This window comes from Pteronotus mesoamericanus, unplaced genomic scaffold (genome assembly GCF_021234165.1).
Source record: "Pteronotus mesoamericanus isolate MK-2021 breed Mesoamerican mustached bat unplaced genomic scaffold, CSHL_Meso_final contig_2, whole genome shotgun sequence".
In the NCBI taxonomy this organism is placed as follows: Eukaryota; Metazoa; Chordata; class Mammalia; order Chiroptera; family Mormoopidae; genus Pteronotus; species Pteronotus mesoamericanus.
Window position 1 is genome coordinate 31,370,332 of NW_026555084.1, and position 121,896 is coordinate 31,492,227.

The 121,896-nt window shown below is 43.3% G+C and overlaps 1 protein-coding gene across 2 annotated transcripts; it reads left to right on the forward strand.

Annotated features, from left to right (window-relative positions):
• The first annotated feature begins 16,035 nt into the window (after positions 1-16,035).
• On the forward strand, positions 16,036-121,534 carry SMURF1 (SMAD specific E3 ubiquitin protein ligase 1). Of its 2 annotated transcripts, none has more exons than XM_054568514.1 (18): positions 16,036-16,400; positions 92,048-92,086; positions 93,220-93,328; positions 94,817-94,950; positions 95,099-95,164; positions 96,403-96,478; positions 97,942-98,183; positions 98,936-99,020; positions 100,553-100,699; positions 101,765-101,963; positions 103,692-103,795; positions 110,742-110,856; positions 112,232-112,410; positions 113,548-113,685; positions 114,445-114,565; positions 114,814-115,015; positions 116,568-116,652; positions 118,114-121,534. In XM_054568514.1, exons 1-18 carry the CDS (start codon positions 16,346-16,348, stop codon positions 118,211-118,213), a joined length of 2,196 nt encoding a protein of 731 aa, XP_054424489.1. In that variant the 5' UTR covers positions 16,036-16,345; the 3' UTR covers positions 118,214-121,534. The 2 variants fall into 2 exon arrangements, with proteins under 2 accessions (XP_054424489.1, XP_054424490.1); XM_054568515.1 differs by having other exon boundaries at positions 116,577-116,652.
• Positions 121,535-121,896: the final 362 nt, after the last annotated feature.

The window sequence follows — 121,896 nt, forward strand, 5'->3', positions numbered from 1 at the left end:
TGAATCTCCTGACCACAGGGTAGCTCACTGCTCCAGAGCAAGTGACCTGAGCATGTGGGCCTGGGAGAAAGAAGGTGCCCACAACAGAAGCTTCAGTATTTTATAACCTAATCTCAGAAGCTGTGTGCCATCACTTCTGCCATGAGCTGTTGGTTTACACAAACTAACCCTGGCAGAATTCAGAGGTGTGGAGACTAGGAGACAGGGATGATTAGGAACCACCTTGGGGGCTGACTACCACATTCTGCCACTCTACCGTGTGTTCGCATGTTTTAAAAGATTTTATTTATTTCTAGAGAGAGGAGAGTAGAAAGAAAGAAGCATCAATGTACGAGAGAAGCATTGATGAGTTGCCCCTGGTACATGCCCTGACTAGGGAATGAACCCACAGCTCAGACACGTGCCCCATCAGGAATCGAACAGATGACCTTTCACTTTGCAGAATGACACCCAACCAACTGAGCCACTGGTCCGGGCCATGTTTTCACATTTTAAAATATATCATTTAGATGATAGCCTAGGGTCAGTGAATCTCAGCAAAGAGATAAAGAACCAAAGGGACATTTTAGAACTGAAAGATGCAGTAACTGAATTTAAAACCTTTCTGGATGGGCTCAGCAGCAGAACAGAGTAGACAGAGGAAAAAATCAGTGAACTTGAAGATAGAACAATGGAAAGAAGCAATTAAACATAGATCCAACAACAACACTGATCCATTTACAGAAAATACAAGAGACAGCAAAATGTTAATCAACACTTCAGAGATGCAGTCAGCAAAATCCGTCCTGTGAGAAACTCTTCAGGACAACTGTGTCTTCACCTAATGCATTCCAACTTAAAAATTACACTTAGGGGAAACTGTAAATTGAGACAGAAAAGACATATCAATCAGCCAGAGTATGTGGAGTTTATTTGTATTCTGATTGCCACAAACAAATGTAAAAATAACATACACATAACACTTATGAGGTAACTGGAAATTCAAACATTGGTGGTTTGGTGATATTAAAGAATTGTTCATTTTTTGTTTGGTTTTATAATCAGTGTTACGTTAATTAAATATGCCCCTACCTTTAAGAGCTATGTACTGAATGACTGCAGATGAAATAATGTTTGGCATTCGTTTCAAAATAACATGGGATAAGGGAAGCGGAAGAGAAAGATACACATGGGTCAGAACTAACAACATGGCGATAGCTGGGGGAGTGTCCGTGGAAGGTGGCTGTGCTATTCTGCTCCCTCCCCCAACCCCGTGGATGACTGAAGATCTCCGTAATTAAAAGTTGGAAAAGGAGCCGTCGCTCTGACCAGTGTCGCTCAGTTGATTGGGCATTGTCCCACAAAGCGAAGCCATCAATTCAATTCCCAGCCAGGGCACAGGACTAGGTTGTGGGTTCAGTCTGTGGTAGGGGCACAGATGAGAGGCAACCTATTAACGTTTTTTACATCAATGTTTCTCTCCCTCCCTCTCTTCCCCTCTTTCTAAAAATAAATAAATATATTTTTTAAAGAAGCCATTATATCTTCTTACTCCATGAAGCTAATCATCTGCCCCTCCACCCTGGCAGTAACCTGGAGGTTTGTTTTTGCAATTGAGTAAAAAAAGGTCTCTGTGCTGGGATATGCTGGGCAAGGGTGAAAGCAGATGTATCATGCGGAATGCAGGGAGATTAAGTAAATTACATAAGGAGCGGTGAGCTCCTCATCTTCGCCCCAGGGAGAAATGGAGTGATGCCAGCCAGGTTTCTATCCTCCAGGCAAGAGACTAGGACATCCTTATCCGGGAAAGCTGACCATCCCAAGAGGAACTTCCTAAAGATGCTGATGTGGTGGGTTCCATGAGGAAACAACCCAGCCAGATAACCCCAGGCTCACAGAGCTTCTGATCAGCTCGCTAGTACCTCACTCTCAAATGTGCAAACCGACAACTGCCAGACATTGGAGGGAGGCCTCTGACATAATAGGGATTAAAACACGTAGGAAAGTGGTGGTGGGAAAATGGAGACAATTGTATCTGAACAATTGAAAAATAAAAATAAAAATAAAAAAACAATGATCGGGTGGGGGATTTGGAAGAAACACCAAGCAAGGAAAAGGGAAACAAAAAAACAATACTACATACTTGAGAGATAAGAGAAGATACTGCTTTCACGAAGCAAAAATAGAATGCTGCTTTTTTAAAGTGCAAGACCAAGAATGACTTGAAAATTTTAAATATGATAGTGGAAATGAACAATTCCACTGCAGGGTTGGAAGATGAAGTTGGTTATGCTGTAAAGTAAAGCAAAATGACAAAAACAAAATAGAAAAGGTGAGAGTATATAAGATGGGGCAAAAGTAGGTTTACATTGTGAATGTGGGAAACACAGGGTTTATTCTTATACTATTATTTTTTAATAATTATTTAATTTTAATTAATGTTGTCACAAACAACAGTAAACCTACTTTTGCCCCACCCTGTATAAAGCTTGAAGTCCAAGAGATCCAAAATCTGAATTCAGGTGTTCCAGAAGTAGAGAATGAAAAAAATAATGGAGGAAAGAAAATGATCAAAGCTGTAATTTGAGAGCATTTCCCAAAGCAGAAGAAAACATTTCCAAATTTAAAAGATCCAATGAGTGGTTCAGAAAAATGGATAGAAGTTAACCTATCCAAAGCACATCACTGCCAAATTTCAAAATTCCATTGAAAGAAAAGAGCCCACAATTTTTCAGAGTAAAAACAAGTCATATACAAAAGTTCAAGAATCAGAATGACTTTCTTCACACTCAGCTGCCAGTCAAGAAACCTTTTATCACATACATAGGGCCTCCGGTTCACTAATCTATTCATGGGGGAATCCTAATGGGAATACACAGATGTGTATATGCAGGAAACCTCAACCAACTGTCCAGAAAAATTAACCGAGGCTCCCCTTATTAAGTATGCAGGATCAGGCACAAGAAGAAAACCGGCCTGATAAAAGAGAATGAACAAGATAAATAAAACAGCTACCCCCAGAAGAAACAGACATAACTCAGAGAAGCTAAGGGGAATTAATTCTCTAATTTATATATTCTCAACAGATTTGAGAACATAGATACTGCAGCCATAAAACAAGACGACACAATGAAATAGGAACAATCTCAGAAATTAAATAAGTGTCAGGAAAAAAATAAGAAAGAGGGTTTAAAGATTAAGGTAAGGAAATCTTTCAGAACACAGAAAGTTACAAAAAGATAAAGTCGGGAGAAAAATAAGAGACAGGACGAATTCAGGAGGTCCCCCATCTGAGTACCTGGGGTTCCCAAAAAGACAAAGGAGAAAACAGAGGGAAAGACTTTATCAAAGAAATCATAAAAGAAAATTGATCAGACTTGAAGGACTCTCTAGGTTGAAGGACTCACTGAATGCCAATCAGAATAACTGAGATTAATACCCACCTCCAATGCTGTGAAACTTCAGAACACCAAGAATAAACAGAAGACCCTAAAAGTTTCCAGACAGAAAACATAAATTACCTACAAAAGAATACGATCAGATTAACATCATATTTTCTTTGGAGATACTGAATGCTAGAATATAATGGAATGATGCCCCTGAAGTTCTGAGGGAAAAATTATTGAGAACTGATAATAGCTATATGATGAGGTCTGTCCAGAAAAAGCCCAGCCATTGTTATTATAACGAGGACAGTTTGTGCAACACCTATGTAACCTGGCAGCCAAGGAGAACGCACTGGAATGCGCATGCTTGAACAAGGACAACTTCACTGGGGGCACTGGATGCCACTGAGTGAGCATGTGTACTGTGTGGCTGTCGCATTCAAAATGACTGAGTGAGTAGAACAATGAATCTGCATCCGATTTTGCATTAAGCTCGAGCATTCCTCATGGAAACTATTTGGATGATTCAGAAGGTCGAAGCTATGGGCAACTGGTGATTGGCAGTTTCATTACAACAATGTACCCATTCATGTATCACTCTCATGCAGATTTTTTTTTGGTGAGACAGCAAATCACCCAGGTGACTCAGCTTCCCTACAGCCCAGATTGGGCCCCCTGCAACTTCTGGCTTTTCCCAAAACTAAAATCACCTTTGAAAGGGAAGAGATTTCAGACCATCAATAAGATTCAGGAGCATGCGATGGGGCAGCTGACGGCGACTGGGAGAACTGTGTGAGGTCCCAAGGTGCCTAATACAATGTTTCTTGTATCTTCTATCTTCCTCAATAAACGTCTCTATTTTTCTCATTACATGACTGGATACCTTCCGGACAGACCTCATATAAGGTATAATCATCATTCTTTCAGATGTAGACTCAGAATAATTACCTTTCAAAGACTTTCTAAGTAAGCTACCTAAGAATGTACTTCATCAAAAAAGGATGAAAACAGTCTACCCCCTCTCCCCTCCAAAAAAGAGAAAGACGGAAGATACAAGAAATGGTGGAACCCACCCATAAGTCCAGCGAAACACGGTCCTAAGATAAGGGTTGCGCAGTGGGGCTGGGAAGCTGTTCCATATTAGAAAGGAAAGGCAGGAGCTCCAGGTAGAACGTCCTCAACACAAGGAATGAAATAGATCCAAGCAATAGAATAACTGAGGAGCCAGATGATGTTAATGATGTGATGAAGAAAATATGTCTGTATCTTCCATCAATAAGAAGAAAGTAAGGTAATTAGAAGCAACAGGGGAATAATTGTGTAAGAAACTCATGGCCAAACATGAAGCAAACCAAAGTGTGGTGGATTCTGATTTTTTTAAAATTTTTTTCAGTTATAGTTTACATTCAATATTATTTTGTATTATTTCCAGGTGTACAGCATAGTGGTTAGACAATCATATACTTTACAAAGTGTTCCGCTGATATTTCTAGCAATCGCCTTGTACCATACTTAGTTATTACAACATTATTGACTCTATTTCCCTTGCTGTACTTGGTATGATTTTGATCTTGACTCTAAAACAATCAACTCACAGAGCCAACAGACAAAACAGGGAAGCCAACTCTGCATGCAGAAGAGAATGTGAATGCCGTTGTTGTTGACATTGTTAAAGTTCAGCTGACAAAGACGAATGTGGGAGTATAGAGGAGAAGTGGAAGGTAGGCATCCGTATCTTCATCTAACATGGAAGGATCACAAGTTACAGGCTGATAGAAGAACAAACACAGGTTCAAAAAGATTATTTAAAAGTACAGATAGTCCTGGCCAGTGTGGCTCAGTTGGTTGGAGCATCATCCCACAGACGAAAAGGTTGTGGGTTCGATTCCTGGTCAGGGCATATACACAAGTTGTGGGTTTGATCCACAGTTGGGGCACATAGAAGAATGCAATCAATCCATGTCTCTCTCTCCCCCTCACTTCCTCTCTATCTAGAAACAATGAAAAAAAAATGTCCTCTAGTGAGGATACAAAAAAAAGAACACTTTTTTAAATACAAGTAGAAGAACCACAAATAACTATAGAAATGGAGACAGGAGAAGGGAAGTTTTACTTATGTTATCTTTCATAATGGGGAGCCAATAGATAATGTCTTAAATCGGTGAATCAAGAAATATCAGTGTATGCATACTATTATTTGTAATAATATTATATATCTGGTAGAATATGTATAGAAAAAAGTTTTGAGTGTCTCTTCACCAAACTGCCAACCTCTGGCTGGGAGACTGACTAGAGGGGGTTCAAATTTTGTCACTGGTAGTTTTTTAGTAACAATTAAAAATATAAAATCCCTCAAAGACATTAGAATTGTATAATCTTGTGGTGTGTTGCTTGACTATGGATGTGAGTCCTAAATTCCTGAAGCATAACTACATACAGTGAAAGTCTGACAAACGATTTGGGAGTCACCCATCATGAAAAGGAGTTTCAGTGTGTGCGTCTCCCTCGCAAAGTCAACATCAACACCTCTTCATTCAGCTTAGGTGAATCATAAATGGAAAAATACTCCATATCCCTGATTTGCTTGTTGTTGAGAAATGCTATTGTTAAAAAAAACTTTAAAGTGGTTGGGGGGGGTGGTATGGGGTATCCTAACATTTAACAGTTGTTAAAAATTATGGGAACTTTTATTATTATTTATAAAGTTCTGGACACCACCTATGCATTCAGTTGAGTAAGGACGTGAAGGAAACAAAAGTCCCTCTCTGGAAGTTTGCAGGTTTAGATGCAAACACCTTCGATTAAGTGCAATCATTCACATGACACCCTGACAAAGTGTTTTCACATACACATCGTCTTCCACACCAGTAATGCCTATAATGACAGTTTGATGTTGATATTACATCTATTTTATAGATGAAGAAATTGAAGCTCAGGGATTTAAGGGGATCACCCATGACCACGTAGCCAGGAAATGGGAGAATTTCAGCGCCTTCTGCTGATGCCACCTCAGCTCCAGGTCGGGTCCCTAACACAGCGATGGCCGTGGAATTCACCGCTCTGGGGTTTATTCTGGTTCTTACATGCCTTGGAACTTCTAGTTCCCTTATGCATCTGAGGGAAGAAAACAAATGATTGTTAAATAGTGGATGACATGTCTGTAATTTGGAGGGAGGGCGGGAAAAGTAATATCTGGGTGATAAGAAATCAGAATCCAAAGGAAGCTTGGGATCAGTTTTTATGGGACTTTCCGAGAAGGATTTCTGAGCAGTACGCCTACCCTAATAGCCCTTGTGTACGGAGACGCAGGCTTTCTCTCTGCCCCCGGCCATAAATCCAGCTTTCTGTAGAGTTTCTCTTCTCCTGTCAAAACCCCAGGAATTTTCTAATCAGAGTGGTCTAAGGTCAAGGCAGCAACTCTCTTTTGAACTCCTTGATAAGAAGAGAAATAGCTCTTTGGCAAAACAACCTGGTGCTACCCAAATACCATATTCCAGGCAACAGGCAGGCTCATAACTCTCCTGAGTCATGCATTGTTGGCTCCCGTCTGCTGACACCCCCTCTCCCCTCCCACTCACGAAGGAATCATCCTGCAGACGAGACGGGTCCAGAGAGCGGAAACTCCCTCAGGGGAAGGCTGCGTCGGCCCTGGGCTCCACGGAGTGAGTCCGCTAACGAGACGCCCCCTTTTGCCAAGGGAAGCCTTCTCCTGAGGCCAGCCCGTTATTATCAAAATATTCCATTCAGAGACAGTGTGGCTTATTTAGGATAACAATGAACATTCGTCTCTTCATTTTCATCAATATATTGAGACTCCAACCATAGCTGATAAATTCAACTGTAATAAGCTCAGTCTTTCTTCTTTGCAGCCGGCACTTCCTTTAGTGAAGTTCGAACTTCTCCCATTTGATCCCCGGACTCTGGCTGATTAGAGGCACAGCCGCCCTGTCCTGTGCTCTGTTAAGACATCACCTGCTTTGCTGCTGAGCACATTGCAGTGTCTGTATGTATTGTACCTCTCAGTGCCAGCCTAAGAAGGAAACTCACAGCAGGAATACCTGCAGCTTGTCAAGAAAGCTGCTGGACCCTTTTAAAAACCAAAGGTTGCGGGCTGCCTTATGAGATACAAAGTTACCAACCCTATGTCCCAAATATCTTTAAAGTGGTGATGCTCCTGAATTAATCACTGCTAATTTTCGAACCTCTTTTGGGATTTGCTGCTTAAGACATAAGGCAAAAATGCTCAGCAAGCCGTCATCTTCCACAAGTGTCCCGGCGACACAGGGAACCCTTCCCTTCGTTCGCCGACACCAACAGCATATCGGTGTCCGTGAGAAAGGGGTGCCTTCTGTCTGGCTCTTCTACCCCATTTGAATGATTTGCTTGCATGTGGACCCCCACTATTAGATGTGAGCCACAAAATGCAGGGACCATGCCTAACTGACCTTTGAAAATTCTTTGTCAGCCCCAGCTGGCATGGCTCAGTTGGTTGAGCATCATCCCGCAAAGCAAAATGTTGCCGCTTTGGTTTGATTCCCAGTCGGGGCATATGCCCAAGTTGTGGGCTGGTCCCTGGTTGAGGCACATTCAAGGGGCAAGCAATCAACATTTCTCTCCCTCTCTTTCTCCTTACCTTCCCCTTTCTCTAGAAATGAATACATAAATTTATTTTTAAATCCTTTGCCAGACAATTTGATTCAAAAATGGGCAAAGGACTTAAATAGACCTCTCTTTAAAGACCATATACAAATGGCCAACAAGCTCGTGTAAAGACGCTACAGCTCACTAGTCATTAAGGAAATGCAAATAAAAACCACACGGAGTTAGCACTTCATACCCACAAATGTGGTTACTATTCAAAAAAAAAAAAATGAGAAGAAAATAAACCGGCAAGGATATGGAGAAATCAGAACCCTTGTGCACTGTGGGTGGGAATGTAAAATGGAACAACTACTATGGAAGAGAGTATGGCGGTTTCTCAAAAATTAAACGTATCATTCCCATATGATCCAGCAATCCCACTTCTGGCCATACACCCGAAGGAATCGAAAGCAGGGTCTTGCAGAGATATTTGCACACCTGTGTTCTTAGCAGCAGCATTCAGAGCTAAAAGGTGGAGGCACCTGAAGTGTTTATTGACAGATGAATGGATAAGCGGAGCGTGGCCTATGGATACAATTCAGCTTTAAAAAGGAAGGAAATCCCGACACATTTTATCCCATAGATGAACCTTGAGGACATTATGTTAGGTGAAATGGACCAGTCATAAAAAGGTGACTATGGCATGATTCCACTTATATAAGACAGCTCTAGTAGTCCGATGCACAGAGACAGAAGTAGAACAGTGGTTGCCAGAGGCTGGGGGGAAGGGAGGCAGGGGGAGTTCGAGTTTAATGGGTACAAAGTTTCAGTCTTACAAGACCAGCAGAGTTTGGAGATGGGAGATGTTCGGCTTATGTAGCACAGCATTATGGATGTATCTAATACCACTGCCTTCACACTTAAAAGTGGTTAGATGGTCAGTTTTAGATCCTGTGTTATTTTGCCACAGTAAAACAACTGGAAAGAAACTGACAGAGAGGTCGTATCCAAACTACATAAAGGATGCCTGTAGATCAGTAAGAAAGACAGAGAATCCCATAGGAAAAAAATGGATTACGGAAAACAAATCAACTAAAAAAAAACCACCCAAAACCTTGAATATGCACTTCACAAAAGGGATTCCAAACAGCCAAAGAAATACCTTAGTGGTAATCAGGAAATGCAATTTAACATAATGTTTATTTTAGCCCCAAACTGGAACAATCCAAATGTCCGTGAATGGATGAATTGATATAGCATCATCCAATAGAATACTATACAAACAATATGAATACATGAACTATAGCCACGACCCCTAAATATGAATAAATCTCAACATGATGTTGAATTTTTTAAAAATGCAAAATAGTACACACTGCATGTTTCCATTTATAGAAAGTTCAAACGCAGATAAAACTGTATGCTTAGAGACTCGTATTTAATGGGTAAAACTATCACTAAAAGCAAAGACATGATTACAGTAAGAATCGGGGGGCAGGGGGAGGCTCAATGCAGGGGTCTTCTGGGCTTGCGACGTTTTATTTCCTTACCTCGTGGCAAATGCACAGGAGTTTCACTTTTCCGTAAAGGTGTCACATTTCACAACAAAAATATTTTAATAGCAAATAAAAATTCCTTGTGCACTAGCACATTAATAAATGCTCGATGTTCTGCAGTACAATAAAAGGAAAAGTGAACTCATTATAAATTAGTACATGCAAGTGACAAAACTGTTTTCTAAAATATGGTTCCTGGGAAGAAAAAATTGAAGTCTTAAAGCTGTTTTGCAGCCTAAGCCCTGTTCATCCCAGAGACCCTGGGCAGACAGGAGAGGGAGGCAGGCTGGAGAGACGGACAAACGGACACAGGGTTAGCTTTCGGCACGCCGCGGCGCCGGCACAGGCATCAAAACACAGATGAACCTGGACCTGAGGTAGCTATCCTTGAAAATCTTTATCGCATTCACTAAGTAGGAATAGAAGCTAATAATTATATAGCAGTCCTTTCTCCCACAAACCAGAACCCCAAATTAACTTAATTTGTTTATAGTCATGCCTTTAAGTAATGAGATACGGCTCCCACCCATTTCAGTGCTCAGGGAATCTTTGTCACTTTCATCTGCACTTGTTCCTATTTCTGCACAATCAGGGTGAGATTAGAGCCTGCCCAGATCTCAGCAGAAAGATGAGTTTGATTTGAACACCAGGCAGAATGCAGAGAATGATGATTTGGTTGCTGGCGTAGTACATCTGCAGGACTGGGGAACTGGGTCAGTGCCTTGCCAGCCGAAAATATGGTGAATATTTGCCACAGATGGGCACTTACTACAGCTCTTCCATGATCATTAGTGCAAGGATGTGTGAGTCGTGAGTTTTCCAGTTTGTGTTATTAAATCACAGCCTTCTTTCCGTCTGTCCTCTCATTAGGCTGCTTCCATCTTCACATTCGAGTCAGCATGTCCTTGGAGAACCAAAACCTGAACTCTAAATTGTTGGTATCAGCTTAATCAGATTATAGGAAATATTAATCTGCTGACCTCTTCCTCCCATCACATCCCTGAGACAGACATGAGGCATTTGGGGGCTGTTCAGTTCTCTTCCTATTGGGAAGAAAGCCCTACTGTGTGCAGTTTGGGCAGGAGGCAGGACCCCGATTCCCACGACAAAAGTAAAAGGGGCTTCATCTTTCCTTCTCGCTGTCCCCAGGCCATCAGGGCACAGGGCCTGGACTAAACTCAGCCAACTGGAAACTCCTCCCAGAGCTCGCAACCTTTTTTAAATGTTTTTTTTTTTTAATATTTTATTTTTTAGAGAGAGGGGAAGGGAGAGAAACATCAATGTGCAAGAGAAACGTCCATTGCTTGCCTCTTGCGTGGCCCCAGCCAGGGACCTGGCCCCACAAGCCAGGCACGAGCCCTTTTGTTCTCAGGCCGGCACTCAATCCACTGAGCCCCACCAGCCAGGGCAGAGCTCACAATCTTGAGAGTGACTCCAAGGTGACTGGACAGACAGTATTAATTCCTAGGAGAGCAGGGGGAGCCTCCTGGCCATACTGTTTCTGATAGAAAAGTCTGCGCCTTGGCTGTGCAAAGGTGTTGATGCTGCCCCTTCTCTGTCATAAAATCTAGCAAGGATCCTATGACCCGTGAGGTTCTTCTCACATATCCCATTTGTGCTGAAGCTATCTAGAGCTTTTTTTTAACATTCTCAGCAAAAACCTTCATTCTGGGTTTTGTACATCAACGCTCTTTTCCTTCAGTTGGGATGATAGCCCGGTAACCGTAGGCCTTCTCCTGCAGTTCGGGAAGGCAAGCCTCAATCAGAATTGCCTGGAGGGTGTGTTCAGCACGGACGGCTGGGCCACCTCCTGAACCGCTGGTTGCACTAAGGCTGGGTGGTAACTGACAATCTGCATTTCTCTCCAGGAGACACTGCTGCTGTGTGATCACACGTTCAAGGCCTGCCGTATAGCAGAGCTTCCTCCAATGCTGTCCAAAAATATTAGCCAATAAGCAATGATTCAGGGTCTTGGAATTTCCCTTGGTTTGTTGATTTCCCTGGTTATTGTTGCTTATATATTAAAGATAAGATATAACGAACTTGGAGAATTTTTATCTTATTTTTCTGAACCAATAAAAAAAAATTGAAAAATCCTGAAGTAGTAGACCAGAAGAAGCCTGGACATCTCCTTTGTTTATTTATTTATTTTTCATTTATGGATTTTAAAGAAAGAGGGAGGAAGAGTGAGAGAGAGAAACATCAATTTGTTGTTCCACTTATTTATACATTCATTGGTTGATTCTCGTGTATGACCTGACCAGGCATAGAACCTGCAACCTTGATGTATTGGGTGACACTCTAACCTATGGAGCTACCCAGCCAGCGCCTTCCTTTGTTTATTTACAATAAAATGGCCGTGCATGTCTGAATTCTTTATTGTGTCTTAACTATTTTTATTAGAATAATACATTGTTTAAAACACTGCTCATCTAAGTGGGAACTGTTCTCCAAAAAATTACATTTTTAATATATAATAGCAGTTCAATAATTTTCTCATTTTCACTGATGACCTTAGCTGTTTCTGAACATAGACTGTGGGGTTCAATTAGGATCTTTAAAGAAAGACTTTTTAAAAGGATGGATGAATGGATGAAAGGAAGGAAGGAAGGCTATTTTTCTAGAATTGTCCCTCATTACCTGGCTGCATAGATTTGAAGAAGTAATCTATACCTCAAATAATTCCACAGCCATAACACACAACAACTACACACCTACCAGGATGGTGGAAAGAGATCATAGACAACACCAAATACTGGCAAGGATGATGAGAAACATTGCTGGGAGGAAAGCAGAATGATGCTATGGCCACTCTAGAAAAGAGTTTGGCAGTTTCTCATAAAACTAAACATGTAATTTCCAATATGACTCAGCAATTGAACTCTTGGGCATTTATCCCAGAGAAATGGAAAAGTTATGTTCACACAAAAACCTAAACATGAATGTTCATAGTAGTTTATCTGTAATAGCCCAAAAACTGGAGGTAGCCCATGTGTCCTTCAAAGAGTCAATGATTAAGCAAACTGTGATACACCCAAACTAAGGAATACTAGTCAGTAATAAAAAGGAACTTGACACATGTAACAACTTGCATGACTCTCCAGGGAATTATGCTGTTTCCCAAAAGAGTGCATTCTGTCTGATTCCACATATATGCAACACTTCTGAACTAACAACATTTTAGAAATGAACAACAGATTAGTGGTTGCCAGGTCTTGGGGGTGGGGCAAAAGTTATGGTTATAAAGAAGAGGGATTCGTGTGGCATTGGGACTGTTCAGGACTTCGAGTGTGATGGTACACACTTGAACCCACACAAGTGTTAAAACTTAATAAACACACACACATCAGTACACGCAAAAGTGGGAAAATTTGAACTTCATTGGATTGTGTCCATGGCAGTATCCTGGCTGTGATATTATACTATGGCTTTGCAAATTGCTATCACTGGGGGAAACTGGGCAAAGTGTACAAGGGATCTCTCCGTATTATTTCTTACAACTGCATGTGAATCTATAATTATCTCGATTTTCAATTAACAAAACCCAAACCCAAGTAATAAACCTGCCAATGATAATACTATAGTAAGACTCGCATATTGGTAATATTAAGTTTAGATGGTAATTTAGAGGAAGATCCTGGGCTTCTGGGCACAAAAGAATAAGTGTGCTAGTTAATCACAATTTTGTACATCCAACTGTTTGAAAAACTGGTTGTCGAAGTGAAAAGCAAAAGCCTAGATCCTTGATGTAGAAAAGACCTTAAAAGCCTAGATCCCAGATCCTAGATCTGATCTAGCCACCGGCCGTGGGGGGACCAGCTCAGGTATAGCAATGTGTTCCCAAGAAGCATTTGTTACCACCATCCACTCCCACCAGGGACCACCTACGCAGCGTCCCAGATTTCCCTAGAGCCATAGCACTAGTAGGTTTCAGAGCAAATACTGGCACACACATTTTACATGTACTAATAAGAACTACCACTTACGGAGTGCCTGACGTAATAGACTGCTAAGTGTGCACCCGGGGTTTAATTCATACCCATGATTTCAGTTAAAGGAAGAATCTAAATTAGATCCATGATTTATTCTTAACTTTGGGTGAGAGGCATCATTATCTCCATTTTACAAATGAACAAAGTGAGGCTTGGAGAATTTAATTAACTTGTAGTACCAGCTGGTCACGTATGTGGTGGAGCCAGGGCAGCATGCAGGTCAGTGTGTGCCAGAGCGGCCCTCTTTCCAGCACACCCGCGGACAACAAAGGGCGCTACTACTGTGCTCGTTCCTGAACAAACGTCTGTGGGTCATTCCAATGTTTTTGCTCGATCATTTCCTTTAGATTAGGAATTCTTAATCTAGGAGCTATGAGACCTTACAAGAGCCAAAGATTGGTTTCAGGAGATCGGGTGCTGAAATCAGTACACTGAAATCAGATACCAAGTTTGGTATGTATTTGCACATACAAGTTTTTCTGAGGAAAGGGTCCGTTGCTTCCATCAGATGCTCCAAAGAGGTGCGGGACTCAGTAAACAGGTAAAGAACTCTGTAATCAGATCCAAAGAGAGATCTTTTTTCACTGGCTCAGGGAAGTGATACATCTGGGGAAAATAAAATCAACTGGCAAATCCTGCAGAGAAAGCAGGGTCAAAAACACTCTTTGTAAAGTCATTGCAAAGAGGATACTTGAAGAGACTCACTGAATTTCATTTCTGTCTCAGCAGAACTGTTTGACATTTCCCAACTATTGTTCCAGATATCTTCAGAAGATAGTGTTTTGGATAAATCTGATATATGATGAAAGTCTATCAAGGTATGCCTTAAGTTCAATGTACGGGCTGGTCCACAGCCTTAGCACAAAATTGTGCCTGTTGATTTTTATCAAGCATCTTTTATCATTTTTATCAGTGTTTAACGGAATTAAGGTGTAGGGATGGAAGATGCAACACTACATGACTGCACTTACATGGAAATACATTCATTTTCATGCCTGTGCCCAAGTTGTTTCCTCCTGTTTACAATGCCCTTCCCCTCCTCTTTGCCCAACAAACTTGAATTCTGCCTTTAAGTCTTAGACCAGGTCTTCTCTGATTCTTCTAAGATCTCCCTACTTCTCTGCTCCCTGGACTGAAAGAGGAATGGAGGTTTACTGGGGGCGTCAGAAACCCCGAATGAGTTTTTTCAGACCTTGGGATTCACTCTTAGAGAAACAGAGTTGGATTCTGGATTTACTGCTCTGTTGCTTAAGCATAGCTTATATTCTTTGGTATTTCACTGGAATCATTGAAAGTCTCAGCTGCAAGGGACCAGAGGAATGATATAGGCCTGTCCTTTATTTGATGGATTGAAGCTCAAAGAAGCCTTGAATCCAGCCTAGGAAAGGCTGCTTTCACAGGGCTCAGGCTGAGGTAGGCAGGCATGTCAAGGGGCTCTAGGGAGAGGACTCTATTTATTCTGGTCTGTGACCTCAGAAAAGGCCCGCAGCTGCAGGAGGTGGCAGCAATAGCTCAGATTCTGGTTTCTGTAGGATACAAACCAAATAAAAACATTAAAAGAATGAGGTAGTTGGTCAAAAACAAGTTTGATAATCAAACTCAGCTTTTTCCTCTTTATTAGCATATTTCCTTTCTGTAACAGGTTAAGAGAATTGGTTTCATGGAGAACGCATCATGAGCTTTTAGTTCTATCCCGTAACTCCAGGAGGAAGGGAGATATGAGCAGAAGGCACAGAAACACTGGCTGTAAAACTGCTTTTATGTTTGGTTAAATGTTATGCGGACTGGATAATAACAAACATCTACCTCTCCACGTTATTTTTCCCTACAATCTTGCTCACCTTGTTCATATGTGGCATTTCCTGTGATTCTGGCAACTTCGTTAAGGGTCAACAGAGAGCACTAGCTGCAGAGAACACACCTAGATAAAAAGACTTCGTCCCTTAGAGAAGTCACTCCCTTTAAATTGCATTATCTCACTGCTCTTTACTCAAAAATAAAAAATAAAAATAAAAGGTATAGCCTATTTATTATGCAAGGTACTTGGTGTAGTAACAGGCCTTCAATAACAATCAGGAGGCCAGAGCATTGAATCAGAGACCTGGAAAATCAAATCGGTTCTCTGAACCTCAACGTCTGCATCTGTAAATATGCGAGAATGCGGCGAAGATCCGGGGCGACCGTTCGCGGGCCTCGCTGTCCTGCCCGCCTCGGTCACTTCAGGCGCTGACGGCCTGCGGCCAGGTCTCTGTACACCCGCTGCCCGCTGCGCCGGCCTCCGACCGCGGGGTTCCGGGGCATGCTCGGGTCCGGGAACTGATCTCCACCGTCCCGAGCCGGGACGAAGCGGGAAGCCGTGCCACAACTGGCAGACCCCGCGCTCCCGAGCCTGGGCGGGCAACGCAGCCGCGCGGCGCGCCCCGCCCCGACGTGCTCCACGGGGGGGCGCGCGCACGCACGCGCGGGGGCGCACAGCAAGGGCGCGCGCGGGGCCGGGCCGGCACGGCGGCGAGAGCGCGCGCGGCTCCGGGAGGCGGCGGCGGCGGAAGCGGCGAGGGCGGCGGGCGTCCGGCTCTGAGGTGGTGAAGGCGGCGGCGGCAGCAGCGGCGGCTCCAGACTGGGCTGGGCTGGGAGCGAGCGAGGGTCGGTGGCGCCGGGTCGAGCACTGAGCCCTCCGCTCGAGCATCAGCCCGCCGCCCGGACGCCTGGGCCGCGGAGTTTGTGTCCCGGCTCGGACCCCGGCGCCCAGCCCGGAGCCGTAACCTTGAGGCGGCGGCGGCGGCGGGGCCGGGCCGGGCCGGGCCGGGGGGCGACGGCGCTGGATCCTCGGCTGCCTGATCGTTGGCGGGAGATGTCGAACCCCGGGACGCGCAGGAACGGCTCTAGCATCAAGATCCGTCTGACAGGTACGGCCGGTGGGAGGCCCACACCGCCCCCCCCACCAGCGCCCACTCGCACCCCGCACGGGCCCCTTAGCAGTCCCGGAATTTCCCGCAGGGCGCCCTGCTGAAGTGGCCCTCCCCCACGCCGGCCGTTGTCCCAGGACCTCGTCCCCCCCCCCCCAGGCGAGTGCCCCTCTCTTCTCCCTCCGGCCCCGCCCCCTCACTTCTCCCCGGCCCCGCCCCCTTGCTTCTCACCCGCCCCCCCTTCGCTGTCTGCCTTCTCGCTTCCCTCCTTATTCCCCCACCTGCCCCCTCGCTTCTCCCCTCCTGGCCCCGCCTCCTCGCTTCTCCCCTCCCGGCGCCCCGTTTCCACCCCTCCATCCTTCTCCTCGTTCTCTTCCTTTTCCTCCCCGGCGTCCCGCCGCTTCTCCCCTCTGGACCCCGCCTCCCGCTTCTCCTTACCCCTCCGCCTCGCGCTCCCCTCTCCCCTCACCTGCCCCTCGCGTCTCCCCGGCCCCGCCCCTCTCCCGCCTTCCCACCCTCTGGCCCCAGGCCTCCCCCGGACCCGCCGGCCGTTCCTCCCCGCCCGCCCCACTCCTCGGCGCCTCCCCCGTCCTCTTCCCCGGCTGCCCTGGGCCTGCCCCCTCTGCCCCTCGCAGCTTCCCTTTGGCCACGCCCCTTTCTGCGCCCCTAGTTGCGCCCCCTCACTTTCTCTCCTAAACTCCGCCCCTTATTTTCTACTTAATCCCGCCCCCGCTTATCAACCTAACCCGCCCCCGTGCTTGGGTCGGCCTGGCGGCCTCCACCCTTTCCTTCAGCCTCGGATTCCTCGGTCCCGTTCTGGAGCTGCTCCCCGGCCCGGTCCCCTCGCCTCGCCTCGCCTCGCCTCCGGTCCAGACCTCTTCGGTCTAGTCCACTTCCTCTCTCTCGGCCAGGCCGCGGGCTGCCCTTGACTGTGCTGCTTCCATTCTTTCCTTTTCTGCATTGTCTGCATTGCACTTTACCATCGCCACCGCCCACCCTTGAGCCCGGATTAGGCGTTGACCCGCTCCCCACACACACACACACACACACGCGCGCGCGCGCACGTACACACACACACACACACACACACACTCACACTCACACTCACACACTCTGGAGGCTTTGGCAGCTGAACGACCGCAGGCTCCTTGATTCACTCGCATGTAGTCTTCAATGAAATGCCTGTGTCTCCTAGGTGGCTCTGTAGTGCCACCTTCGAGGGTGAGCGCGAAGCTCTGCTGCGGGCCTGCGACGTGGTGGGCGGTTTGGAGGTGTGCAGATGCCAACGGTGTCTGCTGGGGGGTCCCTTGCCTGCGGACCCCAGGAGTCCTGGGCCAGTCCGCGTCCTCTCTGTCCCCCTTCCTCCTCATCCCTGTGTGGCTGCTGCTCGTCTGCCGGTTTAACTTAATAGCTGAGGCCGGACTGTAGTGTTGCAAATGCCATTCTGTTGGGGGACTTTCCACACTCGAATATTGCCAGCTCTGAAAAGGAAATAAAAAGTTTAGGCTAATCCCTGTAAGGGGTTTTCCCCTTGATATTTCTGTTCAGTGGCCCGTTTGATGAGGACTCCAAAATCAGAGTCCCTTTCAGAGACAATGAGCATTTTGGACACTTCGTGGCAGATGCATAGCCCCAAATCATTGGTAAATCCGTGAAAACAGCAATGGGTGATTGTTTTCGAACTAAAATTTCTTTGGAAACTCCACAGTTGTTGCATGATCCATTTTATTTTTGTTTCAAGAAGAAGTTTATAAATTTTTTAGGTACGAAGATACCAGCTCAGGTTATGATCAGATAGATAATAGGACCAGATCAGATGATGTTTTGGACCCAAACCAGACTCTGGTTTTATAAAGTAGCAAGTATATTCCAGGGTATATGCTGCTGGAGAAACATAATCCTGCATCCCAGGGCTGATAGGAAACACTTCCCACTCTGTAGATGCAGTATATACATTGTTATTTTTATGGTTACATAAAAGTGACATTTTTAACTTTGTTAATGCTTGTAAAACTTTAATTACTGACAACTTCAATTCGGTTTTCATTTACAAAATAATCTATAATTGAGATCAGAATGGTTTCAGCTTTCTTGTTAAAAACAAAAGTAACTGATTTTGTGAGTTTTGGTAGAAACGTGATTAATGTTTTAGAAATGATAGGTTTTAATTGCAGTATTTGTGCCAGGTGTATATATATTAATCCTAACAGGCAGGTCTGGGTGTGGGCCTTTTCCTTCTGAAAGGGAGGGTTTGGTTTGTCTTCCCAAATCGTCTTTGGATTTAGGAATTTAGATGTCATAGAAATAAAAATGCTCCAAAGAGTTTTACTATCATTTGATCTTGAAGGATAAGGTGATGAGTGTTTTTTCTATAGCACCTTTTCCCTTTCCCCCAGTTGATGTTAACAATGATACAGGAGAGGGTGATTGTCCCTGAAAGAGGATCGAGAGTTTAGGGACGCGTGTGTTCACACACGTGATGCCAGTTGTCTGTTGAATGTTAGTTTAGGTAAAAGTGTTGGAACTAGGCATCTCGCTGAAGATAGGCCAGGTTTGGGCCTCATCTTTAAGGTTATCAGGGGAAGTCTGAAATCTCTTCTGGCAAGTTGGCTTGCCATCTTTCCAAAGTGTATACTTTTGTTACAGGTTTCAAAGTTTATTTCCACATGTGATACTAGAAAAAATGACTTTTAGAAATGAGAGCTATTCTAACTAGTGAATACCACACAGTGTAATTCAATACCAAATGTGAAGACATGGGCGTTACAAAAGCATTTAGAGCTTCAGGGTCCACCGTTGTATTTAGTGGTGAGCAGAACGTTGGATTGAGAATTAAGAGACTTAATTTTGGTCAGATCTACCATAAATTGCACAATATGGAACAAATTACATAACCTTCCTGGGTCTCAGTTTCCTCATATATAAAGTGAGATTTCGACTCCATTTAAAATTTTATTTGATTCTCCATCTTGTAGGATTTATTTGTTTGGCTTATTCCAAATTACATTGGGTACTTATGTTTTCTGTTAGGTGTCAATACTGATATTCAGAAATTTGTGTCAAAACACAGGACTCATGTTTGATTTATGACAAGCATTACTTTTGTGCATGGATTACATTTATGCTTTCTTTATTTTTCTTCCTGTGGAATGTTTTTTTGTTTTTGAAAACTACTGGATAGTTGTTGAACTGCTTCGGAAATTTCGCCTAAACAGCAGAAGAATGTTTGAGTTGGATTTTTTTTATTTTATTTTATTTTATTTTATTTTATTTTATTTTATTTATTTTTTAGAGAGAGGCGAAGGGAGGGAGGAAGAGAGGGAGAGAAACACCGATGTGAGAGAGCTACATGGATCAGGCACAAGCTCCCAATTGGGGGCCTGGCCCGCAACACAGGCTTCTGCCCTGACTGTGAATTGAACTGACAACCCTTCAGTTCACAGGCTTGTATTCAGTCCACTGAGCCACACCAGCCAGAGCAAATGTTTGAGTCTTTATATTTAAAAGACTATAATTTTAATAAATGTCTTTGTGGTAATTTAGCAGGATAATAGTTTTTAAAGGTATCAGTAGGTTTGAGGCATAATATTTTCAAAATAGAGTGATCTTTGTTAAAAGGAGTTATCTTGCAGACATTTTAGAGTTTGCTGGTAAATCAGATACTTGGGAAACATTTTTATATTTTGAATTCAAGCAGGATTTGCAAAAACTTTGTTCTTATGTGGTACACAAATGAATCCCAGATACGTTATTTAGGCCACTTTGGGTAAAAGAATGGAATTTTGAGCTCTAAGTGTTCCACAGTGCTCTTCAAACAAATTAAATTTTATTATATTAACCAGTTAGTTGAAATACCAAATGTCTGAACTTTTTTTTTTTTTTTAATGCCTGGAAATCCTGTGATCTTCTTGTGTTTTGTTTATCTTTTGGATCGTGACTGCATATTGTGAAGAGAGAAAAAATCTAACTCCCAAGTAGAGGGAGGGAGGGAAACCTTCCTTGATAGCATATGGGAATGGAGGCTATTTTTAAAGTTGTAGCACATGTGATGTAAGGCTGGCTTGTGTTTTGGCATCCAGATGATGCCAAACTTGGAGAGAAATAGTTGTTAATAACTTTAATTGATCAATAACAGTTAGGTGACCTGATTGATTTGAAATAGTTGTCTCTCTTAAGAAAGATAAAGCTGTTAAGAGTGTGGCCTTTGTCAGTCTGTGCCAGCCAAGAACCTCCCTTATGCAAAGCAGGCAAAACTTTTAACAGTTGCAACTTGGGTAACATGGAATTTCTAACCATCAGTTTTTGGCCTAGTGTTGCACCTGAGTTTATATATTTTTCTCAGCGTTAGCCTCAAGTTTATGAAGTATAGTCAAGGCACTTCTCTGAGCTGAATTCTTTAAGGTTGTGGTGTGGATTAAACCAAGTACTATTGCAAAACTTAAACTGCAATTATACTTTAAAAGGAGTCACGTTCTGCCAAATACAGGACTACTGTTAATTTTATTTGTGATTTGATCACATTTGTGTTGTCTTAAGAAAAATCTTTTTTAAAATTCATTTTATCTTTTTAATTTTTTTGGCCCAACTAGCAGGCTTGAGAAATGAAATATTTCATGTACTTTATTTCTGTCTGTATTTTTACAGTAGTTGTGACTTATCAGAGTAAAACCTGTGGCTTCAAGTCTGTTTATTTGTGAGAGAGCGAAACCTCTGTTTTGCACCTGGAACAGTGGTGTCTGGATTTGCAGTTTTTCTTTCTGCTCTACAAATTTTCATTTTCTCTGTGTGACCACATTGCCAGGTTCTAGTGTGGAACAGTGTGCGAACCACGGAGGTTCTGGGGGCTGAGTCATCCGTGAAGGAGTATTTCCTCATGAATTAAAAAAAAAAAAAAAGACTGGCCTATAATATTTCAACATCAGCTTAATGATCCAGTTAACTAGACTGGTTGTTGTGTAACACGTCTGTGGGCACTGGTTAAAAGTTAAAATAGCTGAATTGTGCATTTTCGTGAGTGCTAGACTGAAGGGGAAGTTCAAAAAGCCTTCTGAAATGGATGAAATAATTTGGTATTTTCTAGTTGAGAAACCCTAACTTTTAGGATTCTTATTTCTGTCATATTTTTGTAATTTCAAAATCATGAGAGGTTAAATATTTTTTTAACAAATACAGAATTAAAAATATGTGGGGGGTTGTTTTTGGTCACTGAACAACAAATTACTGGTTAGCTTGTGAGTTTTAGCGAGAGAAAGCCCCGAACTTAAATTGGCCTGTTGTCCACAGCTCTCTGACTCTGGCTGACCAGTCCCTAAGGCCACTCCAGTCAGGGAGCTGCGTTAGAAAAACACAAAAGCTCCTAGCCATGTGGATCGGGCAAATCTTTTTAAAATGTTGGCATTTCTGTTGTGTCTACGGATGTAATTTACTCCATTTGGATATTTAAACTAAGTGGAATGTTGTTTCCATATTTCTGGATTAAAGGGGAAAAATCCTTTTATTGTTTTAAAACAAGGCTTAAATAACGTACAATCAGTGCGGCTGGTGGGTCCCCCACTCTGTAATTCCAGCTGTGTTCACCTCCATTGCAGCTGAAAGGAATTCTAATTGGCTGAGGAATGTCGGCAACATCGTGTATCAGCAGAGCACGAACCTATTATGCTGGCCGCTGGGTGATGCATTTCAGATGTTTGAGTCCAACTTGGAGGTTGCTTTCAGGAGCCTTGAAGAGGATGTTGTGAAGCTTAGGGCTGTGCTTGGCAGCCTGCTTTCTTCTTCATATGTTGGGCGTCTGCTAAATTCTCTATAGGCTACAGTGCTTTCTGTGGCTTCAACACTGGACTGGGAATCAGAAGGTCTGAATCTATATACTTCTAACTCACAAAAGTACTACAATGAAGAGAGGGGGTGGGTGGAATTATAATCTTTTCGTGACTCAGTTTTTCTATCCGTAATCCAAGATACTACCTTTTTATATTGCACAAGGACTTGGTATTAATTAGTTTGATGAGTAGTTATGAGTTATTTATAGAGTGACACAATGTAAATAGAGAGTCCTAGATTCCTGTTACTTCTTACTCCTAAACCATCATGTAAATGCTAATGATGTACATTGACACTGAAGAAAAGCTATAGAACCTATTGATAAACATGGAAAAATAATACTCAAGAATGAACTGTTACATTCTTTATGCATTCAGAAAGCTCCTTAGAGAAATCATGTTACAAGCCAAAGCCAGCATCATCCTCAATTCTGAGAGCTTGTAAGCATTTCAATTAAAATCAGGAACAATACAGGGATGTAAACTATTACAGTTATTATTAACTAGAGGAAGACAGCAGAAAGCACAATTGCTATTATTTGCAGGTGATATGATTTTGTTTCTTGAATCCAAAAGAATCAGCTGAAAAACAATTATGAGAGAGAGAGAAACTTTTAGTCAAGTGCTTGGATAGAAAATTTCTCCATGGAAAAATAAAATGGATAAAAATCAATATGTAAAAACAAACTAGGAAAAAACAATTTGTAATCTGTATGAAAATGAAAGCATAGCTTCCTTAATACATAAAGAGCTTTCAAAATCAGTAAAAGGCCAATAACCTATTTGGCAAAGAATATAGACAATTCACAGAAAAGAATGAAAATAGATTTCAACTATACGAAAAGTCTCAGCCCTATTCATACTAAACAAAAAACCAATTAAAACTAAAGGTGAAACAGTTTTCATCTCTCAGATTGGCAGAGACCAAAGAGTTTGAAAATATGTCATGATGACAAAGGTGTAGAAAAGCAGAAACTTTCTTACACTGTTGTTTGAAACATAAATTGATACAACAGAGTAAAGATATCAGATGATAAATGTCTGTACCCTTTGATCTAACAGTTCTGCCTCTAGGAATTTTTCTTACAGATATATTCACACATTTATGTGCAGTTTTATGTGCAAAATGATTGCAGCATTGTTTGAAATAATAAAAGACTAAACACAACCTAAATGTGCATAAATGGAGAACTAGTTAAATAAATTGTGGTGTATCTCCAGGGATGTGTAGTTGTTAAAAGAATAAGATAGTGCTTTATATTCTGATACAGAACATTCTCCAAGATATATTACTGGGTAGGAGAAAACATGATTCAGAAGAGTGGCTATTGTACATGCTGTTTGATAATAAAACAAAACAAAAATAAAAGTGAATTGACAGGTGTGTTTGTATCACTGCAAGGATGCTCTTGAAAACATTGATCATGGTTTCCTCTGGAGCCCGAGCATCCTGCTGAGAGAGCCTCTCCCCGGGTTCCTTTTATGCTGTTTAACCTCTTCCTCCTCTTCCCCTTCTGGAGCATACATTTCTTTTCAACAATTAAAAATATTAACAAAAAAGACTCTACAGCTTTTAAGAGTTTCTTAGAACAACGAGTACGTATATTGTCAATAGTAATTGTTTTCAAAAGCAGGTGTTCTGAAAATTCAAAATAATTGCGCCAAATGGACTTCATAGATCTAAAGTACTAAGGGCATCCAGTGCCCATTTGTATGTGTATTTTCTTACCAGGAAGATTCCTGGGCTCTAGAGAGTAAAATACTTTGCATACTCTGTAGGTCTGAACCAACTTATACTGAAATTCCCCCACCCCAATGCCAAAAAGAAAAAAGAAAGATTGCTCCAACATGGTACTAAAGTAAGCCTAAATGGTTCTTTCCAGATTCAGAACTGTAGTCCTCCTCAGGCCTGCTGTATGTGCTGCGTCCTTTGAAAGACTGGGGTCTTATTTGGAATAATAGTGCTGGTTTGTACCCTTCATCTGGAATGTCATTTGGGGTTACCGCTTGCTTTTTCTATAAAAGTAGAAAAAGTAAGTATAGGTAATTTATTTCCTTTTTTCCTATTAGATCATTGGGATAAATATCCTAATTTTACTGGATTGTTATTTCTATATATTATTACCTACAAATTACAGATTTGAGAATTGCTTGTTGCCTGTTTATACAGGTCTGTATTATTAACACCTGAAATCTTACATTGTTTCGTAGTTTCCAAAGAGTTCTCCTCTACATTTCCTCACTTCAGTCAAAATATCAAGCCAAGAGGAGAACAGTTTTGGGGGTTTTTTGCATGCGTTTTTCTTTCTAGGTGGGTTTTTTTTTAAAGCATATTAGCATGCAGTTTTCTTATTTAAAAACACTTTACAGAAGAAAAAAAAGAATAGTTTCTCTTGTCCTATATGGGTAACCACTTCATGCTCAGATTTTTTTTTAAATGCTAGAAGCACACTTAACTCAGCTTTAACAAATTCACATGCTTTACAAATCAATAGTCACAGGCAGGAGAGGGCTCACGTTTACCCATGGGACAGCGTTAGGCTTTAGTGAGGCTAATTCACACTCACTAAATTAGATGAGCTTTTTGGAGGTAAGGTCACTTTTTTCCCCTCCATAATCATGCAGGGTTGGAAACATGACATTGCTGTCCCCTAAATGTGCCTGGGAGACACCTGAAACCTAATGTGTCCAAGACAGCCGTCTTATTCCACTCCCAGAAAGTGTCCTCTCCGCCCCCCCTTTCCCTACTTCAGTAGCTCTACCCAGTTGCTCAACCAAAAATCAAGACTCTGTCATTCATATCTGATTTATCCTCAAGTCCTGTCATTTCTGCCACCACAGCTTATCTGGGCCATGTTTTGTCTTCTGGTCCATTGCCCCCATTCTAGTTCAGCCAGGTCATCTCTTGCTTGGACAGATGCTTCTTGCCCTTTTTTATTTAAATGTTACTTGCGTCCCAAACCATTTTGCTAAAGTATTATTTATTTCTCTATTTCAGAGATGTACAAAGATGGGTTGTAAAAGTCCTCCTTTTGGCTGACTCTAAAGTGGGGGTGGAACGCGACCTGCTAACACGGCTCTCGTGCCTGGCTGGGGGGCTCCCCGCCCGCTTCTGCGTGCTGGCCCCATGCGCCAGCTGCCGGAGCGGTGCTGTGGGGGGGTGGGGGGGGGCGGGAGGCCGGTCATCTTGTCAGCATGGCCCGGCGCTCCTCACCACCTGGTGATTTAGGGATGGCCAGTGACAATGTAACTGTGTACGATGGTGGAGAGAAGTCAGAGGACCAAATCAAAGAATGCTATTTGAAAGAGTCATCAGTGGGAAATAGTAATCTTTACAGTCCAGAGCACGTCTTACATTCTCTTGTGCAGGAACAGCACATTGGCTGCCTCTGGATAACTCATGATTTTATGATCCCTCACAACGGTCCCCCATCGTGCTCTGGCCCAGGCTGCCGCATCTTAGTAAGTGACATCATCAACCAGCCAGGTGCTCCGACAAGAAACCTGGGTTTTTCCTTGGTTCTCTTTGCTCCTGTTCTCTAGAGTTGTCAGCTCTTACATCATGCACCATACCCTGAATCCTTTTCCTTCTCTCCGTCGGCCCTGCCACCACCCTAGTCCCCTCGGCGATGTCACCTCTCACTCAGAGGCCTGCGATAGTTGTCTCCTAAATGGTTTTTCTGCTTCTGTGTATTGAAATATCTACACATACAGAAAAGAGCAGTGTACGGTTTGCTGATGATAAACTGAATGTACCTGTGTAATTATATCTTAGATCAGTGGCTCTCCCCTGGGAGCAATTTTGCCTCTCAAGAGACATTTGGCAATGTCTGGAGACATTTTTGATCATTACAACTTTGTGGGTGCTACTGGCATCTAGTGGGTAGAAGCCAAGGGTGCTGCTAAGCATCCTATGCTGCACAGAACAGACCCCATAACAGAAAAATTATGTAGTCCAAAATGCCAAGAGCACTGGAGAAACTGATCTATATCAAAAAATAGAATGTTACTACTTCCTGAAATACTCTATAAGCCTCCTTCCCAGTTTCTGCTCCCTACCCCCAAAGATAATCACTGTCCTGCCTTATAACAGCCTGTTTTTGAATTTCATATTAATGAAGTCATACAGTATGTATGCTTTTGTGAACTGGCTTCTTTTGCCCCAACATTGTATTCATGAGGTTTAGCCATATCGTTGTGTTTGGTTATATATCATTCATCTTTTTTGCAGGATAGTATTCTATGATGTAAATATACCATAATTTATCCTGCAGGATGTGCATTGGGGTAGTTTCTAGTTTGGGCTATTCTGAGTATTACAGCTATAAACATTCACGTGTGTCTTTTGGTAAGGCTGTGTATGCATTTCCATTGGGTATATACCTAGGAATGGAAGTGCTGAGCCATAGATGTTCAACTTTAACAAAACTGTCAAATGCTTTACCACAGTTGTGCCAGTTCACATTCCCATCAGCAGTGGATGAGAGTTCCAGTGGCTCCGTGTCGTTGCCAACCTTGGTGTTTTCTTTTTCACGTTAACCATTTTGGTGGGTGTGGCATGGTATCACTTTGTGGTTTTGCGTTTACTTTCACTTTTCTCCAATCCATACCTTAAATGGCAGCCTTCAACATTTTTTATTTTTTACTTAAAAAAAAAGTTTTTAACTGATTTTAGAGAGGGTGTGGAAGGAGGAGAGAGAGACAGAAAGAGAGAGAGAAATATCAATTTGCTGTTCCACTCATTGACGCGTTCATTGGTTGGTTCTTGTGTGTGCCCTGACCTGGGATTGAACCTGCAACGATGGCATATTGGGACGACGCTCTAACTAACTTAGCTACCCAGCCAGGGCAACTTTTTTGCTGTTGTTTGGTAGGGTATAGCTTTGGTGTAAACATTGAAACACCTAAGTTCTTTTTCTCTCCCGAGACACCGTTTTTACACCCTTCTAGGCAACAGTGATTGCCCTGTGGAGGAGGAGTGACTTGCCCCCGCGTGTGCCAGCCACCTGGGAGGCTTGTCGAAACTCAGGCTGCTGGCGCAGCCCCCAGCCACTAGCCACCAGCAAGTATGTTTCTGTATTAGAAAATCTAGGCTGTAGGTGGGTGTAACATAAGGGTAAAGAAGAATTTTAGTCAAAACTCGAATAACTTGTTTCATTGAATAGTTTCTAATTTATCACTTATATAATAGTTTATTTACATACCAGGTTTTTTCCTGAGATCTCCTGTGCAGATTAAGACTTGTTTTCTTTTCAAATAACCAGTAGTGGATTAAAATATGAACAGAGTTATATGGATTACTATATTATAAACCTAAATTCAATATATTTGGGCCAAAAAGAATTAGATGCATACTTTTCACACAATCATCATGTGAGTTTTATCTGTTTAATCTTTTATTACTGTAAAAACACTCGTTATGCTTTCAGTTTTTTAAATTTATTTTAAAAATCGAGGGATAATTGACATTTAACATTATATTAGTTTCAGGTGTACAGTATAATGATTTGATACTTGTATACATTGTGAAATGATCACCACAGTAAGTCTAGTTAATGCCTGTAACCTTACATAGTTACAAAAAAAAATTGTTTTTCTTGTGATGAGAACTTGTAAGATGTGCTTCATCAACTCTCGAATATGCAATATATTTTTAACTTTTAATTTTGAAGTAATTATAGAGTCACAGGAAGTTGCAAAGAAATGTACAGGGAGGTCCCTGTGCCCTTCACTTAGCCTCCTGTATTGCTAACATCCTGCATCACTGCGGTATAATATCAAAACCAGGGACTTGACAGTCGACATTGGTGCAATTCACAGGGCTTATTCAGATTTCACAAGTTGCATGTGCCCTCATGTGTGTATGCGTATGTGTGTAGAGCGCTGTGCAGTCTTAGCACATGTGTAGATTTGTATAGCCACTGCAATTGACAACTCTGCTGCCACCACAAAGCTCCTTTGTGCTGTCCCTTTATAGCCACACCCACCCACTCCGCCATCCTTGGGGCCCCTGGCAATCGCCAATCTGTTCCCATCTCTTCAAAGCATAAGTCAGATCATGTCATTCCCTTCCTTCACGTCCTCCAGCGACTTCCTACTCAGCATAAACCAAACTTCCTCTGCGATTCTACGTTCCCCCCAACCCCCCTTTCGCCTCTGGCCCCGTCTGCGCCGCCCTCTGCCTGTCCCAGTGGAGGGGACCCCTCCTGGAGGCAGCGGCATTGTAGTAGGCCACTCCTTTTTGGCTGCATTGTGAGTTAGGGGGCCTGGGGACTGGGCAGTCACAGGCTGTCACCAGGCCTGGGGTTTCTTTGGCACCCAAAAACCCTAGTCTCTTTGGCTTCTGGGCAGTCCAGGGGTTGAACCAAAGCCTGAAATGTTCCCAAGTCTAGAATTTGGCCAACATTCAGAGCCTTTGGTTTGCAGTTGCATCTTGAATGACCTTTCCCATTTTTAGGATAAGAATACCAGCAAGAGTGTTCGGTCCCCAGACGCGGGGGATCAGGAGTCTTGTCCACCCCACCCCACACCTGCCGAGGTATCTCCTGCCGAAGCTACCACCTCCCTTCCTCTCTTCAGCCAGTTCTCTCTCTCCAAAACTCCTCCAGTTGCAGTTTGCAGTAGAAAGTGGCCTCTTTCAGCAAAGGCATATTTTCTTCCCTTTGCTCTCTCTCCTTACAAGTCCTTATTAAATGCTGTGAGAAGTAGCCAGAACCTTTCCTATCTTGAACCTTTCCTCCAAAGTCCCTTCATGTTCCTTGCAGTCTTGGTGGGTGCGGCAGGCCACAATCTGATGGTTTCTTTCTTAGTTACTAAATGATCAGGCTGGGTCAGTGGGGTGTGTATTGAATTTTACCCTGCCTCCGTTCCTCAGCAAATTTTGCGGGTACTTCTGTGTTGTGTTTACAATACCACACTTCCTGATACTGATTTTTTTTATTAGTTTTTTAAAAACAGGATGCTTTCGTATGTAATTAGCAGAATATCAGCTTAACTGGGCTCAATAAAAAGAATTGTATTCAATAAATTAACTGAAAATCCAAAACTAGGTTCAGTGGCCTGGCAAGAGCCTGATGTCCCTTCAGTGCGCAGAGCAGTGACCTCAGAGCCATTCTTGGCCCTTTCCCTTGTGTTCAGAAGGTCACGAGCAGCAGCTCCCATGGCTGTTTGCTTCTAGCTCTAACCAGCCGACCAGCTCATTTCCGCTGTGGGAGTCCTGGAGTTGAAGCCCGTTGTCTGATTGGGTCACGTGTGCATTTCTGAACCGACCGCTGTGACTGGGACGAATGGATGTGCTGCTTGGACAGATAGGGTCCATCTTGGAATCTAGTGTGCTGTTAGGCCTCCCACCACGTGGGACTGGGGCTTTTGCGGGAACAGGAAAAATGGGTACTAAGAAGGCAACCACCAAATCAGTAGACAATACTGTTTTGTTTTGTTTTTAAGTATAATGATAGCTTTGTGTGTGCTGAGTGTAAGGATGGTAAAGCTGCCGTTTAATGAACTTCTGAAAAAGAAGTACACCTGCTCTGTAGTAGTATGAAGCAAAAGATGTATTTTTGATAAAAGAACAAAACATTTTTGCCAAAAGTTAAGAATGGTAGTTTTATATGTAAACTTACCCCAACAAATTGCATTATCAATCTGTATTATAGAATTTGGACTGTTGTAGAGTGTGGTTTTATTTGGGGGTATTTCAAGATTAAGATTTAAACAAAAATTCAAATTATAGGAATGCATGCTTACTTCATTTCTCTAGAGACAATAGGATATTTTAAGAAAGAAAAATTCATGTTAAGTGTTTGTGAATTGAATTCAAGTTGTACAGAAAGAGAAATGTTTGGATTTATGCAGGAGTATAAGTATTTATTAGACAGTGACTACCAACTCTCCCCTATAATGAAGGCTTTAAATTAATACATCTGTTCTTGATATTTGGAGCTCTGTATATCCACTCCTATATGTATAAAAAAAAATGTGCTTAGAAAATGCGTGGCGGAGCTTCGAACCCATGCTTCAAGAGATGATTGGCTCTCCATGGAGCCAGTGAGGGGGAAGTGGTAAGAGCTGGGCTGGAGCCAGCCTGTGCCTTTAGACAAGTGCCCTCATCCCTCAGTCTCCTTGACTATAAAGATGGGGAAAATAAGTGGAGCTACTTGGGAGTGTTACGAGCACTAAATGAAGTAACCCACATGTAGTGTCTGGCACATAGTCAGTGTCTAGTACATACATGTTAGCTAATAGTAACATTGTCATATTTCAGGGACTCTAAGTTGATTTTGATTGAAAGTCACACCATTGTTTTATGTACCACTAAAGAAGAAACACCAGTAATTACAGTATAACATGATTCACATGGAGATTTCAGAGATGTTAAAAAAATTTTTGAAAGTGTCTTAGAATCAATGATATATGGTATTATGGTTGTCTGTGATTTGAAAGTCCTGAAAATTGTTTGCATACCCACAAATCAATGCCATCTGTCTTAAGTTTACACATAACACAGTGTGATGAAAAGTTTCTTTTCATTTTTGTTTTTGTTCTAAACTCACACTGGATTTGGTCTCTCATGTTGCAATAATAATTAATGATTCATCATATATTGGGTTGGCCAAAAAGTTCATTTGTTTTCTTTTCCCCCTATAATGGTTCTAGTAGTTGACATTAACTTCATTCGGAACAATTTTGTTAGATTGTATTGTGACAGCTGTCATATCAGTATGCATTTTTAAAAAACTTATTAAAATTGGTGAATTTGTGTGCAGCCATTTTAATATTGAAGACAGAAGAAAGTAAGCAACATTTTTGGTGAACTATGTTTTATAATTTCAAGAAAGGTAAATACAACTGAAAAAAGATTTGTGCAGGGTATGGAGAAGGTTCTGGGACTGATCGAATGTGTCAGAACTGGTTTGCGAAGTTTCTCGGTACTATTGACATTTTGGCCAAATAATTCTTTGCTGTGGGACTGTCTTGTGCATTGGAAGATGTTTAGCAGCACCCCTGGCCTCTACCCACTAGGAGCCAATAGCAGGAGGTAGCTGACAGACTCAAAATATCCAAATCAACAAAGTTATTGATGCAAATGAAAAAAATGTGTCTTTTATTTTACGGAAAAAAACTAAACGGACTTTTTGGCTGACCCAACAGGTTTAATAATGGGACTATATAGAACCACGATAGGCTTGGCAACTTTGGTTATTTGTTTTACTGCAGTGATTGAGGGGAAAAAATTGAGAGATGTTTTTGGAAATCATTAATATTGGTTGAATAAACCCATTTAGAAGCTAAAAACAGGTTAAATGATAGTGCCTGTAACCTTTCAGAAGAGCCCAAGGTGTTGGCAGAAAGCCTGATAAGGAAAACACGTTTCATACACCCAAATGCACACTGAGTTTAGAAAGCGTAATGCTGATATTTGAAAGCAGTGCATGGTAGTTGATTCTCCACTAAAATATAAATGTGGACAGTATATTGTAGTGCCTGAGACATAGTCACAGGCTATTTATGTACCAACTCGATGTAGTAAAACATTGCTATGTAATATGCTTAGCATAAATTTAGAAATAAAACCTGTAAGGATAGCACATAACCTTGATAGAGTGCCATTTCTCTTGGAGCCTGGTATTTGGAGTGTTGTGAATGTGTTGGTATGAGCCTGGGTTTTCTTTTTTTAGTCCTGTTTTTTATATAAAAATTGAAATGAGTTATGGGAGTCTTTTTAGAGACTTGGCTTATTGATTGCATGATTTACGGCGGACTGCAGAAGCCGGATGTCAGTGGGCTCCTGCTCTGTTTGAGACGAGCCCGTGGACAGAAGGGATGTGCTTTGGGGGAGCTCGTTGGGAGCCCCTGAGGCTGTCCCCTGGCACATCTGACACACGAAGTACTTCGCTGTTTTTTGAGGGATTTTGATTGTGATTTTGGACAGGACTGTATCTCGGTACATTCCACATTTTAATGCATTCGGATGCAGGAGTGGTGTTTTTCTTTTTGAAAACCCAGGAGGGTTTGTTTGCCGTGGTATGTATAGGTTCAGCTTAACAATACAAAAAACATACTTTTAGGAAAGGAGTTTTACTTTAGAAAATGGTTGCTAAATTGAAATAATAGGAAAATAATTTCCAAAAGGAGTCAGTTTATCAACTTTCTTATTACCTGCTTGGTAGTGACATGTCTGTTTAGAATAGACAGAAGCCCGCCCAGGCTCTGTCAGCGGGGCTTCGCCGAAGGACGTGGCTGTGTCACCGTTACGCCAGGTGTTTAATTGCAGGAAGGACGAGTCAAGGGTTTGGTGTTTGTTCTCTTAGAATAGGTTGGGTTTTATTCAGAAAAACAAAAACAGTTTATTCCTTTGAAATGTGTACTTCACAGTCTAAAAATTGAGTTTTAAAATAGGTAATGCATGCATATGATATGAAAAGATACCCATTAAAAATAAGCCTCCCTTCCCCACCCCGGCCCTTGTCAGCCAGCTAGTCTCACGAGAGGCGCCCCTATTGCCACCGCAGTATCGGTTTTTGCCGTGTTCTGCCGGAGGGTTCCTGCCGCCTTTTGCCCGCTCTTTCGCACAGGTGGCAGCATAGTGTGTGCGCGCCGCTGTGCACTTTGCTTTTTCACATCATCAGGGATTGCTCCATTTTCCTATCCCCAGGGCAGCCTTTGTGGCAGAAACATCACTGCTCAAGGACTGTGCCCATTTCCCAGCTGCCTTCTGGTCGGGTGGCACCGCGTGGTCGGTCCTGGCCAGTGAGCGGCAGAGGCCCAAGAGCCTGCAGCCGCGCCGCGGCGCTCGCGGGCCGGGTGCCGGCGGCTGGCGCCTCTCTCAGCCGGAGTCCCTGCCTGGGTAAGTGGACCGCAGGGTCCCCCTCTGCCTGCCCGCCCCACCAGGCCCAGCCTCCGTTGGACATGTCACGAGAGCAAGGAATAAACCTCTGATACGTCATTTGTTTTCACATCACATCAGCCTCCCCTGACTGATGGAGCCTATTTCCTGTGAACAGATGTGAAACATGTGACGCTTTGAGTGAGTCCAGTTCAGATGATCTGATAGCTTGTTAAATAAAAGGTACCTAATTAAAGAATAATCATTTTAAGTAAACAAATACCAGAGAAATACATTTTACCCCAGTGTGTTACTATACAAATGTAGCATACCTGTCTCATTTCTTTTTAAGAAATATGTAACTATTGAAAAACAAATGGAAAAACATAAGCATTTTATTATTTTTAATGGGGCTTGATTCTTTATAGTTCATACTTTTGCCTTTGAATTTGATATTAATTTTCTAGTCAGATTGTTTCTAACGGAGGGTAAGTGCCGAAGCCGCGGGCACACCCGCCCCACCCGGCGCTGAGCAGCGCACTTAAAGTTGAGAGGGGACAGCGGAAGTACAGCCGCCTCCGCTGGGAAGCCACCAGGACAAGGGAAGGGAGGCATCCGGTACAGAAAGCACTGGACTGAAAAGGGAGCTCCCTGGGGCCGGGGCGGCCTCCTGGGGAGGCCTGATGAGAAGCGGCTCCGGAGGATCAGGTGGGGAGAGGGACCGATCATGCGGTGATAATGTAAAGGCAGTGGAACGGGAGCGTGGCCTTTTTGAAAGTCAGACCAAAGTAAGAGATGCCACACAGGTAGAGGGACCAGAGGACGCAGGCTTCCATGGGAGGCCGGGGCGGGGGCGAGGGGAGGGGTGGTCTGGTCTGTGTGGGTAGCGGCGGTGAGACGGCAGACCCCCAGTCAGGAAGCGAGACGATGAATCCTCGTCTTGGAGGCCTGCCGTGAACGGTTCTCTTGTCCTCAGAGAGCAGCTGCCCAGGAGTCAGCGAATGGAGTAGGGCAGTGGCCAGGAGCCTGGGCTCTGGAGGCCTGGGTTCCAGTCCTGGCTTTGCCACTTTCTAGCCGTGGCAAGTGCTGGACAGGGTGTGCAGGCTGAGTGCTTAGAGAAGTCAGTTGTGGCGTCTACTGCTGCTACTACTTGGAAAGGAGTTTGGTAACAGTGGAAACCCTCTAATGAGGGAATAAATTAGGCCCCTTCACAAAGTGGTAAGTGTTGTGTTACTGTGTTTATGCAAATGATGAATGGTAGTCTTTCTAGGGTGCTTGACAAGGAATCCTTTATTGGGGCCAAGTTTAGACTAAATGGTCTACAAAGTTTCTTTTAACAAACATTTATTGAATAACTACTAAGCGGTGGGTTGTCTGGAAAGTTGCATACATCATGAAGTGTGTAAAGACCACAGGAAGGAAATATTTATTGTTTACCCTGTCTCTGCATTGTTACAAAGTAACATCAGATTCCCCACATGACCCTTGAAAAACCATTCCAACTAGAGGAGATAAGTGTCTGCAAAGCAAGTTAAGCGTTGTGAGTACTAAATGTGGTTGGCGGTCCTGATAAAAAGCAGCAGGCATCCAGGGAAGTAGTGACTTCAGTATCTTGCTGGTTGATTGCAACATGCTTACTTCAGACCTTCTTAGAAGTTCTAATTGGAGCCCAACTGCGGCTCCCCCAGTCTTGATGGTACGTTGATGTTTGTGTAGTGACTTTTTTTTTTTTGGAGACACCGGGCCTACTTCCATTTACAGTCAGGTACTGTTTGAAATCTTTTTGTGGGCAAAGTAGGCCAACCGTAAAGTGCATGGGAGGGAGCTGCTGAGGCGGGGAGGCAGAGCCGGGGGAAGGCCCCTGCCGTTTCTCTCCCCTTGGCTCTGCCCTGGATGCCTTGTGAAGGCAGTACAACCTTCACACCCAACGCTTGGCATCTTTCCAGAAATATTTTAGAATGAGAATCTGCCAAGTGCTAGCTTTAGAGCTTCAGTGTTGGGACATAATTCTTTGGAGTGCCTCTTCTGTCCTTTGGCCTTTTAAAATGGAAACTAGGTCAGGTATGCAAACAGCGCACTGTGGGTAAACACTGTGGTTGGAGCCTGGGTTTCAGAGTATGACTGACCTGGGTTTCAGCCCCGGCTCAGCTACGCGGGCGCTGGGTGGCGTTAGGCAGTGATAATAAAGGTGTTGCTCAGCTCCGAAGCTTCTACTGCTTGTCAAGCAGACAGGCAGGCACGTTATGTGGGGGAGATAAAAAAAAAAAACAAAACAACCCTGGAATTATCTTCTGGAGGGCGGGTCCCTTGTAGTACAGGCTTCCCCCACTAGGGAGTGTTCTGGGAGCCCACCTGCATCCCCGCACCAGCTGCTGCTGTTGTGAGACTGGCTAGAGTGAATATTGTTTGCCCATTTAATGATGGGTGATTTACAGCTCACCTGTCCGCACCACACTGAGTGTTTAGCAGTTTTTGACCCAAAACACATGACCCCCGTGCTCCACCCTCCCTATTCACCCCATCTCACTTTCCCAGATGAGAAAAGTCCTCAAGGAAAAATGTTTTGCCAGTGTGAAAAAGGTGAAACAAAAAACGGCAGAAGCACTAAACGGCATCAAAATTGACCAGTTCAGAAACTGTTTTGAGCAGTGAAAAGAAGTCTCATCAAATGGATAGTATTTGAAGGTGACTGAAATTTTGAACCATGTAAGAATAAATACACAATTTTTAATAATAAATTCTGGGTTTTGGTGTTCCCCCCTAGTACTAAGCACTTTTTATGAGTTACCATATTTCCTTTTGTCCATCAACTTATGAGGTTAGGGACTATTCTTGTCCCCATTGTGGGGACAGTGGAGTCAGTGGACCCAGTTCCACCACATACCAACTAGCCTTGGGCAAATCACATGTTTCATCTTTAAGCTTCAGACAATACCTGTATAATAAGGTTGTTGCAAGGAATAAATGAAGTAACTTAGCAACCCAGCCGTAGACCAACATCTGGCCAGGGCTAGCTTGCCTAGGGCTTCACAAAGTACCTTGTAAGTGGATTAAAGTTTAACTGCTTTGTGACGTTACTTTGCTTCTTATTTTAAGTTGGTGTAAATATTGTTTCTGAATCTTCTTTTTCGTCTCCACATTAAGGTCTTCATTAAACATTCAGTTAGAAGCTCTTAGGTTCAATCAGCCAACCCAGCAGCAGTCACTTCAAAGGTTGGTTATGGAGGAGGGAAGCGGCGCTGGCCCGGGCACGGATGAGTGAAAATATAAAAAGGAAAGAGGGTGTCTGTTCTCCCCAAATTTCTACCACTTCTTCCCAACCTATTGATTTTTGTTACTATTTCCTGTTGATCTACACCCCTATTGATTATTGTCTAAACATCTGAATAAGCTGTGCCTTATTATTTTTTGCATCTATATGAACTGGAATGTTACTCGGTAATTACGATTCCACTAAAATATTAAATAAAATTTTGATGACTTCCACAGGTTCAAAAATTCTTTGTTGTTTTTCTGTTTGGTTTGGTGTTGAGGCCTTGTCTCCACCCTTTCTCTATGAAAGAACTTTACATTCTATTTAGTGTCATGAAGCTGGTTGTCACTTTGAAATAGAGCATTTTGTGGTGTTGTTGCTTGTATAGCCTTTGAACTCATGAATCAAATTCCGGAGAAAATTTGCTAGTATAGATCATTATTGGGGCTTGGAGACATTTTGAACAGCACCCAAATGCAACATCAGCGATTGTTCAAAAGACACAGAGAAATGATGTGAAATTATAATTATGTGTAAAAAAAAAAAGATGATTGATGTCCATCTCCTTATTAGTGTTGGGATGAGGACATTAACACTTCAAAAATACTAAAACCAGGCCATTCTACAGAAGTTTCCACTGTGTCCTAACAGCATCAAGCAGCTGCCACGGTAGGTGGCACCATGAGGAAACGTGCACGGGGCATAGGTGACACCATGAAGGAAACGTGCACAGGCTGCAGGTGGCACCATGAGGGAAACGTGAACCGGGCGCAGGTGGCACCGTGAGGAAACGTGCACGGGCCACAGGTGGCACTGTGAGGGAAACGTGCACGGGCCGCACGTGACACCATGAGGGAAACGTGCATAGGGCGCAGGTGGCACCGTGAGGGAAACGTACACTGGCCACAGGTGGTGGAGACTGCTCCCTGGTTCCCAGGGAGCAAGTGCTGCAGGGAATTTACTTGAACAATTGTTTTCCCCTGAAGTTTGAGGAGCTTGGCCTTGGGTGTGGCACTTCCTGCACCGTTTGTGTAGTTTTCAGCCGGCTATGATTTTATCTCTCAGAAATGTTCTAGGAGGTTTTAGGGAAAATGTAAAACTGCCAAAATGCCTATCAAACTGAGTTTGAAAAAAGACCTCTTGGGAAAGGACAAACTAAGTATTCTAAGTGGTCTGCGATCCAAAGCATTTCCTGGGCTGAGTGTTTATCAAGGCCGAGCTTCCCTCGCGAACCAAGCTTGGGAAGAATCTGGGCCTGTTTCCCAGCTGGTGGGGGGTGGGGAGAAGAGGAGGAAGCTAGTTTGGGAGAAGGGAGAAAAATCTCACTCTCTTTTTATCTCTTACACAGCTGCCTGATGAAATCTGTCTATGGATATGGCTTGCAAAATAGAGCCGTTTTTGCAATATGAAGTGGTACAGGCTGTTAAATATACTTAAAAGTTATATAGAATATTTTAATTATACTTTGGGAATGAAACATTGGGTCAGATTAACTTTTCAGTGGATCGCCCTTACTCTTCATTGCAGAGAAAAGAGCCTTATCTCCCTGTTGGTTGTCATTAATCTGACATCACACTAGAGTTTTTGTTGTGACTGTTATCTCAGAGTTCAAGGTCTAAATTGACACATTTGGGAAGAGTGAGGTGTTGAGGAAGTAGTAGTGGCAAGTAAGTAGATGATTTTTCCTTCCTGTATGACTCAGTAAACTCTTCTTAGACAATATGTTGATATGAATTCCTCAATACCAGATTAGATCATTTACAAACATCCTGGTATGGAGAGTAGTTTCTCTCTCTGTTAGTATAAATCTTAAAAAGAAAATCTGAATCCCTTATTTCTCTCTTTCTTTCCCTAAAAGTTTTTGTAGCCAGCCGTGGCTGGTGTGGCTCAGTGGACTGAGTGCTGGCTTATGAAGTCGCTGGTTTGATGCCCAGTCAGGGCACGTGCCTGGGTTGCAGGTCTGGTCCCCAGTTGGGGGCATGTGAGAGGCAAGATGTATCTCACACATCGATGTTTCTCTCCTCTTTCTCCCTTCCCTTCTCTCTAAGATAAATAAAACTTTTTTTAAAAAAAACAGTTTCTGTAACCACTACTCCTTTTAGAATTAAAATGGTGGTGGTACCAGAAGAAAATTTCTTTGGCCTGAATAGTGCCAGCTTCACCTTCCGTACCAATGACACATTTATATATTTTAGAGTTGTCCTCCCCTCCTGACACACGCGCTGTGCTGCTCTGAGTGTGGGCTCCCTAGCAGGGGAGGCTGCCATGGGTGGTGAAATACTTCAGTCTAAATTTATATTCTTGTCCGCGGTTTCAGAGACTACTTCCTCAGATGGAGTCACAGGCTGCCAACACCGCAGCTCCATGGGGCTTCCCAGGTTTGTTACTTTCTCTGCTCTAGGACTACAGAAGACAGGGCCGGAAGGACTGGCTCTCACTCCCAGCTGCCTCAGGGGTTTCTACCCTCGTGGCCAGAATCACTGGCAGCTCCTGAATGAATTTAAAGATCAGGGAGAAAGCGTGGTGGTGATCTGACTGGAACGGCGGACCATCGCCGGCCGGAGGGAGTGCCAGTGAAGCAAGCCCTTTGGATTGTATTGTAAGTGGAAGGTAGTTAATAGACAAAGATAAAACTCCTTTTTGTCTGACACTCTAAATGTACCTGGGGACTAGTGCGCCAGGAGTTAAACCAGTACGTTTAATCTTTAAGGGTAGCAGTGCAGTTGGAAGGCCTGCAGAGAGTCAAGAAAAAGAGTTGAAAATGGGCCGTTGGGCTATAATCACGCGTGTCTTATAGAGCCTCCCCCTCTCTCCTTGAATCTTTAAAAAGGCTTCCTAAGGGCTCTTTCTATCTGGAGAGCCCCGTTACCTCGGCGCGGGAAGGCCCCAGCAGAACCGTGTGCGTGCAGTGGGCGGGGAGCCAGGCCTCCTGCCGCTGGGGCGCAGGGCCCTGAGGGCTGCTGGCTGGTTAGCGCCTGTGGTTGGGCTGTCGTCGCAGTCCCAGCCTTGCGGTTTCTGTTACGGAAGCAGCACACTGCTTATACAACCTTATACTTGGGAAATACGTAATTACACTATTAAAAAAGTGTTCCAGTGTCTCTCATAGAGAAACGCATGCCAACTCTCTCTCCCCATGTTTCCCCGCCGGCATGGATCAGCAGCCTCCCCATGAGCATCTTCTCATCCTGCAACTGCGTTATTTAAATATTTACTCTTTTTAAAAGGTTAATTTGTTTTGTGGGGAAAGGCAATATATACATGGTACAGCATGTAAACCATTCAAGGAGGCTTATTTTGAAAAAGAATTCCCTTCACACCTGCCCCTTGGCCTCAAATTCTCTTCCCCAGAGTCAGTGCACTGGTAACAATTTCTTGTATATTTTTGCAAAGATATGTTAGATAAAAATACTTTTATATTCTCCCTCTAACCCCCTTTTTTAAAAGGGGAGCATATACAGTTCTCATATCTTGCTTTTTTCACTCAATAATATATCTTGGAGAGCTTCCATATCAGTATATGTGGAGCTGCCTCATTCTTTGTAATTGGAATAAAAATTCACTGTGCATGTATAATCCGGTGGCTTTTTGTACATCTCTGGGGAGGTGCCGTGATCCCCACCCTCACTCCAGAGCAGCTTCATTGCTCCAGAAAGAAAGCCAGTACCCAGCAAGCAGTTCTCCTCCGTTCCCCCAGCCCTGCCCCTGGCAACCACGGATCTGCTTTCTGTGTCTCTGAATTTGCTTATTCTGAGCGTTTCCTTACAATGCAGTCATCAGTACAGTATGTGGCCTTTTGTGTCGGACTTCTTTTACTTGGCATCAATGTTTTCAAGAGTCGTTCATGCTGTAGTTTGTATATTGATACATCATTCCTTTTTATGGGTGAATAATATTTCACTGCATGGATAGACCACATGTTATTTATCCATTCATCAGCTGATGAACATTTGGGTCGTCTTCACTTTTTGGCTGATATGGATAATGCTGCTGTGCCATTGACAGCCAAGTTTTTGTGTGAATACATGTTTTCAATGCTCTTGGGCGATGTCTGCCTAGGAGTAGAAAGACTGGGCCATGTGGAAGCAAGTCTATGTGTAAATTTTAAGGAACTGCTGAACTGTTTTACACAGCAGCTGCAGCATCTTACCGTCATACCAGCAGTGTATGAGGGTTCCAGTTTCTCCACATCCCAGCCAACACTTGTTATTCCCTCCCCGCCTTTTTTTTTTTTTTTTTTGGTTACTATTATAGTCATCCTAATGGGTATGAGACAGTATCTTGTTGTGGTTCTGATTTGTATTTCCCTAGTGTCTAATGATGTTGAGGATCTTTTCATGTGCTTACTGACCATTTGTATATATTCTTTAGAATAGACATTTAGAGAAATGTGTATTAATTGGATTGTCTTTTTTTTTTTTTTTTTTTTGCTGACTTATAAGAGTTCCCTATATATTCTGGATGCTAGACCCTCATCAGATATATGATTTCCAAATATTTTGTTCCATTCTGTAGATTGTCTTTTCACTTTCTTGATAGTGTCCTTTCGTGCTCAAAAGTTTTTAATTTTGATGAAGTCTTTTTATTTTTAAAGATTTTATTTATTTATTTTTAGATAGAGGAGAAGGGAGAGAGAAAGAGAGGGAGCATCAATGTGTGGTTGCCTCTTGCGCACCCCCTACGGGGGACCTGGCCCACAACCCAGGCCTGTGCCCTGACTGGGAATCAAATCCGTGACCCTTCACTTCACAGTACGATGCTCAATCCACTGAGCCACACCAGCCAGGGCCTTTTATCTATTTTTAAACTTTGTTGTTGATACTTTTGGTGTCATATTTAAGAAACCATTGCCTACTCCAAAATAATGAGGAATTTGTCCCTATGGTTCCTTCTAAGAGTTTTACTGGTTTAGCTCTTACATTTACGTCTTTGACCCATTTTAAATTAAATTTTGTGTATGTTGTGAGGTAAGGGTCCAAATGTATCCTTTTGCAAATGGATATCCAGTTCTCCCAACACAGTATGTTTAAAAGGCTGCTTGTCTTAAAAGACCTTCCCCCATTGTATAGACTTGGCACCTTGCTGAAAATCAGTGGACCATAAATGTATTGCTTTATTTCTGAACTCTCAGTTGTATTCTGTTGATCTATAATGGCTCTCCTTATGCCAGTCCCACATCATTTTGATAACTATTGCTTTGTAGTAATATGAAGTGTGAGTCTTCTTTGTTTTTTTTCAAAATTGTTTTGACTACTCAGGTCCCTTACAATTCCATATAGATTTTAGGATGAACTTGTCCGTTTCTGTAAAAAAGGCAATTGGGTTGTAATAGAAATTGCTTTGTATCTATAGAACAACTTGAAAATTATTTCCATCTTTACATGAAAACTAAGATGGATTGCCATCTTAATAATTCGTGAACATGGAATATCAATTTAGGTCTTTTAAAAATTTTCTTATAACAGTGTATTGTAGTTTTCAGTATATGCCTTGTTCTTCTTTGGTCAAATGTATTGCCAAGTACTTTGTTGTTTTTGATGCTAATGTAAGTGGAATTATCTTTTAATTTTATTTTTGTGGTGTTCATCGTAGGTATATAGAAATAGAACCAATTTTAGTGTGTTGATCTTATATTCTGTAATTTTACGGTGCTAATTTATTAGCTCCAATGTTCTTTATGTGGCTTCTTTAGGGTTTTCTGTATATAAGATTATGCCATTTTTGAAGAGAGATAGTTTCACTTTTTCCTTTCCAATCAGGATGCCTTTTATCTGACAAAAACAGATATTCTAGTCCTCCAGTTACCAGAGGGAAACCATTCAGGCTTTCATCACTGAGTATGATGTTACAGCTGTGGGTTTTTCATAGATGCCCTTTATCTAGTTGCGGGAGTTCCCTTCTGTCCTCAGAGAGAGAGAGAGAGAGAGAGAGAGAGAGAGTTTTAATCATGAGAGGGTATTAGAATTTGTCAAATGCTTTCTTCTGCATCAATTCAGATGTTATGGCAGTTTTTCCATTATTCTAGTAATGAGATACATTACATTGATATTTGATTGTTGAACCACCTTTGCGTATCTGGGATGAGACCCACTTGGTCGTGGTGTATAATCCATTTAATATGCTGCTATGTTCAACTTGCTGGTATTTCACTAAGGACTGTTTGCATCTGTAGTCAGGAGGGATATTGGTCTGTGATGTCTTCGACTTTGTTATCAGGGTGATACCAGCCTCACAGAGTGAGTTAGTAAATGTGCCCTCCTCTTCTATTTTTGGAAGCATTTACAAAAGCTGGTGTTAATTTTTCTTTAAATGTTTGTAGAGCTCAACAGTGAAGCCATCTGGTCCTGGGGTGTTTGTTTTGGAAATTTTTAATTACTGAATCAGTCTCTTTACTTCTTACAGGTCTATTCAGATTTTCTGTTTCTTAAGTCCATTTAGGTGGTTTATGTGTTTGAGAATTTGTCCATTTCACCTAGGTTACCTTATTTGTTGTCATATAATTATTCATAGTTTTTTTTTTATAATTCTTTTTATTTCTGTAAGATTGGTAGGAATGACCTCACTTTCATTCCTTATTTTAGTGCTTTTATAACCTTCTCCTTGGTCAGTCTAGCTAAAGATTATCAGTTTTGTTGATCTTTTCAAAGAATCAACTTTTGATTTTGTTGATTCTGTTGTTTTATTCTCTATTTCACTTATGTTTGCTCTAATCTTTATTATTTTCTTCTGCCTACCTTGGATTTAATTTGCCCTTGTTCTTCTAGTTTCTTCAGACAGAAGGTTAGGCTATTTGTTTAAGATCTTTCTTTTTCAGTGTAGGCATTCACAGCTATAAATTCCCTCCTTGCATTGCTTTTGCTGCATTTCATATATTTTGATTTGTTTTTATTTTCATTCATCTCTAAATATGTTCTAATTTACCTTGTAATTTTTTTCTTGACCCACTGGGTTTTTTTTATCTTTATATTTTTTTATTTATAAATCATGTCTATTCTATTACAGTTGTCTCAATTTTTCCCCCTTTACCCCCCTTCACCCATCCCACACCCACCCCCCACTCCCACAGTCAATTCCCACTCTGTTGTCCGTGTCCATGGGTCATTCATACATGTTCTTTGTCTAGTCCCTTCCTCTTCTTTTCACCACTGTCCTCTTTCCCCTTCCCCTCTGGTCACTTTCAGCCTCCTCCATGTTTCCGTGCCTGTGGTTTATTTTGTTCATTAGTTTATTTTGTTGAATAGAGTCCACTTATAGTTGAGATCATATGGTATTTGTCTTTCATCAACTGGCTTATTTCACTTAGCTTAATATTCTCCATTTCCATCCATGTTGTCGCAAAAGGTAGGAGTTTCATCTCTCTTTCTTTCTTAAATGCAGATTTTATTTATTTTTTTAAATGTTAAAGTTAATTAAAAAATATTTAAAACCATTGTAAAGTCTCAGCAATTAAACCAACATGACACCAGCACAGAAATAAAGTAGATCAATGAAATATGATGAACATTTTAGAGACAAACGTATATATCTGGTTAATATATGTATGATTAAGTTGATATTTCAAATCAATGGGTAAAATAAGGCTTTTTCCACAGATAAGATGCATGGACCACTATTACTTGAAATAAAACAAATACAGAGCCCTATTTCACATATTATACAAGAAATATTTAGATGAGTTAAAAATCAATATGTAGAATCTAAGGAGTTTTAGAAGAAAATAGAACTAATGTTTTTCATGACCTGAAGTAAAATATTCAACCCTAGAAGCTATAAAGTAAATATTGACAATATGACTATATTAAACATTTATATAGTAATATACATATAAAAAAAGTTAAAGGACAAGGAATAGAATAGAAAAGTATTTGCAACACATCTAAAACATGGTTAATGGGTTTTTTGTTTCTTGGTTTTTTTTTTAGGGAAAAAAGTTCTATAAACCTTTAATCAATAAATGGATAAAGAATACCAAAAAGTCATTTAAAGTTTTTTTTTAAAAAATAATAGAAATAGGCAAGAAATATATTAAAACAGGTTTAGTTCCAACAAACAGTAAAGGAACAATTAAAATAACATCATTGTCACAATCAGATTAAGGAGTATTAAAAATATTGGTAATATCAAGCATTGGCAACTCTGAAAGGAACTGGGTATTCATAGAAACTTTTTCTTCATCTTAAAGCAGTCCCTTTAGCATATTTTGCAGTGCTGGTTTGGTGGAGGTGTATTCTTTTAGCCTTCTTTTGTCTGGGAAAGTCCTTATTTCACCTTCCATTTTAATTGAGAGCCTTGCTGGGTAGAGCAGTCTTGGTTGCAGGCCTTTGCTCTTCATGACTTGGAATATTTCTTGCCATTCTCTTCTGGCTTGCAGTGTTTCTGTTGAGAAGTCACCTGCTAGCCATATCGGGGCTCCCTGATATGTTACTACCTTTTTCTCTCTTGCTTGCTTTAGGATTCTCTGTTTTCCTTTGATATTTTCCATTTTAATGATGATATGTCTTGAAGTGGGTCTCATTGGGTTCCTCTTGAATGGGACCTTCTGTGCTTCCTGGACTTGTGTGACTTTTCTCTCCTCCAATTAGGGAAGTTTCCCATCATGACTTTTTCAAACAGGTTCTCTATCCCTTCCTCATCCTCCTCTTCTTCTAGTATCCATATTATAAGGATATTATTATGTTTCAGGTTGTCCTGCATTTCTCTAAATGCCTCTTCATTCTTTTTGAGTCTTTCTACATTTTCTTGCTCTTTCTGGGAGCTTTTATCTACCTTGTTCTCCAGCTCGCTGATTCGGTCCTCAGCTTCATCTAGCCTGCTTTGGATTCCTTCTACTATGTTCTTCAATTCAGAAATCGTATTCTTCATTTCATTTTGTCTCTTATTGATAGTTTCTATGTCCTTTTTCATGCTGACACAGTTTGCAGTAAATTCCTCGTAGTTTCCCTGTAGTTTCTTGTAATTCTCTCTGAGCTCTCTGAGCTCACAGAGCTCATTGAGCTTCCTTAGAACCATTGTTTGGAACTTGATATCTGATAGTTTACTTGCCTCTATTTCATTTAGTTCTCTTTGTGGGGATTCCTCCTTTCCCTTCAAGTGGGGCGTATTTCTTTGTCTTCCCATTATTTGTGAAACTCTTCTCTTTTGCTTCTGCTTCTTAAGTTGATCTGTCTTGATTTCCTGACTTTGTGGTGTGAATTTCTATGGTTGGAGACCACTGTCTTTACTTTCTCGATCTGCCTCTGATGATGTCAGATGTTGACCCTATCTGACCTTAGGCAGTCTGTTCGAGACTTCCAGTAATCTGCTGTTTGTGACTGTCTCCTTCAGCTGTTAATCTGTTCACTCTGCACTCAGCAAGGCGCCTTAGACAGCTCAGGGTGGTGTGGAGTCCCTCCTGGGGGCAGGGTTATTGGGTCCTTTCACGCCGCTGCCATATGGAGGCAGAGTCCGCACTGGGATCCTGCCAGCTACTCTCTCCGTTCTCTCCCCAAAGCCTCCGTCCCCAGTCTCTCCTCAAGTGTCTCCAGACCTCTTTGCACCCACTTTAGCCAGGGATCTATTGTCTGTGGCTGCCACTCTGCACTCAGCAGGCGGCTTAGACAGCACAGGGCGGGGTGGAATCCCACCTGGGGGCAGGGCTAGTGGGTCCTTTGACACAGGTGCCACTCAGTGGGAGTGGTCTCTGCCTGAGCAAGATGGCTGCTGCCGCATGGGGGATGAGTCAGCATCGGGATCCCGCTGGCTACTCTCTCAGTTCTTTCCCCAAAGCCTCCTTCCCCAGTCTCTCCCCAGGCATCTCCAGCCCACTCTGCCCCCGCCTTTGCCGGAGACCAGGGTAAGTGCCTGCAAATAAAAATTTTGCATTGGCCCTATAGGAGGCTCTTTGCATATCATGCCACTTGTCTCTGGCAGAGAGCAACCCTGCCGCTTTTCGCAGCTGGCTGTTTTCTGTGTACTTTTTGGGCTCTGGTGTTGTGGGCAAGAGATTCCCACTTTTGGTTTAGACCCCGCTCTTCTCAGGGGGATCCAACTGGCTGTTTCAATATCCTTCTGGTGCTGCTGCCCGTGGGCGCCCAACCCACCTTCTCAGGTCTGTACTGCATGCCTTACCAGTTAGATTGCGCTGAAGTCGATTCTTCTGTCTCCGAGGTTACAATGCTCCTCTCTCACTATTGTTCATTTGTTTGTTCCAGGTGATTTCTCCACAGTTTAGTTGTAATTCCAGGTTGATCCTTGGGAGGAGGTCAGCATGACTTCCACTTACTCCTCCACCATCTTGATTCTCCCTGGGTTTTGTTTTTTTTTAAGTGTGTTGTTTAACTTCAACATATATGTGAAATCCAGATTTCCTTCTGCTGTTGATTTCCAGTTTCATTCCACTATGGTCAGAGAAGATACTTTGAGTGATTTCAATCTTTTAAAATTTAATTGAGACTTGTTTTATGTCCTAATACAGGGTGGGGCAAAAGTAGGTTTACAGTTGTGAATACACAAAATAGTTTATTCTTGTATTATTATTTATTAATAATTGTATTATTTTCCATACCAACAACTGTAAACCTACTTTTGTTCCACCCTGTATATGGTCTATCCTTGAATATTCCACATGCACTTGAGAAAAATGTGTATTTTGCTACTGTTGGATGGAATGTTCTGTACGTATCTGTTAGGTTAAGCTGGTATAGTGTTAATTTTTGTTTCCTTGTTAATATTCTGTCCACTTGTTCTATCCATTATTGAAAGTGGGGTACTGGTCAGCTGCTATGGTAGAATTTTCCGTTTCTTCCTTCATATTGCTGGGTGCAGATATATCTATCATTGTTATGTCTCCTTGATGAACTGACTTGTTATCATTCTATAACATTTTTCTTTGTCCCTTGTAATTTTTTGTCTTGAAGTCTATTTTGTTTAATATCAGTATAGCCAATACAGCTGTCTTTGGTTACTGTTAGTGTGTAATATCTGTTTCTATCCTTTCACTTTCAATTTATTTGTATTTATTTGGATCTAAAATGAGTGCCTTATAGACAGCATATAGTTGGATCATTTTTTGTTATCCATTCTGTCCATCTCTGCCTTTAATCAAAGAGTTTAACATAATTACATTTATGTACTAGCTGATAAAGATGTCTGCCATGTTGATGTTTGTTTTCTGCCTGACTTATGTCCTTATTTTGTTACTCTGCTCCTCCATTACTGCCTTGTTTGTATTAATCAACCAGCCCTCTTTAATGGACGTGTAGGGGTGGCGCCAGTCTTCATTTGTACATATGATACTGCAGTGAATGTTTTTTAATATGTGTGACTTTACACATCTGCAAGCATATCTGTGCGTAAGTGTCTACAACTGGAAATCCAGCTGCTGCTGGAGTGATGCTGACAGAAATAGGAAAACAGGAAGGGAGCCTCTTCTCTCTCTTCCCCTTTCCTCTTTCAGTCTCTCCTGGACTCGCCAGTGGCCACCCAGCATGGGGTCTGGGACATGCAGTTTGCAGAGCTCCAGCCTCGGCATCACAGAATAGAGCAGAGCAGGCTTGGAAAAGAGAAAACATGGGCAAATAAATGCCCATAAGAAATCATCATATTCACTTTACTTGTTATTTTCAAATGTACAGACTGATATTTCAGCTTCCTAAAATTTACTTCTTAATACCGTATTTGAAGAAATCAGTCTTTTCTAAATTAGAGGTCACATCCCAATTTTGTTAATCTTGTAGATTCTGAATCCCATCCAAGTTTCCCAGTAACCTTCTCCCTGGATTTAAGGTGTGCATATTATTTTAGGTTTTCAGTTGTGTCTTTAGTGACTGAATTGAAAACTGGCTCTGGAAAGTGCTGTGCATCTGCTAGACAATGCTTCTGTGTCCTTTCAGCTCCTGGCTGAGTAAGAGTGCCATCAGTTCCTGTATTTGTTTATGGGACAAACAGCATATTTCAAGGATTTCAAGTCTTCGCCCTCGTTCCTATTATTCTGCCTTTATCAAATAGCATACCCAAAAGGAGGCGACTTATTACATGTTTTGGCATCCAGAGAACAGTAGAAATAGTTCTTGGAACTGGAAAAAAAAAGTTTTATCTGGTGGGCATATTCTAGGGTAGCCATCTTTTCTGCTTCTGCCTGGAACCATTCTGCTTAAATCTGTTGTCCTGGCATAATTAATAACAGTACACTTTCTTTTTCTAAAAAGTGCCCTGGTTTGGTTAATATGGCGACTTGATAGAAAACGAACTTATCTGATTGTTCATGCCATTTTTTCTGGCATTGTTCTGTTCTTAGAAATTCTAAAACTTAATCTCTCAGATGTTTAGCAGTGTCATGGATTGCCATGTGAGGAAGTCATACAGAGAGATGCTAAAGCCTGGAGCTGGGCTTGACAAGGGGGCCTGAGACTGAAGGCATGTGTAGACACATAGACATAGCACTTACAGGATCTTCAACCTGCCTGCTTTCGCAGGACTTGTATACATCCAAACACATACACATCCAAACACATGCGCATCTCTAAAAGAGATTTTTTTTCTGGCGTAAGTGTTACTATTCTTTATTAAATGAATGATTCTTTTCAAGACGAGAGATCCTATCAATGTTTTTAAAATCGAGAGTCTTGAGTACAAGAGTACAAGGGCGTAACAGGGAATGCCTGGTATGGACCAGTTGTTAAGACTCCACACCGCAACAATGGCCAAGTGTTCCTTAAGTTGTGAGCAGGATGTAAGCTTCATTGTGACTTGATTAGATCTGCTCTGTTTGTGCCTTTCACATACTTTCAAGGGATTTTCTTGAACTTTCAAGTGAGTCTGGAGATGTCTGTTATGAATCTTTTTTTTTTTTTTTAAAGACGAATGACTTTTGAAAGCTTTCTCACATAGGCAAATTAGGTTAACAACTGCACTTTTCATCCTTTTCACACTTCTGGGACCTATTTGTTGGGTCAGGTGTGGATAAATGCAAATAAGCCTGCTGTTGAAGTGAACACTAAAATGTCTCTCACTACGCTGGTGTTGTTATTAAAAACAAGTGAGATTTTGTTAAGGGTAACAACCTCATTTCTCTGGGAATCCTGTTTGATGCCACGTAGGGACTGGCTTTGAGAAAGCTGGGTCCAGCTTAACATTTCTTGCTTCCTCTAACTGTGTGCTATTTGGCATATAGGGCAGCCCTGCACATAGGACCTAAAGATCATTTTCAGTGGAGAATGTTGGAGGTTGTTCCCCAACTACCTCTGGGACTGAGAATAGTTCTTTTCTTATTGTTGTGTTAGGTGCACAGGATTTCCAGGAACACCTAATGAGCTGAGATCATAAGGAGCCAACCAAGCCCAGAGGATTGCCATGTAGGTTTTACAGTTTTGAAAGTGAGGCTGTAGTTTTCTGAAAAGAACGTGTTCTTTTGAGATGTTCCTGTTCTTAAAGTTTCCTCATGGTGGCCGAGGAGTGAATGTGTCAGTGCTAAGGGTAGGTTTCATTTCCACCCCTCTTCCTACAGACAGCATGGGAGAGTTCTTCCATGTTTGATCTGCAGGTAGTGTGGATAGTGAGTGTCTTTGTTTAAATCTTGTCTCTTTTGGTGACACAGTACCTTTACCAAAACCTTGTCAGAGAATCTACAGTATAGTATTTCCATTTGGTTAATAATTTGGATTTCTTCCTACCATTTCCACATTTACTTATCCAATGTGGGAAAAAATGTGAAGGGACTATTTCATCTTCATTGCAGTGATAAAAGTAACTCAAAAATGCAAAGAGCATCTTAGCTTTGATTTATTTCATCTCAAACAAGCAACAGCTGGCCTCATAAGACCCCAACCCCCATATCTCTTGCTAAGTGGCCCAAGGCCCACCACTAGCAGCAGCCAGCCTAGATTCACAGCTTGGCTTCACTTGGAAATATCCATGTCCAGCACAAATAACAGCCATATGCAGATTGCTTTATATCTCGGGTAGGGTGGCCCTGGGCAGAAACATAGGTACAGCTGACCTTGGCCTGCACCACCCAGGAAACCCCAGAGCCTGCACACACATTAGACAGCCACAGACTACATCAGAGCATCATCACCCTGCCCCTGCACAGCTGATCCTCCACAGAAGGCGGAGGTTGGTAGTCAGTGGTCACAGCCAGCCCTTGCAGCTGACTGGCCTGGGTAAATCCCTCTCATTGACTGGCCAACAGCAATCAAGTCTCAACTACAAGAGGAGGGTGTACTCAGCCCACACACAAAGGACGCACCTCAAGTACCCCGCTTGGGTGATAGGGGAGGCTGTGCCACTGGACCCTCCAGGACACCTGTTACATTAGGCCACGCTACCAAGACACAGAGTCAAAGCAGCTCTATCTAATGCAGAGAAACAAACACAGGGAGGCTGCCAAAATGAGGAGTTAGAGAAACATGGCCCAAACAAAAGAGCAGATCAAAACTCCAGAAAAAGAACTAAACAAAATGGAGATGAGCAGTCTATCAGATGCGAGTTCAAAACACTGGTTATAAGGATGCCCAAGGAACTTAGTAAGGACCTCAACAGCATAAAAGAGATCCAGCCAGAAATGAAGGATACACTAATTGAAATAAAGAACAATGTACAGGGAAGCAACAGTAGAGTGGAAGAAGCCAAGAATCAAATCAGTGAGTGGAACACAAGGGAAAAAAAAACAACCAGACAGAACAAAACCAAAAAAAAAAAAAAAGAATCCAAAAAACTGAGGATAGTGTAAGCAGCTCTGGGACAACTTCAAGTGTCCCAACATTCGCATCATATGGGGTTCCAGAAGAAGAGGAAGAGTGAGAAATTGGAAATCTATTTGAAAAAAATAATAGAAGAAAACTTTCCTAATTTGGTGAAGGAAATAAACATGGAAGTCCAAGAAGCACAAAGAGTCTGAAACAAGATGGATGCAAAGAGGCCCACTCCAAGACACATCATAATTAAAATGCCAGAGGTGAAAGATAAAGAGAAAATCTTAAAAGCAGCAAGAGAAATGCAGTTAATTATTTACAGGGGAGTTCCCATAAGACTCTCAACTGATTTCTCAAAAGAAACTTTGCAGACTAGAAGGGATTGGTAAGAAATATTCAAAGTCATGAAAAGCAGGGACCTATGGCCAAGACTGCTCTAAACAGCAAAGCTGTCATTTAGAATTGAAGGGCAAGTAAAGTGCTTCCCAGACAAGAAAAAACTAAAGAAGTTCATCATCACCAAACCATTATTAAATGCAATGTTAAAGGGAGTCATTAAAGAAAAAGACCAAAACTATGGACAATAAAAATGGCAACAAAAGCATATCTATCAACAGTTGAATCTACAAAACAAACTAAGCAAACAAGAAGAACAGAGACAGAATCATTGATACAGAGAGCATTTTGAAGGTTGCCTGATGGAGGGGTGTGTGGAGGAACGAATAAAGAGTGAAGAGATTAAGAAGTACAAACAGGTAGTCACAGGATAGCTATGGGCATGTACAGTATAGGAAACGTAGTAGCCGAAGAACTTGCACACATGACCCATGGGCATGGACAATGGTGGGGGGATGGACTGAGGGAGTGGCGGGTGCTGGGTGGAGGAGGACAAAGCGGGGAAATCGGGACAATTGTAACAGCACAATCAAAAAAATAAAGGGAAATTTTTTTTTTTTTTTAATGTTTAAAGAAATCACAAAAGGCAACAGGACTCTTAAAGTGAGAGCTGGCCACCCGTCAGAGTTGCCACAAGTTATTAGCCTCAGTGCTGGCTCTAGTGGCAGCCAGCGTAGGCTTCTTCCTTGTGGTTCATGTGACCTTGCGTTCCCCGTATTTACCAAATATTTTAAATAGTTTTAAAAAGTTTCCTTCTTCATTTCCCACAGTGTACGCACATTCAGACCATAAAAGGACCTATTGAGATAAATGTTAAAATTCCACAAATCATAGTGCCTCTTAATGATAGGCTTTTAGATTACAGGGGCTTAGAGTAGTTTAATAATAGGCTTTTAAGAAAAAATCTTTGATATTTTCCAGTTTACTCCCTTGAGATTGTCCATTTTGATAGTGAAGTCAACTCCTCAATATCTGTTCTAACCTCAGTAGACATTAATTGAGCAACTACTTCTTGCACTAACTTTTTCTATACAGTGGAGAATTCCAAATAGAAAAAGGGATTTTATCAGATATAGTCACGGTTTTATAGCTTTTTATACAGGGAGGGGAGCGATGGGGAAGAATATTAACAATTTGCAATACATGCTCTACTGGAGGTAAACAGAATCATGAGAATGTAGAGGGCAGGCAGTCATCCCATCTGGGTGGGTTTGGGGAAGGTGTATGGGACATGTGGCTTTTGAACGTGGCATTGCCTTATTGAATGGAAGTAGGCATATGGCTAATGGGTTGGGAGGACATTCTATTTATATATTTTTAAAGATTTTATTTATTTATTTTTAGAGAGAGGAGAAGGGAGGGAGAAAGGGAAAGAAAATTTGATGTGAGAGAGAAACACCAGTTGGTTGCTTTCCATAAGTGCCCCAACCAGAGACCGAGCCTACAGCCCAGGCATGTGTTCTGACTAGGAAGTGAACCAGCTACCTTTCACTTTGCGGCACAGTGCCCACCAGCTGTGCTACACCGGTCATGGTGACATTTAAAATAATGGAAATAACTTGAGTGAAGGCTTAGAGTAGAACAGCACTTGGCATTTGTTGCGGGAGGGGACTGATAAGTCGTTTTGTGTGCTGGGATCATAGTCCTCGTGAGAGAAGCGATAGCAGAAGATGATGTGTTTATTAGAGTCCATCTGTGTGGTACTCTCTTGCCATTTGGGCACCAACTATGACACATAATAACAAAACTTTAATATATGGTCAGAAATCAAAAATCTATCTAAATTATAAAACAATCAAGCAGTATATATGGTGGTTAAGTACACAGATTTGAAGCTGATTGCGTGGATTTAAATCCTGAATAACTGTGTAACCTCAGGGTAATTACCCAGTCTCACTGATGCCCCAGCTTCCTCACATACAACACAGGGTAACACTGCCTACCCACAGGCTTACTACAAGGATTAAACGGTTGATATGTAAGGTAGTTACGGTAGTGCTTGGCACATAGGAGAGTGGTATGTAACAGTCAGTAATTAGTAGTAGTAGTATTTGGGTATAGTGTGCAATTTGATTTTCTTTCTCTGAGAAAGATTAGTGTTTCTGTAGATTATGTAGTCTGTGTAATGTTGCAATAGTGAAATTGTAGCCACCAAGGCCTGAAAGTGCATGAAAATTATCATAGCAGAATTTTGACTGGAATAAAAATGTCTTTCTTTTTGAGAGCTTTTGTACTTTGCAGTTCAGCTCTCTGTTTTTACTGGCTGCTTCCTGGAACATAGCAGATTGCACAGGTTGGTTGGTTGTATAGTTTATAATTCGGGGGGGGGGGGGGGGTATGTACTCACAGCACGCGTGCCTGTGCGTGTAGCAGAGGTTTTCAGTGGCTCAGTTTTGAAATTAATGCGATATTATAGAAGAGAATGGTATCTTGTATATCAGTAAAGTGTTTAGGTTATAAGCAACAGGAACTGACTTTGGCTAATTTAAACATAAGAGAATTTATTGGAAAATAAAGTTTAGAATGCATTTTTTCCAGTTGAATTGTTGTGCTCAGAGATTTCCACGGCAAGTTTCTTTTCATATATAACAAGAAGTTCCAATAATTAACTTCATTAATGTATGAATTTCCTCTTTGAACTTGTGTCATGCAGTGTGTTTTTACCATTAATGGGACAAATGGTTACCATCATCAAAACCAGAAAATGTTATTGAAATTTTAAACCCTGTGTCACTGCATTTTCAGAATTACATCAAAGCTTTGATAAAAACAGTTTGTGTTTTAAATGGAAGATTTAAATCTGTGAAGCTTTTTAAGATTCATGTTTGTCACGTCTTGGCACGAGTTTCTCGTTTGTAAAGTCTGGTTATAGCAAGACTCTGGTTTCCATATGTATATTTAAAATACTCTGAGTCATGGACTCCAATGAGTAATGGACATCACGTCTGTATTAGATTTCTGCTCTGTCATGCCGTAACATGAAGGCAGTGCATTTGGTTTAGTACCTGCAATAGCAAACACATTGAATTGGCAAAATTGCTTTTCAGTTTTCTTCCGCTGTGATTTCCACTACTTTCTAGAAATTACTTTCTTGGACTGAAAATTTGTGTTCGGATTGACAGGAAGTTAGGAAAAGGGCCTGAGTGCATATGCATAGGTACATGCATATGTGTATGGTGCTGCGAGTGATGTATATATTGGGGTTTGGAAATGAAAAACTCCGTATCTCCTTTTCCTCATCCTCTTTACTAAGTCTTAAAATCCCAAATCACGTTAATTGTTAAGATGTGCCATTCGATGGGCCGCTAAGAGGGAAAATGCTATGAATAAAGTGATTACAAAGCTCCAGTTTGCATAGATTGTTAGAAGGTAGCTGGCAGCTGCAGCTTTGACTTCCGCGGCGGGGCCCCGCTGACTTTTATTTGTAAGAATCACATCTGCGCGTTAGACCAGGCTCTGTACAGCCCCTGCCCCATGACTGAATTTCTACTAAACCTTTTTCTCCCTTTTCTTTGGTGTCTTTAACCAGTGAATCAAGAAGTGTACACCTGCCCATCATTATGGCATGCCTTTATATAATATCGACATAACTACTGAGAAAACAAATTCTCTTTCAGAATTCTTTAGAGACAGATGTATAGGATGTTATTAATAGGTACAAAGAACAGAAAAAATACTGAGATGACTCCATTAAAAACGTTAAAGATTTGAGAATAAGATGTAAAACTTTTAAGTTACTGTTTATAGATCGTATTTTGTCTATATTTGTGCAGAACATAGATATAAATGGGATCAAAATTCAGAATCCTGAATCCTAGTATGGGCCTATGGAAGATAGCTCACTTACAGTACCTTGTCTTTTTAAATTTCAAATGCAAACATAATAACATATCTTTTATTCTTCCCTCCAGTAATATCATGTTAAAATAGTCTTTGAGCTTGCCTGGACACGAATATGCAAAATAAGAATAACTAAATTAGTGTGTATTTTTGTATGTATCAATTGTCCCCCTTCAGTGTAAGATTAAAATGTCTTGACCTTAAGATAAGGAATTCCCATCTCTGTTCACAAAAATTGATTGCACATCGTACCACAAATTAAATATGTATATTGTGTTTTGGTTTGAAATTTAATTGTGCACATCTCCTGTAGTGTATTATTTGCATGTCTAAACCTCCCTGCCAAATTTGATCGGGGAACACTGTATCTCAGTTTTTAAATTAGTGGGAACTGCAGGTTACATTCTTACCACTACTCCCTCCTCTTCCCCCCAGATTTCTTCAGGACACAATAATAGCATTGCTCCTTATCAAGAATAACATTCATTAGTAACTTTTCAGGAAATTGAATGAGTTCTAAAATGAAAACAGATGGCTAAAACATTTATTGTGTAGTTAAAAATTGGTTACCTCTTCCTCTAATTAATTGTTAAAGTAAATAACTGCAGTAATTACTAAGTAAAGAGCTCTTTCTCCTGCCAGGTTTCTCTCTGCCTATTGTTTCTTAGAGTTGGATTTAAATTTTGGTGAGGATTGTCATGTATCTCTTTTTAACTCTGAATATTCTTGTTGCTTCCCAGGATGTGTCTAAATGTCATCTTCACCTCATGAAATCTTCCTATTTCAGTCTCAGTTTGATTGTTGATAGAGCGTTTTTAGTATCAACTTACAAACTATGACTAGATATATATTTCTATAATGTTGGGCTCACAACTTGCAACTGCATTCTTAAATCAAAGTGCTGGTTGCTCTCTTTCTTGTTTTTTTCTTAGATAAAGTACATCTTTCCAGCACTAAACTCATAGATTTCCTGCCATCTGGCCTATTATTAACCACAGTGTATTTATGGGAATGTTTGAGTATTTATTAATAATGATCCTGGACCAGTTGTTTAAAATAAAAAGCAGAATCCCTTTTAGTCTCAAACATAATTTGTTTCAAACCCTCTGACACAGGAAATAAATAAATGCCTGTCCTTCCATTCCGTCCCAGCTAGTTAGGTTGCTCCAGCCCTAGTCTTCACCACAGGCTCGTTCCTTTGGGGTTACGGAGGCCGCAGGCCTGAATCGCTCTGGGCTTTGTAGAAACAGGAACTGTTGGTCAAACCGAGGAGGTTAACTTCAGTCAGTTTTTAAGTTTTGTCCTATATATTTTGAAGGAGCATTACATGTTGGCATTGTTTTAAAGTTAATCATGTTTTAGAAGAGTCCTATCTCTGTGCTGTTCATCTGCCTTTGTGATGATTTTCTGATTCAGTATTTTTACAAGGAATTTTTAAGCTGGTTGTTTATAGAAGGAAAAATAACCCATCAATGCAGATGCTAATCTAACTGATAAACAGTAGGTGGGTTTCATACACACGCACAGACACAGACACACAACTCAGCTTTATTGAGATATAATTCATACACCATAAAATTCTCCTCTTAAAATTTTACATTTTCAGTGGATTTTATTATATTCCCATCTTTGTACAACCATCACCACTATCTTATTTTAGAACATTTCCATCACTCTAAAATTGGTTGTCCAAAATCAGTTGACATAGATAGGAAGGTTTATTTGTCGACTCCCAGTTCTAGTCCCTCTGTATACATATTATATATATATATATATATATATATATATATATATATATATATATATATATATTGCTAGTACCACACTGCCTTGATTACCATAGCTTAGTTGTAAGTTTTGAAACTGGTAAGTGTGAGTCTCCAACTTTGTTCTTTTTTTTAAGGTCATTTTGTCTTCTAGGTCCACTGAATTTACATATGAATTTTAGGATCATATTGTCAATCTATGCAAAAAAAAAAAAAAAAAAGCTAGAATTCTTATAGGGATTACCTTGGGTGGATGCCACCGTATTTTAAATCTCTGCTATTGATTGTACTCAACCTCTGGAACAGGTTTCAGTTGTGGGGAGCAAGCATAGAAGATTTGTATCTTGGTGGCAAAATCAGTACAAATCCAAAACTAGATTATTCAAGGAACCACTAAACTGGCACTACCTATATACTTAATCCTTTCCTTGGTTCCACTATTAAAAATACAGAGTATTTGCAGATTTTTGGGCTTTTTTAACTTCTCCCCCAATGTTTTGAGGTCTGTGAAAATGTGATAAAATGAAGACAAGGAGAAGCTGTGAGAACCAGAGTTCGTCCGGCTCTCAGAGGGTATTAGGTGGGGCGCAGGGCCTGGCGGTTCCTTGGAATGTGCGTGGTGGGACTTCCCATCCCCACCCCTCCCGTCTTGAGAAAGGAATTGCCTTAGAAAGCAGGAAAGCACTTTGTAAGAAATTTAGGTATTTTTTCTCTCAAAGTCAATTTAGTTCAACGTTACCATCCTTTTCCTATATGTGAGGCACCGTGCTAGCTGCTGCAGGGGAGGAAAAAGTAGAATAAATCTCCCTTAGACACACCTCCAAACAGGTCGGCTTTCCTGCCTCCCGCGTCTCCCCTCGCCTCGTTTTCTACTCCAGTGCCAGGGTTCATAGCTTCCCAGAAACCCCGGTGTGGCCCTGTTTGGCTCCTCCTTGCCCATAGGGTAAATGCAAATTCCTGAGCCTTGTGGGTAAGACCTATCTAGCCTGGTTCTTACGTCTGAAACAGGCATCCTGTAGAAGGACACCCTTTCCCCCGGAAGCCGCATGTCTCTCAAACATACCCTTACGCATGCTTCCTCCTGCAGAACGACCTCCCCTGGCCCTTGCTGGTGGCCAGGGACTAGTCGCCTTTCTCCTCTTCCCACAGCACCGTCCTGGTCTTTGCCGCCGTCAGAGATGAGAGGCCGAGGGTCAGTCATCTCTTTCCACAGTGGCACAGGGCCTGACCATGCTAGTTCTTAAATGTTACTTTGAATGAATGAGGTAGAATACCTGCTTACAGGCCCTTATAACCTGACGGGGAGGGAAGACATTCAAAGGGCTGAAAATCACTAGTGTGTGGATGAATGGAGAACTGTGTGCTGCTCAGCTAAATTCTGCTGGGTATGGCACAGATATAAATTATGCAGTTTTAATCAACCATATATCTTAGTGTTCTATGCCTTTCTCAGTGCACTGTTATTTTCTGTGTTTTTGTCCTTTGTTCAGTAAAGCTCCAGGCGGGGTGCCTGTGAATAGGGGACTCGTGTGTTTTGACACAGGGCAGAAATATGAGGCAATTAGTGATGGAAACAAGAACGTGGACTGTTCTCCATTATAGGCACAACCATGTCAGATTTTTAAAAAATATTCCCTCTGCACTGTGAGCCACCTGGTATTGTTTTGTTATTCTCTCTCTCCCCCCTCCTCTCCCTCTCAATCTCCCTCTCTCATTAGTGTCCTTATAGACAGAGGTCCTTCTAACTTAGCTGTCTTGGTAATCCATAAGAAGATATTCATTTTGGGCTTAAAATATTATAGTCTCCCCTACCCCAGCTTTCCTTTTTTAATTTTTATTTTTAATCCTTTTTTATTTTTCAATTACAGCTGGCATACAATATTATATTGGTCTCAGGCATACACCCTGGTGATAAGACGTTATATAACTAAGTGACCCTCCCCATGAACGTCATACCCACCTGACACCGTATGTAGCTACTACAGTATCATTGACTCTGCTCCCTGCGTTGTGCTTTGCATCCCCATGACTATGCTGTAACTACCAGTTTGTCCTTCTTAATCCCTTCACCTTTTTCACCCAGCCCCCCAACCTCCTTCCCATCTAACAACCACTAAAACATTCTCTGTACTTAGGAGCTGATTCTGTTCTGCTTGTTCATTTATTCTGTTTTTTTAGATTCAGTTGTTGATAGATATGTATTTTTTTGCCATTTTATTGTTCAGATTTTTTATCTTTTTTTCTTCTCCTTAAAGAAAACCCTTTAACATTTCATGTAATATTGCTTTGGTGGTGATAAACTCCTTTTGCTTTTTCTTGCCTGGGAAGCTGTTTATCTGTCCTTAGAGTCTAAATGACAGCTTTGCTTGGCAGAGTAATCTTGGTTGTAAGTCCCTGCTTTTCTTGACTTTTCATCGCTTTGAATATTTCTTGCCATTCCCTTCTGCCTGCAAAGTTTCTGTTGAAAAAAAACAGCTGGCAGCCTTATGGGACCTCCCTTGTAGGTAACTAACTGTTTTTCTCTTATTGTTTTTAAGGTTCTCTCTTTGTCTTTGACCTTTTGCATTTTAATTATGATGAGTCTTGATGTGGGTCTCTTCGGGTTCATCTTGTTTGGAACTCTCTGGGCTTCCTGGACTTGTGTATTTTCTTCACCAGGTTAAGGAAGTTTTCTGTCATTATTTTTTCAGAGAGATTTTCAGTTTCTTGCTTCTCTCTTCTCCTGCTGGCGCCCCCATGATGTGAATATTGGAATACTTAAGGTTGTCCCAGAGGGTTCCTACGCTGCCTTCATTTTTTGGGCCAGCACATCGCACATCTCCACCCGTCCGACCAGACTCCATGCAGCTTCTTCTTCAAATCCCTAGTGGTAGGACTTCCATTCACCTAGATTTCAGGTGGTTCTGAATGATGATTGTTCTGTAGTTTAGTTATAATTTTGACGTGGTTGTGGGAAGATTTGAGGACTGCATTTGCCTATGCTGCCATCTTGACTGGAGTCCTTGAATTTCTTTATCTTACCAAACAATAAGGTAATTATCTGTTATATTTTAAATTTAAGGATCAATGTAAGAGAAAGAACAGATTATTTTACTTATTCTTTTAGTAAATTTAGCTTTATTGTATAATTGATAAAAATTTCAGTGACTGGGAACACCTTTGTTTTTTGTTTTATGTGTATATTTTAAATAAAAGCGCATTGTGATGGTAACAATGAAAGTTTTGCTGGTAGTTAATTCAGGTTTTGTTTTTTTGAAGAGATCTTTATTTCATCTTGATTCTTGAAAGCAATTTTTTCTTGGTAGAGAATTCTACGTTAGCAGGGTTTGTGGTGGTGGTGGTTGTTGTTGTTGTTTGTTTTGGCTTTTTTTTTTTAAGATATTCCCCTGTCCACAAGACTTTCATTGTTGCTTTTAAGAAGTAAGTCATCAATACTTGGGAAGTAATCTGTCCTTTTTCTATGGCTACTTTTAAGATTTTTCTTTTTGCCTTTCATTTTCCACAGTTTCATTGTGATATAGCCAGGTATATATTTCTTTTTATTTGTTCTGCTTGGGCTTTTTGAGTTTATGAACTGACCTTTGTCATCACTTCTTGAAGATTCTCAGCCAGGATCTTTTTCATTGTTGCCTTTGCTCCACTCTCTCTTCATCTTTCTAGGACGACAGTTCAACTTAAATTGGAGTGTCTCACTGTAACAGTTTATTTTGCTCTTTTTCTAATTTCTTAAGGTATATAGTTAGATTTTTCTTTTACAACTTTTCTAATAAAAATTTTTTCTTATGTGACATTTTGTGGATAACTATCCTGAACTCTGATTATTTAATATATTTTAAGAGGTGTGCATTTGTTGACTTGTATATTTTATCAAAATAAGCTAAATAATTGAGTTTTTTCAGAATTCCTTTCCCATATTTCCCCATCACTTTTATTCTATTAATTTTATTTAGTTTAATTGGAAATATAATCTATGAAATTGCTTGAGTTGAAATTTTTAAGCCGGTGGTTAGGACACTCTTGGACATTGAGGTGCAAACATGCACAGATACATTAAACATTCTGTTACAGCTTTTCTCTGTGACTTTGGTTTATAATGACTCTTGAAAAACTGCGGAAGTGTAGTTTAAATTACAGTTAGTGGTTACTGATTTTTAGTCTTAATGTGGCTCCCTTCTGGTGGGTCCTCAGCCCAGTTTTGTAGCATTGGGTATCAACTGCCAGAAATTGACTAAAGCTTGGCTTTCGGATATGCCTCCACTGTGCCCTTTACATTAGAAAAATAGAGAAAAAAGGTTTATCTTATCTTATAAGTTTTCTTGTAAGTACTGCTTTATCTGAATTTCACAAATTTTGATATGTTAATTTTAAATTGTTCTCTCAGTTCAAAATATTCTTTAATTTCCCTTAAGACCTTCCCTTTACCCATGGACTATTTAGAAATGTGTTTACTATCCATGTGTTTAGAGATTTTCCTGTATCATTTTGTACTACTTTCTATTTTAGTTCTATTATGATCAGAGAACATATATTGTACAATTTCAGTTAAGTTTGTTAAAATTTGGTTAATGAATGTTCCATGCACATTGAAAGTCATGTGCATGTGGCCGTGGTTGTGTGGAGTGTTCTATAAATGTCAGTTCAGTGCAGTTAGCTGATGGCATTCAGTCCTTCTACCCTGTTGTTGACTTTCTGCCTACCCGTTCCACTGATGACTGAGAGGGGTGTTAAAGTCTCCCGCTGCAATTTTGGATTTTTCTACTTCTCCTTTCAGTTCTGTCAGGTTTTTGCTCCATGTGTTTTGAAGCTCATTTCTTAGTTGTATATTCATTTCGGATTGTTATGTCTCCCTGGAAAATTAACTTTTATCCATTATGTAATGTCGCTCTTTATCCTCTATAATTTTCTTTGTTCTGAAGTCTATTTTGTCTCATATTAATACAAGCACTCCAGCTTTCTTACGGTTATTGTTTGTTGGTATATCATTTTATCCATGTGAGTTGCAATTTTTCTGGTTCTCTCTATTCTGAGTCATTTTGTGTCATGTCCTGGACATGTTCAGTAATGTATTATGAGACTCCATGGCTATTTAAATCCTGTGGTTAATGTTGATGTACAAGCGGGGCAAAACTAGGTTTATGGTTGTTCATATGGAAAATAATACAATAATTAATAGATAATAGTATAAGGATAAACTGCCTCCCGTACTCACAACTGTAACCCTACCTTTGGCTCACCCTGTATATGTTTCGGCAGGCATTGGTTCAGTGGGCCTCAGGCATGTGTTCTAACCAGCCTTCGGCTGGTCGTGGTTTCAGCGTCAGCACTGTTTCCCTAACATATGCAGCGTTACTTGTATCTGACCACGTGTGCCACTAGTGACGTTGCATTATGTCCAAGATCATAATGGAATTATGATAGAAAGTAATATGAAAAGACACAAGTTCCAGGTAGTTTACCCTGAATCCAGGTGTGCTGGACATTTGTACTCCGTAGTAGTCCAGGACCATGGCTTGAGCCTTTCTTGCCCACGTGGCTGACACAAAGCTGGGCTGCTGTCCGGACGCCTCCTCCCCAGAGCGCTGCCTTCTGAGGGCTGGCCCAGACTGAGAGGTAGTTCACCAGGGCCCCGTCTTCGGCAGTGAACAGGTTCCAGCCCACATCCTGCCCTGAAATGACACCTCTCAACAAAGGACTCCAGTGCAAAGCTGCTGGACTTCCAGGTTCTTGCTGGGCACGAGGACTGATTGGATCTGGGCTTGGTGCATCCTCACTGCCTTGTTAGGTATTTGGTGCTCTTAGGGAGATAATTTTTGCACTTCCTTCAGCTTTCATTGTTTTCAGCAGACTGACTCACCTCTCATCTACCGTTACCAGGAGTTGGAAACAATGATAATCTTCAACATTTTCCAGTCTGTGAATTAGAGATTGGTATGGATTGCATTAGGTCCCTCGAAAACTCATGCTTTAAGTCCAGTACCCTGTACCTCAGAGTGTGATTCATTTGGAAATAGGGCCATTGCAGATGTACTTGGTTAAGATGAAGCCGTATGGAGTAGGGTGGGCCTCTAATCCTGTATGACTGGTATCCTGATCAAATGGGGAATTCGGTCACAGACACGCATGGAGGGGGAATGTGAGGGGAACACAAAAGGAGGCATCGGTGTTGTATCAGTCAGCTAAGGAGCACCAGGGATTGTCAGCAAACCGCCGGAAGCTAGGAGAGTCGCTTCTCTTCGCAGCCCTGAGGAAGAGCCAACTGTGCTGTCGCCTTGATCTCAGACTTCTGATTTCCAGAAATGTGAGATGATAAAGTTGGAGTGGTTTAAGCCACCCGCACCTGGCACTTTTTATGGCAGTCCTAGCAAACCAATGAAGAGATGTTCGTTTCTCTAAGTTGAGCTCTTTAGGAAAACATTCTTTCAGGTCCTGAATATAACTCTGATTACCTAGTACATTGCCCGTATGTAGTGGTAGGTAGGCCCTTGATAAATATTTATAGCTCTTTCTGCTATGATGAAATATTTATGTTCCTGAAAAACCTTGCATCCTGCAAATCATGCACTAAAAATAGCATCTTATGGAAAAAAAGTAAGATAGTGGCATCTCTCAAAATCTGTACAACTTGATAACTAGGAGCAAAAGCATTGATTGCACCTCAGGTCACCTGGACCACCTGGGTACGCATCTCAGTATGGATGACTGTTGCTAAAATAAATGCTAAAAACGTACAAAACCGGCGATGTGGAAACCCTGGCAATGCTGGAATTGGTACGTGGACGGTGGGTGTTGAGACAACACAAACAGAAGCAAAGTTCCGACATTACGGGGCCATCGGCAGGGGGCTGTGCAGCAGTCAAGCTGGCGGGCGCACGCGGCTGGGCAGTGAGACCCAGCACAGGCTCTCCTTCGCGGCTTTCCTAAAGCAGTTTCTGGCTAAGGCCCACGTAGGGGAAGGCTGTTTCCTTTCTTGCCTATAATTTCAAATAATTCCCTTTCCTCCTCCTCTTTGCTTTGGAAACTCACAAATGAATTAGTGAGACTTCAGTGCCATTATGGTGTCATTTCCACTTAACAGTCTAACGTGAGCTCACCTGTGTTAGAGGAACTCACAGCAGGATAGATGCTGTTCCGATGGACTCAAATTCCCTTTTATACTCTCCCCATTCACCTGTCAGTCTCCTGCACGGCTGCTTATTTTAAATTTAAGTGACTGAAAAGAAAGTGATTTAGTTGGAGCTGTATTTTAAAAATTACTTCTGAAGTTATTTAAAAATTAAGCTGCTAAAATTGTCCTAAACTTGTTCAGTTTTAACATTTTCAACAGAGGAGATAGTCTCTTTATCATATATAAAGCTATTTATGGTTCTTCCTGATTTCCTTTTATGCAAAAGGAATTATTTATGAATTTTTATGTTGATCCTGTCAGTATTTCTAGTATTTTTAGTTTGCTGTCCTGGAATATTTTACATCCCCATGGCTATCCTGTAACTGCCTATTTGTACTTCTTAATCCACGCACCTCTTCACCCGTCCCCCCACACCCCTCCCATCAGGCAACCATCACAATGCTCTCTGGTCCATGATTCTGTCTCTGTTCTTGTTTGCTTGGTTTGTTTTATAGATTCAATTGTTGATAGATATGTTTTTGTTGCCATTTTATTGTTGATAGCTTTGATCTTTTTCTTAAGTAAGCCCATTTAACATTTCATATGATAATGGTTTGGTGATGATGAACTTCTTTAGTTTTTTCTTGTCTGAGAAGCACTTTATCTGCCCTTCAATTCTAAATGATAGCTTTGCTGGATAGAGCAGTCTTGGCTGTAGGTCCCTCCTTTTCATGACTTCGAATATTTCTTCTCAGTCCCTTCTAGTTTGCAAAGTTTCCTTTGAGAAATCAGTTGAGAGTCTTTTGGGAACTCCCCTGTAGGTAACTAACTGCATTTCTCTTGCTGCTTTTAATATTTTCTCTTTATTTTTAACCTTTGGCATTTTAATTATGATGTGTCTTGGGGTGGGCCCCTTTGCATCCATCTTGTTCGGGACTCTATGCTTCCTGAACTTGTATGTCTATTTCCTTCACCAAATGAGGGAAGTTTTTTTCATTATTTTTTCAAATAGATTTCCAATTTCTCTTCCTCTTCTCCTTCTGGCACCCCTATGATGTGAATGTTGGAAAGCTTGAAGTTTTCCCAGAGGTTGCTTACATTGGCCTCATTTATTTTGAATTCTTTTTTCTTCTTCTTCTGACTGGTTATTTTTTGCCTCCTTGTGTTCCAATCACTGATTTGATTCTTAGCTCCATCCACTCTACTGTTGTTTCTCTGTAAATTTTTCTTTACTTCAATTAGTGTAACCTTCATCTTTGATTGGCTCTTTTTTATGTTGTTAAGGTCCTCTCTAAGTCCCATGAACATCCTTATAACAGTGTTTTGAACTCTGCATCTGATAGATTACTTATCTCTGTTTTGTTTAGTTCTTTTTCTTGAGTTTTGATCTGTTTCATTTGGATCATTTCTTTGTCTCCTCATTTTGGCAGCGTCCCTGTGTTTGTTTCTCTGTATTAGGTAGAGCTGCTTTGACTCCGTGTCTTGGTAGTATAATGTAGTAGGTGCCCTGTGGGGTCCAGTGGCACAGCCTCCCCTATCACTCAAGCTGGGTACTCAAGGTGTGCCCTTTGTGTGGGCTGAGTATGCCCTCCTTTTGTAGTTAAGCCTTGATTGCTGTTGGCAGGTCAATGGGAGGCCAGTCAACTGCAAATACTTATTGTGGCCACTGACCACCAACCTCCACCCTCTGTGGAGGATCAGCTCTTCAGGGGCAGGGTAGTAGTGCTCCAACGTGGTCTGTAGTTGTCCACTGGGTGCACAGGCTCTGGGATTACCCAGGTGGTACAGGACAAGTTCAGCCCATTCCCGTGTTCTGCCTGCCGTCACCCTGTCTGAGCTATAAAGCAATCTGAGATGGCTGCTACTTGGGCTGGGCTTGAAGTTCCCAGGCAAAGCCACGCTGTGAACCTAGGCTGACTGCTGCTAGTGCCAGACCTGGGGCCACTTAGCAAAAGGTACATGGGCTAGGGACTCACTGAGGCCAGCTGTTGCTTGTTTGAAAGGATTTAGGAGGTTGTAAAGCATGAGCTGGGACCAGCCATTCATATGGAAAAGCCACTGTTAACAGCTGGGGTGGCATGGAGCCTCCTCAGAGGATCCCCAGTGTGGGGCAAACAGTGTCAGCCAGGTTCACGGAGTCTCAGCTGTGCCACCCACCTGCTGGCTCTGTGACTCCTTGGCTCTATGTGGGGAGGGTTCAGAAAAGGGTCAGTGGCCTCTGCCTGCCTTTCTGTCTGAGAGAAGGCTGTCCCCCAGCTCCCTCCTTGGTGCCAGACACTTCAGTTCCTCCCCGTATGCCACTGGTGCCTTTCAAGCTGCCACCCCGGTGCTGGAGCTCAGAGGGAGTGAGTCTGAGCACGTCTGTATGGGGGCATTCTTTAAGAGGAACTGCTTGGGCCTCCAGAATTTCCTTCAACTGACTCGGTCCCTGCTGGCTTTTGTGGCCAGCAGTTATGGGAACTTAACCTTTCTGGCACTGGAACCCTGGAAGTCCTGGTGTGGAGCTGGGACTCCTTGCTCCTGAGATACCCCTCCCAAATTTTTTTTAAACTATTTTAAAGGTTTTATTTATTTTTAGACAAAGGGGAAAGGAAGGAGGGGGAGAGGGAGAGAAACATGAATGTGTGGTTGCCTCTCATGTGCCCCCTACAGGGGACCTGGCCTACAACTCAGGCATGTACCCTGACTGGGAATCCAACCAGTGACCCTTTGGTTCATAGGCTGCTGCACAATCCACTGAGCCACACCAGCCAGGGCATCCCTCCCAAATTTTTACCCACCACGCCTGGATGTGGGACCAGCCCATTTTGCATCTCCGCCCCTCCTACCAGTCTGGATGGATGTGGTTTCTTTAATTCCATAGTTGTCAGACTTCCATTCAACTCAATTTTTGGTGGTTCTGAGTGGATGGTTGTTCTCTAGTTTAGTTGTAATTTTGATGTGGTTGTGTGAGGAGGTGAGCTGTGCTTACCGACACCTCCATCTTGACTGTAAGTCCCAAACACTTTAAAAATATTAGGTGTTAGATATGGTTCCCTTGGTCCTTTCAGCCTCTGGTGTGGCTGAGGCCTTGGCATCAAGAGGCTGCTAACCCTCCCCCCTCTCCATGCTGGGCCTCGTATCTCAACAGCTGTTAGACTTTAGTTTTGAGATAGTATGTATATGGTTCCAAATGACTTCTGTCTTTCAGGTATTTCTAATCTTGTGCATAAATTTCAAGTGAGCTATTAGTGAAACTTACAATTTGACTTTCATTATCTGTTATTTTTGAAAATTCAAATTAATGAATTACAACATAGAAAATATGCTTATCAAAGGTTTAATATTTGGACTGCAAAGCTTTTAGTTTAGAAAATTATTTATAGTCAATTCATAATTTAAAATTGGTTTATGTCAGCTCAGCCTGGAGACATATACCTACCTGGCTTTTTTAAAAAATTGAAATACACATATAGAAGTGATATGTAGGACAATACACTTTGGAGTAGATTAATTTTTCTAAATAAAGAAAATGTCTTCAAGGGTAACTTTATATGAAGAGAGATGAAATCGTAAACTATATTTAGCTTGGCTTCAAATGATTTTTGCATAAGAATTTTAGGAATGAAGCTGCAGAAACTTCTCAGGATTTGGATATCATTTCTACAGGATTCTGGCAATTTGATAACCTAATGTCATTCTAGGGTTATTTTGTTGCATTTTTTTGAATTTTTGGCAGTAAATTCCAGGTGAATTTTTGTTTACCAGGACATAGCACCATAAATCTTTGTGGCACTTAAACTATCCGTATTCCCACCTAATTGTTGTTGGGGCGTGACTTTGAAATGAGAAGAAAGGAAATCTGACAATCATCAAGAATGCAGGCTGAAGCAGCTTTGAATTTGATTCATTAGTTTGTAATTCATTTTTGGGAATGTCTCCTGAGTCTAGGGATTTCAGAGGTTACCAAAGTGTCTCACAATTCGGGAAGCCGGAAGGAGCAGAGAGTTTTCAGTGCGGAGCTTGCATTCCATCCTATTCTTTTCTGCGCTACCGTGTATAAGATTATGGGGACACCACCTTCGCTGCATCTTTTCTTCATTCTGCTCTTGCTCCTTCTTCTGTGTCTGATGGATGGCGTGCTGTGGGCTGAGGGGGAAGGTAAAGTTATGGTGTGAGTCTGTGTAGTACCTGGGGTGTGGACAATACCGGACCCGCCTGTGAGCAGAAAGAGGTCTGTGCAGTGGACTTTTGTTGTTCATAGTAGCTCTGTTCTGTGAAGTCCCCACAACACTGAATTAGTAAATGCTGAACCATTGCTCCTGAGGAATACAGGATTTGGTTCCTTTGAGCCTCTGGCCACATTTTCATAAGCTTGTTTCATGTGTGCTTCTGTTTAAAGACATCTGATTTAATACATATTGTTGACTCATTAATATTTAACTCACGGCCGCCAGCACTGTAAGTCACACCTGAATGAAGTGTATCTAACATATGTATTTTTTTTTTGTAAGGCACATCAAGCAAGGCCTTCTTGAGTTTAGGGATAATAGACTGCGCTCCAGCTCTATACGTGGGCTGTTGCAAATAGCAATAGCACCAGCAAAAGCATCAAAACTGAAAAAGGTGGCACTAAATAGACCTCAGAAAGGATACTTGTTTATAATATAGATTTGAAACAGTGAGGCAGAATGTCACCTTGTTCGACCACAGCTGGTAATGTATATAGTGGGTAATTCGTTTCTTGACACTCTGCACATGTTTGTGAATGACCAGGAAAGTGCCACGAGTATTGATTTCGGGGTTACAAGTAAATTTTAACAAGTGGGCAAATTCACTAATACGGAGTCCACAAACAGTGAGGACCAACTGTACTTGAAAGACTAGGATTGGAGTCCTGAACCCACTGCCAAATAGTCATGTTATCTTAAGCAAATTACTTAACCTCCCTATGTCTGTTTCCGTATCTGTACAGTGAGGATAAATATTACATACATTAGAAGTTTGAGAATTTAAATGAGTAAAGTTGCCGTCACATTGCCAGGCATTCTTGATGAGTGGTAGTGGTGTTAATAGTAATTATCAAGACAAGTTAATCATAACAACTATTTTTATTGAGTACCTATTTTGATGCTCGTAATAATCCTGAAAACTAGGGAGTATTACCTCTGTGGTACAGATGAGAAAAGTAAGGCCCAGAGAGACTGAGCCGCTTGCTCCATGTTACCTATGTATATAGCTGAGCTGGAATTGGAACGCAGGACTTGATCGTTTCAGAACCTTCCTGCCTGGTATAGTGAAGAAAGATTATATATAACTTCCAGTCCTTAGTAATCCAGTTGGGATGTACACATCCCAGTGAGGACAGAAGGTAGTTAAGCAAAGAGGAATGTGTTATGAAGGATGGAGATTATGCTTGCTGCCCAGGGTAGGAGAGGTCAGAGGTCGAGTCCAGAGTGATCCAAGTGACAAGTCTTGGGATGCAAAGTCATAGACATTTATGATTTAGATTGGAGGAGAAGCTCGGGGGGCTAGAAAGAATAGGGGCCATAGTTGGGGTTCAGCTGGAGCAGAACCTTGTCAAGGAGCATTGGTATATTAGGGAGGGGATCAATTCGAGACTCTTTGGTACCAAACCAACTTCTGTTGGACGTCTTCCTAGCTCTCCAAAGCTGGACTGGTGAAAAATAGCACTTATAATTACTTTTCTATATGCATTTCTGACCTTCATAAGTCCCTACAGCTGCAGGAAAGTTGGCATTTTGTGAAAACTCTTTGTTTCTCAAGTACTCCAAGGGACTTAACTTACAAGTGTTATTTTTGGGGGGCTTATTCAAAGGTGGATCCTCTTTTTGGGTGGCGTTGGAGAAGGGTTTCTCATAACCACACAGATTGAGTTTGTGGGTGGAGGGAATTGGGAACCCTCCCAGGTCTCTTAGAGCTTTCGGTCATAAAGGCCTCCCAGAGGCACTTGGCGCTCTCCCCTCCCAGCAACGGCGCAGAGATGTCTCTGCGTCAAGGCTGAGCAGTGCTGTGAATGCCCAAACCCTCAGGGAGACACATGGAAGTTTTCTGTCATTTTCTGCTTGTAGTCTGCAAATATTTTTCTCAGTAGACTACAACATAGCAATTTGATAGGAATGCTTCATGTGTTTGTTCCTGCGGAATGATTATTTTTTACATCTGGTTCAAGTTTGGTGAGTATGCATTGATGGATTTTACCAAATTGTGTTTGTATTAACACCCATGAAAATAAATGATTAAGTGGTCAAAAGCCAGGATGGTATTGGGGGGATATGTTTTCTTACTTCATGAATCCCTAAGAAGTTTGTCCACTGAGGTTATTGTGTATACACAGTCTCGGAGCAGAGAGGAATTTATATTTCATTTTGTAAGTGGTGCTGAGCTCAGAGGCTTATATGTAGGAGAGTTACAAAATGAAGAGTGTTTTATTCATTGGTCCAACAAGCAATTATTTCATAATTAAAGTGAATTCGAAAAGAGATTGCCAGAGCCCATTCTAGTAACTCAAACAGGACACACGAGTTCCCTGCAATTGAGCGATAGCAGTGGGCCTGGAAAGAAGAGATTTCAGCTGCTGCAAAAGATGGATTGATATGGCCTCGGGAGGCATTGAATGTGGTAAGCAAGACTGATCTGCTTGGCACTATTGTTTGGTTTCCGTGTTGATACATTTAGTTTGCTGAATTAAACTATAACCTCTTTGAGACACTACATTTTCTGCTCCTTTTGTAGTATATGCCCATTATTTTCTTATTTCTGTTTAAAGAATTTATTTAACACGTTTCATTCCACACAGCATGACATTTTAAACAATGACCTGTAATTCCCTAAGAAAATAAAGCTAAGACTGAAGGGTTTGTCTTGTGAGAAACAAACACCATTCATATTAGTCTTCACATCACTGTCGCACTTTATTTTTTACTTGAGATGTAAGTATTAAATCATAAACTTTGCCCGTTAAAATGTACACTTCGTTGTTGTTAGTGTAATCACAGAATTGTATAACCATCACCGTCTAATTTCAGGATATTTTCATCACTCTCAAAATAAACCCCACACCTCGGGGCAGCCACCCGCCATTCCCTGTATCCCCAGTCTAAACTCACCTAAGCCACTATCCCCAACCTACTTTCCGGCTCTGTAGATGTCTTACTAATTTATCTGGGCTGCTACAACAAAATGCCACAGACTGCGTGCCAACGCCGGGAAGTCAAAGGTCGGGGTGCTGGCGCAGTTAGTGTCCAGTGAGGGCTCACTTCTTCATTCTTAGCTGGTTGTCTTCTCACTCTGCCTTCATGTGGCTGAAGGAGCTAGCGAGCTTTCTGGGTCCCCTTTAATAGGGCACTGATAAATCATAAGGGCTCCACCCATGACCACATCACCTCCCAAAGGCCTCTCCTCCAAATACCATCACATTGGATGTTAGGGTTTAACATACGAATTTTGAGGGAACACAGACATTCAGTCTATAGCAATGGACTTGCCTGTTCCGGAGATTTCACGTAAATAGAATCATGCAGCACGTGGTCTTTGCATTTGGCTTCTTTCACTGGGTATATTATGTTGCAATGTGCATTCATGCAGTAGTATGCATCATTTATGTGCAAGATTTTGTTTTCAGTTCTCTTGAGTATTCCTGGGAGTGGAATTGCTAGTTCATATGGCAACTGTATGCTTAACATTTAAGGAACTGCTAAACTGTTTTCCAAAGTCACTGTGCCGTCTCACATTCCCCGCGTCCTTGCCAGTGCTTGCACTTGTCCATCGTTTTCATTTTAGCCATCCCAGTGGGTGAGGAGTGGTAACTCCTCACAGTTTTTATTTGCATCTCCCTGATAGCTAATGATGTTGAGTACCTTTTGTGGACTTGCTAGCCATTTCTTTATCTTCTTTGGAGAAATATCTGTTGAGATCCCTTGCCCATTTTTTAACTGGGTTATTTGGCTTGCTACTATTGGTTTGTAAGTATTCTTTATAAACTCTGGATACAAGTCCTTTATCAGATTTTGCAGATATTTGATTTACAAATAACTTGTCCCATTCTGTAGTTTGTCTTTTTCACTTCCTTTTTTAAAAGATTTTATTTATTTCTTTTTAGAGAGAGAGAGGAAGGGAGGAAGAGAGGGAAAGGGAAAGAAACATCAGTGCATGAGATAAACATCAACTGACTGCCTCTTTCTCACCCCCAACTGGGGACCTGGCCTGCAACCCAGGCAAGTGCCCTGATTGGGAATTGAACCAACAACATTCCAGTTTGTTGCAGGACAACGCCCAGCCCACTGAGCCACACCAGTCAGGGGTGTCTTTTCACTTTCTTGATAGTATCTTTTGAAATAGAAGAGCTTCTAATTTTGGTGAAGTCCATTTTATCTATTTTTTTTCTTTTGCTGCTTGTACTTTTGCTGCTGCATCTAGGAAACCGCCGCCCAGTCTCAGGTCATGAAGATTGACATGCTCTTCTAATTGTTATAAACGATGTGAGGTAGGGGCCTCACTTCATCCTTGTACACACAGGCACCCAGTCGTCCCGGCATCATCTGGTGAAGATGCTCCTCTCTTCTCTTTCCTACCGCTCTGGTGCGGCACCATTATAAAATGCTAATTTTCATAAGTTTGACAGCGCATTCTGAAATAAGGTGTGGATACCTACTGTCCTAACAGTTGAACTTCAAGTAAAAATTATTGTTCATTGGGTTTGAATTTTATAGAGGTTGCTTCAGTTAGCAGTGATTGTGGATTGAGAGAGTATCAGGACCTACAAACAACACATGAGAACTACTGATAGTGTCGTGAAACTTCCTGGCCTTTCCCTAAGCCTGGTATTTCCAGCGGGGGGACATCGTGCCGCCCGTCTCCCTGTGTTTTTGGATTGGCTTGGTGATACCTCTGATTTATTTTGATAACTCCATGGTTTACGTGAATTAGGGTAATTTCAGAGGATTTGTGTAGAGAGTTTTCACCAGCCTAATAAGACTTCAGGATGCTGTGCGCCCTAGTGATGTCCCGACGGGTAAACGGCAGGTGCTGGCCCCCATGATGGCTAGGTTTGCCCTGGGCTGCACCCTTAGGAACTGGGCGCTTGCACCCACTGCGGCAGACACAAATCTCATCAATGACATGACCTGGGCCAGCCTCGCGCCCATTGTGTGTGCCTTACCGGTTTAGGTCGCGGTTAGAGAAGCTCCGAAGCTCAGGGAGCTGGTGTGCCGCACAGGAGCACTGTGTTCTCATCCTTAGCTTGCGGGGCGCTGTGGGTCACACCAGCCTGACTAGTGACTGCCCCTGAGTAGGAAGGCCACTCTGTTTTTTATGTGGATGATATGAATTTTCATTAAAGTTACTTTAAACATTAGGCGGTATTACTTCCCGAGGAGAGCATCGTGACTACTCAGAATAACTTCGCGGGTTCGATTCTCAGTCAGGCACACACGTAGGTTGCAGGTGTGATCCCTGCCTGGTCTGGGCGCATATGATCCTCAGTCCAGGCACGTACAGGAGACCACCAGTTGGTGCTTCTCTCTCTCATCGGTGTTTCTCTCTTCCCTTCTCTCTCTAAAATGCAATGAAAACAAATGTCCTCGGATGAGAATTTAAAAAAACCCCACAGAATGTACAAAACTAAGAATGAAACCTATTACTGAACCCAGGGGAATCACCAAGCCAATCCATAAACACAGGGAGACGGGCAGCATGGTGCCCCCTGGCTGCGAATACTGGGCTAAGGGAAGGGCCACCAGTTCCCCGACACTATCAGTAGTTCTCGTGTGTTGTTTGTAGGTCCTGATACTCTCCAAAGTCCATAAGCTTTGGACTTTGGGTGAGAATGATGTGTCGATGTAGGTTCGTGGATTGTAACAAACATAGCGCTCTGGTGGGGGTGCCGATGGCAGGTGAGCTGTGCGTGTGTGGGGGCACAGAACACGTGGGGCAGCTCTGTACCTAACTTTCAATTTTGCCGTGAATGTAAAATTGCTCTAAAAAAAGAAAGTCTCCTTAAAACAATATAGTTCAAGGTAGTATAGATTTATGTGCCAAAGGCAGGAAGTACTTTAGAAATTCAGAGAAAGGAGAAATCACTGTTGGTTTATCAGGGAAGAGATCAGATTTGAGGTGTTATCCAAAGAATGAATAGAATTTCAGTCTCTGGACAGTGGTTCAATGTGCGTAGCCTTGGGCAAGTGACATCGCAGACTCTTAGTTTCTTCATAGGGTTTGGGAAGGATTGCAAGAGATAACACAGGTGAAGTGCTTGGGACAGAGTCTGGCATAAAGTAAGAAGAGCTCTTCAACAAACATTGATTGAGTACTTACCATGTGCTTTGCACTGTGGCTGAGTCCACATTCTAGCTCAAGAAATATTGGTTAGGTGTCACGGAAAGAGGGCAACAGGCAACATGAAGAAAGGCCCAGAGATAAAAATTACTACCTTATGGTTTGGGAACAGTTAAACAAACCATATTCTAGTGATGAAGTTGGTAAAGTAGATCAAGAGAAATTGTATTTTGTATTTTAAATTCTAAAGAAAGCAGTTTGTAGGCAGTGGAGACCCTTGAGACATTGTAAGAAAGAATTTTGGTAATGTTTTAAGAATAATTTCCATTTGAATCGTCATAGGCCATGGGGATTCCAGTTGAGAGAGTGTTCTAATAATTTTAAATCATTGCAGCACTCTTTAGTTGATTTGTTTAATGGGCAAGTTATTTATTTGTCAATCTAAAATGTTCTTCATTAACATTATAAAACAGCAGGTTTTCCCTTCCCCTAGTTTAATATTATGCCAATCATATTTAACTTTGTTTCATACTAATTTAACAAGTATTAATGTTTCCTAGTAAATCACCAGTGTCTTTTGACATTGGCCTGGGGAAAGGGAACTTCTTTCAACTGAGATAAGTGAAAAAATACAAACTGCCAAGGGCTTGTTTTGCCTGCCCAGTAGAGTTCATCTTCTTTCTCGTTCTCCTCCTTTCTCCCTTCCTCTTTCTCCCTTCTCTCTCTTTGGTAACATCTTTATTGAGATATAATTCACATACCTAAATCCACCCATTTAAGTGTACCATTTAATGGCTAATCAATTGCAGAACATTTTCGTCACCCCAGAAAGAAACCCTGTGCTCCTTAACTGTCATCCCCGAAGCCCCTCATCTCTCCCTTCCTGTACACTGCTTATCTACTGGAAAAGAAATTTTAAGACAATTCCTTTTAAAGTAACATCAAGAATGTTTAGGAATAAATTCAACAATAGAAGTACAAGGCTTGTACACTGAAAACGACAAAACATTGTTGAAAGAAATTGACCAAGACCTAAGTAAATGGAAAGACATCCCATGTTCATGAACTGGAAAACTTAACATTGATAAGATATCAGTATTCCCCAGTCTTACCTACAGATGCAACACAGTACCTACCTATCAAAATCCCAGGAGGCTTTATTTGGGTAATTTGACAAGTTGGTCTTAAAATTCATGTGGAAATGCAAGGGATCCAGAATAACCAAAAAAGTCTTGGAAACTAGAACTAAGTTGGAGATTTCACTTCCCAATTTCAAAACTTATTACTAAGCTGTGGTAATCAAAACAGAATGTGACTCACTGTAATAATAGATATATATATAGATCAGTGGAGTAGAATTGAGAGTCCAGAAATAAACCCTCATGTTTATAGTCAATTAATTTTTGACAGTGCTGTCAAGACAGTTAGATGGAGGAAAGGATAGTCTTTTCAACAAATGGTTCTCGGACAGATAATAACTGGTGGCAAGGAGGTAGAGAAATTGAAACCTTTATACATTGCTCGTGGGAATGTAAAATTGTACAGCTACTTGGGGAAAAAATTTGGCAATTCCTCAAAATGTTGAACATAGAGTCACCATATGACCCAGCAATTATACATTGAGGTATATATCGAAGAGAATTGAAAACACAATCTCCATAAAACCTTCTTACATGAGTGTTCATTACCAGCATTATTCATAGTAGCCAAGATGTGATAACAACTGAAATGCCCATTACCTAATGAATGGTTAAACAGAATATGGTATAGCCATACAATTGATATTATTTGGCAATGAAATGAAATGAAGCCCTCATACTTGCAGCAACATGAATGAACCCTGAAAACATTATGCTAACTGAAAGAAATCAGTCATAAAAGGCCAAACATACTATATGATTCCATTTATATGAACTGTCCATAATAGGCAAATGCATAGAGATGGAAAGTAGATTAATGGTTGCCAGGGACTGGGGAGAGGGGAAACAGGGGTGGCTGCTAATGGACACAGGGCTTCTTTGGGGTGTTATGAAAGTGTTAGGAAATTAAATGGTGATGATGGTTGTAAAACTCTGACTATACTGAAAGCCATTGAATTGTAGTCATATTTTTTTAATTTTTTTAAAATTTATTGATTTTTAAGAGAGAGGGAGGGAAAGAGAGAGAAAGAAACATCAGTTTGTTGTTCCACTCACTTATGCATCCACTGGTTAATTCTTTTATGTGCCCTAACCAGGGACTGAACCTGCAACCTTGGCGTGTTTGAGCCACGCTCTAAGACACTGAGCAACCAGCCAGGGCTGTAGTCACACGTTAAAAGTATGAGTTTTATGGCTTGTGAATTATATCTTAACAAGTTGTTGTATTTGAAACTGTATACTTAATGAGATACTACAACTGCCATTTTTTTCCTTCCCTAGTTAGAAGTAAAATCTAGGTTTCCCTTGTTTATTTTAAGTCATATTTGTTTGCTTTAAAAAAAAAAAAATACGGTGTTTTTGCCCTGGCTGGTGTGACTCAGTTGGTTGAAGCATCATCCTTTGCAGGCTGGATCCTCAGTCAGGGCACATGGCCAGGTTGTGGATTCAACCCCCTGTCAGAGTACTCGCAGAGGCAACCAATCCATCAATGTTTCTCTCTCTCTCTCTCTCTCTCTCTCTCAACCCCCACCTCATCTCTCTCTCTCTGTCCCACTCTCCTCCTCTCTTTTCCTCTCTAAAAGCAAAGAAAATATCCTTGGGGAGGATAAATATGTGTGTCTGTGTATGTACACATAGTAGGGGGTCTGTCCAGAAATTATCCAGCCATGTACTATGAAAAGGACACATTTATTGAAGAAGATACAAAAAAACATTGTACATAGGACAATGATGTCTCAGTGCCTTTAGAAGTAAACACCTTGGGAACTCACACAGGTCTCCCAGTCGCCATGAGCTGCCCTGTCATATTTTCCTGAATCTCATCAACTGTCTGAAATATCTTCTCTTCCAAAGGTGATCTTAGTTTCAGAAAAGCCAGAAGTCGCAGGGCGCCAAATCTGGGCTCTAGGAGGGGCTGAGTCACCTGAGTGATTTGGTGTTTTGCCAAATAAGACCCTGCACAAGACGTGATAACATGAGTGGATGCATTGTTGTGATAAAGCTGCCAATCGCCAGTTGTCCATAGCTGTGGCCTTCTAGAAGCATTATCCAGATAGCTTCCACAGAGGAATGTTCAAGTTTAATGCAAAATTTGATGCAGACTCATTGCTCGTTCATTTTGAATGCAACAGCCACGGAGTACATACTCTCACTCAGCTGTGTCTACCGCCCCCACTGACTAGTACAGTGATGGCGTCATTGTTCACGCATGCGCATTCCAGTCCACTGTCCTTGGCTGCCAGGTTACATTGATGTTGCACAAATCGTTCTCATTATATTAACAATGGCTGGACTTTTTCTGGACAGACCTCATTTGTTCCTTCTTTCTGCTTTCTTTGGACTTATTTATCTTTCTTGAGTTTAAATCTTTGTTCATATACTTAATCTTTCTGGAGTTTTAATGAAGTCAAGCCTATACATTTTAATGTACGGTACTTTTTTGTTTCCATTTGATTCTAAATACATGTAGTTCCTTGTTTCTGCTTTGACTTTTCTAAAGTACACACATGCTTAAAAAGAATGTGTGTTCTCAGTTTTAAGAAAACCATTTTATTGAGTTTATTTTTCTCTTTCATGATGTGACTTCCTATAAATGCCTGATGATTCTTTGATATATATTCATTTTTGCATCTGGGATTTCCTGTTTCTTGGTCAGGGTGCAAGAGAGATGAAGGGGGGCGGTACAGGTGCTGCAGGAGGGACTCTTAACTCTGTCCTTCGGCCACCCGTTCCCTGCCCACAGCACCGTCCTGAGTCCCAGAGCCACGCTCCTGCACTCAGTCTTGCAGCCGGAGGCAGAGCCTGGCCCTGGGTCACGGGCCCCCACTGGACAGCGGGCCTGCCTGTCTAGGCCCCAGCCTCCCCTCCTGCAGTGGCTCATCAGGGTCCCAACTCCCCGCGTGAGGGTCTGGCCCGGGCCTCGCCTTTCTGACCACACGCCCAGGCTGCTGCGCGTGCTGGCGCCCCTCCTGCAGGCGCACCGTCCTGCACGTGGCCATGTCGCCTGTCTGCAGCTGCGGGTTGCCTCTCCGCCTTGTACACGCTCCACCTTTTAGGGATTTTTAAAATTTATGGGCAGAGCTATGTGAATATATGTCCTAAATATGGATGTTACTGTTGCTGCCAGTTTTGTGAGGGAAGGGCAGACAGGAGCGCGCGTTCGTTCTGTCAGCCTGGACACCCAGTAGCCGGTCGGTGGTGCCCACGGTGGGAGTGTGGTCAGTGCGGTGCTGCCAGTTTCTCCTAAAAGAAAGAAATGAAAAGCCACGAGATTTCAGGAAGCAAAGCAGGGAGCGGAATAATAGAATGAACTCTTTCAGGGCTCTGTGAAACTATTTTGTTTATGAATTAATTTTTGAAAATGTTATCCTCAGGTCAGTCTTCAAAGCTTTATATTTTCACGGCGTTACCAACGTTAGTGCTGTCCCTTTTTTATTTGTTCTGTCTCCCCTAACATCTTTATGTACCAACCTGAAAAAGGCCCTTTGTTTCCAGCCCTTTGAAATCATGGCGCGTTAATAGTCGGTGTGAAGAGTGGAGGGTGGTGGGTGTAGTCACAGCAGCGCCTGTGCTGAAGAACCCTTGCTGCCATTACAACCCTTTTCACAAAGTCACTAATTTTTAACCTAAAAGATTCTATTTTTGTACTCATTTGTGTACTTATGTACTTATGTACTTATGTACTCATTTTTTGCAGAAAGTTTAGAGTGTAGAGCCAAACAAAAAGAACACATATTATCTACTCACACAATTTTACCAAAAAAGGAGTGATACTGTACATACTGCTTGTTCAATAACCTGTTTTTATTTAGTATTTTTATTTAAAGACTTTATTTTTAGAAGTTATAGATTTACAATATTGTGTAAAGATTGTACAGACTTCCATATTACCCGCAAACACATACCTGCACACTGTTTCCCCAGATATTATAATCTAACACTATTGTGGTACATTTGTAACAATTAATGAACCCACATTAATGCATTGTATTAACTGAATACACTATTATTAAGATTTCCTTCGTTTTTACCTGAGGACTTTTTCTGTTCCAGGATCCCATTCAAGACATGACCTTACGTTTAGTTACCATGTCCCCTTGGGCCGCTCTGGGCTGTGACAGTTTGCTAGGCTTTCCTCACTTTAGATTGCTTGGACAGTTGTGAGGAGCGCGCTTCAGGCCGTGTAGAATGCCTGTCGCTTGGAATTGCCTGATATTTTTCCCGTGGTTAGACTGGGATGATTATGCATTTGGGGGAGGAAGATCAAAGGTAAAGTGGCATTTTTATCGCATAACATTAAAGTGCATACAGTCAACATTTATGACTGTTACTGGTGACCTTGGTCACCTGGCTGAGGTGGTGTTTGTCAGGCTTCTCCACCACAAGGTTCCTCTTTCTCCCCCTTTCCACATTCCACACCCCTCTCTCCAGAAGAAAGGCGCTGCGCCCGCTCATGCTGAGGGAGCGGGGGTTGTGCTCCCCTTCCTCGGCGTGGAGGGCCTGCAGAGCTTATTTGGAGTTTTCAGCACATTAGATTGGTCTCTTTTCCTCTGTTATTAAGTTATGCAGTCATTTATTAAAATCTGTATGGTCTCATGGATATTGATTTTGTACTTGGGTGTAATCCAGTACCACTTGTTTACTTTGTTGCTCAGGGTGTCCCAGCGTGGGTCATTTCAAGCTGCCAGTTGGCTCCTGTGCACCTTTGTCATTCCCCCAGCAATGTGGTGGGGGCTTTTTTGAGCACTTCCTTACTTTCTGTCACTATTAGATACTCATCTGTCCCAGTTCTAGAATCATCCATTTCTCCATGAAGCCTTTTTTTTCTTTTAATGGATGATGACAGAGAATTATAACCTTTTTCCAATTAAATATACCGATTTTCCATGTCATTATATTTTCTGGTACAGCACTAGGACTATTTTTACTTTTAAAATAAGCTTTATTGAAATATATTTCACCTATAATTAAATGTACTCATGGCCCTGGCTGGGTAGCGCAGTTAGTTAGAGCATCATCTGGATACACCAAGGTTGTGGGTTTGATCCCTGGTCACAGAACATACAAGAATCAATTAGTGAATGTGTAGATAAGTGAAAAAACAAATCAATGTTTTGTGCTCTCTCTCTCTTTCCCTCCCTCCTTTTCTATATCTCTCTAAGATCAACAAATGAAGGGGAAAAAATTAAAAATAAAATGCACTCATTTTAAGTGTATAGTTCAATGAGTTGTAACAAATGTATGGCACACATGTACCCACCACCAAAGTAAGAGGTGGGAAACATTTTCTTCCCTGCAGAGAGTTCCTGATGACCCTTTGCAGCCAGTCTCCCCACCAAGCCGTTGGACCCTGTCAAGCAATGATTTGCATTTTATACTGATAGATTTTGCCTAAAGTTTCATATACATGCTGTCATATAGTAAGTACTCTCACATGTTTCTTAATGTTTCTGAGATTTACCCACGTTTTTGCATGTATCAATAGCTCATTCTTTTTTATTATGGTGTTGTATTCATTTTGGGAATACACCGCCATTTTTTTTTTTGTCCATTAACTTGCTGATGGCTGTTATGAAGAAATCCGTCAGTTTTCATGAACACATCTTTTCTGCGGACACATGTTTTCTTGGAATGAAAACCCAGAATTACTAGGTCAGTTGGCTAGATGTCTCCTAAATAATTCTCCCAAGTGGCTATTCCATTTTATACTTCGATCAGCAATCTATGAGAGTTGTAGTTCCTCCACATCTTCACCAACACTTAGTATTGTCTTTTTGTTGTCTTTTGTGTGTTTTTTTAAGATCTTGTTTAGTTTTAGAAAGAGGGGAAGGGAAGGAGAGAGGGAGAGAAACATCAGTGTGTGGTTGCCTCTCATGCACCCCCTACCGGGGACCTGGCCCGCAACCCAGGCATGTGCCCAGTCCAGCATTCAGTCTGCTGAGCCACACCAGCCAGGGCTGTCTTTTCAATTTCAGCTATTCTGGTGCGTGTGTGTAGTAGTACCTTATTGTGGTTTTCATTTGCAATTCACTGATGATTACTAGTGTTAAGCATGTTTTCATTTGCTTTCTGGCCATTTGATGCCTTCTTTGGTGACATGTCAAAGTCTTTTTTTGCCCATTTAAAATTTTTTACAATTTAATTCATATAATTAAAATATAATTTTACAGTATATTTATGTAATTAAAATATAATTTTATAGCATAATTTAAATCTTTATATATTCTGCATATAAGTCTTTTGCCAAAGGGAGAGATTTTTCTTCTAACTGCAGGGATTTTCTCTTCCCTTTTCATTTTCTTAATGGTACCTAGTGTTTATGTTTGTTTGTGCTCCATTTCAAGTCAGTTTGTGTGTATGTTCTAAGATGAGGGTTAAGGTTTATTTATTTTTATTCTTCTAAGCATATCTCATTTATTTCAACTAGATACTCTATTTCCTAGTCTGGAAAAAACTATTTTTTTCCCTCATTGAATTATTTTGGCCCCTTTGATGAAAATCAATTGATCTTATCCTTTGGATCTGTATTTGTATTTTCTATTATGTTCTGTTGATTTTTATGATTATAAATGTTTAAGTGCGTAACTCACTGAATTCTCTCAGTCTGAACACACATGTATAACAGCACCCAGATCAAGAATCAGAGCTTAGTCAGCTCCCCAGGTGCCTTCTGTGTGACCTCTTCTAGTCAGTGCCTTGTCCTGTGGAAAGACAGTCGTGCCTGAATTCAGCAGTATCATTTGAGTTGTTTTGGGGCTTTACATCAATGCCATAGTGCAATATATAGTGTGTCTTTCATTGACTACCACGTTTGTGAGATTCGTTCATAATTTTGGTATGTAGTTGTAGTTTGTTTTTCTCGTTGCTATATAATAGCCCACTTTACGAATACCACAGTTTCTTTATTATTGCACTGTTGATGGGCATCTCAATGGTCCTCAGCCTTCGGCTGGTCCTAACAGTGCTGCTATAACCACTCAACTACGTGGTTAACATATGTATATGTGCATTTCTGTTGATTACATACCTATGGGTAGAATTACTGGGTTATGTTTGAATTTATACAATTTTATGGATCTAGTGTTGGCCACATTGGTTTCAATTTTTTAATGTTTTACAAACTGTTTCATTTTGACAGTTGCCTTAATGAAGGAGCATAATTCAATGAACCCTGTGGTTTTCATTATGGATGCAAGTTCTTCTCTCCTTTTCAAACTTTGCTGGGTCACCGTGAGCAAGTTTTTCCGTCTTCTGAGCTTCCATTTTTCTTGACTAAATTGAACATAATGATTTTACTCTGACTTAAACTATGATGTGAATAATGATTAGCTAAGTAATTATAAAAGATTTTATGGTAAAGTCATGCAAAAGAATACCTTGAAATATTTCAGTTCTACAGAACCTAGCACTATAATATGATAAATAGGAAAGAAATACAAGGGGCTTTTCTAGAACAGCAATTTTCAACCGTTTTCGTCTCATGGCACACACAAACTAATTACTAACATTCTGCAGCACACCAAAAAATATATTTTTGTCCATCTGACCCAAAACTAGATGTAATTTTGATTCATTCACACTGAACAGCTCTTGTTGTGTTAACTGTTGTCATTTATTTATTTGACAGTCTAAGGGAAAAAGAGGTCAGTGTCCCTGACAAAAATAGGTATTGCATGTTTTAAAAATTCTTGCAGTATGCTTGTTGAAAGTTGTGTATTATGAAGATTGTGTAATACAGGCTTTTAATAATCATGCATGGGTATATTTGCAGTGTGTTACTGTTACCATAGGTAGTTAACTAGTTATTACTAAAGGAAGGAAGCAAAGGGAATCAGACATTGTTTAACATAATCAACCAAGGAGCATAAGCCTGCTTGCCTCACCAGGTAGCTGTAGCTGTAGCTGTAGCATTTACAGACTCATTTGCTCACTCCAGGGGACCTCTAAGGACCCTTGATCCTGGGAGCAGACAGGAAACCCCGCTTGGAACACTGCCTACACCTAACCCTTGGTACCAGATTATGAGATTGGGGGAGGGAGGGGTGGGGGAAAGCATGGTAAGCATACGCACCCTGGAAGTCAAAATGGCACAGGGGAGGTGCATGACCATAGAGGCCTGTCAGTCTAACCTGGCAAAGGGATCAATTGGCTAGAGGGTGAACCCGTTAGAAGCCCACTAAAGCTTGGGAAGTTGATTGGTTATTATGGAAAACCTCCTGGTCCATTCCAAGGCCAGGATAATATAACTGAGTTTAATAAAGAAGCGCGCACTCTCTCTCTCCCTCCCCCTCACCCCCTACCTTTCTGCCAGGAACCTGCCCTTGCCCCAGTCATCCACACATTCTCTCCATAACTGTGTGGCCCTAGCAGCCATGGGGACTCGGAACGCAGGCTCCAGGTGGAGGCCTGGGTAGAGCAGCGCAGCTGGGAACAGCGCTCTGCTACCTGGGTGCGGGCTGAGGCAGCTTAGCAGTGCCTGGGCTCCAGAGGACTGAGCTTTACCACGAAACAGAAACCCTGGACACCGGCCTTTGTTTTGGCCTTGCTGAAGACACGGTTGGACTTTTCCCATGGTGGGACGGACAGAGGTGGGACACAGGGACAGCTGTCCATTTCTACCCAAGTAAATCTTGTCATACTGCCCCCTCCCCTGCACTGATCCATGAAATGCTTTTCTCAGGATCACGTGGAAGAGCCCCACTTCCACCGGCTACATTTCTTTTGGTTTTTTTAATGCATCAAATTAATAAAGCCTCATTTGTCAGCTCCGTCAGTACCTGAAGGAGAGAAAATGCTGCCAGAACTTTCTCTTATTATTTATGATTACTTTGCGTCCTTGCCCATTTATTTTAGGTCTGGTCTGATTATTGGCTTGTGGACTAGTTTGCTTTCTTCCCAGTAAATCCCCCAGTTTCCCTTTACCCTCAGCAGTTATCACCTTCTTAAAGTGGCTTCCTCACAAGAGCACAGCTTCTTGGGAGACGGGTAGGCCAGGATGTTTGTGTTGGTTCTCCTCCCTGTTGATCCAGATTATCTCCTGTTAATGGAGGTCATTCAGTTTCCTTCTAGGGCACAATCAAATGTAATTTATTTAATGACAGGTTTTTTGGTTAAAACTCATCTCTTTCCCGGCAAAGTTGAATTTTATTTTGTACTACATAACGTTAGGAAAATAGTCCAAGTTTAAAAAGTCAATTTGAAGCAAATGCTCAAAAATTTTTTTTTCTAAAGATGATCTTAGTTTATTTTCCATAAAAGCCAAACCCTAGGGCATAGGAAATACCTTGGGACTAGCAACTTTTTTTGCTATTCTTCTGGAATCCTCAAAGCTTGGAGCTCAGGGTTTGGCCTGTGCTGGGCAATCAGCAAATGTTTAAATGGATAAAGTGACTCACTGCTCAGAAGCAGCAGCTTTTACTAACTGTGACTTCGGTTGGTCAAGTTAGGTGATCTTTTAAAGGCTCAGCTTTTTCATCAGGAAAACGGACATATAACATTAACCATTTCATGGGATTGTGCTGTTGAATAAATGCAATTATGCATGTCAGATACTTAGTTTAGTGCCTAATTAATTACCTTGTACAAATATTCAGTACATTTTAGCTACTGTTATTAGTTATACTAAAGGGAAATTGATTGTATTTTTAAACTTTCACAAAACAATGACAGTTTCCAGTCCTTCTAAACTGTCTACTGTGATCCTGTTGATGGGTCTCATCAAATGTTTTGGTCAGATGGTTGCCTGGGAGTCAGTCTGCTTTCTACGATGCTTTTAGAAGCCCCCATTGCAAACTGCTCCTTGGTCCCTGGTTGTAAAATCACTGTGTGCTTTTCAGAAGAGATACTAGCATCTGGGGCTGAAGGTTGGCGTTAGTAAACGTCTTTACATAAGGCACTTGCATACAACATTTGAATGGAAAAGTAAACATGTTTAGGGAGAAAACATAACTGATCTAGGAATTGATTACTTTTGGAATATAACTTTAAATATTTAGGTAAAACTTTCTCTGATGAAACCCTGACTTTTCCCATGTCCTCAGGCCAGGAAATGTGCTTCCTTTCACCCACAGACACCCGGACTCCTGGCCCACTGTTCGGCTCTAGTGCTACTGAAAAACTCCCCATTTGGTGTATTTGAGACAGACGCATGATCTGGAGATAAAAATTATTCTGAAGGACAGACTTTAAATGAGATCCTTTTCTTATTTGCCAGGGCAAAGGTATCTAGCCCGTAATACCTGGGAATAAGTCAAACAACAGGAAATGGCTTTCTGTGAGGCCTTTTTTCTCCACCCTGGGAGAAAGAAGTCAGTCCTGCAGGCTCTATAGGGCACACCCAAGGTGCAAAAAAAGCAGCACTTAAGATTAAAATATAAAAATTCACCCTGGCCAGGTGGCTCAGTTGGTTGGAGTCATTCCCATGCACCAAAAGTTTATGGGTTTGCTCCCCAGTCGGGTGCACATGAGAAGCAACCAGTTGATGTTTCTCTCACATCGATGTTTCTCTCTCCCTCTTTCTCTCCCCTTCTCTCTCAAATCAGTAAACATTTTGAATTAAATATGTCCCTTAGTTATAAATTTTCTTGAAAGGTCATAGCCTAATTAGTCCTTGGAAATCATCCCTCCAGATGTAAAAATGACTTTATTAATAAGGGCTTCATTCAAACAAAAATTGCCCAATGCCCCCTAGACTTGACTTGTTTTTGATATAGACTCCAGTCTGCCCTCATTGAACTATTGCATCTGGTCAAAACCACAGGGGAACATTTGTTTTCTTAGTGCCAACTGAATGTCACTAATGATACCACGAGGAACAGCGAACTCCTTTCTGAAGACCAAGACCCGTCAGGCAGCCGCGTGCGCGCAAAGCCGCCAGGTCCCGGGCTCCCGGCACAGCACGGGCTCCCGGCACAGCACGGGCCGGCTGTCAGATACGCCGTGGCGGCGGCTCTGGCCAGGTGATCTCATTCCTTCGTTCAAGCTGAACGAAGTACCTGCTGAACGTTCAGTTCCTGTGCTCCAAGCTAGGAACATGATCGTTCGGAAGAATCGTCTCTGCCTTCTTGGTGCTTACGTTCTAGTTAGTAGTTAGTTAAGAAGGAAAAAAAGGTTCATGCCTAGCTCATATATTCAGCAAACATTTTGAAAATAACCTCTGTGAGCACCCTACCAAGCTCGGGATACTGCGGGGGATACAAAAGACTCAGTCCTTGTGCCAGAGGACGTTTTTGTGGGGGAAAGGCTGACATGAAGCAGCGTATAAATAAATAGAGGATTTTATTTCAAACCCTGATAGCAGCTGCGATGCTGCTGTGACAGTGTAATGTGAGATGGGGTAGAAGTGGGCGTGGCTACGGAGTCTTTCTGGGTCGTAATAATTTCACCGACCCAGCGGGAAAAGTGACACCCGCCCTGCACGTCCCCTCACTCATCGGGCAGACTAAGTAGGGAAAAGTGTGTGTGAAACACCTGAAGCTCTCAAGTCACAAGAATGGTGGCAGTGTTTGTGACTGGTGGGGACCCAGGGAGACAGGTAGGGGCGCAGCAGCCTCCCCGAGTCCTGGGAGCCAACCCCTGCCTCATGGGTGACCCTGCCTCACCCTTCAGAGGTTGGGCGTATGAGCTGAACTCTGCCTGCTGAGTTCCAATGAAGTCACACAGTTTTGTCATTTATTTTTTAATTAATTCAATACATTTATAGAAAATGAAGCTGTAAGACTTATTTTAAGCAATGATGTGTTTGGAAAACCTTTGTAAGGATTGTCAGTTTACCAGAGGCCCCCTCCGCCCCGCCCAAGCCAATAGGGACAGCTGGTGGTTGCTAAAATATGTGTTACTAACTTAGACAGTTTTCCCTGCAAAGGAGAAGTCATTTTCTCATCTAATGGTGTCTGAATAATGACACATTGTGTACGAACTTACTGAGAAGGATTGGGAAAAGTTGTTATTTCATTAAGCAAATAATAGAGTAGAGTTTAGTTCTGTATGGACTTAAAGATTTTGTGTCTGTTGATCCGACTGAAATGGGATTCACTTTTCCCTCTTAAGGCAAATTGGAGGATTTCCTGAACTGGCCGGAGCACTGACGGATCAGTGACCCGGCCCAGGGCCTGGAGGGTGACGTGCTAGTGAGACATGCTGACCAGCAGACCTGGCTCTGCCTTTAGCAGGGATTCTCTTTTTACCCCTTTTTGTAGCTTTAAGAATTTCCCCCCAAGTAGAGTCTGAAGATTTTAGAGATAAATCTGAGTTTTAGACGCACCAGTCAGACGAGGCAGGCGGCTAGTGACGCGCACTGCCTGCGTGCCGTGTGCTGGCGACCTTCCTAAGTGGCACGTTCTGTTTTCTAATGAACGAAAATTTTACCTAGATGTTTTAAATTATTGAGACAGCGTAATTTTCTATATTTTTATCGCTGTTACTCTCTTTGGCTGGCTCTCTGTTCCATGCCCATCGTGGGCAGCGTTACTGCGGCCCGCGGCGCAGCCAGCGCCACAGGAAGCCCGTGGCTGAGGGGTGGGAGCCGGGGCTGCCCCTTCCTGGCGAACCGAGCTGAGCTGGGGGACGAAGCTCCTGTATGACAGGCCCTGTGCTCCGCTGTGTGGCTCTGAATGGAAGGAGTAGAAAGAGGGAATGGATCACTGGTAGTTAAGAGTAGAGATTCCCAGACCAGTCAAAATTTTTATGTAAATGGGGCTATCAACATAAAATTGCCAGCCTTTAATTTTACCAAGTCATTGTTGAAGCTATCCATTATCCATTTTTTAACTTCATTTCATTAAAGAAATATTGTAACATGAAAAGAATAGAAAAGACATGAGGCCAAAACAAAACACATTTAAAATTAATTAGTTTGGTTTCATGAAAGCCCCACTATGTTGTCTTTATTTTGTTAATTCTGGCAATAGCGGAAAAAGTTGTCACAGAGAGGCGTTGGGGCTGGCCCGAGTGAGACTTCACTGAGAAAGCGGGCCTCCCTGGGCCTTGCAGGGATGCGCAGAGGGACAGGCTGCTGAGCGGGTTGAGGAGCAGGAAGAGTTGCCTCGAGGGTGGAAATGGGGGGGCCAGAGGAGGGGAAGGAACTGAACTGCGCTTGGAAGAATAGTGTGAGAGAAAAGTGCTGTTAGAGAATGGGACCGTTTAAAGCCCAGGAGAAACGTGTATTTGTAGTAAAATACAGTGCAGAGCCAGTGGAGCTTTTGAGCCTCTCAGAACACAAGACTGAGCTGGAAGCCGACTGTACCGCGCGTCAGGGGGGGCACTGTGGCTCTTACGTGAACTGTGAATGGGCGAAGCCAGGAATGGGAGAAGGAGTACGAAAGTAGGGGACGGGACAGGCCCAGAGACTTACAGAAACAAGACAAGGTAGGACTTGGTGAGACATACAAATATAAGAGGAGAGGGGAATGAAAATGACAGCCACAAGTAATTTTGGGGGATCTCATGCTTTTATCAGGGGCCCGGTGAAGAAGCTTGCCTTACTAATTGGATGTACAAGTTAGCAAAACACTGCCCTTCCTTGTATTCTGAGATGCTAAGTGAACGTTATATAATATGCTCTTACTTTATCTCCAACATTAAGGAACTCCGGCATGTGATTAGGAAATTATGGGATGTGAGAGGAATGACTCGAGAGTAGAGTAGGGGCACCTCAGAGTGGAACCGAAGCGGCCCCGCAGTGGTCCACACTGAAAACTGAGCGTCACTTTCTGTAAATGTCTCTTTTGTTCATTGTTGTATCCCCAGAACCTAATTCATAATTGATGTATAACGTATTTGTTTAAAAATGAGTGGTAGATTCAGTAGTGTGGTATTTATGCTGTGTAATACGCTATCTTTTATCGCTGCATTTCTTAGAGTGGACAAAGAGGATTCTATTTCGCTATCACAAAATTATTCTAGTAGGAGAAATCACATGCCATTAACTAAACTAGAATCGATATGACCCTAATGGTCTTGGCACAAAATTGAGGCAAAATTCTCTTTGTGCTGACACTATTGAGACTTTCTGCACCTTGTGATATAACCAAATTCCACTGGAATGAGCCTTAAGTGAAAACATTGCTAGTCTTGTAAATATGAGCGAAGATTAATCTTTTTGAGATATGATGAGAATTTTTCCAGTCAAAAGCGATCCAGCAGCGGTGCCTCTGAAGAACCAGGGCCTGGAGCTAGTAGATGATATTCGAGGCGGGAGAGCCTGGAGTTCAGCAATGGGAAACCACTGTAGAATTTTTAAAAAGGCATGAGACATGAGGTTTAAATTTTTAAAAGTACTTGTGATAGCAAATATTGGGAGCTTGAACCAGACAGGAGATGGCCAAAAGTCAACACATTTGAGGGACTGAGAAGTAAAAGCATGACACAGATCTCTGGCTGTGCAGTTGGTGGGCGTTGCTGATGATTCTGAAGTAAAGAATCCTGGGGCAGGACCTGGACTTTAGGCAGAGGGGAAGGTTTCAGTTCAGTTTTGGACAGTCCAAGTCTGACAGGAGGGCCTCGAGACATTCAAAGCTTTGGGAAAGAGGGAGAAGCCGAAGGAAAAACTGCATTGCAGGTCCATCTGAGGAGAGTTGAAAAAGATGGCTGAATTAAAATTAATGTAGGGAGAAGTTTTTCTTTATTCAAATATACAGGAATGCTTCTATTCACAATAGTAACAAAAAACAAAACATTCGAGAGCAAGCCCAATTAGAAATGTAGAAAAAAGTGTTTAATGAAATACTTTAAAACCTCGCTTTAGGGCATTAAAGAAAAATTTAATAAATGAATGGTGGGTATGCGCCCACTGAGCAGAACTTCCTACACTGTGGGTGGAAGTACACACGGTGCAGATGCTATGGGAGACTCTGTGATAGTCCCTCAATGCTAAACATAGCGCTCAGCAACTCCACTTGTAGGCTTATAAGAGAGAGAAAATACGTGTCTACGCAACAACTTGTACAGCAGCATTATACACCATAACCAAGGACAGAAACAACCCCAATATCCATCCATTGGTAAATCTATAAGGAAAATGTGGTCTATTCCTTCAATGGACTATTACTCAGTTACGAAAAGGAATGGATTCATACTACAACATGGATGAACTTTAAAAACTTGCCAAGTGAAAGAAGGCAGTCACAAAATACCATACATTAATATGGTTCCATTTATTATATATGAAATGTCCAGAACAGGCAAGTCCACAGAGGCCTAAAATACAGTAGATTAGTGGTTGCCTCGGACTGGCAGGATGTGAGGTTAAATGAACATGACCGCTAATGGGGACGGGATTTCTTTGGCAGATGATGAAAAAGTTCTAAAATTGCTTGTGGTGATGGTTGTTCCACCCTGTGAGTATACTAAAAACCATTGAATTATGTACATCAAATGGATGAATTTTGTAGTGTATGAATTGTATTTTGATAAAGCTGTTATATATAAGAAATGCTAAGTGAAAAAGTTGTTGAACAATGTGTATTATATGAATATATTTTGTAAATAATTTAAAAATTCATAACAAAACATGTTATTCTTAACAATTAGCAACATTTGTGAACAATATAAAAGGGACATCGGCGTGCATCCCCTTGATATAGTAGCTTTAATCATGTAACAGATCTGGTGACAAAATTTCTTAACAGTAACTGATACCACCTCATGAATAAGATAACAATAATAGCATTTATTGCATTCTTTCTATATGCCAACATTTTGCTAAATTCTTAACATATGTGTTGTCATTTGTTTTCACAATACCTAATGATGGCCCTACATACCAAAGTTTATTTACATTTACAAAAATGTATTATTTATTGGAATATGAAAACTGCCAGTTTCTTTTGTTGTTATCAATAGCTAATAAAAAGGTAAATACTGTACGTTTTAATTTGAATTTACATTTATATGACCTTAAGCCTTTATAAGAGTATATTGATAAATCTGTATGTGTTTAGGTAAGATTTTAAGTTTGAACTAAAACATTTTGTATTTATTATAATTGATTCCCGGTTGAAGGAGCAAACACGTTTTAGTTCTTGACAATTTTTTGTTTAATTGTAGTACTAAATTTAAAAGGCAGTCATTGGCAAAGATAATATTTAGAACTTTTTCCATTGTCAATATAGACTGTTGCCTCACTCAGTTTGGGCAGCTCTAACAAAACACTATAGACTGGGCGGCTTAAACAGTAAGCATTGGCTTCTCACAGCTCTGGAGGCCGGAAGGCCTAAGATTGAGGAGCCCGCAGGGCTGGTTCTTGGTGAGGGTCCTCCCTGGCCTGTAGACGGCACCTTCTCGCTGTGCCTCACAGGGAGCCGTGTGAGCGCGAGCTCTGGGGGCTCTTCCTGTAAGGACCCTGATCCCATCCTTGGAGCCCCGCTCTCAGGACCTCACCGAGGCCTACGCCCTCCCAAAGCCCCCACCTCCGATCCCACCACGCTGTGGATAGGGCTTCAACACGTGAATTGGGCGATGAGGGGTGGGGGGACGCGGGGGGAGCTGAGTCCATAGCAACTAGCTGTGGTGAAAATCTTTTTCATAAATGCTAACTAACCCTGGGCATTTTTTGTTTGTTTTTAGTATTATGTGCCAAGAACCTTGCAAAGAAAGATTTCTTCAGTAAGTAAACACTTATTTTTACTCTCTTACAATATTAATATTTTCACATATTTCTGAAGTTGAAACTTGTTTTAAAAAATAGGGTGTATTCTCCTAAAATCCTGCCCATTACTGATGGGAATCCACAGTTTGACAGACTTCGTTTCCCAGTTGACTACAGCACAGACTCCTTACCGCCAAGGCACAGAATTTGTAATTCTCAGAAGAAAAGCCATCTCTCTCGTTCCTTCTTTCAGCCACACCCTGTTTTCTCTGTCTGCCCGTTTTAATTTGTTGCTCTGTGCTGGGTAGTGTTCTCAGCACAAGTACAGATGGGACACTTTTCTATAAAATAGCTGGGCGTAAGTAAAATTGTTAGTCAAACTTTATAAATTAAATCGCATTTTCAAAGCCTGGTACTTAAAGGAACTGTAAAAAATAGAGGACCCTTTTCTAAAGAAAGGAATCATCCCTATTAGCACTTCTCAGCCTTCGGCTAAGATCAAGTATAGGAATCATCCCTAAGCTCAGGACATTCACCTTCTCTAAAGCAGCTGCTGCAGCTTGGAATTCTTCCCCCTCTTCCCGGTCCTCACAGAGCGCTGCTCGGTTCTTATTCCTACTTTAAAGATGAAGCAGTGAGGCTCACAGGCTTCCCGCGCGTGGCTGACATCGGGTCTGTCTCTGCCGCTCTTATCTTGCCCCGCTCTGACCTTGTAAACCATCTGATTCATTTAGGAACTTAACTAATTTAATACTTGCTTCCAGAGATAAAATAGAGTCAGCAAACAAGATTTCTAAGTATGATTTTTTAGAAAATATAAATACAAATAATTATAGACACCTTTCCCTCCATTTACTTACACTTAGTGATTATCAAAAATGAGCATTTGAATTTAAACCTATTTGTATAGTTTTCTTTAAGCCCAGTTTTCTAGCCTCTAAAAATCTGAGAGTGATGTCCTACTGGGTTGCCTTTCTTAGAAAGCTAAATAGATCAAAACTATCCTTAACTTAGAGGGAAAAAGTCTACCAGGATAATCTTCGTTACCAGAGTAGAGGGCCCAGAAGATCCGTTCACCGGCAAGACTGTGTTCTAATGTCCCTGATAGGCCTGTAGTCTCATCCAGGCATGGCTGTGCCCTCTTCTCCAGGACTCCCCGACCCTTTTGCGAAGGTCGTTGTGGACGGATCTGGGCAGTGCCACTCAACGGACACTGTGAAAAACACGTTGGACCCAAAGTGGAACCAGCACTACGACCTGTGAGTTGAATATTCCGTAAGCCATTTGGAGGGTGGCAGGGAAGTCGGCATCTAACTTTTAAGAGAAGCATTTCACTTTTTTAAGAAAAGGATTTCTAACTTGTTATTGATAACAAAAGTAGATGGATGACCAAATAAATACTACCTAGTTTTAGAATTCATATACTTGGAAGTTCTTGTGTTTGACATTTTTATAGATTATTATGGTTTGCTTCTGTAACTGTGACCTTTTGTAACTTTTCAGCCTGCTGGCCATTCTAACAGAAGAAAAGGGCCATAGTTGGGTCTTCTCTAAGCCGCTTGCTTGTTTGGTTGGTTGGTTGGTTGGTTGGTTTCAGTGAAACCCTAAACCTGGTTTTAGACTCTTTACTTTAAAAATACATTATTATACATATTTATTATGCAAATACATATTGCATATATTTCTGTTGTTTTTTAATTCTTTTTTAGTACAAATATATTTTCTGTAAGAGAAAATATACTTTAGTATGATTGAATGTATATAAATCTATACCTTCAATAAAGCTGATTGCACTTTGAAAACCACTATTTTATATGCACCTATGTTTTCATGTCCCTGCTAAGAAATTTTTGTCAAAGTCATACTGCATGATTATTGGTTTTTTATTAACCAGATTGTACTGGATTTGAGTGGGATTTTTAATAGTTGGATTCTAAAACTCACTTTCAGCTCTGCTGAGTGCCATAAGGGGCCTGGGAAGTGCTTGTCGCTTCTAGCCCTGAACGCTCCCCTCTGCGGTTGACTTGCACTGAGAGTAAGTGGGGGCTGATATCTGAATTAGCACCCATCAGCATTCTTTGGGAGGCTCTGTGGGCTTATGGGTAGTCCCCTACTGTAAACTAGTGTTGAGTAGTGAGCCTAGCCGTGGCCAGGTGACTTGGTTGGAGCATCATCCTGTGCGCCAAAAGGTTAGGGGTTCAATTCCTGGTCAGGGCACATAACTCGGTTGCGGATTCCATCCTCAGCCTGGGAGCACACAGGAGGCGACCCGTTGATGTTTCTCTCTCACATCGATATTTCTCTTCTCCTCTTCTCTCTCTCTCTCTCTCTCTCTCACCAGCCCTCTCACCCTCCCTCTCCTCTTTCTCCCTCCCCCTTCCTCTCTCTCTAAAATCAATAGACATATCCTCAGGTGAGGATTTAAAGAACTAAACTAGTAAGCCTAACATTTCTGGGAATTTATGAATCATGTCATTGTCCTTTGGATCTAATAAAATATAGTAAATCTGTTACCAGATTATTACTTTATTGGGTTATCTACATTTGCTTCTCGTATAACTGATTATAGTTCTTTTCCCAACCCGTTGAAGTTAGCAGACATATTTATTGAGTGCCTGCTACATGTGATATATAGAACCAACATTATTTTTAAGATTCTCCTGTACTAACAAGTCAATGAGATAAAACCTCAGTGGGTATCATAATTCAGAAATACAATTAAAAGTGAATTTGCATGTTGTTTTTAGATATGTTGGGAAAACTGATTCTATAACCATCAGCGTGTGGAACCACAAGAAAATTCACAAGAAGCAGGGGGCCGGCTTCCTGGGCTGCGTGCGGCTGCTCTCCAACGCCGTCAGCAGATTAAAAGACACCGGATGTAAGTGCCAACCGCTTTCCCACCCCCTAATGCAACTGCAGAAGGCCTATGAGGCATCAGTTTTTTTCTTTTAATACTGAATACAGAATTCTGCCCTCCTCCCTAGTTACCATTTCCCTGGGTTAAGTTTTGAATTGTTTGTTTGCAGACCAGCGTTTGGATCTATGCAAACTAAATCCCTCAGATACTGATGCAGTTCGTGGCCAAATAGTGGGTAAGAGCTTTCTCATCTGTATAAAGAGATGCTTTAACAGAATTTAACATTCAGCTCTCATCACTGAGAAAACATATACAAGCACTGACATGGCGACATGCTTCGAGGGACAATCACATAGGGGGGCCATCTCTTCAGCACTAAAGAGTTTGATCTTGTGTGGTTTTTACTGTTTTATCTAATTCTCTTCAACCTGTCATTCAGAGTTGAGTTAAAATGGCTAAGGTACAAAAGGATTTAGGGTTATAATTTTAAATGTCATTTTAATCGTCACATAACGGGTAATTAATTTGTCATTGTATTATCCAGAGGTAGATGATAAGAATGGTGGCCATATATGCAAGAGTTGGGGAATAATTTCTTCAGGAAAACCCGTCATATATGTAAAAAGCAAAAATGATTTCTGAAGACTTCCATGTAAAATGATTTTATAGAGTTAGAGGATAGAATTATTTAGAATGAATAAATAAAATGTGCTAATGTTACAAAGTATTTGACTGATATTCTCTTGGAAGTGATTTATCTGTTAAGTAGTCCATTGTATTATCCACCCAGTTTTATTAGCACTTTAGGGTAACTCTAAAATTCTGTATGCTGACTATATGCATTGCAAGGAATAAAAAAAAAAACGTATTTCAGCGGCACACCAGAGCGACCCTGAATCTTTTAGGTATTATGTAGACCTTACCCAAGATAAATGAACAGTGAGTATACACCTTAAAAACTATCATAATGAAAAAGTTCTCACTGAGTGCTTTTCTGTTTGTGATTTCTTCTCTTCTTTGTGGAGGGAAAAATGAATAACTGGGAACAACTTTATAAATGTCTTCATTCATAGTAGTGACTGAGAATAAAATATTTGATTTATCTGGTCTTTGCAATAATGAAAGTGCTCTGTGTCCTTATTAAACATAAATCAAAATCTCCATAGAGAATAAGGTAACTGAGAGGAAGTGAATATTGTGTTCTCGTATGTTTATGGAAAGTACAAAAACACAGCACCTCTTTCTGCTCCACACTTACCAGGAATGTTCCAGGCGATGTGTGTTGATGGGCAGCTACTGGAATAACATGCTTCATGCTTGAAAGCTTGGGAATGTATGTGTGTATGTATATGCACATGCCTCGCTTTAAAAAAAAAAACAATGTGCATAAATTATGCATTCAGTGGCTCACTGTAATTACACTTGTATAAAATACCACTGGATTTTAATGCAAGGCGTTCTTTTCTGTTTTAGTCAGTTTACAGACACGAGACAGAATAGGCACTGGCGGGTCTGTGGTGGACTGCAGAGGCCTGTTAGAAAACGAAGGGTACGTATCCCCCCGGCGCGACTGCTGGGCGCTCTGCCGCCACGGGCTCTCGCTCTGCGTGACAGCGGCCTTCCCGCCTCCTCTCTGTGCTGAATGCTTGAGATGCCGGAAGGGCTTTGGGATAAAACTGGCATCAGTTTCCTTGTTTATAAAGGAATCTGGAAAGACTGGTGGGGTTGTGCCTGAAAGACTCAGGATCCAGTTTAAAGAGGTTCCCACTGGCCAGAGATGGAACAGTTGAGCATCAGTAAGAATTATAACTCATGGGTTGAAACACATCAAATCTGTCAAAAATGAATGTTAATATGTTCATCATAACACAGGGAGAGGAAAAAACCCTAAAATACTTGAACCCTGAAAACTCTCATTGGTCACTATCCCAATTTTGATATCCCCGGTGAATTAACGAAGCTGGGTGGTAGTTATAGGTAATCTGGTAGCTCCTCGTGGAAATCCCGGGGCAGGAGGGTGCGCTGCACAGCCCCAAGGGGATGCGGCCTGCGCCATCTGGTTGGGGCCACCGGGTAGAAGTTCGGGGACAGCCCAGTGTCTTCACAAATACTTGCTAGAAAAATAAATGACTCCCAAGGAAGGAAGAGAACCTATGAATTAAATCATTAAAGGGGTAAGAGGCAAACCTACTGATGGGGCGTGTGGGCCTCGCCTGGATCCTGACCTGAGACAATCGACTGGAGAAATTGAACACTCACCAGTGTTTGATGATCTTTAAAAAATTAATGTACATTTTTTTTAGGCATGATAATGGAACAAGTCTTCATCTGCTAGAAGTATATGCTGAAATATTTAAGGATGAAACGGGAAATTGTGGGCGTTGGTTTCAGAATGGTTCAGTGGAGAGGGGGCTTGGGACAGTCACCGTGAGACGGTCGCTGTCCTAGCGGAGCGATGAGCCCGCAGGCTCCTCTCCTGGCCTGGGAATACATTTGAAATATTTCAACATGGAACGTTTTTTAAAAGTACTTACTTTAAGGGAAAATAGCCTATTAGGCCAAATTGTCTTCAAAATTGCTCAGGGGGTGAAGATTTATGTTAAAGAGTACTTACAGTCATTGCAGTATTTTATGTAACCAGGAGTTTTATTATAGAGGAATATAAAAACGAAAATGGAGTATTTGGATTTGACTTTAAATAAAGAAAAATCAAATCTCATTTCATGAGCTCCTTAGAGTCCAGGGATGGTTGTTTACAGTCAGTCGGCTCTTCCCGTAGATGAAGTCCCACAGGTGGCTTTGATGGCACATACCTGTGACTCCCTTCGGCTACTTGTTCCTATGTAAAAGCCTATTTAAATAGGGCAGGATGAATTTTGGAAAACTAAGCACTTGGAACACTATAAATTGTTGAAGAAAAGCAAAATAAATGGATATGAGAGCCCCATGCTGAATGTTCAGGCCCTGACCTCGGCCCGTGTGCCCATGCGTGCTGTGCTCTGCCCCTTCCAGAACCGTCTATGAAGACTCGGGGCCTGGACGGCCGCTCAGCTGCTTCATGGAGGAGCCCGCCCCCTACACAGACAGCACTGGCGCTGCTGCGGGGGGCGGCACCTGCAGGTTTGGGGAGTCCCCAAGTCAAGATCAGAGACTTCAGGCACAGCGACTTCGAAATCCCGAGATCCGGGGGTCCCTCCAGACCCCTCAGAACCGACCACACGGCCACCAGTCACCAGAGCTGCCCGAGGGCTACGGTGAGAGAATTCACCCCGCTACCCTGAGTGTTCTCTGCAACGTTGCAGACAGCTTTAGGTTTTGAAACCTTTTTTAGAAACCTGTACGTGCCTTAACGGCTGTTAGCAGAGCTGTGCGTACAACGTTTGTATCCGTGTAAAGACGAGTGACCAGAAAGAGATGGTGATAAATCTCGCTCCTCATGAATTTGTCAGCAATTGTACCAGCCTCCCAGATTAGCAATCCCATGAATATTTTAGGCAGAAGAATGTCTAAGAAAATCAGGATGGTACATGGGCCCGATGAGGGTGTCTGTAGTGCTCTGTGATTTGAATGTGGAAAGGACAATATGGGGTAAGAGTGGAAAGAAGGGATCGTTGGGACAACCGCAGAGGGAGAACCTCATGGAGGAGGAATGTGGTGGAGATGCGGCAGATCATACCAGAAGGAAGAGTGAGCGGCGGCAATAGAGCGCACAGTAAGGCCGGTGCTGAGGTGGCGGACACACCCACAGCGGCCCCTCCAGGGCCCTGGCTGAGGAGAGCCCCGGCTCCCCGGGCATGGATGGAGAAGGGAAGACAGGCCCGAACGCGGGTGCAGGCGCGCGACCCGAGGAAGCCTGGCAGAAGCTAACGCTGCCCTTTCCCTTCCATTTCTGGGTGACTTGAAACAATGTTGAAAAGAAGCTTAGACTCTGTGCTCAGAGGACTGGTTGAAAACTCTCCTTGGAATTGAATTTAACTAATTGTATCCCCCAATTTTTTTTGTACAGAACAAAGAACAACAGTGCAGGGGCAAGTTTACTTCCTGCACACACAGACTGGAGTGAGCACGTGGCACGACCCCCGGATACCAAGGTAGGTTTCTAAAGTGCGCACCAAAGCCGGTTTTCCAGGGCTTGTCTGGACCCCGTGACTGGCTAAGAGCCCCTTAGGTTAGAAGATGTAAACCTGGACGCTTGGCAGCGCAGAGGGGACGCCTGCCGTGGGGCCTTGGCCTCGGGCTCTCTGGGCGGGTCCTGGCTCTGCTACCACCTCCAGACCCTCCACCTGGTCAGGCGGCAGCTGCTGGAACCAGGGGTCCTTTAGAAAACAGCCCTGAACCTGGAGGTGAGATCACACGACCAAAGCAGGCCTCACCCCTCCAAGACGTGTTCTCATTTTAAACTACACACATTAATGGATGAAATGATATGGCGTCTGGGATTTCCTGCAAACAATTGGGGTGGGGCAGTGAATGTGGGGGGGTGTCCAAAACAGGTTGACAGTGACTTGATAATTGTTAAAGTTGATTATTCATTATGATTTCTCTATTTTTATATGCTTAAAATTTTCCATAATAAAGCGTTAAAAAGGAAATATAAAGACTCTGTCACCCTTTCTGTCTTCTACTTTACTGTCCCTATTGCCTCAGTCCCTTGGGGACCATTCCTGGGGGAGATGAAGCTTTTCTGTACGAATTCCTTCTACAAGGCCGTACACCTGAGCCCAGGTCAGAGCTCCCCGCCCCACCCTGAAACGGAGTGATGTTTCTTTTTGCTTTGCTTTGCTTTGCTTTTAAATTTTTTTTTTTATTTAGAATAGCATTACTACCTAATAACATTTTTTAGTAATGCTCATTTCCTTTTTATTATAATTTGTTTCATCTGAGAACAAGCCTCCTGCCTTTGATTTTCCAGCCTGTCTTAAATTTAAGATTCAGTATCTATAATTAGAATGGAACTATTACATGCAAATGGATTAGGTGTCTCTTCAGTACCCACTGTCAGAAATGTCAGGCTTTTGTGCTAATTAGACAAGCATCTTGGTCACTAATGCTGTGCTCCCATATGACTGTGGATTGCATTGAAGTAATTAATCAGGAGGTTGGAATTAGAAACAGTTACTTAACAAAGCCAACTAAAAAATGGGAATGCCTCTGCCCAGCGCAGCAGTTTAGAACTGTGAGATTCCGAACACACATTCCCGCATCCCCGTCAGCTTTAGAAAGCGTGTGCTGTCTGGGGCTTTTCAGTGAAGCAGCCCTTCTGACCTTGAGCATTTTGTTGAGCCTGTGGGTTCCGACGGTTCCAGCAGCGGCAGGTATTCCCTGCTCCTCTGGTCTTGATAATGTGGTCGGAGATGTGCTGTTCCCCGTGTAGACCGCAGGCCCTCTCGCGGTTCTAGGTTCTGAAAGTTTTGTTTTTATCTATTGGATTTTGCTGCCGCTTGCGGCGCAGAGGCCTGGATTCCGCGTGAGTTCGGTGTAAGTAGCACCGGGACTGTCCCTCTTAGCAAAGCCGGGACGCGGCCATGTTGACAGGGGCTCCCGCGGTCCCTCTGGCTGAAGCTTTGGTCGTACGCCGCCATGCTCAGATGGACAAACCTCTCTGTATCTTCCCTTTCGGTAGAGACCTTAACAGTGTGAATTGTGATGAACTTGGACCACTGCCACCAGGTTGGGAAGTCAGAAGTACCGTTTCTGGGAGAATATATTTTGTAGATCATAATAACCGAACAACCCAGTTTACAGACCCAAGGTTACACCACATCATGAAGTAAGACTTTTATACAATCTTTGTTGACTTCTTACCTTTATCATTGAATGTGTTCTAATAGTTTTCTTTATCCACTGTATTGTCTGTTAGTGGAGAATCAGCATAAGCAAACTATGATAGCTGTTCAGGGGGCGGTCACCTGTCTTAATTCTCAGGAGCGGAGCAGCACTGAAGCCCTGTCTTGCTGCTCTTGCCACCGTCTGCTTGCCTGCAGCCGAAGTTAGAGCTGCTGAGACAGCAGGGCAGGCAGGCTCACGAAGGACGCGCCCACGCGCAGCCTGTGGCGAGCTGTATGGCTCTCGGGTGAGAAGAGAAAGGCGAGGCTCCCTGCCCGTAGGACCTGCTCGTCCCAGGCCAGAAGGGCCGCCGCAGTTGGCCCTCTTCCCGGGCCTGCCCCTCCGGGGCCACTGGCCTTGGGAGTTGTCTTGGCTCCCACATGGCGCTCCAGGTTGCTGTGTTCTCAGAACATAAGAGCCCCCATGGCTCTCCTCACTGACAACTGACATTAGGAGCAAAACCTGAACAAGACAAATGCCGTTTTGTCCCTCTGCTAGTCCTAGTCCTTTTATTTCAGTGAAATTTTCCTTTTAATGAGTGGGCTTAGCAATCTGTTGATTCTGAAGATGAGGACTGGTTACCATTAGATTTCACTGAGCCGTTTGCCCTTGCGTGTGTCGCCCCCAACCACTATAATCTGTTTTTACAATGTTTCACACCAACTCCATTTAATTCTAACTGCCAAGGCACATCTCACAGTGCATTGGTCAGTCTCAGCTGCAGACTCGATGATAACTGATAGCAGTTGCTGTTTCTAGTAAGAGCAACGATAACGTATGATAATCTGTTGCTTGAAAGTGGGCTAGCTCCTTTACTGCATCCTGGACCTATATTTGGGCTAATGGTGTTCACCAGCAGTGTTTACTTATCTGTGCATCAGAGAAAAAAATGTCTCCTTAAAGTGCTGTGTAATGAACTCTCTTCTCGCTCCCTTTGGTATGGGAGGAATTGCTTGCAGCCCCTCGGCCGCTGCTTTTGGAGTGACTTTGGTGCTCTGTTCTTCTCAAGTCACCAGTGCCAACTCAAGGAGCCCAGCCAGCCGCTGCCATTGCCCAGTGAGGGCTCCGTGGAGGACGAGGAGCTTCCTGCTCAGAGATACGAAAGAGATTTAGTTCAGAAGCTGAAGGTCCTCAGACACGAGCTATCATTGCAGCAACCTCAAGCTGGCCATTGCCGCATCGAAGTATCCAGAGAAGAAATATTTGAGGTATGGAATTCAGTGCAACTAGCAGTCAGGCATAGACTGCATTTGTGTTAAACAAAGCAGGTGACGGGGACTGAGAAATCGCCTCCTTGAGGGCCCTTCGTTTCTAAGGTGCTTGAAGGGGCGGCTCCGTAAGCAGTTTCTGCATTTCAGCGAGCTCTTCTTTCTGTTTGGTGTTTCAGATACTGAGTTTACTACTCTGTGAAATGCAGGGTTTTGTCAGGACCAGTGCCTGTGTAGGGAGGAAACCGTATTTCTTCTGTGGTAAAGTTTAAAAACTCAGGTGGTTCCTGGGGTAAAAACCCAGAGATGAGTACAGAGAGAACTGCATACTGTAAATGCCTCATCCATATTACGCGGATCCTCCATTCCTGCAGTTTCCTCAGCGCCAGTCGCTCCTTCTGCCTTGGCCTCACACGAAATTTGATCTAATGGCACTGCCTCCTCAGAGCTTAGTGGCCAAGCAGCCTCCTTGTTGTCTCTTCCGGAAATAGGAAGATCAGATGGTTCCTGGGAAAGGCTCTGCCCCTTATGCGGCCCCTCTGTGGGGTCAGGGTCCCTGAACAGGCAGGACCCTCTTGTGGACAGGGCCCATTTCTCAAGGAATGTGATCCTAAGGTGAAATCCCCACTGTGTCTGGGCCGTAACCTGCCGGCCTTTGTGGAATCATTGGCAGGCGTGACCCGTCACTGGCAACCGAGGCTGGATGAGAAGTGAGCACAGGCTCTCCCTGGGCCGCAGCCCCGAGGGAGGCCGGGGCGGCGGCTGCGGGGAGCCTGGCTCCTGTCCACGGCGAAGGCCGTGCTCGTCCTCGTGCGCAGCCAGTGTTGGATGAGTGGGTCCGCTGAAGTGCCTGGGCTGGCCCATTGAGCCGTCTTACATGGTTGCCAGGGTTAGAAAGGAGCTGAATTATTGACATTTTGCTGCCAGATCATTTCCACCCAATCTCCTCTTTCCCTCTTGGGATGGCAAAGTTTGAATTACATTAAATGTAAAGCATGAAAAGATTCTTAAGTGCCTTATCACTTGGAAACATCTACAAACACTTAGCTAGTTCTATTCAAAATGCTGACTCTGAGGGAATATCGGGCTGGCCACATGTTTTCTATGTTTTGGGTAGGCTACTTTATGTCTCATACAAACCCTTTCTTGCCTTTGGACTCAGTGGAAGTCATGTGATTTTTCACTTCAGGTATAAAAACAGGTTCAGAAGTCTTTCCACATTCAGACTCTCTAGCGATGGTTTCATTTTGGTGAAAATATATGAAGTGTTCATAGAACACATTGAAATTAGTAAGCATAGAGAAAATCAACTCTAACAAGGACGTTTGTTCTGAAGTCCTGAGTGGCTGTGCTGACAGTGAATGTGCTTCCTGTAGGTGCAGTATCGCCCAGGACGCGCTTATTTTGTTGTGGTTTATGAGCCAGAAACAGTGGGAGAAAAGCTGAGGGAAACCGGGAGGGGTACAAGTAAGGTTACAGTTGCGAGGATGCAAAACACAGGGTTTATTCTTGTATTTTTATTTATTAATTATTGTATTTTCTATATTAACTGCTATAAACCTACACTTGCTCCTCCCTGTATAAACATTAGGAAGAGAAACCAGATAAAGCGCGGCTTTCAATGAATGTTTATTTTGAATCAGGCTCCATTATCAATACCCTTTCATCTTTTTTATTATGTTAAGAATAAGAAAAGTTCTTCACTCTAAAACTAATTTTGGTATACAGGAGTCTTATCGCCAGATAATGAAGATGAGACCAAAAGACTTGAAAAAACGACTAATGGTGAAATTCCGTGGGGAAGAAGGTTTGGATTACGGTGGAGTGGCGAGGTGAGATGCTAATTTATTCACCCTTTCTGCTGCGTGGACTTCAGGATAACTAATAAAATATTTGCAGTCATTTGCCACCTTCCTTCTGGTGCTCATCTTGGAACAGTCAGGACTTCAAATGTGGCCTTCAGTGAGCTTTTTCAGAATATGAACGCCTAAGAGCATGCGAACACTAGCTTCTGGCCATTACCTATTGGAGTGTCCATGATCCTCGCCATTCACTTACTTTTTATAAAGCGAGGACCAGCCTTTCACACTTAGCACCCCTTCCTCTGGAGCGACCGAACCTGAACCACGAAGGGCCCGCTCCTGACATGAGCAGGGGAGGCGGCCCCACTTTGCACACGCCGGGACTCCCAGGCCTGGGAGAAGGCGCGGGTGTTGCATTCACAGCAAAGGAATTTTTCCAAATGAAATTTTGGTCAAAGTAATTTCTGGAAATAACTTTTTTAATTCAACTACAATAATGAAAAGTTTCTATTTCCTGTTTTACCTCTGGGGACCTTTAAGATAATGCTTTTTTGCTCTTTCAACAGTTTATTCTAATAGATATCTTTATATCACCAAATTGATCAAATTCAGGTAATATCTATTGATTTCATGGCTGTGGTCACAGACACAGGTAAACTGGATGGATAATGATTGTGGGGAGGATCTAATCTAATACTCTCACTTCCCTATTTAGTAATATCAATATTTTTAGACTTTCTGTCATTGTCTTTATAATTTTGCATAATGTGCTTTTGCCATTATTGTTTGGTTTATCAATTGGAGGCATTATCTCTTGACCTCTTATTTTTCCTAAGAAAAGGATGGTAATACTCCTGACTTCTCCTTCAGCGTAGCTTCCACCATTTCTCTTTTACATTCTGTCACTTGTGATATTACTTTTAAAATGTCAAAGTTAAGATTTATATTCTGTTTTGTATCCAAAACTAAGTAAGTATCTCTTATGTTTGTGTACCTTTTATTTTTAAGACTTAAGGATCAATTACATTGTTTACTGTTTTGACAATGTAAATATTCACTGAGGGGTTAGATGATATTCCATAATTTATTTTGTTCTTTTGAACAGATTTTAATTTTTCCAAGAATTTCTGCTCCTTTTTCTTCTTCTTTTTAAACCAGGCTTCATTTTTATTGTCCCATTAAACTTAGTTTTTGTCCATCCCCGGTCACCCCCTTTCTCCATGTCCCCCCCTTCGGGGAGACTCTGTCCATGCTGAGTGATGATTCTCTGGGCACAGCTGTCATCATGGGGCTTCACTGTGTTTCTGGGTTAGAGCCATTGTTTTATGGATCCCATAGCTTCCTCTTTCTTGGCTTACTCCCTTGTGGTACTGAAGTATATCCTCGAGTAACTTTCTTAGAAAGGTTATGTGTGTGGGAGATGATTTATCTAAGATCTTGTGTCCACAGATGTCTTTTAATTTACACTTTGATGGTTTGGCATTTTATAGACTTCCAGGAAGAAAATAATTTTCATTCAGAACTTTGAAGGCATTGCTGTGCTGTCTTCCAGCACCCAGCATCACTGAACTGTCCCTTATCCACCAGAAGTTATTTGACCCCATCCAGGACCATCCATCCCCTGTAGATTCTACCACCCTTTTTCTGTTTTTTGCCCCCTCCTGTTCTCACCTCCTCCTTCCTCATAGTCCACCATTGTAATCACTCTCTTGCTTTCCTTTCCATTTGCTGTACTTGCTTGGTAAAATCCCAGCTCTGAATGACTGCATCCTCAGGCTGCCCTGAGCCTTAGCTGAGCAGAGGAACACGGCTCAGAGCAAACACACTTCCACGCCACTGGCCTTTCTCTATGTCGATGGCCACAGCCTCAAGGAGGTTTTGGTTCTCTCGTCATGCCTCCTGTTTTCTCTCTCTTTTTCTTTTAAATCTGTACCCGAGGTCATGTTCACTGACTTTAGAGAGAGAGGAAGGGAGAGAGACAAGAGACAGACAGAAACATTGCTTCCTGTACATGTCCCAACCTGGGATCAAACCTGCAACCTTTTGGTGTACAGGATGACACTCCAACCAGCTGAGCCACCCAGCCCAGGGGGCTCCTCTTGTTCTCTTTGTCAGATCTCCAGCCTCACTTCTCCCAGCCTCGCTCTTAGCTGCTGACTTCGCTTATTTGACGGAGGCAACAGCAATCTGAGGAGTTTCCGCAGCACGACCAAACATCCCGACAGCCTAGATCTGCACCTGTAGGCTCGGCCTTTCCTACTATGGCCCTGAATGGCCCTGGCCTGTGCCTGTTGCGGAGCAACCCCCCTGCACAGTGCATCCCAGGCCCTTGGCTCCTATTCTTATTTCACATGTACCTCCTTTCTTCAAAATGTCCTTTCTCCTGGCTTAACCTCATCCACATATAAATGTGCTACAGCAACTCCCTTCTTAAAAGAAGCAAACATGCCCCCCAAACCTTCCTTGGATACCATATCCCCTGCCTGCCTGAGCTTTAAGGAGGCAATAAAGACAATAAAGCAAAGCGAAGACAACTGTGAATTCCAGGACAAACAAAAATGTGTTCAGGAACACTTAACTCTCGGTCACAGCCCCATGTCTCTGCTGTCTGTGCAGCAAAGCCTCTCAGAGGGGCTGTGTGCACCCCCATTCCTGCTCCCACGCACCTCGCTTTTCCTGGAACCTGCTCCACACAGCTCTTTCTGCCCTTGGGCTCGAGGTGACCACGAGCCACACCTCGCCGGACCCCTGGTGCCTCCCGGGTCTCCGCCTCCCCGGTCTGGGTGCGGAGCCCGCGGCTTTCAGTTCTGTCAGCGCTGGCGGTGCACGAATGTGTCTCTCACCTCAACCCCACATTTGTTTACCCAACTGCTTCTTGTCCCTCTTGAATATTTCTAAAGCATCTTAGACGTAACAGTTCAAAATTTCTGACTTTCCCTCTCAAACCAGCTCCTCGCTAGTCTTTTCCCACCTCCCTGAACGGCCCCACTCGGTCCCTCTGGGTCAGACTGGAGTCACCCTTAACTCTCCCGGGACTTCGCTTACCTCCCAGCGCCCATCCCAGCCTTGAAGACCCTCCAAAGAGCCCTGCCTCCTGCAGCTCCCCTGCCACACACACCCTGCCCCCCCCACCCCCACTCTGCCCCTGCCTTGCTCTTGGCTGCTGCTGTGGTCCCTTCACTCACCTCCCTGTTGTCTCACGCATCTCAGCAGGCCACTTCCCAGCAGCAGCCAGTGTCTTTCTAAAAACCCCGCAGATCCTTTCCCCTGAACCTGAGCCCCACAGGCCTCCCCCGCAACACCGCCTGCCCTGTGGCTTCCCCCCAGCCCCGTCAGCAGCCTTGCTGCCCCCCTCCCTCAGCCGCTCCCCCTTGCCGTCCCTGCTACCTGACAGGTGTTTCAGGCCTTGGGGCCTTCACCTTCAACGTTCCTGCTGCCTGGAACCCATCCCCAAGATGTCACATAGCTCGTTTGTCCCTTCGCTCAGGTCGCCCTCAGAGAGGCCTTCCCAACAGTGCACTGACCCCCCTGGCGTGTGGTGCTGGGTGAGCTTCCTCCTCGTGTCTCGTCTCCAGCAGACACGCCGCTGCGCCTGTGGTCGGAGCTTGTCTTGTTCCTAGAGCGCGCCTGACACCTGGCGAGCACTTGTCTCCATAAATATCTGCTGCATGAATGGATTTTCCTCCTCCATAATTTCACCTCCCCCCCCCCATTTCCTTGTTTTAGTCTTTCTGAAACACCTGTGACCCCAATGTTGGGACTCCCTGGATGATCCTTTATGTCTGTCATCTTCTGGCTTTTATTTTCCATCTTCCTCTCCCCTCTCGTTGACCCCCACTTCTGGGAGTTTCCCCCAACCTCTCTTCCAGTGCTTCAACATTTTTTTATCTTGTTTTTTAGATCACAGTAGCATACTTATTCATCGAATTTTATGGATAAACTATAAAATAAAAGAATTAAACAACGTATCTACCATGTGATTGAATCTTCTTAAATGAGAGCTCCCCTATAATTTGTCTGCCCTGTAATCATTGTATTTATTCATTAACTTTTAAACTTTGAGTCTCTGCCATGTCCCAGGAAGACAACTGTGGGCACAGTCCATGTTTTCTGCCCACTTTGCCCCTCGGTGCCCCCTGTGCACAGGGGTTCTCAGCGCAATGGGATTCAGGCAACAGAGAATGCCCGAAGTCGGCATGGGCCCCCAAGCCTGGTAGATGCCACAAAGGAGGGCCCACAGTGCGTGAGGACACGTCGTAGCGGCCCTGCCGTGTGGGGCCAGGGCAGGGGAGTCTCACCGTCCCAGTTTAGGAAGTGCAGGCCGGTCCCTAGCCCTGCAGCAGCTCTCCTGAGCACAGTTATGTCCTGATAAGCATCATAACACGGTCTCATTTGGTTTCTGAATAGAGATGAGATGTTTTTCGGCAGCCAAGAGGAAAGAATCAAAAAGAAGGAAGTCTCAATGTGCCTTCTGCTCCTAGAATAGAACCATCCCTCCAACTTCCCCTTCACATCGTCTCCCCCTGCACCCCACCCCTCACTTGTCCTGAGTCTGTCTGGGGTAATGGGTGCAGAAAAAAGCCTGCATTTTCTTAACTGAGCTCACATGGGCACTGCCTGTCCATGGGGAACACTTTTCCATTCAAGATTGCCCCAAGTTTCTCCCTTGGTCTTCCCAATCTTGATTCTAGAAACCACCCTTCTTTTGGCAAACGTGACTTCCATTTGTCCGTGGCAACACAGTCCATTTCCTGGCTCGAGGCTGGGGCTTCCAGTCCCCCTTTCCAGGTGCGAACCTTCCTACTTAGTCATTAGTGTTTGTCCTGACTGTGAGGCCTGGGCCACTTCCACACCTGCGCTATTACCCTTTATAGTCTCAAGAGTTCAGTATCTCAGACTGTTTCAATTTACCATTATTTGTTTGCACGGCTGGCATTTTAGAGTCCTAGGCACATGTGTGCATAGCTTGGTTTGGTCTGGAAGGAGCTCCGTTCTTCTGCATTTTCCATAGTTACCAAGTCTTCCACATACAGATGGACTGTGTGGCTTCCTTGAGTAACATGGTGCCCCGGCGGAAGGAGCGGCAGACCGCGGTTCTGGCACCTCCAGTTTGACCTCGGATTGCTGTTTCAGCCCTCGGGTTCCTGCTCGGGTCCAGAGGGGAGCACTTCTTTGTAGACAGGAGGGAGGGACTGAGCTCGCGCGTCGGCGCATTCTCCACGCACTGAGAGTTGGTCTGCTCTCATTTTCCCACTGTTTGTTCTGCACCATTTCTGTTCTCTCACTTTTGCCAGTGTAGCTCTTCCCTTCCCCCTTCCAGAACATTCCTAATATGCCTCTTTCCCTGGTCCATGGCTTGATGAGAATGTTTGCTTGTATTTTAATCACTTCCTGTCTAGACAGCTGCAGGTCCCTGGTTTTTATGAAAATGATTCTTCTCAAATCCAAACCCCCAAACTTGGGGGTGAATCAAAGGACTACCGCTGGGAAATTTTGCCTTTCTAGTCAAGAGACTTTATAATGTTTGGAGTCTTACCTGCTTGGCAGTGCCTTTCAGTTCTTTGGAGTTTGATAAATTAACTTTGTTTTGGTCTGATCATTTTTTTTGTGAATTCTCGCCGTTTTCTTAGATTATTTGCATTCGTGCTTGTCCTTTGCTATTCTTTCTCAGGTCTCTGTCTTTTCTATTTGAAACAGTAAAGAAACCCAGAATAGAATTTGGGGCCGCTCTCTTAATGAGATATATCCATTTGAAAGGAGTTTGAACAGAAAGAATAAAAGGCTGCACAGAGAACAGTCACAGGTGTCTCTATAGGTTCCCCATACCTGGCTTCTCATGGCCTGGCCAGAGCAATCAAAACACACTGCTTCTGCCCTGGCTGGTGTGACTCAGTGGACTGAGTACCGGCCTGTGAACCAAAGGGTCACTCATTTAATTCCTAGTCAGAGCGCAGGCCTGGGTTTCAGGCCAGGTCCCCGGTAGGGGGCACACAAGAGGCAACCACACAGTGATGTTTCTCTCCCTCTCTTTCTCTCTCCCTTTTCTTCTCTATAAATAAATAAAATTTTTTTTTAAAAACATTCGGCTTCTATTTAGAGTGCTTTTTAAATTTGTTTTTGATTTGGGTTTTCTTTTTAATACAGAAATGATTCAAACATAAAGGAATTCAGAAAATAATTTCATTCTTATACACCCCATCCAGGTTTTTTTAATTCTTGCAATTAATATTTATAAGTTTTAAACTAGTTTTTAAATTATAAACATGATAAATGTTAATGGTTAAAAAAAAAAAAGAATTCAATAGGACAGAACGTACAAAGGGGAAAAAACATTCTTAAACAATCCCTGCCTCTGTAGACTGTGAAATATTTTCAACTTATTTGAACATTATTATGTATTATGATCGATGGGAAATTTAAAAACTAGAAAGCAAAAGAAAAAAATGAATATGGCCCAGAATGCTAATTCTCAGGTTTGCTACGATTCAGCATGTTAGTGTAAGTCCTTCCCATTTTTTCTGTGCTCTGCGTATGTATTTTTTGTTCTGTGTGTGCATGTACACACACTTTTTAAATAAAAGTAGGATTATACTGCTTTGTATTGCACTTTGGTCCATTATAACCGCATCATTAACATCATCACCTGAGCTGCTGATCTTTGCAAAGTAGCCAAGAAAACTCTGACAAGTAAACAGCTGAGAATACTGTACTTTCATGGTGATGCTAGTGCTAGTCAACCACGGTTCTTTCTGAGTTCAGAGTTGCTGGCCCTTTGGCCGGGAAGACCGTGCCCAGCACCCCCAGCACCGGTTTCCCGATTCAGGCCTGCTCCCCCGGGCCGTACAGATCGCACTCTCACAGCCTGGTATCTGTGCCAGTTCTGGCCTCTCGTGGTTCAGTCCTTTTGTTAGGATGCAAAACCAGAAATTTGAGCACATATAAAATGTTTTGTTTATGTTGTTGCTTTCGTTCCTAGGGAGTGGCTTTATTTATTGTGCCATGAAATGCTGAATCCATATTACGGACTCTTCCAGTATTCTACGGACAACATTTACACGCTACAGATCAACCCAGACTCTTCCATCAACCCTGTAAGTGTTCACAAATAAAGAAGTCGGGAATTTAAGTTAAGGTTTTTTTTTTTAATGGATTTTCAGTTTCAATCTCCGTTTGGGATTTATTCACTGTAAACTTACTCGAGGCCTGCGATAAATAAAATGGTAGAGCAAGCACCGGATTAAGATGATGTCCATCCTGCGTTTCTAGTGACTGGGATCGTTGGGTGTGTTATGTTCAAGGAGAACGAGAGGGACCTCGAGCTGCACCTCACTGCCCTTTGCAGGAGCTCTGGGACAATGCCCACGTTTGTTGGCGGGTTCATTCTGAGAAGTGGGTTTCAGGGTCGAAGTCTGTCCTCCTCCCAGTCAAACCGGACTGCTCCCATAGCAGGCCTTTTAGGCAGCCAGTGCTGGCACTCATGGCTGCTTGCTTTAGAGAAGAGGAAATCGGTGCAGCTGAGCGACCGAGCCAAGGCCAGAGTCTCCTGCAGGGCTGCGTCCTGCCGTCATTGCCACCGTGCAAGTCACAGACCAGCTCCACCCTGCAAGCCTTGGGACATGACTGAGTCTATAACAATATGAAACTAAGCTTTGACTAATTATCTGATTATAATTCCAACCTGAAAGTAGAAATGTGAGGTTCCCTCTTTAGTTAAAAAACAGACAGCTCTGGCTCTGGCCAGTGTGGCTCAGTTGGTTGGACTTCATCCCACAAAGTGAAAGGTCATTGTTCGATTCCATCAGGGCACATGCCTGGGTTGCAGTTTTGGCCTGTAGGAGAGGCAAGCAGTTGATGTTTCTTTTGCACATTGATGTTTCTCTCCCTCTCTTTCTCCCTCCCTTCCCCTTTCTCTATAAATAAATAAAATCTTTAAGAAAGGAAAAGACAGCTCTGGTTTTTAAATGGTCCTTTTACTTAAATTGTCCATGCTTATTTTCCTCTGTTCTTTTTCTCCTCCTTTGATTTCCTTCTTTCCTGTGGGACTAGGGGTGGGTGGCAGAGGAAGAAGGGGCATTGCCCTTTGCTCTTTCTTTTCGGTGCAACAGGAGGGAGAAGTGCGGCCAGTGACCAGGCCCCACTCAGAAGGGCCGGGCTTGGTTTCAATCTCTGCTGTTGCCATATTGGAATTCTTAATAATTTTTAAATAAGGGCCTCTGCATTTTCATTTTGCACTGGGTCCCCCAAAGTATATAGCAATTCTAAGGAAAAGGTGTTTGAACTAAGAGCAGATGAAATGTTCCGTAGACTTACTGACCGACCTTCTTTCATCTGGACCTGAGCGCTGGGTGTGAGGAACTGGCTCCGGGTCAGTGGCTGTGGGACACTCCCAAGAAGCTGGGGAGACCATAGGGCAACCACCTTGACCACTTTTTTAAATGAATTTATGTTCTCTGCTGCCCCCTACAGGACCATCTGTCTTATTTCCACTTTGTCGGTCGGATCATGGGTCTGGCTGTGTTCCATGGACACTACATAAATGGGGGTTTCACGGTTCCCTTCTACAAGCAGCTACTGGGGAAGCCCATCCAGCTCTCTGACCTGGAATCAGTGGACCCAGAGCTACATAAGAGCTTAGTGTGGATTCTGTAAGTACTGAACATTCGTACAGAGCCTCCGTCTTAGTGGACACAGGATGCGTTTGTCGTGTGCGTGCGTGCATGCGTGTGTGTGTGTGTTGGGGATGCGTGTGAAATTGGAGAAGAGAAATAAATTCTTGTTTTATGGCCAGAAATATAAAAGTAGATTTAACAAAAAATATTTAATTGACTTATTTTCCTCATGATGTTTTGCCAGCTTCTCTTCATGCACCAGTTTCTTTGGTTATTTCCTTGAATTATTAACACATGATAACGAATGTTAATCCACAGACCTGGTGGTTGACACTAAAGTGTCACCAGTTAATCTCTAGAGAGCAGGTATTAAAAACAAAACTAGTATCTAAGGAATATCTTGTTTCAAATACTTTGATACAAGAAAGTATTAAAACAAAATGGATACTTAGCCGCCCTGTTTTAGAATTATCCTGAACACTTAGAAGCAGCAGGCGCAGCTCCGCGGCAAACCCCAGGTGTCCCCTGGGTCGGTCTCACAGGAGGGCCAGCCGAGGAGCTGACGGGCGTCGGGTCTCTTGACTGTACCCTGCGTCTGCTTGGCCTCATTTACACATCCCAGTGCGGTGGGGGGATCCGAGGGGGTGAGGGACTTCATCCTGTGGGAAGCCTCTCACTCTGCTTCAAGAAATATGGCAGATTAAGGAGTCAGTTCTCACTTTCAAGGGCTTGTTTGAACTGATGAACTTGAAAAGGCTGCCTTCAAAGGGGGAACAGCACTTCCCAGGCGTGCTTTCTGCAGGTGGCTGTCCCTTTGACTCAGTTCCCTCTGCATGACTCCCTCCGTTCTGCTCATAGACTGTTTTCAAAGCAACCAGGTGCCCCGTGAAATCATAGGCTGGTAGAGGTACCATCCTCGCTCCCCCCCACCCCCATGAAAGAGCAAACCGAGTCAGGGACACACCTGGAACTGGGCTGTGGCCCCGGCTCCGCCTGCGCCCACGCCCCTCTGCACGTACCGGGGTTCTGGGCCCGCCGGAGGCCCCCTCTCTGGATCTGGCAGTCAGGAAATGCTCTCTCTCTTCCTACCGATTGTTCCATTTAATGTTTCACTCACTGCTGCGTGGTGGCAAAGGTCTAACTGACATCCATCTTCTCTCCTGCTTGCCACAGAGAAAACGATATCACCCCTGTGTTGGACCACACTTTTTGCGTGGAGCACAACGCTTTCGGGAGGATTCTTCAGCACGAACTGAAACCGAACGGCAGAAACGTTCCTGTCACAGAGGAGAACAAGAAAGAATATGTCCGGTAACGTTCTGGGGAATCTTGGTGGTCACCAGTGGGGATGCCCAGGTGCCCAGGACTGTCACAGGTCACAGCGGGGTTCACAGTTGCTTGTGGAGGCTCCTTTGCTGTGTGCGCTTTACCTGTCCCCGCCAGCACTCACGACCAGAGTCCCCTCACAGAAGAGACTCCCGACACCGTCGGGCTCAGCAGTAGGAGCCCTACGTGGGGAGGCCCGGTGGGAGGGCTGACCTGGTGAGGGGGGTAAGGACCCTGGAGCCCCAGCAGGGGGAGGACTTGCAAGTGACCCCCCTCGGTTCTGTATGTGAAGGTACCAGAGCACAGGGGAGAGGAGGAAGCCTACACATTCCTTGAGCTCAGTCTCCAAGACTTCTGCTCCGTTGTAGTCTGTTCCTCCCCCTCAAATCAAGACAGATAAATGCCTGGTCACTTACAGTGAAGACTTGGAAACACGGGCACCTCCGAGCTTGGCTCCCAGGGTCCTGTGTTTTATTTTCAACTATATGGTGCTTTTCCATCACAGCAGTTGCTGGAACAGGTCAGGTTAAATCCTGTTGCTATTTCCAGCGATGCATCAGAATATATAAGGGCAGGTGTGGTTTATTTGACCCTGTAACTTGGGTTTAGCGCCACCACCTGGTGGGTTTCGGGGATGTCAGTGGGCAAGGCACTGGACTCCAGAGATGTCGGAGCCTGCTAATGGAGAAAAAGTTTTTTCATGAACCATTGGCATTGCTTCCAACTTGTGAATTTTTCTTCCAGGTTATATGTAAATTGGAGGTTTATGAGAGGAATCGAAGCCCAGTTCTTAGCTCTTCAGAAAGGGTTTAATGAGCTCATTCCTCAACACTTACTGAAGCCTTTCGACCAGAAGGAACTAGAGGTAAGCGCACAGCGAGATGAGCCAAATGGCTGTCAAAGGGCTCGAGGCAGGTGCATGTGTTGGGTGTGCAGCCTGGCTGCACAGGGAGGCCCAGGCGTTTGTCGGGGCTCCGGGCGGACACAGGGCAAGAAGGGAGAGTGGGGATGTTTGAGCCAGTGAGGGCAAGACCGGGTGTCTACTGGGATCGGGAGGCACATGTCACAACGTTATGCACTTTAGAAATAACTCACCTCTAAACCCCTTGCCAGTTGATAATCGGTGGCCTGGATAAAATAGACCTGAACGACTGGAAGTCCAACACCCGGCTGAAGCACTGTGTGGCCGACAGCAACGTCGTCAGGTGGTTCTGGCAGGCAGTGGAGACCTTTGACGAGGAGAGGAGGGCCAGGCTCCTGCAGTTCGTGACAGGGTCCACACGCGTCCCGCTCCAGGGCTTCAAGGCCTTGCAAGGTGACTGACGTGAAGGCGGGGCTCTTGGCGCCGTGTGTCGACACTGGGCACACGGTGGGGCTGGCTTCCTGAAACGGCTACTGAAAAGCCACATGACATGCGTGCTTTGATCACAAGCGCTCAGCACTGTGGCGGTGCTCGCGTGACAGAGGGAGGAGCGGGCATTGCTCCCAGGGGCCGTCAAGACCCTCTTCCCTCTGTAGAGGTGCCGGCCTCTAGGCCACCGTGATCTCTGCCAGCGCCCAGTCCTCAAGGCTCTGCTGCCCTTTGTCCCTGCTGAAAGCAAAGTGTCTGTAAATACACAGGAGGGGCCGCACCTCCTTTCCCGCCCACTTTCCCAGCGGCTCAGCAAGTCAGTGACTCAGCAAGTGGTAGGTCAGCTGGGGCCCAAGTCTTTGCGGCAGCAGCGGTGGCCCCAGGTGCTGGCCTGGCTGCACAGGGAGGCCCAGGCGTTTGTCGGGGCTCCGCTCACGGCTGAGTGTGGAATGACCTGGGCAAGAAAGGGCACAGTGGAGCCTGGCGCCTCTCCTTCCTCTGCAGAATTCTTTGACAAAGGGAGGGTACAAAGAATAACAGGTTTGGGGAAAGAGTCTTTAAAGAGTTCCGTGGGCTCATTTGAAGATCCAGGAGAGAGGGGCCGGGCCTGACCATCAGCAGGCTACGCAGGTCCCTGGCTCCTGGTGCTCAGCGTCCTGAGCCGCACAGGTGGGCTGCCCAGCCGACTCCCGTCCTGCTGGTGCCCGTGCTCCCCCCGCCTGTCCCCGCCGAGCCAACTGGTCCCCACTCACCTGGTCTGGAGTGGCGGAGGATGGGGGTGGAAAGGCTGTAGACACCCCAGAGCCTGCGCCTCACAAGGAGGTCGCAGGGCTCATGGTCGGCCACAAGCAGGGGGGAGAGTCCCAGCAGGCTTCTCTCTAGCCCTGCCATTTAGGAAATTTTAGATTTTTGTCACTCAGTAACCCTGATAGAAGGAGTAAAGTGAAGAATATTAATATATTAAAATTTAGTAAATTGAATTTTGCATATTAACAGTGATAGCAGGTATATTCCATGTATAAAACATTGGGTGTCCAACCTGTGGCCCAGAGATGCCAAAAGGTTGGACACCCCTGGTAGATTCTCCTGATTTTAAGGGTTCGGAGTGAGAGAAGTTACCTCCATTCCCTTGGGTGTTGGCCCCCAGCATTTTATTTGTGTCTCTTACTTTCCCATCGCACTTCTTGCCTGGAGAGCTTTCGTGACTGCGTCCCTGCTTCTGCTCCACCCGGGCCCTCCCCCTGCTAAACATTTCTGTTTAAAAAACCCCTGGGGATGTAGGGTGTTACCCGCGCTGCGGCAGGCTCACGGTCCGGGTGCACAGGATGTCTCACCAGCCTTTGCTCCATGCCTGTGACACTCCACACACGGCTGGTGTTAGTCATATGGTGGCCAGTCGCCGCGGGAACTCCGGGAGCCTGGGGCTGGCCAGCCCTGGGGCGGGCAGCGGGCAGCCGAGGGTGGAGGGGCCGGGCTCCACCTCCGAAGCGCAGTAACTAGAATGCTGTCTTGTAAGGTTCTACAGGCGCCGCAGGGCCGCGGCTGTTCACCATCCACCTCATCGACGCAAACACGGACAACCTCCCGAAGGCCCACACCTGGTAAGGACGCTGTCGGCTACGCTCAGGAGCCTGTGTCCATGGAGCACACTTGTCTGCTTGACTTTCTCACCTGCTTCTGACTTAGCACTCAGAGTCCCAGGCACAGCTACCAGCAGTGCCAGTGTCCGGGGGCACAAGCGCTTGGTAGCATGTCACATCTGAGGGTCATCAGAACTCTCTTCTGTGAAACTGGATTTGTCCGGAGATGTCCCAGTGCGCACATCCCTGGGTCGTGCTGCCCACCTGTGCGCGTGCGCACAGGTGCACCCACCGCAGGGAAAGTTGTAGCCTCCGAGCTGGACTTACCAGTCTCCCCTTTATCTGCCCTTCCTGGGGCGCCGTGGTCCTTCTGGGCTTTGCACATGACAGATGTGCCTTGCCTACTGACAATACAGCCTCCCTTAATTTCAACTGAAATAATATTTGTGGTGGGTTGTTTGGTTTAAAAAGCAAAAGAACATCCACCTCTAGGTCAGGACAGCCAGCCCCACATGTTGTCACTGCATTGTCTTGTGGGGGAGGCTCCGGTCGCTACTGGGCTTCCACGAGTGCGACTCTTCTGTTAACCTGGGACTGGAGGGACACAGAGCCCCGCCCCGCACAGGTGAGGCGGCCAGGGGGCCAGGTGTGCGCACCACACTGCCCCCTGCCCCGCGGCACGTCGGTGCTCGCAGTGAAATGGGAATGAAAAGCTCTGGAAGAAAGACTGCACCGCCATTTTGCCTGACCCTTTTTGACAAAAACCAGGCTTAGTTATGTACGTATCCCTCAGAAATTCAGCAGGCCACTCTGTGTCCCCTGGGTCATGACCATTTTGTGTTTGATTTGTTGAGATAATAGCTTCTTAGAGGCACAAACATTGGGAATGGATCTCTCCATGGGATTATTGAAGTAGAAGTTAAGATTCATTTCACCTATCAGAGGTTTGATCTTTCTTAGTTTTGCAGGGAATTTTCCAGACTGTACCGTTTTGGTCTCAGATCAAGTCACAAAGGAACACACAGGCACACAGGCTAGTGCTGACTGCGGCCAGTCTGGATTATGCTTGTTTGCAGAGATGGTATTCCTGGTACTCAGTAATTTCTCCCAAGGACAAAAAGCAAACAAAATAAGTTAGAGCTTTGTCCTAATATCCCCAGTAAATAGTAATTTGGTTTTCTTTTGGTTTTAAGGATCTGAAGATTTATTTTTGCTGTGTGTTGATTTAAAAAATCTTTGCATTAGAAGCAGAAAGGAACGGGGGGGGGGGGTGTTGTCCACTCGCCCCCGCCCCACCTCACCCCCAGAACTAGAGATGAGAGGTTTCCCCTTTGCTTTACCCACGCCCCACAGGCTCACGAACACGCATGCACACATGTGCAGAGCCAGCTCATGGCTGCGAGCGCTCTGCTCCTGCCTATCCTTTTCCTCGAGGCAGGTCCTCGGGCCAGCAGTGACTCTCGCTCTTTTGTCCCATTCCAGCTTTAACCGGATCGATATTCCACCTTATGAGTCTTATGAAAAGCTCTACGAGAAGCTGTTGATAGCAGTGGAGGAGACCTGTGGGTTTGCTGTGGAGTGAAGAGCAACCAAAGGCAACAGATTCTAGCTCACGACCACCAGACCAAACGCCTGTCGCCTTCTGCGCGCCTCCTGCGAAGCAGGCTGAGGCACTGGAATTCTCGATAACCTGAGGGACAGGGTCGTCTCCCCTCCTTTGTGTTGGGGGAGCGAGGGGGGCGGGGGGACTTTGGTTGGTGGCTCCCACCCATATTTTCCTCCTTTACCTCGACAGCACTCCCGCGCCCTTCCATCACCCATCCAATAAAACGCAGCCAGGTTCAGACTGGGCTCCGGTCACACAGGATATCCTGCCATGGCGGTAACACATGGCGACAGGCTCACTGCCCTGCGGTCCTTACAGGAGTGGCAGCCTGCAGGCCGGGAGCTGAGCTTGTTCACGGAGGGTTTGCGACTGGTCACTGCACTAGCCGCTCTGTCTCAAAACAGTCTTTGGGCCTCTTTTCCAGTTCAGCTCAAATTCCAGATTTCACATCCCAGCAGCCTGCTTGGGGTCACAGATTAATTTCTACCTGAAAACTAACTGTATGATACACACGGGAATTCTGCCACAGCAGGAAGCTTGAGTCCTTTTTGAAAGGTAAAGGAATTGGGCAGCTTTAGCTGGAGGCCCAGGGTACTTCTTTTCAGGGTATCCTGGTTGAAAATTTCGTTTTGCATAAAAAAAATGATCTTTCTTTTTAAGAGTCCCTTTTGCCACATTACCCATCCAGCTGGAAATATTTTTCCAGTGAAAACACCACACAGCGGAGCTCCCGGGCTGTGGCCCCCGCGCCACCTGTTCGCGGAGAGGGCAGCTGGGCCGCCCAGATACTAACCAACTATTGTGCGGAAATTGCTAAGAGCTAACCTAATAAAACAGAACTCTATCATTACAGCTGCTGGCTTGGTGCAAACTAGCTTAAAAGGGAGAGGGGGAACAGATAGCCTCGATGACCGAAATGCACCCCACGTTACTATTTTACAAAAAGCGGGGCGCGGTGTAAACCTGACGGCCTAGAAGGACGATTCCACCCTGACCATTCGGCCCGTTTCCCAGTGTCAGCCGGTGACGTTGGCAATTGCTACTCGATTTACTTGCCCTGATATCTTCGTATGATGAGCAAGTCCAAAGCAAGCCGAGCCCCTAAGTTTCTAACACCAGTTTCCAATGTGCACAAAAGTTCAAACGGTATTTTAACAAGCAGCTTGATATTCCAGATAACTGACCTTCAGCAACAAATGGTGGCAGCCACAGATCTTCCCGCCTGGCTTTTTGGTGTTTTTGTTTGGGGGCAAGTGCAGGGTCACTTATTAGCGAGACATATCACTGTTGACATTTCGCTGTGGATGCTTCTGAGGTAGGCGGTGGGCCCCCGCTGTGGGCTGAGGTGGGTTTGGAAGGAACCTTTGGCCAACTGTTTCAGTGCCCGCGTCACCACCAACTCCTGCAGACTGGGCTGCGTGTGACGCACGCTCACCTTCTGCGCCTCGCTCTTGCCTTGCCCCGGAAGCCGTCTCTAGTCCAATGTGGGGGGCACCCAGACCCTCCCTCTGGAACCCCTTGCGCAGAGGTCGGTCCCATTCACGGATTCCACAAGCTGCGAGCCAAACCTTCGGGCTGCGTGCTGGGCTTCTAGACAGAAGGGCTGTTGGGTGTGATTTGCGGCAGAAGGAAAACAGTCCAGTCATACATCCAGGCCAAATCGTGAGCCTTGTCTTTCAAGAGGTGTGCTGTGTCGCAGTGGGGCGCATCCTCTGTCTCATTTGCTGTGACACTTTCTGAGGGCATTTTAGAAGCTGGCTCCAGGGATCCATCCAGTCCCCCTCGGAATCTCCTCTAAGAGGGACATGAACAACATAGACCTCCCACCAACTCGGTCTGCTCCCCTGTGTGACTGAGCCCTGGGAAGCGGGGAGGACGCCCATCTGACCGGAAGGGCCCTCACGAGCACTGAGGCAGGAGACCCACCCCTACCCTGGCTGCAGCAGTGGCCCGGCCTGCAGTGCCTGGGAAGAAAACAGGGTCTGCTGGTCGAATAGACTGGGAAGCAGGGACATAGGGATGTCGCAAGTGACTCCTTTGTAACGACCTTCCTGCTGTTAGGAGCCGAGACCGAGCCTCAGACTCCACACCTGCCAGCCCTGTGCTGCTCCCTCATCCGGTGTCCCTTCAGCAAGGTCCACAGGGTCGCATCCCGGCTCCTCCAGGAGCTGCTCGGGACATGAGGTGCCCGTCCGTCTGGGAGGCCCGGGTCTCTGCTTTTTAACTTAAACTTGCACGTGGGTACCTCAGCCGCCGTGTTACCATGGAGCCTGAAAGGGCAGAGCTTTCCGGAGCCCCAGTTTACTCTTGCCAGACAGGCCTCTGTCAGCAGCCCTGCACTTCCAGAACCTTAAATACTGACAGTTGTTTGGGTCTTTTGAACTACCCCAAAGAGTCGTGTAGGAAGCAATCGGAACTGCTCCCAATGACGCCCTCTAGGCCTGCAGGAACCCCACTGACACTCCCCGTCGGGTCACACTCTGGTAGCCCCAGACGGCCACCCTGTCGCCCCCCGCTGTGCCCCAATGCTTCAGGCCCGGCCTTCAGGCTTGCCCCCACTGGCGGTCAGCAGCCGACCCTCAGGGATGTAGCAAACCACCGCTCTGCCAGCGCTGCAGGGAGGGAGGGCAGAGGGCTGCGTGCGGGCGCAGTAACTGAGCTCCCGGCGCCTCCGAAGGGAGAGCCGCCTGCGTGGGACTGTGGCCCCTGAGCTTGCTCAGCCTAATGGTCCAAATTCAGGTCAGGTGGTCTCAGATCTGCGCTGTCAGGAGGGGCTGTGCAGAGAAAAGGCCCGCCCACCCCCTGTCTGCAGCCAAGCGTGTGCCACTGGGCAGCCTTCCTGAAACGTAGTATGAATTTTTAAAATTTGTTTATTTTTGTTTCTCAACCACTTTATAATGTATTTTTTAATTTATTTTGTAATGTCTTGTTTTTAAGTATTGCTGCTATCCTTGTTATTCTTCCCACTGTTTTTATTGCTGATTTATTTTGTGAAAGTTGTACACTAATGTTCTGTTTTATGTCAAAATCAAAAGTATTTAAAGAAATACTAGTTCTATTTAATGTGGTTATGGAACCAGCTGGAAACACAGAACCAACCATGACTGTACAGCAGGCTGGGCCCGGAGGTCAGGTTCATTTTGTTACATATGCAATAAACTCACGACTTTACATTTTCGGCATCTGTTATTTTGCTGTGAGAATGAGATTCCAGTTTCTTGACAGTGCCACAAGAAAGGAAGTCAGTGGTCAGAGACATTGGCCAGGGCCTTGTCAGGAGGAGGACGAACGTAGGGACGGAACAGGAGAAACTGAGGCAAGCAGGCCACCCGTGAAGGTACTGCATCCAGCAAACACCTGTGGGTCCGTGAGTGTTCCTGACCCGTCGGCTTCTCCTTCACACACAGGCCGTGTGTGTTGGTTTGGGTTTTTATTTTTATTTTTCTTTTTAATGTATTTTATCATGATAATATCTATCCATTTAACCTGAAGGTAATGCACGTATAATCCAGTGGCGTTAAATACATTTCACAGTGTTGCATAACCATCACTACAATCTAGTCCCAAAACCATGTATCTTCCCAAACTGAAGCTGTACCCACCAGCCAGTAACTACTGTCCCCCACCCCCCTGCCCAGGCTTTGGCGGCCTCTCTTCTA

What these genes read in the sequence shown, in the direction of transcription:
- SMURF1 (XM_054568514.1), top strand. Translation starts at nt 16,346, where the DNA reads ATGTCGAACCCCGGGACGCGCAGGAACGGCTCTAGCATCAAGATCCGT. An exon ending in CATCAAGATCCGTCTGACAG is followed by an intron (nt 16,401 to 92,047) that starts GTACGGCCGGTG and finishes GTTTGTTTTTAG; the next exon opens with TATTATGTGCCAAGAACCTT. An exon ending in AGAGCTGCCCGAGGGCTACG is followed by an intron (nt 98,184 to 98,935) that starts GTGAGAGAATTC and finishes TTTTTTGTACAG; the next exon opens with AACAAAGAACAACAGTGCAG.